Below are 126,959 nucleotides of genomic sequence, written 5' to 3'. Positions count from 1 at the left end.
GGACAGCCAGACCTTCTGACCGGGTTGGTACGTTGGGGCCTCTGATCGGCGAAGGTTGGCTGTCGTTCTGCGTCTGCGTAAAGCCCGCTGGAGTTGGTGGTGTGCCGCGTCCCAGACCCTCTCGCTCTCCCGGAACCAGTAGTCAATGGCGGGGACATCCTAGGGTTCACCTGCCCAGGGGAATAGAGGTGGTTGGTAGCCGAGTACGCACTGGAATGGAGTGAGACCGGTGGTAGGTTGACGAAGGGAGTTTTGTGCGTACTCGGCCCACCCAAGGAACTGGTTCCAGGAGTTCTGGTGGCCGTGAAGGAAGGTACGGAGGAAGCATCCAATCTCCTGAACCTTCCTCTCTGTCTGCCCGTTTGAGCGGGGGATGGTACCCGGAGGACAGGTTGATGGCCACACCTAGGAGTGAGTGGAAAGCCTTCCATACCCGGGAGATGAACTGGGGGCCTCGGTCCGAGACGATATCCTCTGGGATGCCGAAGTACCTGAAGACATGATTAAATAACAGTTCAGCCGTTTCCATGGCCGTGGGCAGACCCTTCAAAGGAAGAAGATGACAGGATTTAGAAAATCTATCCACTATAACAAGATTGCAGGTATTGTTATCTGAAGGAGGAAGATCGGTTATGAAGTCCACCCCTAGGTGTGACCACGGGCGATTGGGAACGGGCAGAGGATGGAGCTTGCCTGATGGAAGCTGGCGAGGGCTTTTGGATATGGCGCAGCTTGTACATCCATTCACGTACCTCCTGACATCCGAGGCCATGTTGGGCCACCAGAAGCGTTCCTTCAGCAACGAGAGGGTTTCATTGACCCCCGGGTGACCAGTGCCAAGCGATGTGTGAGCGGAGTGTATGAGTGGAGTGCGCCGTGTCCTGGGAATATACTAAAGTTCCGGTGGGCAACCCGGCGGGGTGTTGGTGGTAGGCTTGGTAGGAGGAAAGACCTCAGCGGACCAGGTAATAGGAGAGACGATGACTCTTTCTGGAAGAATGGTTTCCGGAGTTTCGGGATTCTCTTCGGGGGCGTAACACCTGGAGAGGGCGTCAGCCTTCACATTTTTCACCCCTGGGCGGTATAAGATGGTGAAATGGAAGCGGGTGAAAAATAACGCCCAGCGGGCTTGTCTCGGATTTAATTTTTTGGCCACTCGAACAGTCGACAGTCACTCACCCTGCAGTCGCTGTTGGACAGTGTTTTCTCTACTTCCTGTTGGCCTTCTGTAGCAAATTGTAGCTCCGTGTAGCTGTTTTTATTTTATTTTTTTCTCTAGAATCTTTATCTTACTATCACTCTCTGTTTTTTAAAGTGGTAAAATATAACTTAATTCACACCATATTTCTGATATTATCGATCAGTCTTATCAGATTAACTTTGATCGCTCACTTTTATTTTATTTCCGTGAGTGCAGTACACCTGCAAAGCGTTAGCACTCGTTAGCTTGTCATTAGCATTTTCATTCGAACCTATCGCTGTTTTTTTTTTTTTTTTTCTCCTCTCCCTCGCTCCAGTTTTTCACAAGTTCATCAAACAACCGCAGTAAGAATTTTCATCAAGCACGGTGAGTAATGGCTTCTCCTATCATTGTTTCTTGCACCTCTTGCCACATGTACAGTTTATCTATCTCTGTCGCTGATGAGGGATTCACATGTGATAAATGCAGGGAAATAGTTAGGCTGACAGAGAAGATTTCAGAATTAGAGACACGCATCCAAACTTTAATTGAGGACAGTAAAAATGTTAGGGCTCTAGATACGGCTTTGGATGCGTCTAGCTCAGGGATTCCTGTACATTGTTCGGTTCCGGAAACAGAGCCCCAGCAGCAGGGCAACTGGGTGACGGTGAGGCAGCGTAGTCGTGGGTCAAAACACCGCTCTTCTGTTCCGATCAAAACATTAAACAGGTTCTCCCCACTCAGTGATGCACCCACTGAGAAACCTGATGAAAGTGCTCTAGTTATTGGTGATTCTATTGTACGGAACGTGAATATAGAGACACCAGCCACCATAGTCAAATGTTTACCGGGAGCCAGAGCGCCTGACATCTTGGCAAATTTAAAAGTGCTGGCTAATGTTAAACGTAAATACAGTAAGATTGTTATTCATGCTGGCGCTAATGATGTTCGACTTCGCCAGTCGGAGATCACTAAAAATAACATTAAAGAGGTGTGTGAACTTGCAAGCACGATGTCAGACACTGTAATATGCTCTGGTCCCCTCCCTGCTTACCGTGGTGATGAGATGCATAGCAGATTGTCATCACTCAATGGCTGGATGTCTAAGTGGTGACCACAGAATAACATAGGTTTCATAGACAATTGGACGAGCTTTTGGGGCAGACCTGACCTGTTTAAAAGAGATGGTCTTCATCCCTCCTGGGGTGGTGCCACTCTTCTCTCTAGAAATATGGCAAATAGTCTTAGTGTTTATACTTGACTAACTGGGGCCCAGGTCAGGAAGCAGACAGACTGGCTAAACCGACCGTTTGCTAGCTGCCTCCCGTCACAGAGGTCAGTTAATTCTCAGCACATAGAGACTTTTTCACCTAGATATCACACTATAGAGACTGTGTCTGTTCCCCGAACTAGAAAATACAAAAAACGTCCAAACCAAGTTAAGATTAACAATTTAATTGAGGTTCAACAAATAAAAACAAAAGCAATATGGATAAACAAATGATAAAGCTTGGCTTATTGAATATCAGATCCCTTTCTACGAAAACACTTTTTGTAAATAATATGATCACTGATCATAATATAGATGTACTCTGTTTGACAGAAACCTGGCTAAAACCTGATGATTACATTATTTTAAATGAGTCCACCCCCCAAGATTACTGTTATAAACATGAGCCACGTCTAAAAGGCAAAGGTGGAGGTGTTGCTTCAATTTATAACAACGTTTTCAGGATTTCTCAGAGGGCAGGCTACAAGTATAACTCGTTTGAAGTAATGGTACTTCATATAACATTATCCAAAGAAACAAATGTTAATGATAAATCCCCTGTTATGTTTGTACTGGCTACTGTATACAGGCCACCAGGGCACCATACAGACTTTATTAAAGAGTTTGGTGATTTTACATCCGAGTTAGTTCTGGCTGCAGATAAAGTTTTAATAGTTGGTGATTTTAATATCCATGTTGATAATGAAAACGATGCATTGGGATCAGCATTTATAGACATTCTGAACTCTATTGGTGTTAGACAACACGTTTCAGGACCTACTCATTGTCGAAATCATACTCTAGATTTAATACTGTCACATGGAATTGATGTTGATGGTGTTGAAATTATTCAGCCAAGTGATGATATCTCAGATCATTATTTAGTTCTTTGCAAAATTCATATAGCCAAAATTGTAAATTCTACTTCTTGTTACAAGTATGGAAGAACCATCACTTCTAACACAAAAGACTGCTTTTTAAGTTATCTTCCTGATGTATCCAAATTCCTTAGCATATCCAAAACCTCAGAACAACTTGATGATGTAACAGAAACTATGGACTCTCTCTTTTCTAGCACTTTAAATAAAGTTGCTCCTTTACGCTTAAGGAAGGTTAAGGAAAACAGTTTGACACCATGGTATAATGAGCATACTCGCACCCTAAAGAGAGCAGCCCGAAAAATGGAGCGCAGCTGGAGGAAAACAAAACTAGAGGTATTTCGTATTGCTTGGCGGGAAAGTAACATATCCTACAGAAAAGCATTAAAAACTGCTAGATCCGATTACTTTTCTTCTCTTTTAGAAGAAAACAAACATAACCCCAGGTATTTATTCAATACAGTGGCTAAATTAACGAAAAATAAAGCCTCAACAAGTGTTGACATTTCCCAACACCACAGCAGTAATGACTTTATGAACTACTTTACTTCTAAAATCGATACTATTAGAGATAAAATTGCAACCATTCAGCCATCAGCTACAGTATCACATCAGACAGTGCACTATAGACCCCCTGAGGAACAGTTCCACTCATTCTCTACCATAGGAGAGGAAGAATTGTATAAACTTGTTAAATCATCTAAACCAACAACATGTATGTTAGACCCTATACCATCTAAGCTCCTGAAAGAGGTGCTTCCAGAAGTCATAGATCCTCTTCTGACTATTATTAATTCCTCATTGTCATTAGGACATGTCCCCAAAACCTTCAAACTGGCTGTTATTAAGCCTCTCATCAAAAAACCACAACTTGACCCCAAAGAACTAGTTAATTATAGACCAATCTCGAATCTCCCTTTTCTGTCCAAGATACTAGAAAAGGTGGTATCCACACAATTATATTCCTTCTTAGAGAAAAATGGTATATGTGAGGATTTCCAGTCAGGATTTAGACCGTATCATAGTACTGAGACTGCTCTTCTTAGAGTTACAAATGATCTGCTCTTATCATCTGATCGTGGGTGTATCTCTCTATTAGTTTTATTGGATCTTAGTGCTGCGTTTGACACAATTGACCACAACATTCTTTTGCATAGACTTGAATACTTTGTTGGCATCAGTGGAAGTGCATTAGCATGGTTTAAATCGTACTTATATGACCGCCATCAGTTCGTAGCAGTGAATGAAGATGTATCCTATCGATCACAAGTGCAGTATGGAGTACCTCAAGGCTCAGTACTAGGGCCGCTACTCTTCACGCTTTATATGTTACCCTTGGGAGATATCATCAGGAAACATGGTGTTAGCTTTCACTGTTATGCTGATGATACTCAGCTCTATATTTCTTCGCAGCCCGGTGAAACACACCAATTTGAAAAACTAATGGATTGCATAGTCGATATAAAAAACTGGATGACGAGTAATTTCTTACTGCTAAATTCTGAAAAAACAGAGGTGTTAATTATAGGACCTAAAAACTCTGCTTGTAATAACCTAGAACACTGTCTAAGACTTGATGGTTGCTCTGTCAATTCTTCATCATCAGTTAGGAACCTAGGTGTGCTACTTGATCGCAATCTTTCCTTAGAAAGCCACGTTTCTAGCATTTGTAAAACTGCATTTTTCCATCTCAAAAATATATCTAAATTACGGCCTATGCTCTCAATGTCAAATGCAGAAATGTTAATCCATGCATTTATGACCTCAAGGTTAGATTATTGTAATGCTTTATTGGGTGGTTGTTCTGCACGCTTTGTAAACAAACTACAGCTAGTCCAAAATGCAGCAGCAAGAGTTCTTACTAGAACCAGGAAGTATGACCATATTTGCCCGGTCCTGTCAACACTGCACTGGCTCCCTATCAAGCATCGCATAGATTTTAAAATATTGCTTATTACTTATAAAGCCCTGAATGGTTTAGCACCTCAGTATTTGAATGAGCTCGTTTTACATTATAATCCTCTACGTCCGCTACGTTCTCAAAACTCAGGCAATTTGATAATACCTAGAATATCAAAATCAACTGCAGGCGGCAGATCCTTTTCCTATTTGGCGCCCAAACTCTGGAATAACCTACCTAACATTGTTCGGGAGGCAGACACACTCTTGCAGTTTAAATCTAGATTAAAGACCCATCTCTTTAACCTGGCATACACATAACATACTAATATGCTTTTATTATCCAAATCCGTTAAAGGATTTTTAGGCTGCATTAATTAGGTAAACCGGAACCGGAAACACTTCCCATAACAACCTATGTACTTGCTACATCATTAGAAGAATGGCATCTACGCTAATATTTGTCTGTTTCTCTCTTGTTCCGAGGTCACCGTGGCCACCAGATCCAGTCTGTATCCAGATCAGAGGGTCACTGCAGTCACCCGGATCCAGTACGTATCCAGACCAGATGGTGGATCAGCACCTAGAAAGGACCTCTACATCCCTGAAAGACAGCGGAGACCAGGACAACTAGAGCCCCAGATACAGATCCCCTGTAAAGACCTTGTCTCAGACGAGCACCAGGACAAGACCACAGGAAACAGATGATTCTTCTGCACAATCTGACTTTGCTGCAGTCTGGAATTGAACTACTGGTTTCGTCTGGTCAGAGGAGAACTGGCCCCCCAACTGAGCCTGGTTTCTCCCAAGGTTTTTTTCTCCATTCTGTCACCGATGGAGTTTCGGTTCCTTGCCACTGTCACCTCTGGCTTGCTTAGTTGGGGACACTTCATCTACAGCGATATCGTTGACTTGATTGCAAATAAATGCACAGACACTATTTAACTGAACAGAGATGACATAACTGAATCCAATGATGAACTGCCTTTAACTATCATTTTTGCATTATTGACACTGTTTTCCTAATGAATGTTGTTCAGTTGCTTTGACGCAATGTATTTTGTTTAAAGCGCTATATAAATAAAGGTGACATTGACATTGACTCGAAGATACTCTAAGTTCTTATGATCTTTTAGGACCAGAAAGGGGTGTTTGGCTCCCTCCAACCAATGCCTCCATTCTTCCAAGGCCAGTTTGATGTCCAACAGTTCCCGGTTGCCGATATCATAGTTGACCTCCGCCAGGTTGAGTTTCTAGGAGAAGAAGGCGCATGGGTGGAGGCGACTGGGATTCCCCTGCTGCTGAGAAGGGACCGCTCCCACTCCGGTGGGCGAGGCGTCGACTTCCACGACGAAGGGTCGGTCGGGATCGGGATGGACCAGGAGTGGGACGGTCGTAAAGGCCTCCTTAAGGATGTGGAAGGCCTCTGTGGCAGCAGGAGTCCAGGAGAGAGATTTGGGTTTGTTACGGAGGAGACTGGTGAGAGGGCTGGTGATGGTACTGAAGTTTTGTATAAACCGTCTATAGAAGTTGGCAAAGCCAAGGAACCGCTGTAACTCCTTGATGGTGGTTGGAGTGGGCCAATCTCTGACGGCGTTTACCTTCCCCTCGTCCATCCGGATGCCACTGCTGCTGATGTTGTATCCAAGGAACTGCACTGAGGGCTGATGGAAAGAGCCCTAGAATCACGTCAGCTGTGGATTCCTCCAGAACCAGCAAATGGATTTCTTCATGGTGCAGTAGTCCGGTTTGGAGGGATATGGGACCCACACTATGACGCACACATCTCTATGTCTCTCTTGCCGGTGATAGTGTGGACTTGGTAGGCTGATGGCATTGCCGTGGTAGCGAGCTTGAGCTGACGGCAGAGGGCGCCGGAGATGAAGTTGCCAGCTGACCCAGAATCGAGGAGGGCGGAAACTGGAAGAGATATGTCAGCGGCAGTAAGTGTCACAACAGTGGTGAGTGGTTTCATTTGGTATCTTGAAGGGAGAATGGCACTCACCATGGGACAAGGAGGACGGACGGGGCATACAGCGATGGCATGCCCTGGGGCTGCACAGTAGAGGCACAGATTCTGGGCCAGCCGTCTTTGTCGTTCAGCCATAGAGAGACGACAGGAGTCTAGTAGCATGGGTTCACTGGCTGGTTCTGACGGCTGACGGGAGCTGACGGCCTCTGGTCGGCAGAGTGGCATAGAGGAATACGCCTGGCCCTGGTGCTCTTCGAGGCACGACTGCATACAAGTGGCGAAGCGGATGGACAGCTGGATGAATTGTTCTAGCCTGATAGTGTCCTCGTATGCAGCGAGATGCAACCGCACTCAAGGTTCCAATCCCTGACGGTAGGTAGTCAGTAAAGCCTGTTCGTTCCATCCACTGGAGGCCGCTAGAATCCTAAACTGAAGGGCATATTCATTGACAGACATTTTCCCCTGAAAACTTCACGGAAATGGTCAATGAAGCTGGAATAAGACTGGATAACTGGGTTATTTTGAGTCTATATTGAATCTGCCCACAGTAGTGCTTTACCTTGCAGTTGAGAAATTACAAAGGCTACCTTAGATCTCTCAGTGGGGTACAAGTACGGTTGCATCTCCAGGACCAGCGAGCATTGTAGGAGGAAACCGCTACATTCCTCCGCCGCACCAGATTAGAGCGCTGGCCGGGGCATGGGACTGGCATGAACAGAAGGTGAGGAAGTGCTGGCATCGTTGACGGAAGTGCTCGCTGGTGTTGGGGATGCAGTTGTAGCCGTGAGTGTCCTTCGGAGTGCATTAACCAGATCTTGAAAGGGGTCCGTGAGGCTCATGCTTGTGCCTGGCGGTGTTGGTCCGGTCTTCTGTTACGGATCACTCGGGAGGCTGAGGAGTAACAGACAGAATGGTTTATTGAACAGACACAAGCAGAGGAGCAGGTAGTGTAGGGTGGAGTGAGGGATGGATCCGTGCAGGCTGGGTGAAGACGTCAGAGGAGGAAGGTGAACCACACACACGCACACTGGGGATCTGGATCTTCGGAGAATCGCTGGAGAGAGGTAAGTAGAAGAAGAGTTAGTCTTTAGAGTTAGCATACAGGTAAGACCTTGTCGCGAAAGAGAACGGACATCGATTGAGTGCGTGTTTGTGGTTTTTATGGTGCTGAGGTGATTGGGTGGTGATGAGGATCAGGTGGATGTGCTTAGTATTCCGGTGAGGGTGTGCGTAGTGATTGCCCTACTTGACTTTAAAGTAAAACCCATATACAATTTTTTTAAAAAAAATTCACGTTAATCAGATTTTTTGTCCCAATCTTCCATTATTGTAGTAAATTACACCTCTTTTTCTCCGTTTCTAAGTATAAATTTCTCAGGTAACACATGAAAATCTGTTCAAAGGGAGGTGGAGGTGTTAAACAATGTAACAGGTATGTTTCATTGAAGTACTGTATTGTCTCAGATTTTTCTCTTGTACATTTAGGAAAGGGGTGTCCAATCCTATAGTCCTGGAAGGCCAATATCCTGCAGTGTTAAACTCCATCTTGTCCCAACATACCTGCCTGGAAAATTCTAGCAATCCTGAAGACCTTGAATACCTTAGTTCATGTGTGTTTAAGTGGGCACGGAGCTAAACTCTGCTGGACAGTGGCCCTCCGGCAGCAGGACTGGGAACCCCTTTTAATTAAAAACCCAAATGAAACAATTAAGCCAAGTAAAGCATTTTTTAACTAATGTTCAAAAACATACATTAACACTATAATGATACAAATGTGTTACATTATAAAGAAGAAAACATGAAGCATTATTGGTACTTAGACCACCACACATACACACACACACACAGTGAAGCTAAATCAGATCCATAAAACTGGTTAATATTTATGGTTGCAGAATATCTGAAAGGAATTCCTGCTCATTTCAGTATCATAATCAAAATTTCCACCAATATAATGAGCTCATCGTTCATGTTTGTGTTGACAGGGGTCATTAAAAAACAGCTTTGCAGCGTCAGAAAGTCAAAACATTAGGTAAGTCATCTAGAGAGAGAAAGAATGAGCATTATTAATCTTTCAGCACCTATGGAGTCTCTGGAGCAGAGTGTTTGACTAAGACGGATACAGAAAGCATTAGAGGTGGAGAATTTTTTTTTTCTAATGCAGAGATTGAGGATTCTGCAGTAATGGACCCACAGCAGTTATGAGAAATGGAAAATATCAGATATTTTTATGAAAGACACATTAATGTGTTAAATGACTCATTTATTTTATAGTTAAAGGAAGCTTCTGGGTTCAAATACATGTCAAGATTTTTGACAACCTTGATTGACACAAAAAAATAAAATAAAATTTGCATCGTTAAAATCACAGTTACAGTAAGCCGTTATCAAAGGAAGCAATGAGATGTGATAAGTGATGGCAATGAAGCCACGAAATGTGAAAAGTGATGCCGGCGCGTCCTCACGCAGCGGCTTCTCTCTGTCCCGACAGAACAGTGTTTTCGTGTTTTTTGTGTTGTGAGTCGCATTTTTTTTTACGTCGTCATCGCATCTACCTGTCTGTAAGCGCGCATACAGTCGCGAGTTTCTGCTCGATCTCAGCAACACCGCATTTTTAAAGTTAAACTCAGCGCACGCGGAACAGCTTTGGGATCTTGGTCTGCTACGGAGGCCTACACCATCACCGACCCCCATGACTGCATCTGCATCATCAGAGGTTCTTCAAGACTACTTCGACACAACTGACTGGGACATGTTTAAGCAGGCTGCCACATACAATAACTCAATTGACCTCCAGGAGTACTCAGAGACTGCCACTGCCTACAATGTCTACAGACTCCTGAAGACACGGAATGCTGCATTCAGAGCTGGAGATGAGGTGGGCCTGAGAACAGCCAGGGCCAACCTGTCCCATGGCATCAGAGAGGCTAAGAGACAGAACTCCAGGAGGATAGTCAATCGATTCAGCGATAGCAGAGACACTAGGAGCCTGTGGCAGGGGATACAGGCCATTATGGACTACAAGCCCCCACCGCGGACCTGTGACCGCAACATCTCTCTACTGAATGAGCTGAACACCTTCTTCGCTCGCTTTGAGCAACAAAACAGCACCACTGCACAGAAGACTCCACCTCCTCCCGGCGACCAGGTGATCACGCTGACAGCGTGAGGAGATCCTTCAACAGGATCAATGCACGCAAAGCTCTGGGTCCGCGAACTGAGAAGAGCCAGAGACCCCCCACCTCCCCCCCGCCATATGCATCTCAGGTGATCACACAGCTTCTTCAGTCTGCTGCCATCAGGGAGGAGACTGCGGAGTCTCCAGGCCAGGACCAGCAGACTGAAGGACAGCTTCATCCATCAGGCTGTCAGGAAGCTGAACTCGCTCCCAAACTTGTCCCCCATCCCTCTTCTGCCCCAGGCACCACTGAACTATGAACCCTCCCCCCAGATCCCTTATCCCCAGGTCCTTCCACCCCCCACTAATATACGATGACATATTTTGACGACATCTTTGAACCAAACTACTATAATTTTTTTTGGAGTGCAGACTCCTCCTTCATTTTAAGACAATTAGAAATTTTGTTCTCTTGTGTTATCATCTGCCAGGTTAAAGGAGCATTGCGTAGGTTCTGAAATTTCTAACCGTTACTGACACCAGTGGCCGTTAGAGGAACTGCAGCCAGTCTCATGCTCGTTCTCAGTGCGCACGCTCTTTTTTTTTAACTTACGAGGAGTGTCCGTGGATGTCTGAATTGTGCTGGAGGCTGGTCGCTTCTTTCCATCCGTAGAGTCCATTTGAAAACACTATTGCCGCTGCTTACTATAATGGCTGGCGTGCCGTACGGTTGTAAGCCCAAGTAGACGAGAACACGCATGACGTCACATTTTGTGAATTTTCGCGCCAATTCGGGCCCGACTCCTCCACACACAATTGAGCCTACAGGCTGATATAGGCAACCGTGGTGGACAGTCGAGGTGTCATTCTTTTTTTTACATCATGGTTGGCTCATACATGTACAAATGAAAACTCTATCTTAAAGATTTTTTTAAGTAAAAACCTCCACATAGCTCCTTTAAAGTCACTTAGAAAATAGCACACCTCTCCTCAACGAGCCACCTCATTTAATATATAATTAGTTTTTTGTAGTTACACAACAAAGATTAATATGTATCGTTAGTGATTCTGATGATGAAGTCCTAACACAATGAGCAATAGGAAATAGTGGTTTGACTTGCACTACTTACAAAACAATTTCTCTACAGACATAAAACAATGACTAATCTATCAGTGTTACAACTGAAACGAGCCATAAATGCACTGCAGTTTCACACCAGAGTGCTCTAACACTGAACTACAGCCCATAGCAAACGACAAAGGAAAGTTATGATTATGTCTTTAGTAATGACATCTCCTGTTCCTCATGGCTTATAACAGATACTGAACATTTCACTTCCTCTGTCAGGGCTACTAACCTTCTGATACATTAATACACCTACAGCCCAGCAGAATGAATAAATAATGCAGTCCTTGTATGTGGAGTTTGAGCAACTTATAGTTTTCAGAAGCAATAGGCTGAGCTGTCTTACTGTTTTGATAGAGTTTTTTGTGTACAGTACTTATGTGAAACACACCAATTTGAAAAACTAATGGAATGCATAGTCGACATAAAAAACTGGATGACGAGTAATTTCTTACTGCTAAATTCAGAAAAAACAGAGGTGTTAATTATAGGACCTAAAAACTCTGCTTGTAATAACCTAGAACACTGTCTAAGACTTGATGGTTGCTCTGTCAATTCTTCGTCATCAGTTAGGAACCTAGGTGTGCTATTTGATCGCAATCTTTCCTTAGAAAGCCACGTTTCTAGCATTTATAAAACTGCATTTTTCCATCTCAAAAATATATCTAAATTACGGCCTATGCTCTCAATGTCAAATGCAGAAATGTTAATCCATGCATTTATGACCTCAAGGTTAGATTTTTGTAATGCTTTATTGGGTGGTTGTTCTGCACGCTTAGTAAACAAACTACAGCTAGTCCAAAATGCAGCAGCAAGAGTTCTTACTAGAACCAGGAAGTATGACCATATTAGCCCGGTTCTGTCAACACTGCACTGGCTCCCTATCAAACATCGTATAGATTTAAAAATTTTGCTTATTACTTATAAAGCCCTGAATGGTTTAGCACCTCAGTATTTGAATGAGCTCCTTTTACATTATAAACCTCTACGTCCGCTACGTTCACAAAACTCAAGCAATTTAATAATACCTAGAATATCAAAATCAACTGTGGGTGGCAAATCCTTTTCCTATTTGGCGCCTAAACTCTGGAATAACCTACCTAACATTGTTCGGTAGGCAGACACACTCTTGCAGTTTAAATCTAGATTAAAGACCCATCTCTTTAACCTGGCTTACACATAACATACTAATATGCTTTTAATATCTAAATCCGTTAAAGGATTTTTAGGCTGCATTAATTAGGTAAACCGGAACCGGGAACACTTCCCATAACACCCTATGTACTTGCTACATCATTAGAAGAATGGCATCTACGCTAATATTTGTCTGTTTCTTTCTTATTCCGAGGTCACCGTGGCCACCAGATCCAGTATGTATCCAGATCAGAGGGTCACTGCAGTCACCCGGATCCAGTACGTATCCAGACCAGATGGTGGATCAGCACCTAGAAACGACCTCTACAGCCCTGAAAGACAGCGGAGACCAGGACAACTAGAGCCCCAGATACAGATCCCCTGTAAAGACCTTGTCTCAGAGGAGCACCAGGACAAGACCACAGGAAACAGATGATTCTTCTGCACAATCTGACTTTGCTGCAGCCTGGAATTGTACTACTGGTTTCGTCTGGTCAGAGGAGAACTGGCCCCCCAACTGAGCCTGGTTTCTCCCAAGGTTTTTTTCTCCATTCTGTCACCGATGGAGTTTCGGTTCCTTGCCGCTGTCGCCTCTGGCTTGCTTAGTTGGGGTCACTTCATCTACAGCGATATCGTTGACTTGATTGCAAATAAATGCACAGGCACTATTTAAACTGAACAGAGATGACATCACTGAATTCAATGATGAACTGCCTTTAACTGTCATTTTACATTATTGACACACTGTTTTCCTAATGAATGTTGTTCAGTTGCTTTGACACAATGTATTTTGTTTAAAGCACTTTATAAATAAAGGTGACTTGACTTGAATTGACTTATTGAATTAATCTTTTGCGTGTCTTTTCTTCCCCTGCCAAATTTCACCCAAAATTACCACACCCAATTTCTCTTTTCAGGTGTTATAACCAGCACCATGTGGTGAGGAATATAATAAACACCAATAATGTCTCACCAAGGGGCAGAGATTCACTTCTCCATTAAGGGGAAAAATATGCCCCCTAGTGCTGTTTTTTAGCTGCTTTTTTATTTTTTACTTATTCAATGCATTTGTGTTGGTTTTATGTGATATACATACATTTAGCCAATTACATTAATGTAAACCACCTATGTATAATATAAATATAACAGGATAAAACAGGAACTTATTACAAGGCAAGGCTGCAATATGAAGACAATATATATATATATATATATATATATATATATACTCAAATTGTGAAACTCGTGTATTAAATAAATTCTATGCACACAGACTGAATTAGTCTACTGATTTTCAGCTCAAAACATCTGCAAAGGTTTCCTGAGCCTTTAAAATGGTCTTTGACAATCATTGACACCCTTCACAAGAAGTGTAAGTCACAAAAATCCATTGCCAATAAGCTGTCTGTTCACAGAGTTCTGTATCCAAGCATGTTAACAGAAAGTTGAGTGGAACGAAAAAGTGTGGAAGAAAAAGATGCACAAACCAACCAAGAGAACCATAGTCTTATGAGGATTGTCAAGCAAACTGGATTCAAGAATTTTAGAGAACTTCACAAGGAATGCACTGAGGCTAGGGTCAAGGCATCAACAGCCAGCACACACAGACGTGTCAAGGAATTTGGCTACAGTTGTCGTATTTCTCTTGTTGAGCCACTTCTCTACCACAGACAACATCAGAGGCATCTTACCTGGGCTAAGGAGAAGAAGAACTGGACTGTTGCCATTGGTCCAAAGTCCTTTTTTCAGATGAGAGCAATTTTTGTATTTCATTTGGAAACCAAGGTCCTTGAGTCTGGAGGAAGGGTGGAGAAGCTCATAGCCCAAGTTGCTTGAAATCCAGTGTTAAGTTTTCAGTCTGTGACGATTTGGGGTGCAATGTCATCTTCTGGTGTTGGTCCATTGTGTTTTTTGAAAACCAAAGTCACTGCACTCGTTTACAAAGAAATCTTGGAGCACTTCATGCTTCCTTCTGCTGACCAGCTTTTTGAAGATGCTGATTTCATTTTCCAGCAGGATTTAGCACCTGCCCACATTGCCAAAAGCACCAAAAGTTGGTTAAATGACCATGGTGTTGGTGTGCTTGACTGGCCAGCAAACTCACCAGACCTGAAACCCAGAGAGAATCTATGGGCTATTGTCAAGAGGAAAATGAGAAACAAGAGACCAAACAATGCATATGAGCTGAAGGCCACTGTCAAAGAAACCTGGGCTTCCATACCACCCCAGCAGTGCAACAAACTGATCACCACCATGCCACTCCGAACTGAGGCATTAATTAAAGCAAAAGGAGCCCTTACCAAGTATTGCGTACATGTACAGTAAATGAACATACTTTCCAGAAGGCTAACAATTCACTAAATGTTTTTTTTAATTTTATTTTTTTAATTGGTTTTATGAAGTATTCTAATTCGTTGAGTTAGTGAATTGGTGGGTTTTCGTCAAATGTGAGCCCAAATCATCACAATTAAAAGATCCAAAGACTTAAACTACTTCAGTCTGTGTGCACTTAATTTATTTAATACATGAGTTTCACAATCTGAGATGAATTACTGAAATAAATTTACTTTTCCTCGACATTCTAATTTATTGAGAAGCACCTGTATATATATTTACTATTGCACTATTTTACTACATTTTTTACCTTGTGAAAAACACCTGTGTTCACAACAAGCCATTCCGGTGCATGACAGCAATAATAGATTTTGTTTAAAGGTGCTATATGTAAGTTTTTGACTCTACTGAAGCATAAAAATACCATAATATGTTTGCACACAGTTATTCTCCTTTAAAAATATGCATTCCCGGGCTGGAATGTCTGTCTCCGTTTTGGCTTGTGAAACCCGCCCACTGCCAGTTTACCCAATTGTATTTCGGCAACCCGGGTAACCAGTTGGCGAGAAACACAGCGCATTTAATCCCAGTCATGGAAGCTTGCAAAAGAAAGGTGTCAGAGAAACAATCAATCAAAAAAGAGGAGGGACTGTATGAAAAACTCCTCTCCAATATTTTTTATGTGGATTGCAATACCTAGTTCAACCACTTGGTGTCAATCCTACATACAGCACCTTTAATTGTGCAGTATTGTGCAATATCTTGAATTTGGGGTGTCGTTTTGTGAATTATGGTGGCATTATTGCCCCTTAATTTCCCTGCTCTTGCTCCACTTTTCATAATCCAATTTAAAGCCCAAGTGTTGTCCTAAATTATTTTCTTCTGGACATTCTTCGTAGGTTTGACTCCGAAATGTGAAATAAAAATGCCATTTTATGTTGTCTGTTTTGTCATTTGTTCAATGTTATGTCCTCAAAATGTCTGATCAGATGACACTTTCTGCCTTCTCATCTCTCACTCATCTTTTATTAAAGAGTTAGTGAAGTCATTTAGAAGGACAGTTATAAAGGTCTTGCTCATCATTTCTCATTCAGCTCATTCATCATTGCCTTCTTCACCTAACAAGTTGAAATCTACAACAACATCATCTATGACCTTAACGTTTTACAGAATGTTTTAAGAACATTCCACTGATGCAGAATAGAAAAAAACAAGCAATGTTTATATGTCTTTGCAAGGCTGGGAAAGCAATATTTTACCAACTCCATGATATTCTGGCTTTCCACAGTTTCAGGATCAGATAGTATATCCACAGACTAACCATTGACTTTAAAGTACGCACAAAAATGCTAAGAGAGTCCAGATTCAGTTACAAATAGTGCAACACATCTTCCAAAAGTGAAGAAAGTAAGTGAATTTATCCACATAGAATCAAAATGAATCATTGGTTTAGTTTGAAGCAATTAGTAGCAAGTAAACTAGACATCCACAAGCAGAACTCAAAAACCGTACCTATGCATATGAATTGCTACAGTTTCCAGTTAAAATAAACACTAGAGGCAGTTAAACTCTTGACAAATGTAATTATTTTTCACACAAATTATGTTTAACAGGGTCAGAGTTTTGATTAAGAAAGCCTAATTGTCACAATATTATCCTATGACTTTTTACAATTTTAGCATGCTGCGGGATTTGAAAACTGATACTTCTTAATGTTAAGTATACAGCTTCATATGTAAAGGTTTTCTGATGCAGAAGGTTTGCTCAGTAGCCCACGCGATACGATGTTGTGCTTGGAAGATAATCAGATAATCCTGTGAAACTGGTTTGACAAAATGACTCAAACGTATTAAAACAGCACGGTGTCAGCAGTTGTGTTTTTATATCACTTTTGCATTTGTTAACACTATTGGGTAGGTTTAGGGTTGGTATTAGCAGTGAACCGTTCACATGACCCATATTCTAGACTAGTTTATTAATCAGTTTGCGATTGCAGACATTTGTTTAGTCAACAGCGTTCACATCAATTCTGACAAAATCTGCCATTAAACTAGTCTGGGTGCTCAACAACAGTATTAGCGTGAAAGCACCCACACTGTAGATCACTGAAGTTTAGGCAATGGATTCACTCTCATGAGATTCACTCTTTTTGCAGACCAAAATCAGCAGTAAATACTGTATACACCTTCTACACGTATACACCTTTTAAAAAATTCTATTCACTATAACCCAAATATAGCTGTTAAAATACCTCTCCACACATGCTGAGAGAGATTGCTTCCATATGTGCAAGCTCTCAGATCAAAGCCCGTTCTCCTGTCCAGCCCTGAGCCAATCAGAGGCCAGGACTGTATAAAGCGCTTCCTGCTGTTCACCCGTGGGACATGCAAAGAAGACAAAGCCAGCCGGAGGAATCCTTGAGAGGCTCTGGTTTGAACAGGAAGACAGGTGTGGGGTGGTGTGGGAGGGTTTCAGTGTCAGGCTGATATCTTCTATTCCTCTTTTTCTATAAATACACCTCTCATCCCATCTGCATGCACCTTTATGAAATATAGGAAAATGTCTACCAGGCAAGCCAGACACATTCAGATGAAATCTACATCGCCCAAACACACAGTAGAATACTGAACTTTCAATTCACATACACCGATTTCACTTCTTAAAATGGTTTTGTCTGTTCTTGTATGGTTTTTTTTTTCCTTCTGTGATTTATGGTCAAATATGTTTCTAATATATGGAGAAAGCTATCAGAAATGTCAGGTGACTAATTATTCGGATAATGTTATCATTTAGACACTGATTGGTTGATGAAACTAAAGAATACGTCCTTCCCAAAAACCATTTACTAGTGATTATTGAATTTATGTGACATGAAATGGGGAAAAATAAAAGTGCATGCTTTTAAGCGCCCTCCAAAAAGGAATCAGGCACTGGTAAAAGATCCATAATACAATTAAAACATCTGAGTTTTACTTGTTGCTTGCAAATAGTTTTATTTAGTCAGGATATACAGCTATTTCTGAATGTTTATCGTTGGAGAAAGATGCTTTTTTTTTATATATAATGGTGGACTTACTGCACTCTAAATTACAAAGTGTACTTTGTTTTTTATGCAAACGCTGGGGTATACATACAGATGTGTATGACACAAATTTCATCATCAGAATAGTGCATGCAATTTTTCTAACTGCATATCAGCTTGCAAAGGCCCATTGTTTCACAGTGGAAAATGGAACAACAACAAACTACTGCAGATAGAGAAACAACAATAGACTTTACGGGTGCTTGTGTGAAGGTCTTAGTTCGAGTCCCGGGCCGGCAGGAATTGTGGGTGGGGGGAGTGCATGTACAGTTCTCTCTCCACCTTCAATACCACGACTTAGGTGCCCTTGAGCAAGGCATCGAACCCCCAACTGCTCCCCGGGCGCCGCAGCATAAATGGCTGCCCACTGCTCCGGGTGTGTGCTCACAGTGTGTGTGTGTGTGTGTGTTCACTGCTCTGTGTGTGTGCATTTCGGATGGGTTAAGTGCAGAGCACAAATTCTGAGTATGGGTCACCATACTTGGCTGAATGTCACTTCACTCACTTCACTTGCAAAGGCCCATTGTTTCACAGTGGAAAATGGAACAACAACAAACTACTGCGGATAGAGAAACAACAATAGACTTTACGGGTGCTTGTGTGAAGGTCTTAAAGGAAACCAGCAAATATAGTTTAATGAGTCCAAACACATTTTATAGGTAATAACTTCTAGAAGGAAACAGCACAGACTCGGAACAACATTCACATTGTTTGTGTACGTTTTTAGCCTTAACCCTTATAGAAAAAGTTCTGAATTTTTACAAAATAAATGAATGAATAAATTAGTAAATAAATGAAAACTTTATTTACCAGTACTTAATTTCTATAACATTTTTACAGGTTTTGTCAAATGTAGCTCTCTTCTGGGTACAAATTTGTCCAGAAAATAGGGTTAAGTAGACAAATGCACACACACACACACACACACACACAGATAGTGCCATACAAAAAAATCTCCAGTAATTCTGCATCCCTCATTTACACAGACCTGCATGATAGTGGGGGAGAAAACAATCACACGTAAAATTAAAAATATAAAATGTATCAATTATAAAGCAGTAATTGATTAGCAAGAGCAGTACCACCCCCACTATTGATCTAATCTGACATCTCGACTCATTCATCTCTCTCGAGCATGTTTGTGTGCAAACCGCTCATGGAATAGTCATTTAAATAGAGCACAAATCATTAGCAAAGACAAATGGAGCAATTGAACACCCTTCACTAAAGCGCTGGAGCCCCTGAGAAGTTCTCATTTCAGACTGAGGAAGATCTATGATTTTTCCCCCTGAAATCCTTCATTTGATGACGTTATCACAACTGCTCTTTCAAGCAATAATTAAAATAAATAAAAACAAATTAGAATAATGAGAAAGGATCAAGATGTTTATTATCTTATAACAGTTAAATTGTTTTTTAATCATTTTTATAGTATTTGCGCTTAGAACTTCAATTTAAATATAATTATTTTTATATTTTAAATGATTCATATAAACACAAAATGTAAAATAAAAAGGATATCTATCTATCTATCTATCTATCTATCTATCTATCTATCTATCTATCTATCTATCTATCTATCTATCTAGCCTTTTATATTTTAAATGTTATATTTAATTAGATTTTTGATTTTTTTTTTATTAATTATATTTAAAGCTAAATACTATGTGCAAATGTGATTATGAAACAGTTTAATTGTCCGACCATTGTGTGTATTAAATGCACGCTCACATGAGCCACCCACATCAGCAGTCTACATATCTTTTAAACAGCTGATCACCTGTTTACTCACAGCACAATAAAATGTAATCACCCCTGCTGGGGTGATAGTATATGCCTGTCTCAGTGTGTAGTTTTATTTATTTTGAAGAGTAAGTAGAGCTGTGTTATGTTCCAAGGAATAAAGCTCATAGGTAATTAAGATGGAGGCAAGGTATAAACACCTTTCAGTGAGAATAAACAACAGAGAACAACTGTAACCTAAACGCACAGATCTGAGGTGTAGCAATCAAACATACTTGAATAATGAATAATCCAGCAAACCTCCTCACCCCCCAAAAAAAAAAAGAAAAAGAAAATTATGTGTTAGAGTTCTGTGGACAAGTACAGAAGAGCAACTAACATTTTAGTTAACTAATGAGTTAACTAAAGTTTAGAGTTTAGTTAACAAATTTTTCACCAACAGCCCAAAGAGGAAGAACAGGCCTCTGGTTACCATGGCAATCAATGACAAATCATCCAATAACGCTGGTTTTATTGCTCAAAGGCATGTGGAACTATCACTTATTAATGTCCTAATAAGAAAGACACATAATGCCCATAGAAATGGACTTTTCCCCATTCATTCATATAAATGAATATACATTTCTCCAGATCAGGACATTATGATTACTGTTTTGTATTGTGTTTTTGTATTGTATATCATTTTATGCATGCTTTATGATTGAATCCCCAGATAATGTAACCTTATCGATAAGATCATGCTTCCTCATCCTCATTTAATGCCCTACACATTGGTGTACATCACCTCCTCATAGCATGCACTGTTTTCTTGTTATATTAATTCAGAGCATGAAGGGACACTCTGCTAGAAGACAAAGAGTTGTAAACTTTCCTTATGAAAGTTTAAGATACCATAAGCTGACTGGCTCTCTCTCTCATCATTCTTCTGCTGCTCTTCTGCTTCATCTTCTGGTTAGCTGCTCTTGTGGGAGTCACTAAGTCCCAGGGTCCACAACCGCGCCTGGCAGGCCTCGACAAGAGCCATGTCTTCACTTTCCATCTGGGAGAAAACTCTCCCAACCACAAACGAGTCAGAATAACATCATTGGGGTTTGTCACTCTTTAAACCATCAAGACTTTCATCCAAGACTGCCTCTGGATGCTCATTCAACAACCAAGGAAATGCAAGTATCATACATTTAACTAAACGAAACGAGGTTTAGTATAAGTTGTTTCACTCAGGTGGTTAACTGACTCCTTTTCATAGTTTCATTGCCTCTTTCTCTAATGGTTTCATTCATAGATTCTCATTTGCTTTTCCCTCATATATGTGTAATTCTTTGTTTGTTTGTTTGTTTAGACTAGTTATGCAAAAATTGCACGAGTTTCTGAGTCTGTCACTGCTTCCTACATGCTCTAATACACTAGTACTATAGGGAAGTTATTTTCTGTGGCCATGAAAATATCATTTCTTACAGTTGATATGAAATTACATTGAATATTCGCTGGACGAACAAATTAGTTGATGGTAATATTAATTCAGCTACAGTTACTACTGGCAGCTGATATAAATATTTGTGATTAATTATAATTGATTGTATTTATTTATATACATTTCCCCTTTGAGTTAATTTGCTACAGAGGACACAGATGAAGACACTAATATACAGGGAGCGGCAGTGGTGGACAGTAAAGAAGTAGCTTTACTTCGTTACTGTACTTAAGTAAATTTTTCAAGTATCTGTACTTTACTGGAGTAGTTTTATTTTGAGTAACTTTTACTTTTACTTCACTACATTCCAAAGCATAAAATCGTACTTTTAACTTCACTACATTTCATAAAACATATCGTTACTCCCTATAATATATCACGTGCTCCGACACGCAGAAGTGGTTTTTGATTGAGTCTTTTCAAAATAAACTTAAATCAGATCGCAAATCGCACCAAACGATTCGTTTACGAATTAGAATGATCCGATTGCAGCCTACTGTCTATGGATTGCAGCTGTTCTGGAGTCGACCACTCACTGATTCAAATGAACCGTTTAGTGCGAGTCTACAGAAGTAAGAACCGGGAGATCTTGTGAGCGCGCGTGCGTCTGATGTTGCTAAAAGTAAGTTACTAATGTCGAAATTTTGGATTAATTATTGTAACTGAAAATCATATTTAGGTCAAAATTGTCAGTTGTTTGGGAACTAAATCCGCTGTAAAGAGTGATCTATTTAAGCCCACTGAAATGCTCGAGTGCAGACGATGCAGACACATCAATTTTAGGAAGAAAAAATAAAAATAAAAAATAAATAAAAAACAAACATTAAAATTACACAGATTAAATACAATAACTCATGCACGTTCAAATTCCCCGCTGCCGTAATGTTAACAGTTTTATTAAAATGCTACCATCCCTATGTGACGTCTGTTTTTACATTGTTTATCAACAGTAACGTTTGGAATAACTAGACGAGTAGACAGACATGAATGTTTATTCATAACCGTACTGAAAATAAGTAAATATTGTTAGCTGATGCTAACTGTCTAGCTAACAAGCTTGCTGGTGCGAAGTTGAGGTAATTTTTATAAATAATGTCCAAATATTTTTATTCAACCACCTATATATATATATATATATATATATATATATATATATATATATATAGATTACATCTGGGTAGAAAAGAAAGGATGTGATGTTCAGAACATGGTAACTATTATCAAAGTGGGAAGAGATGCACCCTGTTTTGCCAGGGGTGTTTTTACACCACAGACAAGGTTTGAGAAGGAAAAAATCCAGAGGCGTAGCCATCTTTTTAGAAGTGAGGGGGACAGAAATTATATATATATATATATATAGGCTATATATGTAGGCTATATAACATTTCTTTAATCTATATATCTTACCAATCAACAGTTTTTGAACAGTTAATATTTTTATGTTTTTAAAGAATTATCTTCTGCTCACCAAGTCTGCATTTATTTGATCCAAAGTACAGCAAAAAACAATAATATTGTGAAATATTTTTATATTTAAAATAACTTTTTTCCCTATTTGAATGTATTTTAAATTGTAATTTATTCCTGTGATCAAAGCTGTATTTTCAGCATCATTACTCCAGTCTTTAGTGTCACATCCTTCAGAAATCATTCTAATATGCTGATTTGCTGATTATCAATATTTAAAACATGAGTATTTTTTTCAGTATTCTGTGATGAATATAAGGATCCAAAAATTAGCATTTATGTGAAATAAAAAGCTTTTGCAACATTGTACACTATATATCATTCAAAAGCTTAAACTCAATATAATTTTTGTTTTTTGGAAAATAAATTATAGAAATGAGCACTTCTACTGAGCAAGGACTCTTTTGTGGGTTCGAGTCTCAGGCCGGCAACACCATGACTAAGGTTCTCTTGAGCAAGACACCGAACCCCCAACTGCTCCCCAGGCACCGCAGCATAAATGATGCCCACTGCTCCGGGTGTGTGTTCTCAGTGTGTGTGTGTTCACTGCTCCGGGTGTGTGTTCTCAGTGTGTGTGTGTGTTCACTGCTCCGGGTGTGTGTTCTCAGTGTGTGTGTGTGTTCACTGCTCCGGGTGTGTGTTCTCAGTGTGTGTGTGTGTTCACTGCTGTGTGTGTGCACTTTGGATGGGTTAAATACAGAGCACGAATTCTGAGTATGGGTCACCATACTTGGCTGTATGTCACGTCACTTCACTTTAAATTGATCTAAAGTGATGATAAAGACATAGTTTTCTATTTCAGATTATTCCAGATTTCTATTTCAAAATAAATGCTGTTCTTCTGAACTTTCTATTCATCAAAGAAACCTTTTTTTTTTATTATTATTTCTGAAGGATTGTCTGACTGGAGTTATGATGCTTAAAATTCAGCTTTGAAATTTCAACAAATTACATTTTGAAATATATCGAAATAAAAAACAGTTAATATAAATAGGTTAGTAAAAATATTTCACGATTTTTCTGTTTTGCTGTACTTTGGATCAAATAAATGCAGACTTGGTGAACAGAAGAGACTTCTTTAAAAATATTAACAAGCTTACTGTTCAAAAACTGTTGACTGGTAGTGGATACAAAAGGCAATTTAAATTTCTCTCAAATTTCTAACTTTTAATTGGCTTAGAAATCTATAACTGCTGGACAATAACAAATAATAATGATTTGTTTATATACTACAAAATGTTTTTGTCAATTAGCACTGCATTGTTCATACTTTATTTATCACCTGCTGAAGATGACTTGAAAAACCATATATTGTTGCAATCGTATGTTTAATGTCTTCGTGTTTCCAAAAGTTTCTGGCCTTTTTTTCTCTGTGTAAAAACTGTTTTCATACAGCAATAGCTGGACGCTTTTGCCCATATTAGGAATTTCCTGATATGACTTTCTGCACGAGAAAATATGAAAATATAATTATATTTTCCTTTAAAATGTTCTTCCTAACTTCCGGCCTTATTATCATGTCATATATAGTCCTAACTGTGATGTTCTGTAAAACAACAAACTTTAAAAGACTTTGTTCTTACTGGTGAAATCAGATGGTTATCTCTGTTTTCTCTCAGGTACATCACAGTGTAAGCTTTCACAGTGAACATCACTCTCATCAGCGTAGTCCATATCAACAACAAAAATATATCTTGACTCCATATAGTGGTTATTTTGGAAAAAATCCCAGGTATTTTGAGCAGTAGGATTATTAAAAATATGTGCGAATATAAAATTTTATTAAGTAGCTTATATATAAAATTTCAGTACTTTTTTACTTAAGTACATAAAAAATCGAGTACTTTTGTACTTTCACTTGAGTAAAATTGAAAAAGGCGTACTTTTACTCTTACTGGAGTAATATTTTATTATATGTATCTGTACTTTTACTCAAGTACTTGATTTGTGTACTTCGTCCACCACTGGGGAGCGGTAAAAAATGATAAAAACCCCTGACCTTAACAAAATGACTGTAAACCGTGTTTTTTTTTTAATGTAGCTCATTCAGTCAGATTTTATAGCCAAACTAACTGCAAAGACATTACAATTGCAAGGGAATGCAATCATTCTGGTTCTGATCAAGATTACAATAACAATGTGTTTTGATGTCTTTATACATTGTCATAAGGACAACCACAGCCCTACAACCACCTCATAAAATAGTTATATATTCTCATGTTATCTGTTTATACAACACAACACAGTAACAGTTCTCGCCTCAGTATGAGTTAAACATGATGAAAGTAGTAGCTTGTGGTGTTTTTTTTTTTTTTTTTTTTTTACAATTGCTAGGACACATTTCTCAATACTTTCTCAAAGCTTTTCACCCAGTTCTCCTTACCAACCTTCAGCTTCGCACACCACTAAATTTAACATCCAAAATGCACTAAACATAGACTTGAACACTTTGTTGGCATTAATGGAAGTGCATTAGCATGGTTTAAATCGTACTTATATGACCACCATCAGTTCGTAGCAGTGAATGAAGATGTATCATATCGATCACAAGTGCAGTATGGAGTACCTCAAGGCTCAGTACTAGGGCCGCTACTCTTCACGCTTTATATGTTACCCTTGGGAGATCTCATCAGGGAACATGGTGTTAGCTTTCACTGTTATGCTGATGATACTCAGCTCTATATTTCTTTGCGGCCCGGTGAAACACACCAATTTGAAAAACTAATGGAATGCATAGTCGATATAAAAAACTGAGCCTGTCCTCCAACAAAAAACGACCATATAGGTCGTTTGTGCAAGCATTCATTACGACCTATATTTACGTTTTAAAGTTAAGTGCCCTCTAGCGGGCGTAAATATAATGACAGTATCGCGTTGCGTCTGTCGTCATTAATTGACGTGTAACGTGATTACCAATCAAAACACACGTTTATTTAAATGCAATGTGTGGGTGTTTTACACCGATCTCACAGTATTTCCTACATATTTTACTAGGTGGCTTATTCGCTCGAATGACCACAACTTACCCCACCCCTAAACCTAACCCTCACAGAAATCATGCTAAATTATGATTTATTGAGAATATACATTTTCGTGCACGTCCATTCCCTGGGATCGAAGCCATGATAGCATGATTACATATCAAGGTATAATGCAATAATCTACTAACTGAGCTACACGAAACGCAAACCAGAGGGCAAATAAAAGAGTACAAAACATTAATACGAAAACGAACTTTTGCCGATAGGGGCGCAATTGTAGTATACGCTCTGATGGGTCGTATTTCAGGGATATGGACAAACGACCTATACAAGCGTATTGGTTGTAGGACAGGTTGAAAAAACTGGATGATGAGTAATTTCTTACTGCTAAATTCTGAAAAAACAGAGGTGTTAATTATAGGACCTAAAAACTCTGCTTTTAATAACCTAGGACACTGTCTAAGACTTGATGGTTGCTCTGTCAATTCTTCGTCATCAGTTAGGAACCTAGGTGTGCTATTTGATCGCAATCTTTCCTTAGAAAGCCACGTTTCTAGCATTTGTAAAACTGCATTTTTCCATTTTAAAAAATATATCTAAATTACGGCCTATGCTCTCAATGTCAAATGCAGAAATGTTAATCCATGCATTTATGACCTCAAGGTTAGATTATTGTAATGCTTTACTGGGTGGTTGTTCTGCATGCTTAGTAAACAAACTACAGCTAGTCCAAAATGCAGCAGCAAGAGTTCTTACTAGAACCAGGAAGTATGACCATATTAGCCCGGTCCTGTCAACACTGCACTGGCTCCCAATCAAACATCGTATAGATTTTAAAATATTGCTTATTACTTATAAAGCCCTGAATGGTTTAGCACCTCAGTATTTGAATGAGCTCCTTTTACATTATAATCCTCTACGTCCGCTACGTTCTCAAAACTCAGGCAATTTGAGAATACCTAGAATATCAAAATCAACTGCGGGCGGCAGATCCTTTTCCCTTTTTGGCGCCTAAACTCTGGAATAACCTACCTAACGTTGTTCGGGAGGCAGACACAGTCTTGCAGTTTAAATCTAGATTAAAGACCCATCTCTTTACCCTGGCTTGCACATAACATACTAATATGCTTTTAATATCCAAATCCGTTAAAGGATTTTTAGGCTGCATTAATTAGGTAAACCGGAAACGGGAACACTTCCCATAACACCCTATGTACTTGCTACATCATTAGAAGAATGGCATCTACGCTAATATTTGTCTGTTTCTCTCTTATTCCGAGGTCACCGTGGCCACCAGATCCAGTCTGTGTCCAGATCAGAGGGTCACTGCAGTCACCCGGATCCAGTACGTATCCAGACCAGATGGTGGATCAGCACCTAGAAAGGACCTCTACTGCCCTGAAAGACAGCGGAGACCAGGACAAGACCACAGGAAACAGATGATTCTTCTGCACAATCTGACTTTGCTGCAGCCTGGAATTGAACTACTGGTTTTGTCTGGTCAGAGGAGAACTGGCCCCCGAACTGAGCCTGGTTTCTCCCAAGGTTTTTTTCTCCATTCTGTCACCGATGGAGTTTCGGTTCCTTGCCGCTGTCGCCTCTGGCTTGCTTAGTTGGGGACACTTCATCTACAGCGATATCGTTGACTCGATTGCAAATAAGTGCACAGGCACTATTTAACTGAACAGAGATGACATCACTGAATTCAATGATGAACTGCCTTCAACTATCATTTTGCATTATTGACACTGTTTTCCTAATGAATGTTCTTCAGTTGCTTTGATGCAATGTATTTTGTTTAAAGCGCTATATAAATAAAGGTGACTTGACTTGACTTAAACCAACAAAAAAACATCATACATGTCTCGAATTAAGGCATTCTTCCATAACACTAGCAAAGGTTGTCAACCAACAAACACACTTTATCACTCCTACAACAATGACCTAAAACACTAGCAACAGGTAGTATTTTACAGTGTTTTTATTGATAAAAGTTTATTACAAAACAATCATGTCACCTCTCTACAGTTCACTGCAGTATATATATATAGTCCATATTTACTTTACAGTACTCCTTTTTGTATTTATGGTAATGAAATTGAAAAACTGCGTAAGCCTGTGTTACATTTTTTCGATTTATTTTCGAGAATCTGGAACAATCTCGGTGCGTAAGGGTCAAGGCCAGAAAACCATACTGGATGCTCATGATCTTCTGGCTCTTAGACAGCAATGCATCACATACAGGAATGATACTGTAATAGAAATCACAAAATGGGCTCAGGAATACTTCCAGAAAACATTGTCGGTGAACACAATCCACCGTGCCATTCGCCGTTGCCGGCTAAAACTCTATAGGTCAAAAAAGAAGCCATATCTAAACATGATCCAGAAGCGCAGGCATTTTCTCTGGGCCAAGGCTCATTTAAAATGGACTGTGGCAAAGTGGAAAAATGTTCTGTGTTCAGAAAAATCAAAATTAGAAGTTCTTTTTGGAAAACTGGGACGCCAGTTCAGAAGCCTGCATCTCTGATGGTATGGGGTTGCATGAGTGTGTGTTGCATGGGCAGCTTACACATCTGGAAAGACACCATCAATATATCCAAGTTCTAGAATAACATATGCTCCCATCCAGACGTCGTCTCTTTCAGGGAAGACCTTGCTTTTTCCAACATGATAATGCCAGACCACATACTGCATCAATTACAACATCATGGCTGCGTAGAAGAAGGATCCGGGTACTGAAATGGCCAGCCTGCAGTCTAGCTCTTTCACCCACAGAAAACATTTGGCGCATCATAAAGAGGAAGATGTGACAAAGAAGACCTAAGACAGTTGAGCAACTAGAAGCCTGTATTAGACAAGAATGGGACAACATTCCTATTCCTAAACTTGAGCAACTTGTCTCCTCAGTCCCCAGACGTTTGCAGACTGTTATAAAAAGAAGAGGGGATGCCACACAGTGGTAAACATGGCCTTGTCCCAACTTTTTTGAGATGTGTTGATGCCATGAAATTTAAAATCAACTTATTTTTCCCTTGAAAATGATAAATTTTCTCAGTTTAAACATTTGCTATGTCATCTATGTTGACTTCTGAATAAAATATTGAAATTTGAAACTTCCAGCTCATTGCATTCTGTTTTTAATCACAATTTGTATTGTGTCCCAATTTTTTTGGAGTCAGGTTTGTAGGTTACAGTCCTGTTCCCCATGTACATACTATGTACTTATTATAGTAATTACAATAACTATATAATAACTAGGTACTAACCCTGAACCTACCCCTAAACCTAACCCTACCCCATGTGGTTACCTTGTATTACCAGAACTTTCTTAGATAAATACACTGTAAGTACATGTAAGTGCACGTACTGTAAAATAAAGTGCAACCAAAAATTTAATACTGATATGCCTGTATGTGTGTTATATGTATGTGAAAAGCCGCAAATATAAGAGAGACAGATAAAACAGAAAGAAGAAATATAGAATCTACTCAATAGGCTCTATAGAAATCCATCACTGCTCAAGAGTCAGGTTTTCCCACCAGACTAGTGTGCCGATCAACAATTTATCTGCTTCACAAAAGCTGTTCCTCCTCCAGTGCTTATTTGTGCATTCTTTTTATAAATGCTCTAGGCAGCAAACACTGACATTCATCAGCATTAGCTATTAAGCGCAAGGGTGTAAACCCATGTCCTTTACTCAGGGTTCACTCAGAGGTCAACTTTATAATGTGTAACTCATGCCAAAAGAGAGAGCATTTTGTTACCCATAATCTAATTAATCAAATTCATACATCACAAGCAAATAAAAACGCAACAAAATAAACAGACATGCTTAATCAGAATTTGATTCATCTGATTATATGATCTGATTTCAAATTCCTACAATTTGAAATACGATGAAGTAAAATATAAAAATGAACACAAAACTTCAAAACACACATAAAGAAGGTCAGCTTAGTATCATGGCATCTCAAACATATGTGTTTTTAAGTGTTACATAATTATATTATTATATTGTTGTATTAAGATATTTTAAGCTCTGAATAAATCAGAAAATTATATAGGTTTGGAATAACGTAAGTGAATGATGACAATTTTTATTTTTGGCAGAGCTATTTCTTTTGAATTAATGTATTCAGTGTGTCTTATTGGTTTATATTCTGAAAAATGTTTATTTGATGTCTCTCTCATAATTAATTTTAATTTCTATGCATTCATATTTTCGTCAAAACACATGAGCACAGATTCCCACTGGCTTATTCAGTAGGGATCACATCCATTCATGCATGTATTTACATACATTTTGGGTAGAAAAAAGAAAAAACAGAATGCATTAATTAGAAATTTCAATAAAAACTTACAGCTGAATCTAGACGGCAAACATAAACAAAGCATTTGTTTGGTATATTTCAGATCACGGCAGGTAAAACCCCTGAGCCCACAGCACTGATGAGAAACTCAGCATTGATGGAAACAAATTGAATAATTCAGTCTTTGGTGCTCCTCGTGCTGGATGTAAAAAAGATCAATGGTTTGTGTTCCGCATCCATTATTCATTATGTTTGAGAGAATGACAATGCCAAAAGGAAAAATGTAAGGTCACAATCAATCATTCACAAAAGATAATCATTGTGGGTTGAGAAGAAATTAACGTATACTGAGCACAACAGAATGTACTGGGTGAATAACTCTGTGTGTCTGATAGATCTATCTATCTATCTATCTATCTATCTATCTATCTATCTATCTATCTATCTATCTATCTATCTATCTATCTATCTATCTACTTTGTTTTTATTCCACTCTAGATCTAGAGTGGTGCAGATTTTTATCTTTGGTCATATGTCTTTTTGACACAATCTCCTGTCATCTATCCAGTCACTATCCCAGTCACCTTGGAACTGCTTTCCCTCCAGGATTCCACCTGCACCAGGATTATCTCCACTTCTTTGTCTGATCTCAGTGTTCCCTACAGAACTTCTAACTTTGTATTTTCTGTTTTCATTTAATTCTTATTAAAGTTTATTTGTGTTTTTGTCATTTTTATTTATTTTTCTTTTTATAATTTTTATAATTTTTATAATTCAGTGATGGCTCCAGCACCTGATCAGAGTCCAGTGATGGCTTTTAGTTGCTGTTCATTGAGGTGATGGACTGTGTGCTACCTTTGCTTAAGTGAATTACCTCTGTTGACTCTTTGTGGATTTCTATAAAAAGTCTATTTTGTATATTCTTCTTCTTTGTGCACTTGATCTACAGCTAACACATTTGACAGAATAACTGGGCTATATAGTGAGTAAATACTGTCGAACAGGGCCTTGCAATGACCTTTGGAGGGGCAGGTGCTCGAAGTATAAAAGGTATAAAATAAGGCTGTGCTCCTGTGCATGTATCGAAACGGTAATTTACTCATTATATATGGAGATTTTTTTATTCACAAATGTAAATGGGCAGTGAAAAAAACTAATTTTACTAATTTTAAAATAGAAATAGGTCACTACCTGTATACAAGAAAAAAGAAATAACAAAGAAAAAACTGTATATTTCTTTAAAGCCTTAAATAAGCCTTAAAACATGTATTGATATGGATGCTTCTGTATTGATACAGAATGATGCAAATGCCATGACGCAGTTTTGAAAAAAAAAACACAAAGCAGAAAACAACATTTTCATTTTAAAGTATTTTTTTCTTTGCACCTTTTAATTACTCTGGAATTAGAAACTAAATTATAGTATTATTATTATTATCATCATCATTATAGAGTTTACAGTGTATGGTGGTTTTGCTGTTGTAAACACTACAGTTGTTGTAGAAAGAAAAAACAAACATTTTTTTTTTTTTAAATAGAACTATATTCTAATCCTGTTCTGAATTTATTAATTTTTTGAATGATAATGTTAATTAAAACAGGATTGATGAGTATAATTTGTAGGATACAAAAATCAGTATAAGCCTGCTTTATCAGAGTTATGATGATTATTTTAATGCACTCTACATTTTTTAAATAAATGCTGTAATAATAATAGTTCAAAGTATGAATTGTTTTTAGTCAGATAACATAAAAAGACCAGATCCCTCGGCGTCCTTTAAACTTTTTAAGCTGCTGTTTAGAACTATATGTTAGCTGCATTTTTTATATTTATTTAAATATTTAATTTTGGTAAAATGTAAATTCATCCCCTGCACTTTATTGTGTGTCAACGTATATGTTTCTAGACGTGCAGGAAATCCCTAATATGACATTCTGTGATGAAAATGGCTAAATTACTTGAGGTGTCTGAATGTGAGGGCTCATCCCAGATCAGAATGTCAGGTGAAAGGTCATCATGTGGATAATTTTATTTATGGCTAAATTATTATACATTAATTTTACTAATAGTTACATTTGGCAGACCTTCACAAAAGGGTGTTTAATTATAAAATAATAATAATAATTATTGCCTGGACAAAAGGGCACTTTGGGCATCGACGTGAAAGGGGCAAGTGCTCAAGCACCCACCGCACCCCCTCTACACGTGCCTGCTGTTTCCCAACTCCCAATATGAATATCCCCTCTGTCAAATACCTCTATCTGGAGTAAGAGGATTGCTGCTATTCTTTTTTGTTGGACTGAACACCTCAACTAAGGCCAAGCTGTCTGTGGAGTGTGCGTTCACCATCGGCCAGTAAAGGACATCACAAGCCCCACTCACAACCCAGAGCCCAGCTAGCCATCTCCCTGCTGCATGAAGCATTTCCCTGAGCTCACCGCAGATCATCTCCCCAAAGCCTGAGCCTCAGGCCACGTCTGACCAATTGTGTGAGCTGGCAACATTACACGTGCCCGAGGGAGATTTAGTGGAGCATGATTTAGTGGAGCGTAGAAAGAAGCCCCATCCACGCTCCTGCCACTGAGGGTGAGCTGTAACTGACCCCTGCTATAATTTCAGATGTTTTGGAAGAATATAATTTCTGTCCAGCCCTTTATCTCCTGTGGTATTGCTAGTTCCATCCAGCCCTAAATTTCCTTCCTAGAGTTCCTGCCCAGCCTCCCTCTCCCACTTCCTCTCCTAAAACCAGCCAGTCCCTCAGCCCTGCCTGGTTTCTTTCAGGCCATCAGCTCATCCTCAATCAGTCTGGGTCACTGCCTCCACCTCAATCACATGAGCCTTCAACTCTGCCTTGGCCCTCCAGAGCCACTGTGCCACCCTGGCTCTTCAGCTTTCCATCTGTGCCCTGGGCTCCTCCTTCGTCGGCTCCATTTCCGTCAGTTGTCCCCCTGGTGTCATCAGCTTTACATCCACTATGGCTCCTCCCTCCAACAACCCCTCTTGCTTATGGCTCCTCCCTCTGTCAGCTCCACCCTGGTCTCACCATCCATCATCTTTCTGGTGTCCTGCCCTCTGCAAACTATGTGTCCTTCTCCAGAGCCGCCTCCTTCCACCTCAGATGTCTCTTTACAGCATGAGATCGTGTCTTCTGAGAGGGGGAGCTACTATCATGGTTATGGACTTCTTGTTGTTTTTTTTCTATTCCTGTTCTCCTGCCCTGTTTAGTTCCTGTCTCCCTAGTTTCTGTTCTTGTCATTAGTTGCCTTGGTTATCTATCAGTTTCAGATGTGTCTTTTAAATTTACCCATTATATATTGTGTGAACTGTGTGGAGAGTTTAAAACACAATATATTTGACTGTAATGAAAACATGAGTTTAGATTTTTAAAGAATGACTAGCAGTGTTATAAGAGTAATCAGTGTGGAGTTTAGTACTTTAAGTGTATTGATCATTTACCACTTTTGAAAATAGTAAAATAGTTAATAATAAAAATAAATAAATAAATAAATACCTAAACATTAACAGTATTGTCTGAATAATTTATATACTTGACATAAACCAATTATAATATTCATGAGAGCATCTGCTGCTCAGAGAGAGAGTAAAGTGTTAGAAGACTGCATTTCTCTTGTGTATAAGAGTCAAATACTCTTCTTTCATTCACCCTTGAGTAGAGGCCTTTAAAGAGCCACTAAAAACAGAGTTCTCACAATCAGAATCACTCCTCCAATATGCCAAAGTCGCCGTCAGAGCGCATTTAAAATCCTGCCGTGAACAAGTCAGACTGGCTGCTCCCAGTCCTCTGGAAAAACACTTCCTCAGATGATGAGAAATCAAACCACCCTTGAAAAGCACCACGTTCCAGATCCCTGCTGTTGTGAAGCCTAAATCCCCGGTATGGATTTTGTTGCAGACAAGTTGGTCCCGTTATCCCAGGGCTTTAAGCAGGGAATCAAAAGCCCAATCAGGCTCAGTGAGACTGCACGGAAATGCTATTAAAACAGTAAATAGGCTGGATACCATAGCACAGATGATACCAGTAATATAATTCAATGCAAATCTGTTATTTATTTTATTTTGAGGCCAGACAACAACTATGTTATATTTGTCCCTCTAGTTGTTGTCTGCAGACAAACATTATTAAGGTATTTTTTTTATTACTGATCATTTAATCAGAGCAAATGTCACAAACACAAGAAATGACAAACTATAAGAAAAGACACAATATAAAATAATAATTAAAATAAAATAATGACTGTATATCTATAACTAATGTCTTTTGGAATAAGTACATGGATGCCTTCTACTTTTGTTTTGACTCAGTAGATATGTTTATATTTACTAATTTTCGCCGGTCAGAACAAATCCAAACTGATTTCAGATAAAAGACTAAATAAGTAAGTGAACATATATATATTCAGTTATTTATTTTGTCTTTATCTGAAATCAGTCAAGAGTGCCTAAACTTAAAAAGTAGTAAACATTTTTTAATAAAAGGTCATCCGTTCTAATAGGAATTCATAATTTGACAATAAACATCTAAATCTTTTTAAGGAAATAAACCCTTCAAATCTGCCTATTGTGAAAGTGAAAGGTTAAATGAAGACGCCCCTTTTCATCCCTATCAGAATTCTTCCACCTACACTTTCAGCTCTGTGATTGGTGGCACAGCTACAGAGGGCCAAGCAATAGTCAAGTCAAGTCACCTTTATTTATATAGCGCTTTAAACAAAATACATTGCGTCAAAGCAACTGAACAACATTCATTAGGAAAACAGTGTGGAAACAATAGTGAGTCAATGAGAGAGTAATTGCAAATGACAGGAAAACCGACCAATCATATTAGAAATTTTTGTTTGTACTAGCTCAATAACTGATTTAAAAAAAAACTCTTTAAAAAAAGAGTATAGTTTATTTTGTTTTTAATCTAAATTCACCAAATTTGTGAAAGGTTTACCATCACTTTAGAAGTTCATGTTATTTTTAACATTTAATGTAATTATATTTAATTATTATTATTATTATTATTATTATTATATTATTATTATATATAGTCTCAGCCTCAGACTTCACGCCCATGGAACATTGGCTGAATGTCTGATGCACATGGCACACAAAATTGGAAACTCTTCAGGAATTTCAAAGTCATCATCTGATTGGGTGAATTCTACAGGATTTCTTTGATGTCCTGCCTGGAAACAAAGATGCCAATGATGCCTAACCCCCTGCATGATGCAGCACAAAACAAAACATTATTGGTTTCCAGTTATATGGCTTCTTGGGCAGTCCTTCAAAGCGACCATGATTCCCAGACCTTCTGCCTTCAGTCTGGCTATGCGAGACTATGGAGCCCCCAACACTGGACGTTTTAGACAAGTCTAATGAACTGTCTAAATAAAATAAATAAAAAAAGTATTGACAATTTGAAACTTAAGATTCGATTTGAATTATTAAATATGATTTTTTTGTTGTTGTTTGTTTGTTTTAGTTGTTGTTTTGTGCATCCTTGAGATCAACTCTTTGGACTTTAAATATGGAGTCTTAGCAGCAGATGCTTTTTGCCAATTCATTTCAGCTGACGTCTTCTAAAAAGTATCGGTAAGATTTTCATTTGCAAAGTCTAGGGCCAGATTTATTAACAGGAGTAAAAAAAAAAAAAAAAAAAAAACTACTGTTAGGATTTACTGAAGGAATGCAGTAGAAAATATTTGTAGCATCTTTCCAACCTACCATCACAGCAATATGCTAATGTCAATCTGTTGGAATCAATGTAAGTGTGTTAGCTGAGTATTCATGTGCTTCATGTAAAGAGCACTACTTTTGTACTGCACTTGTTTGGCAGTTAAGAAGCTTAAGCCACAAGTAGGCAATTTCCAATTACTTACTTAAGAGGTTTTATGACAGTTAGGACGTTGCCACAGAAAGCAGCTGCCTTTGTAGACAGTAGACAGAAAGATAGCTCACCAGGTTTTGCTACATAGCAACTGTATAGACTTTAGCACTCTAGTTAAATATTCATGCCCTTTTTAAAAGCAGTCAATTATGAGATCATAACATTTAGATTGTGTTTTTGACAGCTTTCATGGTATATTAATCACGTCAGTTGAGCCATGATTGTACTCTTTATTAGATTAAATCGAGATTCTAGATTCATTTTGCAGCCCTAGCTCAAACTATTTTTTTTAATACAGTAAAGACTTATATAAATTTGGATGTATCAGATGGGAATTAGATAAATGGTACGGCACTGTAGCTGATAATTTCTCTCATAATTTGTCATCTTTTATTTAAAAGGCAATAGAAGAAGAAGACGAAATGTTACAAATCCTCCCTGGAATTAGGAATATAGATTTCCTGAGGCCAGAGGGACCAGGGCTAATTGACATGAACGAGTTCCACATGTTGTTTGCTGTTTCAGCCCCTTTCCACTGAGAAAGAACTCATTCTACACAGCTCTGACAATCAGGAAGGACCATCTGGGTCGAGCGAGTCATGAAGTAATGCCAACAATACCAGTTACCAGCACATCTCACCGCAGCACAAACATTTGCTTAGGCAAGGGATACATGTTTGTGTAGAACCTCGAGTGTATTCCAAAGAGGTGAACACAAGGCCCTGGAACACAGAAGAAGGTTTCAGTATCATTGCTTTTAATGGACTGTTTGAACTATTTGCGAGGCATAAACCAACCCTCTGGCCATTGGCAAGGACTAGGCAATTGACCAAACAAGAAGTGAGGCAGGTGGAAGGGCAGGACAGAGATGGAAGTGCACTAGTTCTCATCCTGCAGCCTAAATTATGTCAGTAAAATCAAACGTATAATGTATAATGTAAAAGTATAATGCGTCAGTGCTGCATGATGTCTCATGTTGTTGACAGAGCTTTTCAGGGATACACCAAATGTAATTGCCATTGCTCCATTGTGAGGAAGATTTAGTTCTGCCCATCTTTTTTGTTGATCTTCTTTGGGGAATGTATAGGCAGAAGGCCAAAGGTAAACCTTAGCCAGATTTGGCGGAGAGGTACAAATGCTTGGCATGGCCTAACTCTGAATCATGCTAACAACCACATGGGCATCCACTTATTCCTGAAGTTCAGAAAGAGTTCAATCATCACTCATGCTGCCAGCAAGAGCCTACAGCAGCTAACCTGATTTTACAGCCTTAAAACACTTGCTGTGTAAAACAGCATGCGATACATTAGAGAAATTAATGTATCATGGCTAAAAAAAGCTGCTGATAAATTTGTACCCAAAACAACAGCAACACAGGCTTATAATATAGCTGACAGACCAAAGCCACCAGTGCAGCCATCACCCCAGTGGTGTCTGGAAAAAGATGCAAAGCGGCACATGCATTTACAGTAACCCTCTGGCAGTCTGGTATTAAGGGTAACAGCAATGAAGGGTTTACTCTATAACATTAAGAGTGTGAAACACAGAGAGAACACTTTACAATACTGTTTCAGTTGTTAACAATAGACAGTAAGTATATAGCATTTATTTAAGCTAGTTATTATTAAATTCAATTTCAACTTATACATTATTAAAATGTTTATTTGTGTCTGTTAACATTTGTTTATGCACAGTGAATTAACATGAACAAAAATTAAATGTTTATTAACTAACATAAACAAAGATTAATAAATGCTGTAAAAATATTTTGTTTGTTAATGCATTTACTAATGTTACTGATACCAAAATGTTTAATGATCTATAAACATTTGTGAAATAATTTTATAAAGCCATATTACCAGTAGAGCAAATATTAACTTTTGTATGTGTGTGTGTGTGTGTGTATTTGTAATTATTTTAAACTTCTTTAAGGATCTCTAAAATAATTATGTAAAAGTATAGTGAAGGTATAGTGCATATCAACTGATTCTATGCATTTATTTGTCATTCTATTAGATGGAAACTGAGCTGAATAAGATTAGGCTTCAAAGATTATTAATCCTATGTTTTTAATTTTCTACTGGCCCCTTTCAATTTAAATTTATGAAATTAAGCATGTTTTTCAAAATGACATGTTCTCTCTCTCTCTCTCTCTCTCTCTCTCTCTCTCTCTCTCTCTCTCTCTCTATATATATATATATATATATATATATTAGGGATGCACCGAATCCAGGATTCGGATTCGGCCGAATACTGGGCTTTTTGACGGGGTTTGGTTTCGGCCGAACCTTAGTTTTTTTTTTTTCACCGAACCGAACCCTAGGCTTGCGCTACGCTGGTCGACGTCACTCGGCTGTTGATTGCGTGAAGGTGTTTATATGAGGAGGAATAAGGCCCGACAGTTCGCTCTAAACTAAACTGTTCAGGAATCTTGAGCGGCTGGGACGATTTATACCGTAGCAATACAGAGCCAGCTAGTCACATCGGGTGCTGACATGGAGATAAGCGTTTTTTTTGGTGAGCCTTTGATTCCTCTTAGAGAGGATCCTCTTCAGTGGTGGAAGACAAACCAGCAGCGATTTCCACTGCTGGCAAAAATGGCAAAAATCTACCTCTGTGCCCAGTGAAAGACTTCTGGGGACATTTGTTCCCACCCTCGCAACCGGCTGTCACCTGTTAATGCAGAGCGTCTTGTTTTTTTTAAATGAAACTCTCATTTCATGTGAAAGATTAGAGGGTTTTACGTTAATTTAATTATGATGCAGGAGATGTGTGTGATCTTCCGTAATATTCTTCGTTATATTTGGCTACTGTTCTAATCGTAGCCTATACTGTTATAAACAGGTTTTGGTTGTTTACTTGGGTAAGCATAAGCTTGGTAATTGTCAAAAAAGTTTTTCTCACTTGTCATCCTGGCATATCTCTGTAATATATATATATATATATATATATATATATATATATATATATATATATATATATATATATTACAGAGTTTTGATGATGCACTTTAAAAATATAAGAAAATAAAAATGTTTACTGTTATATTTAATAAATCACCATGACAACACCATTCAAGATATCCAATATCAGTCCACAATTTAGCATCTTCAATATTTTTTTCATGTTGACAAAGTTTGGTGTGAATTGCATGATTCTCCTAGAACAGGGGTAGGCAAGATTGGTCCTAGAGAGACGCTGTCCCGCAGAGTTTAGCTCCAACCCTGAAAAAAACAAAAAAACAACGTCACCTTCCTATAGCCTTATTAATCCTGAAGAAACTGATTAGCTTGTTCATGTGTGTTTGATTAGGTTTGGAGCCAAACTCTGCAGGACAGTGGCTCTCTGGGGCCTACTATCTTGCTTCTGGCTTCGCCACCGTTAGGACGTTCTTGTTAACTGCTCTGCGCTTTGCTTATTATTTCTGTATTTTTATCAGATTTTTCTATGATTTTATTTCAGCAGATCAGCACATTGCTCAAACAACAGATTTTTGGCACAAACACTAAAATTTTTAACTGTTTGGGACTGGAATAATACTACAAAAAGAAGACTTTTCTCGGTTTCTCGTATTGCTGCCGAAGCATCCTCTACCCCAGATTCAGCTATGACAAGGCTTTCGAAAACTGGTATTCTACCACCCCCTACACAGCTTGAGGATAGATTTGAAGCATTAATAATTGCAGTTTGAGGAATCCCCAAATGTAATTATCTAACACTAGATAACACCGCTATTAACAGGCGCTCAAGGTCGAGCAGACAGCAGAATTCAGCTCAGAGCGCAGCCGAGCCCAGGACTCTGATAGTGACTCTATTATCAGAAACATCAGTAGCAGAAATACAACAACATGCTGCTTTCATCAAGCAACAGGCTCTAATGTCAACAAGGAACTTGACAGCAAATCAAATCATCATCCATGTGGGGAAGAATGATATCCGGAAAGAGCAATCAGAACTCCTTAAGAAGGACATCATTGAACTCTTTGAAACACTTCGAAGACTCAAAGTTCATCAGTGGACCACTCCCAGCAAGGGGAACAAATATGTTTTCACGGTTGCTTGGGCTGAACACATGGCTACAAAGATCTTGCAGTATAAAAGGTGTGAATTTCATCCACAGCTTCAATCTTTTTTGGGGCTATAGACAACTTAAACTGGATGGCCTCCACCCAAACAAACTTGGTGGAAGAGTGCTTAAAGAAAATATCTACTTCTCCCTCCGTTATCTTTCAGCAGAGTGTGTCAATCCGTTCAGCACACACACACCTGGTCCGAGTCATCTGGTAACTAACATGCGAAAACATGGCTAGAAGCCAGCTGCAGTTCAACAATCCTCAATAAAGCAGCACCGCATAACTTTACTTACATGAGTGTCTGCAGGACTGTAGGAGAGGTGGAGGTGTAGCTGCTCTATTTAAAGATGTCTATCAATGCAAGCAAGTGTCATTTGGTCAGGACTTGTCTTTTGAATATCTAGGGATTGTGCTGAAAGATGCTCTACGCATTCTGTTAATCATTACTTACAGGCCTCCAAAATACTCTCCAGCCTTTGTTGAAGAGTTCCCCTTGTGAAAAAGAAGTGCACTTAAGTATACTTTTATAAAGTGTACTTATTGCGGAAATAATATACTTTAAAAGAACACATATAAATGCAAATTAAATGTTATTTTCGCCAATTAAGTACATTGTATTTGTAATTAATTTCAAATGTATCACATTTTAAAGTTATATTAAATGCAATACGTTGTACTTTTGAGTGATTCGTTTGAACAACTTAAGTGGGACGTAAGTGTCACTTTTAAGTACATCTTTATTTGTACAATTATATGTTCCTAATTGCTTCTAGTGTCTTTAAAATATGCTTTAAGTGTACTATTAATGTATTGACATGCAATTAATGTGATTTAAAATAACTTTAATGTCAGTTAACAATACAATTGTGTGAATTAAATATAATGTTAATTATTTGTAATTAATTTCAAATATATTACAATTTAAAATGACATGAATTGCAATTAGTTTAACTTTTGAGTGATATTTTTAAACCACTTAAAGCTGAAGTAGGTAACTTTTGTAAAAATATATTTGTGAAACCTGTCATTATGTCCTGACAGTAGAATATGAGACAGATAATCTGTGGAAAAATCAAGCTCCTCTGGCTCCTCCCAGTGGTCCTGTACCTTTGGTACCTTGGTACCTTTGTGATTCTTCATAGACATAAACAGAGAGAAGTAGCTCCGGCTACAATGTTCTTCCGCAAGACGCAAGCAGTTCTGTTTATTAACCGCTAGAGCATCAAAAGTTACAGACTGCAGCTTTAAGGGGACTCTAGTATATTTCATATGTGATTTGAAATATTGTAAATATGTACTTCTGAATAAGCAATTAATGTGAACTAAAATATACTTCAATGTCATATATCTCTGGCAATGAAGTTGAAATTTAGTATATTAAATAATAATAATAATAACCTCTTAATAACCTAGCTACAATCAAAGCAAAAATACTAAATGGTGAACCCTCTACATTTATTGACAAATCAATCTCTAAAACAAATACACAAAAATGATTTTTGCTGATGCACAAGAAAAACCCAACACTATACAGGTACAACACTTCAACTCACTTATTAGAAAGAGTCTGGAGAACAATGCTAATTTAACTATCATAGACAAAATCATTCTGTAATATGTATAAACCTATTTCCTCATTGGGGACCTAAAAATGTCCACAAGGTCAAAATTTACTGGTATTACTATACTTGTCATTAGTCATTTGGTCGCCATAACATAGGATTACTAACTCACAAACGACACATATTTAATACAAAAAAAGAAAGAAAATTGTCTATCCATGTACAACAAATGAGAACTTATTTTAAAACATTACCAAAGTGGGTTACTTGTACCCCTGGTTTCACAGACTAGGCTTAAGCCCAGCCCAAGACTAAAATGTAATTCTGAGCTGTTTCAACTGATAGAAACTTGCACTGACTGATCTTTAAAAGTACCAGTGCCTTTGTTGTGTCTCAAGATGCACTACAGTAATGTAGGCATTTAATGCATGTCAAGGAAAATGTCCTAACTGAACTGTGATCCTGGCTTAGACAAAGCCCTGTGTCACGGTTCATGAATCGGCTGTCTCACACTGAGGTGTCTGTGTGAGTGTAATTGTGGGGGTGTGGTTACTCGTTGTGTTGATTAGTGTCACCAGCTGTCGTTGATTTCACCTCCATATATATATCAGTCAATTCCCTCTCTCATTGTCAGATCGTTGTGGTTGTTCCCTGGTGTGCGTCCTGTTCTTGTGTCTCGTCAAGCCCAGTTCTCCGTTGGATTTCGTTAGTTCTTCGTGTCGTTTGGATTTCGTCAGTTCCTCGTGTCGTCTGGATGTTCCACGGTTCCTGGGTTTCTCTTCACGCTCTTCACCGCACCACCATCGGATCGCCATCTCGTCCCTGCTTCACCACCACCACCTGATTGTTTGTCCCCGGCCTGTGTCTTCACTCTGACTCTCATTATTATTATTAAACTTGTTAACTTGCATCTTGCATCCTCTCATTATTCATCACAGAACGATCTGACCAAACATGGATGCAGCAAGCACTTCTCAGCTCAAGGATTTCAACGCTCACAGTATCTCACGTATGGACCAACAGGAAGAAAATATCTCAGGCACAGGTCGAGCGGTACAAGCACTCGTGAAGCAGGCGTCCGAGCTCACCCAACAGGTACAGCTTCTACGGACTCCCACTGCGCTCCCCACGCCGCCCGTTCCCCCACCACCAGCGCCGGCAGCAGCGGAAGGACCAGAGCCACGCCTACCCACACCAGAGGGATATTCCGGTGAGCCTGAATTTTGTAGAGCATTCCTCACGAGATGTTCCATGCATTTTGCTTTACAACCACGTACTTTTCAGAGCGAACAGACAAAGGTAGCGTTTGTACTCACCCTGCTGTCAGGAAGAGCAGCGCTTTGGGGAACGGCGGTGTGGGAGAATGGACACAACTGCTGCAACTCGTTCCAGGCACTCTCCGAAGAAATGAGGAGAGTTTTCGATCGGGCAGTGGCGGGTAAGGAGGCGGCCAGATTACTCGCCGAACTGCGAGCTGCGAACTGCAGGCCCGGTAGTAAGTATGAGGCTACTATCGGGTGGGATCTCCGCCGAGAAGACCTCATCACCATCATCAACCCTCCTCCCGGTAAGACTGAGATGGCAGACGTCGACGCACTGCATCAATGCACTACTGGATTCGGGAGCGGAGGGTAATTTCATGGATTTTAGATTGGCACTTCAACTGCAGATCCCCATCACTCCCCTCTCGTACCAGATCACCGTCAACGCACTCAATGGACAAGAACTTCCCCGGATCACTCATTCCACCGAAAGTATCACCCTCATCACTTCTGGCAATCAAACTGAAACCCTCTCATTTCTCCTCATGGACTCACCACTTGCATCAGTGGTTTTGGGACACCCGTGGCCTTTTAAACACAACCCCCGGGTCGACTGGTGCACTAACACAATTTCCACATGGAGTAACCACTGTCATGAATCTTGTTTAGTGTCTGCCTGTCCCTCTGTGTCTGGTTCTGTGTTTCAGAGTAAGGCAGCGGATTTGTCTAACGTGCCCGCGGAGTACCTCGACCTGAAGGAAGTGTTCAGTAAGTCCCGTGCTGCTTCTCTCCCTCCGCATCTTTCCTATGACTGTGCGATAGATCTACTGCCAGGTAAGGCTCCGCCTAAGGGCAAACTTTACTCTCTTTCTGTTCCTGAGAGGGAGGCCATGGAGAAATATATTTCTGATTCTCTGGCCTCTGGGTTCATCCAGCCTTCCTCTTCTCCTGTGGGGGTGGGGTTCTTTTTCGTTGGAAAGAAGGATGGTTCTCTTGCATTGACTACTGAGAGCTGAACAACATCACGGTAAAGAATTCTTATCCTTTGCCGTTGATGTCTTCAGCTTTCGAGAGGTTGCAGGGAGCATCCATTTTCACGAAACTGGACTTACGCAATGCATATCATTTGGTCGCATCAGGAAGGGGGATGAATGGAAAACCGCTTTTAATACCCCTAGGGGGCACTTTGAATATTTGGTTATGCCCTTCGGACTTTCCAACAGCCCAGCGGTTTTCCAGGCACTCGTGAATGACGTGTTGAGAGATATGGTAAATCAATTCATATATGTTTACCTGGATGATATATCGATTTTCTCTTCGTCTCTCCAGGAACACGTTCAACACGTCAGACGAGTGCTCCAGAGACTCTTAGAAAATGGGCTTTTTGTCAAGGCGGAGAAATGCTTGTTTCATGCACAGTCTGTTCCCTTCCTAGGGTACATCATCTCTTCTGAGGGAGTGCGCATGGACCCTGACAAGGTTAAGGCTGTGGTAGATTGGCCAAGTCCAGATTCCCGTAACGCCCTACAGCGGTTTCTGGGGTTCACCAATTTTTACCAGCATTTCATTCGCAAATTCAGCCAACTAGTCGCACCTCTGACTGCCTTGACCTCCCCTCGAACGACGTTCAGGTGGTCGAACACTGCCGAGGCAGTGTTCACCAACCTCAAGAGTCGCTTCGTTTCGGCACCCATTCTTGTCACCCCTGACCCCACACGTCAGTTCGTGGTGGAGGTCGATGCGTCAGAGGTGGGAGTAGGAGCAGTGTCACCAGCTGTCGTTGATTTCACCTCCATATATATATCAGTCAATTCCCTCTCTCATTGTCAGATCGTTGTGGTTGTTCCCTGGTGTGCGTCCTGTTCTTGTGTCTCGTCAAGCCCAGTTCTCCGTTGGATTTCGTCAGTTCTTCGTGTCGTTTGGATTTCGTCAGTTCCTCGTGTCGTCTGGATGTTCCACGGTTCCTGGGTTTCTCTTCACGCTCTTCACCGCACCACCACCGGATCGCCATCTCGCCTCTGCTTCACCACCACCACCTGATTGTTTGTCCCCGGCCTGTGCCTTCACTTTGACTCTCATTATTATTATTAAACTTGTTAACTTGCATCTTGCATCCTCTCATTATTCATCACACCCTGTCTGTGAAACCAGGCTATTGGTTCTCAAACTTGTACTAGCACCAACATTAAACATGAATAAAAGTTTTCTTCTAAAAACTTACTCCGGCATTAGTGAATGCAAGCTCGACTAAATTAATAAATAAATTACAAAATTCACACGTCATGAAGCTGTACACCATCTCTCCACCGTCTGTGTGAATGGAAAAATGTTCCAAAGAGGCAGGAAAGTCCAAAAAAATTCCTTTAGGAAAGAAAGAAGAACAATTGTTATAAAACATATCCTGCCATTATAAATGGTTCAGTTGAGTGAAAGCAATAGACACAGTTGCAGTCTAAAGTTTATATACACCTTGCATTATCAACAAAATGTTAATAATTTAATAAGTAAGAGGGTAGAGAGGTAGAATAATTAAAAAAATACAATTACTACTCTGAAGGAGCAGTATATTCTCCAAGGTGTGTGTAAACTTTTGACCACATCTGCATCACCTAAGAGCTGAATTAACGTTACCTCAATCATCGGGGCAACATGGAGGTAAATGCTGGGAGATGTTCCTTCAAATTTCCCATAAACAACTGAATTCCTGACCACACCATCTTCATTGACACTGGGCTTAAAAAATAGATAACATTTTTACAAACATTTATTATTCCTACTTTACAGGGAATAAAACATAATTACCAAAAAATCCCATTTTTTTTATATTAAAAAAAGAAAATACTACCCTTGTGAAAAAGAGGTGGAAAACCATTATAAAAGGTTCAGTTGGGTGAAAGCAATAGACACAGTTGCAGTCTAAAGTTTACATACACCATGCAGTATCAGCAAAATGTTAATAATTTAAGCAGTTCAATGTGTATAAAGGTAGAATAAAATAAAAAAAACACTGGGCTTTTGAAACAGATGACATTTTTACAAACATTATTTATTCCTACTTTACAGGGAATAAAACATAACTCTACCAATTACAAAAAATATATAAATATCCCTTTTTTTATTATATTCAAAAAGAAAATTCATCTTGCCTTGCAAGCTTCTCTCACACATCTTCATGAAGGATGCTCCTGTATGTACCACGGCTGGCACAGAAAAGCTACTGTCCTCATCCTTTGGTTTGTTACCTGTAAAATATATGTTGATTAGAGGGGGGTCTGTAAATGCACAGAATGGAATATATTACTTGCAAATGGAAGGTATTGTGACTTAATATAGCATTTGTAGCTTGTCATTTGTGATCAGGGTGAGCAGACTAGGCAACAATTCATTAAAAACTTCTAACATCACATCATCAGTACTGGTCTGTGTCTCCACATTGTATCTCAAGTAACAAAACTGTACTGATCCTGCAAAACTGAATAACTCCAGATAAGTAGAAAAATGTTAACGTTACATTACAAACACAAGCAGTAACGGAACATCTCGCTCTTCAAATGTAAATAGAAAAAGAAAAAACAGCATTATTTTTAGACTTATGTATGACTGATATATTGAATATTACTGGAGGTTATAATATCGATTATGTACATTAAATAATTACAAGATCAGATCTCTGAATTTTGTTCAGTTGTGCCAATTTTATTAGTCCACACACGCGATCACATTCCGATATCAGAATGCAGTCAGAGATAAATTATGCGATTAATTCAACCTCCTAAATTCATATAGCAAGAACCGCCGCGTTATGGTGAAAGCCGCATGAATGGCAAGACTAAATAAAGGATAAAGAAAACGTATATAAAGATATACTTACTTGATTCGTCGTCTGCAGTACATAATGTCTCATCTGTAATCATCCAAACGTGATGCTTCGTTGTACTCTTCTTGTTTGTTTCTTCCCTCACACATCGCAACGGTTACACAAACATGGCGCATGGCGCATTTTTCAATAACTGGTGAAGTAGTGCGCAGTCATGATGTAATATTTTGGCGCATAGAAATGACAAAAGAGATACTCTGTGGTTATCTATTATTTCAAGCTTTCCATTTCTACTCAAGTTCAAGTTGTTCTAATTCGTTGGTTAGACTCATTCAACTAACTAAAAGTCATTTTTACAGTGCAGTTTAGCCTATAGTAGAAACCAAATGTAGGCTATTTGAATCCAAATTAATTTGATTTAGATTCGTTAAACTTTTGCTTGCAACTAATTAAGTGACTGAGAACAACAATGATATTGAAAGTGTTCTTTTAAGTCTACTTTTAAGATTGGAAGTACACAACATGTACACTTTTAATACAATTAAGCACACTTCTTTTTCACAAGGGCACAGAAATGTTATCAATGGTTTCCTCAGAGTTTGACTTTTTTGCTATTGCAGTGGATTTTAATATTCACACAGCTAATGCAGAAAACAAAACTACAAAATAAATTATAACTGTTTTAAACACCTTTGACCTGATTCAGCATGTGCATGGACCTATACACATGGACACACTTTAGATTTAATCATCAGTAGAGGTCGAAACATTTCATCCATTGTTATTAAGGACATAGCACTATCTGATCATTTCTGTATTTTCTTATATATATTACTATTTCTAGATCTGTCTTTGTCATAAAGAGATGCATTAACAAGAACACTAGTGTGCTATTTATGGAGGCTATATCTTTAACACCAAGCATTTCTCTGTTGATCTTCTCCTTCATTTCCTTTAACTCAAAAGATAAACGTTATTGATGATATTGCTCCAGTAATAGTAAGAAAACAAACAGACAGATTTGTTGATTTCTCAGCTTGGAGAAAATCAACAGCAGTACAGAGTATGAAAAGACAATGCAGAAAAGCTGAGCGGATGTGGCGAAGAAATTTGAAATTCTTGAAATTCACTATATCATTTATAAAGACAGCCTTCGTGCTTTCAATGTGGAACTAGCCACAGCTAGACAGAGATTCTTCTAAAAACCTTATAAATAGTAACTTAAAGAACACTCGTACTTTTTTTGCTACTGTTGAGAGACTAACCAACCCCCCAAGTCAGATTCGCAGTGAAATGCTCTCAGACAGCAAATGTAATGAGTTTGCTTCCTTCTTTTCTGAGAAGATCATTAATATCAGGAAGGGGATTAGCACATCCTCAAGTTATGCAGAGGTCAGACGGATTGAGCCGAAATATCAAAAAGATACTATGTCTATTTTTGAAGCAATTGATAGCAAGATTTTGGAAGACATAGTGCAGCACCTAAAATCGTCAACCTGCTATCTTGACACACTTCCCACATCTTTTTTCAAAAGTGTGTTTAACTGTTTAGAAACAGATCTCACTTCTTTCTAAGACTTTTCCAGACTCCATGAAAACTTAATTGTCGATTGTCGAAGAGATTGATCGATTAAGGCTGCCGATTAAAAATGTCTCCGCTGTTTCGATCGTGCTGGAGCCTGGTGCACGTATATTCTAGCGATTCAAACTTACATCAAAGTCTGTTCACTATCAAAATAATAAATAATGTCCTCTTATTCTTGCTTCCTTGCTTTTTTGCTTTTAAACAGCTTATAAATACATGCGCACTATGCTTTCACTTTTCAACAGTGTTGGGAGTAAAGCATTACAAAAGTAATGCATTACAGTAACATATTACTTTTTGCTTTAACGCAAAATGAACAACTCGATGATGTAACAGAAACTATGGACTCTCTCTTTTCAAGCATTTTAAATACAGTTGCTCCTTTACGCTTAAGAAAGGTTAAGGAAACCAGTATGACACCATGGTATAATGAACATACTCGCACCCTAAAGAGAGCAGCCCAAAAAATGGAGTGCAGCTGGAGGAAAACAAAACTAGAGGTATTTTGTATTGCTTGGCAGGAAAGTAACCTATCATACAGAAAAGCATTAAAACTGCTAGATCCGATTACTTTTCTTCTCTTTTAGAAGAAAACAAACATATCCCCAGGTATTTATTCAATACAGTGGCTAAATTAACGAAAAATAAAGCCTCAACAAGTGTTGACATTTTCCAACATCACAGCAGTAATGACTTTTTGAACTACTTTACTTCTAAAATCAATACTATTAGAGATAAAATTGTAACCATTCAGCCGTCAGCTACAGTATCGCATCAGACTTTAGACCCCTTGGGGAACAGTTCCACTCATTCTCTACTATAGGAGAGGAATAGTTGTATAAACTTGTTAACTAATCTAAACCAACAACATGTTGTATGTTAGACCCTATACCATCTAAGCTCCTAAAAGAGGTGCTTCCAGAAGTCATAGATCCTCTTCTGACTATTATTAATTCCTCATTGTCATTAGGATATGTCCCCAAAACCTTCAAACTGGCTGTTATTAAGCCTCTCATCAAAAAACCACAACTTGACCCCAAAGAACTAGTTAATTATAGACCAATCTCGAAGCTTCCCTTTTCTGTCCAAAATACTAGAAAAGGTAGTATCCTCACAATTATATTCCTTCTTAGAGAAAAAATGGTATATGTGAGGATTTCCAGTCAGGATTTAGACCGTATCATAGTACTGAGACCGCTCTCCTTAGAGTTACAAATGACCTGCTCTTATCATCTGATCGTGGTTGTATCTCTCTATTAGTTTTATTGGATCTTAGTGCTGCGTTTGACACAATTGACCACAACATTCTTTTGCATAGACTTGAACACTTTGTTGGCATTAATGGAAGTGCATTAGCATGGTTTAAATCGTACTTATATGACCGCCATCAATTCCTAGCAGTGAATGTATCATATGTATCATATCGATCGAATGTATCATATCGATCACAAGTGCAGTATGGAGTACCTCAAGGCTCAGTACTAGGGCTGCTACTCTTCACGCTTTATATGTTACCCTTGGGAGATATCATCAGGAAACATGGTGTTAGCTTTCACTGTTATGCTGATGATACTCAGCTCTATATTTCTTCATGGCCCGGTGAAACACACCAATTTGAAAAACTAATGGAATGCATAGTCGATATAAAAAACTGGATGACAAGTAATTTCTTACTGCTAAATTCTGAAAAAAAGAGGTGATAATTATAGGACCTAAAAACTCTGCATGTAATAACCTAGAACACTGTCTAAGACTTGATGGCTGCTCTGTCAATTCTTCGACATCAGTTAGGAACCTAGGTGTGCTATTTGATTGCAATCTTTCCTTATAAAGCCACTGTGGCGAGTGTAGCGGGGCCGAGGGACATGGGAACAAGGAGGGAGGCCGGCAATGATTGGGAAATCAGTGACACCTGCGACCCACTGCCGGTCTCGAGTCCCACGTAGGAGATGGAAGGATATAAAACTGGAGCGACGACAGTGAAGGACGAGAGAGGACCAGGCCTGGGCTTTTAGTTGTGTTTTAATTTTTATTTGAGCGCACCAGTCGTCCGTGAGGGGCTGGTGCTGTTTTTTGTTTATTTTGTTATTAAAGTCTTTGTTTGATTGTCCGCCGGTTCCCGCCTCCTTCTTCCGGATGAATACTAAGGTTAATGCATTACAGTGGTGCTGAAGCCCGGGAGAATGAGGGACGCGCTGCTGAAGATCCCTCGCCGCTGTGGTGAATCAGCGGTACCTTCGAGCAGGCGAGGAGGATGCCGCCATGGACGCTCGAGGCGGTGGACTGGAGCGAGTTGCCGGGGACGGGCGGGCTCGCTGCTGACCGCCCGTGATCTGGAGGGACGGCTGCCGTCCGTGAGGGAGCGGAGGAGTCGGCACCGTTCGCCAGAGAGCCGGAGCCTGCTGCCATCCGCCTGAACGGGGAGGAGCAGGGAACGGGGGACTCCTGCTGGCTGCCCAAAACCGGAGGAGCAGGCCGGGGGGTACCCTCGAGACTGCGCTCTACTTATAACATGCTAAGGCCTTGATCAATCAGAATATCAAGCTCAGGACCGGAATATGATTCAGCCAATACAGTAGCATCATACAACTGTGGAGATGACAAGAGGAAGACAATTAAGACAAAGGGATTCTTGATGCTGGACAATATGGCTGTTAAGGTTAAAAAAATAAACACCTTTGAATACACATATGATCATCTCTCACCTCCCAGGTGGACTTGTCAGGTCCAAGATAGCCAGAAAAAGCTTTCTGTCCCCATGCACATTGTATGGGGTTACAGATGGGTGCAAACGCTGACACAGACTGAAACAGGCACATATGAAAAATGTATTTTCAATATTTTCATTGCAGAAACAACTAAATGATGAAGCAGTCCATGTAATCTCAAGTATATACTTGCCTTATATTTCCCAGGATTCTTAAGTGCACAAATGAGAGCTCCGTGGCCCCCCATGGAGTGACCAGAGATGGACATCTTCTCTGGATCAGCAGGAAAGTTTGAATTAATCAGCCGTGGCAGCTGAGAACAAGAGAAAGGTGATGAAGGTGTTGAGTATGAAAGCCAAAGCCAATTTTACAATATTTAATTGTAAAATTAATTGTTTAATTGTATAAATACTTATTGGTGGGTGGGAGTAGAGCGCAGTCTCGAGGGTACCCCCCGGCCTGCGAGGGGCGATGGGGGTATGTGGCGAGTGGGGCGGGGCCGAGGGACGTGGGAACAAGGAGTGAGGCCGGCAGTAATTGGGAAATCAGCAACACCTGCGACCCACCGCCGGTCTCGAGTCCCACGTAGGAGATGGAAGGATATAAAACTGGACCGACGACAGTGAAGGACGAGAGAGGACCAGGCCTGGGCTTTTAGTTGTGTTTTGGTTTTATTTGTGCGCGTCAGTCACCGTGAGGGGCTGACGAGCTGTTTTGTGTTTATTTTGTTATTAAAGCTTCGTTTGATTGTCCGCCGGTTCCCGCCTCCTTCTTGCCGAAGATTATAGGAAGTTTAATTCATTACAGCCACGTTTCTAGCGTTTGTAAAATTTACTTTTTTCATATCAAAAATATATCTAAATTACGGCCTATGCTCTCAATGTCAAATACATGAATGTTAGGTTATTGAAATGCTTTTTTGGGTGGTTGTTCTGCACGCTTAGTAAACAAACTACAGCTAGTCCAAAATGCAGCAGCAAGAGTTCTTACTAGAACCAGGAAGTATGACCATATTAGCCCGGTCCTGTCAACACTGCACTGGCTCCCTATCAAAACATATCGATTTTAAAATATAGCTTATTACTTATAAAGCCCTGAATGGTTTAGCACCTCAGTATTTGAATGAGCTCCGTTTACATTATAATCCTCTACATCCGCTACGTTCTCAAAACTCAGGCAATTTGATAATACCTAGAATATCAAAATCAACTGCGGGTGGCAGATCCTTTTCCTATTTGGCGCCTAAACTCTGGAATAACCTACCTACCTAACATTGTTCGGGAGGCAGAAACACTCTTGCAGTTTAAACCTAGATTAAAGACCCATCTCTTTAACCTGGCTTACACATACTAATATACTTTTAATATCCAAATCTGTTAAAGGATTTTTAGGCTGCATTAATTAGGTAAACCGGAACCGCGAACACCTCCCATACCACCCGATGTACTTGCTACATCATTAGAAGAATGGCATCTATGCTAATATAATTCTGTTTCTCTCTTATTCTGAGGTCACCGTAGCAACCAGATCCAGTCTGTATCCAGATCAGAGGGTCACTGCAATCACCCGGATCCAGTACGTATCCAGACCAGATGGTGGATCAGCACCTAGAAAGGACCTCTACATCCCTGAAAGACAGCGGAGACCAGGACAACTAGAGCCCCAGATACAGATCCCCTGTAAAGAAGGGGATCCCCTGCATAGTAGAATAACACGTCCAAGAACTGGCATATGACAAAAGGAGCGAAGGGCCACAAGCCAAAACCTTAGCTGCCTTCGCCACACAACCCTTTCCTGCCAACAAATGAAAACCTCCCGTCCAAGCTGACCTTGGAGCTGCACACGGGATGACCATCAAAGACCTCAACAAGCTGTCTGAAAACATCAGCAGGTTCAACCCGAACTACATAGAGGGCCACGACATCCAGGCTTACCTGCAAGATATCGAATTTCATCTGGAAAACAGACCTCATGTTACTGACAGAGACAGATTATAAATCCTTAGAGCCACGTCCAGTCCCGAGGTACGAAACTTCCTAGATCGACAGCCCAGTCAAACAAAGTCAAACTACCAGCGACTTCGTGAGGTCCTGATTAAAGAGTTTAAAGACCCTGGGTCAGCTTTAAAAGGTCAGCTTGGACGGGAGGTTTTCATTTGTTGGCAGGAAAGGGTTGTGTGGCGAAGGCAGCTAAGGTTTTGGCTTGTGGCCCTTCGCTCCTTTTGTCATATGCCAGTTCTTGGACGTGTTATTCTACTATGCAGGGGATCCCCTTCTTTACAGGGGATCTGTATCTGGGGCTCTAGTTGTCCTGGTCTCCGCTGTCTTTCAGGGATGTAGAGGTCCTTTCTAGGTGCTGATCCACCATCTGGTCTGGATACGTACTGGATCCGGGTGATTGCAGTGACCCTCTGATCTGGATACAGACTGGATCTGGTGGCTACGGTGACCTCAGAATAAGAGAGAAACAGAATTATATTAGCGTAGATGCCATTCTTCTAATGATGTAGCAAGTACATCGGGTGGTATGGGAGGTGTTCGCGGTTCCGGTTTACCTAATTAATGCAGCCTAAAAATCCTTTAACAGATTTGGATATTAAAAGTATATTAGTATGTGTAAGCCAGGTTAAAGAGATGGGTCTTTAATCTAGGTTTAAACTGCAAGAGTGTGTCTGCCTCCCGAACAATGTTAGGTAGGTAGGTTATTCCAGAGTTTAGGCGCCAAATAGGAAAAGGATCTGCCACCCGCAGTTGATTTTGATATTCTAGGTATTATCAAATTGCCTGAGTTTTGAGAACGTAGCGGATGTAGAGGATTATAATGTAAACGGAGCTCATTCAAATACTGAGGTGCTAAACCATTCAGGGCTTTATAAGTAATAAGCTATATTTTAAAATCGATATGTTTTGAGTTAATTAAAAAGACATTCTTGTGCCATTCTCTGACAGAAGATCTGTTCTGTGGGGACCAGAGGTTAAAAGTTCCCCTTAGGAATTTAAGTCTGGTTCTGCTAGGTGGGGGGGAAGTCAATCCAAAGATCTTGTTTACATGTGCTGGCCGGCGTTGCATCTCAATTACTTGCCCCAAATTTGACAATCTCTTCTCCGAATTGACATTGTCAATTATTGTTCTAGTGGTGTTAACGTTGAAAGCTGTTCTGTGAAAGAGTTGGTGGGTTATCTTGCTTCTGACTTGTGGCACTAGGAATGATTTACAACCTCCTGTTGCCTTTCTGAGGAATTCGGCTCATGTTTCAACCACAGTCCTGAGCGACTCTTTAATTTGTCTGGTTCGGGTCTGATACGCTACATCCCCCCTTTCGATCGGCGAGGTGTTTAGATGAAGACGTCGTCAATTGCTCGAGAAACAAAGGCAGAAGAAACAGACAACACTTCCATGACAGTTACTGTATTGGTGCAGGTATGAGGTTATTTAGGTACACGTGGTGTAGTCAATGTAGTTTAGCACATTGAGGATAGTTTAGATCATTTTGGAAATCGTTGTTATATTTTGATTCATCAATCAAATTTGTGGTTAACTTTGTTTGGTTCTTCTAGGTTGTCTTAATTTAAACGTTTAACGTTAGTTTTCTAGTAACCTCATTTTCAATTAAATGAATTGACCTATCATGCATGGAGCTCACTGGCTTCCATTCAGTTTAGAGTGGCTGGTGGATATTAGGTGTGGTGATTAAATACTAATATCAGACCTTCGACCCTTGCAGGGTGTCTAGGTGTTTCACCTACTCAGGAAAGAGGGGAAGGAGAAGGATAGGTAAAAGAAGGACAAAACTAAACAAAGCTACTGTGGGTTTTCCTAGCATGGCTTCCAACTACTATTGAGCAATGATGTCATGTGTAGCTAGTGTGTCATGTACCTTAACTTCGTGTCAGGTGTTCTACCAATTGGAAACCAAACAAGGTGGACAAGAGATTCCACAAGCTTACTACAACACTCCGACAAAACTCTGACAAGTCTACTTTGGTGCACACAATAAGCCTGACCTTGAAGAGGATGTGAACTTCAAAAGCCTCTTCCTAAAGAATCTGCATCCTGGAGTCAGCTCCCATCTAAGCGTCATGGCCTGTCCGCGCTCCATGACCATTCAACAATTGCGTGACCTAACACAGAAGGCCTACAACAAGCAGAAGATGGCCTCAAAGAAAGTTAACAGAACCTCCACACTTTTGAACTCTGTTAACAAAGACTTAAGCCTTGCACTGAATGACACCCAGTGGCATCACAACACTAGAGTCTTCCATCAAGAGCACAGAGAACATGACACGCATGTCCACAACCCCTTTTCAGCCCAACCACTGGTAAAATCCATGGGACCAGCCAAGCTTATCAAGAAATCAAAAGGATAAGAACATCTGGAAACCTAAACAGACATCCAAAGGTAATCACCTGACTCATCCAAGAGCAACTCGTGTGGGTAAGCTACAACAAAACCCACCTCAGCACCACTCAGACATGCACAGTGCTGAGTACTCACAAGAACATGACAGCTTACAGTCAGAAGACATGAAACAAGTCATGAGACAACCGAAAGAGTTCCTTCGAGACCAGTTACATGCATATGATCACAAAGTTGAGGCATGCTCACTGTGACCAGCGACAGAACGGAAGGCCGGTGATCACCTGGTACACGACATCAGAGATGACAAGTACCTGTTCAACAACCACCCGGAACGAGCAAGTCTTTCACGGCCAACCGTTGATGAAAATCTGAGGTACTAAAGAATATCACCTCAGTCACCCAACGCTCACTAACCAACTGTCAAATGAACTCCAACTCCAAGAACCACATTCCCTGTCTGTGCAACAGCAACCACCAGAGCACAGAAGTTCAAAATGTCTGCTACAGCCAGAAGGCACCACAAGAATAATGCAACATAGGAGATAAAGTTTTGCAACCCAGCTTCACACAGCCATGCCAAATTGCCTCCGACTGTCTGCTAGAGAACTTCCTGTCTTGCTGGACTGACCCCCATTAGACCATGGACACGCCCACATCCAAGCCAAGGATGCAGAGAGCCAGTCATCAGTGACACACTAGAAAAGGGGGGAGACAACACAGACTGAAACAGATCTGACCACACATGCACTACACCATCAACACACACAACATTACCTACACCCAGAGGTAACCACATCTACTGATAACACATTCAACAAACGTATTCTTCTCACAGGTAGAATATCCAACTTTTAGCATAACAAAGTTACATATGCCCACTTTGAAGAAATGTGCAGCCATCTTCACAATTGGTAGAACACCTGACACGAAGTTAAGGTACATGACACACTAGCTACACATGACATCATTGCTCAATAGTAGTTGGAAGCCATGCTAGGAAAACCCACAGTAGCTTTGTTTAGTTTTGTCCTTCTTTTACCTATCCTTCTCCTTCCCCTCTTTCCTGAGTAGGTGAAACACCTAGACACCCTGCAAGGGTCGAAGGTCTGATATTAGTATTTAATCACCACACCTAATATCCACCAGCCACTCTAAACTGAATGGAAGCCAGTGAGCTCCATGCATGATAGGTCAATTCATTTAATTGAAAATGAGGTTACTAGAAAACTAACGTTAAACGTTTAAATTAAGACAACCTAGAAGAACCAAACAAAGTTAACCACAAATTTGATTGATGAATCAAAATATAACAACGATTTCCAAAATGATCTAAACTATCCTCAATGTGCTAAACTACATTGACTACACCACGTGTACCTAAATAACCTCATACCTGCACCAATACAGTAACTGTCATGGAGGTGTTGTCTGCTTCTTCTGCCTTTGTTTCTCGAGCAATTGACGACGTCTTCAGCTAAACACCTCGCCGATCGAAAGGGGGGATGTAGCGTATCAGACCCGAACCAGACAAATTAAAGAGTCGCTCAGGACTGTGGTTGAAACATGAGCCGAATTCCTCAGAAAGGCAACAGGAGGTTGTAAATCATTCCTAGTGCCACAAGTCAGAAGCAAGATAACCCACCAACTCTTTCACAGAACAGCTTTCAACGTTAACACCACTAGAACAATTATTGACAATGTCAATTCAGAGAAGAGATTGTCAAATTTGGGGCAAGTAATTGAGATGCAACGCCGGCCAGCACATGTAAACAAGATCTTTGGATTGACTTCCCCCCCACCTAGCAGAACCAGACTTAAATTCCTAAGGGGAACTTTTAACCTCTGGTCCCCACAGAACAGATCTTCTGTCAGAGAATGGCACAAGAATGTCTTTTTAATTAACTCAAAAAGACTTATAAATGAATATCAGTCCATTGCTTAACTCCATATTCATTTATTTGCAACCCACACATTTGACTATAATTTTTATAATCACTTATTATGTATGCCTTCTAATAACTATTGCATAGCTTAAGGATTCATATTCATGTTTTGTATGTAGGTGTTTGAATCTGTTAGCTTGAAACATTCCTGACCATCAGTTATTTGTCAAATGTATCATATTCTTCTTACAGGAATCATGTCCAAAATTAGACCTTGCAAGAGCGGGAAAATTCGGACCATGTGCTTGATAAGATAACATATGATTTATGACACCCTGAGCAAAGACAATATCTAATTGGTCAAGACAACATTTGAGGTGTGGCCAAAGGGCAGTTTAAATACTCAAGACACCATAAAATTTGGTTTTTAGCTTTGCTTCTTAGCTTTTTCTATTAGTCATGCTTTTAGTCATCATTTTTAATGTTCTTTGAGCGCGGTTCCAGCATTTATACAGCCTGCAAGCCAGCTGCTACTTACCCACGATGAGAAGAAACCTCATTTAGGAACTCAATGCGAGGGTTAATTAAACGGATTCTTTTTGAAACAGTTCACTAAATCGAACTGAATCGTTTTAAACAGTTCGCATCTCCAATATGCATTAATCCACAAATGACTTAAGCTGTTAAAAAAAACTTTTTTAATGATGCTGACACTGCCTCTGAATTCAAACAAACCAATATCCTGGAGTAAATCATTTGCTCAAACAGTACACTGACTGAACTGCTGTGAAGGGAGAACTGAAGATGAACACAGAGCCGTGCCAGATAACGAACAAAAGACTGACTCATTCTCGAGTCTAGAACACGTTTCTGGTTTCTCCCAAGGTTTTTTTCTCCATTCTGTCACCGATGGAGTTTCGGTTCCTTGCCGCTGTCGCCTTTGGCTTGCTTAGTTGGGGACACTTCATCTACAGCGATATCGTTGACTTGATTGCAAATAAATGCACAGACACTATTTAGTTGAACAGAGATGACATAACTGAATTCAATGATGAACTGCCCTTAACTATCATTTTTTCATTATTGACACTGTTTTCCTAATGAATGTTGTTCAGTTGCTTTGACGCAATGTATTTTGTTTAAAGCGCTATATAAATAAAGGTCACTTTGACTTTGATTCTGTGCTAATGTTATGAGTATGGGTAAACCGAAGGCTTGAATCAAGGGCAATCATCGCAAATGACGCCATTATGTCAAGCGCAAAAGAACCGGTGAACTGTTTTCTTCAACCGGTTTATTGAATCGAACTGTCCGAAAGAACTACTGGTGATCCGAAAACCGATGCAACAGGTTCTTGACTCGTGAACGAGCCAGTCTTTTGTTCGTTATCTGGCTCGGCTCGGTGTTCATCTTCAGTTCTCTCTTCACAGCAGTATAGTCAGTGTACTGTTTGAGTAAATGAATTACTCAGGGATAGTGGTTTGTTTGAACTCAGAAGGAGTGTCAGCCACATTAAAAAAGTTAACAGCTTAAGTCATTTGTGGATTAAAGCGTATTGGAGACGCGAACCCTTTAAAACTATTCAGTTCGATTTGGTGAACTGACAGACCCGGAAGAGAAGACAATGCTGAATAAAGTCGTAGTTTTCGCATTTTTTTGACCAAAATGTATTTTCAATGCTTCAAAATATTTTACTACTATTCTACTACTTTGCTGTTGTTTTTCTTACCTGGACATGGACAGTATAACATGCACACAGTTTCAATAGAGGGACAGAGAGCTCTCGGACTAAATCTAAAATATCTTAAACTGTGTTCCGAAGATAAACAAAGGTCTCACGGGTTTGGAACGACATGAGGGTAAGTTATTAATGACATAATTTAGATTTTTGGGTGAACTATCCCTTTAAGTGATTGATGGCTGTTCATGTCTATGCAATTTTCAATCTTCCTGTAACTTGTGTGAATTTGTGACTGTGTGCGCTTATGTGTTAGATTAGATTATATGTCTTAGATTTATCTAATAAAGCCTTATCCAAATTCAAAAGAGAAGTACCTTGTATTTTCTGCTTACAAGTTAATGTCTTAAACTGCCGATCTTGTTACTGTGCTAATTAATAGTGTTTTCACTATAGTTTGGATCAGTGCTTTAAGTGGGCCGGTACGCAACGGTACTCAGTACTGCCACTTCCAAATATAGCTCTTCAGCGTACCGCCACCTCTCCGTGCGCCCAGAACGTGCTTTTAGCGTACATCTGTTTTAATAGAGGTTTAATATTTTGCCTGCGCTGCTGCTTTTCAGACCGCCCTTCACAATGCAAGCTTCCTAATTTGTCCCACCGAGAGCAGAGACTATACTATCGATACATCCTTGAGTTTAACAAGTGAAGAGCGCATCCATCGCTTTTGCCGCTGTCAGTAACAACTCAACGTGTCCGGAGAAGGTGTGTGAAAGGCGCACACTCGGCTCGGTAAAAATTCAAATACAGTGAACAACACTTAATGTTCTCCTGGCTTCAGACTCTAAGTACTTAACCAACACGGTCAGAATCAGATGACTCGCTGGCTGACACCCCACCAAGCCTGAATGATATCGCTGCAGGTCAGACGCAAGCTAATGAAGTAATGCAGTAGCTCTTTCAGGTAGGGTGACCAGATGTCCCGAAAAATTCGGGACAGTCCCGAAATCTAAACTGTTGTCCCAAATCCCGAATCTGGCCCTAATTGTCCAGTAAATTATACTAAAACAAAATCTCGAGTAGTTATTGTCTGATAAACATTAAAAACTGTCTGCGGAGGTTGAGTCGTCCTGCAACTAATCCCCGCCGGCTGCTCATTGGCTGCAGCATCTTTTTTCTAAGTTCTAAAAAAATACAGTAGGCAGCTAGGCACGAATTTAGATATTCATTTATCTAATTAATCTATATGCACAAAGACAATACGACCTTTTGTCCGATTTTTGTTTTAAATCTTTATGAAGATAGCGCAAGTTGCTGCTGCTGTGAGGAGGACAGTGATGCACGCATAAAGGAGTGATTGACAGTTCGCGGCACTGTATACAAAAAATAAGTTTAAGCTTATTAGCATTAGCGTTACAGAAAGGTCTGATTTACGCACTGTTACAACAGTCATTGTTTTTTTTTGTTTTTTTTACAATGACATTTGAGTTCATGATTTTAATGTTGTTGTTTCTTGTGGCAGACTAAAGAGTAATGACAGACGGTTGATCTTTGAATAAAGATGTGTTTAGTTAAGGTTAGAAATTCATTATCTTTATTATCTTATTATAGGCTACGAAGTCTAATATCATAAGCCCCCCATCCCGTCACCCAAGACCGCAGACAACCCCCTTACCCTCCCACCCCACCCCCCATCCTGAATTTAAGCGAATATCATCTGGTCACCCTATTCTAAGGGTATTTTTTTTTAAATCCTTTTGCACATTTTATTTATGTTCAGTAGCTCTTTCTAGCTAAAGCAAATCCACAAACTTATAAAAAGATTTATTATTTTTTATAAGATCGTCTGTTGACTGCTGTATATAAAAACCCTTCAATATAGTTGTTGTTACCTCAGGGGATGAGGGGAGTCATCAAAAAAAAAGTTATATATATATATAGGCTATAATAGAGTACCGGCACCTCTTTTGGGCAACTTAAAGCACTGGTTTGTATATTAATATCCAGTGCAGATTTGATGTTAAATGGCTCGTTCAGTGAATCGCAGGGCATCTCAGTTATCAACCGTGAAACAGTGATTCTGTTCAAATTCCCTTTAAAATCTTAAAGGAGTGATCACCTACAATTTTCACTTTTCCATGAGAATCAATGTATGTTATGATTGCCTAACGATGATACACTGGCCGGGAAGCCGATATTTAAAAGTGAAGCGTTTGTTTACCTCAGGGTTTGTAAAATAGCCCACGTGCACGCGCACGCGCACTCAAATACGAGATTTTGATTTCTTCCCCGTCTTGACGTCAAGACGGGGCAGGATATACCATATATGGACACCGCAGCAGGAAGCTCGCCCTTCCCCTCTCCCCCTCATATTCAGTCGCGAAAGATGCTGGAGTAGTGCACACGTGAGTTGCTCTGTGGTTGACTGCCAGAATCAACATGTAAATGTGTTTTCTCTACCAAGAACGGACCTAGCTATCAGAGACCAGTGGATTAAATTCATTTTTAATGACGCGGTTCCTTCAACCCTTCCCACTGGCTTATCGTTACGTGTTTGTGCTAAACATTGTACGCCAAAATCCTTCACAAATTTGGGGCAATATCAGGCGAAGTTGGCATCGAAGCTCGGGAAAAGCGCCATTCCAACAAAATTGCCTGCAATTAAAACGGTAAGACTGTGTTTTTATTGCTCTACTGTGTGTAACAAACAGCATCTAACTGCTAATGCGGCTATTGTATGCTGCTATTGCGTCTGTCACTAGACAAATAAACGAAAGACTCGTGGTGAAGTAATTATTTATGTTCCCTGTAAACTGACTGCAAAAACGCTACATATTAAGGCCGGTTTACGGTGGGTTTTAGGTGGGTTTTCGCCTAGAAGGCTTTATAGAAATCTGGCATCCTACTGAACGAAGTTAAACTGAGAGAGAGCGTGGCGTTCACAGACACCAGAATGAACGACTTCACAGTAATGTTCACTAGGCAGTAATGCGGTACGTTCAGTTCATGTTCGCCCAAAATATGAACGAGTTCATGAACTATCGTTCAATGAACGCGTTCAGGCACAACACTGGCAGGAGTATTAGCTTCGAGGTATGGGGAATGGCTGCTAACGTACTTTGCAAAAAACAAATGAATGAGATCATCATGAATTCGGTTATTGTTTATTTGTTGCCTAAGGCTTATATATGAGGCGCCGTCTAGTTTGTGTTTGTGTGCTGTGCTCGTCTTATATTTGTGTGTGCGTGCTGTGCTCGTGTCTCATATGAGTAACGTTATGTGCGTGAGTTCATATACATGTATGTGTGACCACTTAGTATATATGCAAGCGTGTTTCATATGTGTGCGTGAATGAAGTTTGATTTAAGCCCTAAACGGCGCTGGCCGGGAAGCCGGTCGCGTTCATTCACAACTTGCGCCATGATGTCAGTTTGTAATGATATGCTAAAGCGTTACCTGCGGTGTCAACCCCCCCCCCCCTTCCTGCAACCAATCAACGCGCCCCTCATTTGCATTATTATAATGACTGTCCACGACAGCCAAAATATCGCATCAGATCTCGCGAGACAATAATGCCTACAGAAATAAGGGTCTGAGGAGCTCTGTGTTTATTTTTTTTCCACTTTTCTTTTTTAGAAGGGCCTGAAAGACTATAATACAGCAGTAGGTATCCAAGGTAATACGAGGGTATGACTCCTTTAAATGATTCCCTTTGAGCTAAATTGACCTATTTCCTTTACAGGCGTCAAACTCTAACCACTAGGCCATAACTTCCCCAAAGTTACTGAACCTATTGACAATATTGCCACTAATTATGATTGCTTTTTACTGGTGGGCGATTTTAATATTCATGTTTGCTGCCCATCTAACCCCTTTGCAGGTGTTTCTTAATCTTATTGACACTTTAAATTTATCTCAGTGGATCAAAGACTCAGGGCCATATGTTGGATCTAAGATCTCCTATGGGTTTGATGGTACTGATATTGTCCTTTCAGGCTTTCTGTTCTCTGACCATAAGCCTGTATTATTCTCACTGTCTCTTTCAGACCTCTCTCATTTTTCTTTCACACCTGTGTCACGATTCTACACAGTAGAAAGGCTTAATGCAAATGGAAAAAGGACAGGCTGCATATCTCTCTCAAAGTGTTCAAAGAATCTTACCAGAATGCTGCCAAGACTGCAAAAGCTGCATTTAAAAAAAAAAATCTAATTGAATCCAATCACTCCAAACCAAAAGTTTTGTTTTCGATTATTCAATCTGTTGTAAATCCTTCTGGTAACACTTTGTCTGTTGCCTCTAATTCTCTCTTTGAAAGATTCTTGAGATATTTCAGTGACAAGATTACTAATTCAAGACTTAAATTCTGCTCTAATTTAACTGTCTCCCTTATCCCATCATTTACTTCTGTTTTTTTTTCTTTTTTCGAAACCTACCAATTTCCAGGCACCTAAGGAAGTGATTGTCAAGCACAAACCCTCTAACGATATCATTCAACAAAGATTTTAAATTAGTTACAACTGGCAGTAGTGTGACCAAGGCAGTAGACAGCGCACCCTGTTTGTTTTCTTTATTTTATAAATGCACAAATTATTGTTGTTATTATGTGTGTATACAAATAAAAGCAGACCCTTTACAGATTCGATTGATGTATTGCTCTTATTTGTATTATCAAAACTGAAAGTATAATTTAAGTTCATTTCGGTGTCATCAGGAGAAGATGACACAAAACGTGTATCCGCGTTTGTTGACTCCATAGGGTTAAACACTATACTTGTAGATTGTTACAGACCTGTCTCTCTCCTTTCATTCATTGTGAAAACACTTTAATGAGTTGTTTTCAACCAGAACTCATTATTTCTTTCAAAGAATAACTAACTGGATGTTTACCAGTTTCAGAAGTAACTGGGCGTGGCAGTCATTTTTTTCCAATATGCTTCACATTTCTTTCGAGCATATCTCAGAGAGAAAGTCAAATGTTCCATAACATAAATTTCTTTAACTATTTCTATACATTCAACAATTGTCGGGGTATCTTTACTTAGCCATTTCCTATTGCTTTCTTGCTACCGGCTAAAAGTATTTGTAACAGACATCTATTTGTCTTTCTCAGCCCTGTTAGTAGATTTCCTAAATATATAACACTGAAATTAAACTCGAGCTCTGAACCAAATATTGATCTAATTACCTTCATCACCTCTATCCAATACAAAGAAATAATAGGGCATTCCCAAAAGATATGGAAGTGACCAGCAGATATATTACCACACATTCTCCAACACTTACCATGTTCAGGATTGTTACTCTGTGATTTTTTTATATTAGGTGTTAATACGATAAATAATCGTAAAGTGTTTTTCCAGGTGAATTCCCTCTACAACCCCGAGCTAGAAGTGATAGATTGTGTCCGACATATATTCAACCGGTCATCTTTGCTTATCTTTATATTAGCTTCTTTCTCCTACCTCTTTTTTACATACATTGTTGAAAGTCTCCTGTCTAACTGTAAACATGAGTATAACCTGGAAATCAGAATTAAGAAGGACTGTCATCCAATTACTTAATTTTTTCAGATGCTTTTTCAAGAGAGTTTTTTCACCCTGTATAGTATGGAGAGGTATGCTTACTTGACTTTGCTCCTGGTCCTTCCATTTTGCATCACACACATGGTCATACCAACAGACCAGAAAACGTAACTGTGCTGCTCTATAATAATCCTCCAAGCACGGTAGAGCCATACCACCTTTCTCCTTGGGGAGTTGTAATGTTTGATATCTAATCCTTGGTTTTTGTTTTCCCCAAATAAAAGATGAGATAGTTCTATTCCAATCACTGAATTGCTTGGGAGGCACTTCAAGGATTGAAAAGAAAAAGCAGCCTGGGTAGTATATTCATCTTTATAATGTCTATTCTGTTGTACATATTTAACTTTGAACAATTTTTATTGTAATATCAGTTTGATAATTTTTATGGTCCATTTAGACAGCTGATGATAAGGAACTCTGCAACTACATATCAACTAGCGGTTATTGGATTTAGTGCTACTGTAAATACAGGTACTGTCACGTTCGGAGAGAGAAACACGGAGAGAGAGAACCAATTGCAGGTATGATATTTATTTAAGGGGTAATCCAAAGGAGTAAACAGTCCAGGCAGGGTCAAAACCAGAATATCTAAACAGAACATAAACAAGACACGAAGACAAGGTAAGGCAAGGCAAGGCAAGAAGCGACGTACGTGAATAACTTCGAACATTAAACAAGGACTCCGTAACACAGACTCAGACAGACCGGGTATAAATACACAGAAGGATAATGAGGGAACAGGAGACAGGTGGGGAACAATCAATTACTAAACAGGAGGAAGGTGACCAAATAAGGGAACAGGAAGTGATAAGGAGAAAGACACCTTGAGAAAGGAGGACACCTAGTGGAAACCCAGGGAACACAACCCAGACACTGTGACAGGACCCCCCCTCTACGGAGCGGCTCCCAGACGCTCCACGACAAGACACGACACAGACCAGGAGGGAGGCGGACAGGTGGAGGCTCAGGGGGAGGGACGGAGGGCCAGACTCACTGAGGGGAACAGACAGAGACATAACAGAAACCAAGAAACACAAAACAGAAATCCATAAGGACATCAAGTGGCGCCCCCCAGGGCGGAGCAGAAGACCACCACAGCCGTGTGGTCAAGGTGGAAGCCCCCCAGGGCGGAGCAGAAGACCACCACAACCGTGTGGTCAGGACGGAAGCCCCCCAGGGCGGAGCAGAAGACCTCCACAACCCTGTGGTCAGGACGGAAGCCCCCCAGGGCGGAGCAGAAGACCACCACGTCCTTGTGGAGGAAGCCAGAGTCCTCCAGGGCGGAGCGGAAGACCCCCACAGCCGTGTGGTCAGGGCGGAAGGCCCCCAGGGCGGAGCAGAAGACCACCACAGCCATGTGGTCAGGACCAGAGCCCCCCAAGGCGGAGCAGAAGACCACCACAGCCATGTGGTCAGGACCAGAGCCCCCCAAGGCGGAGCAGAAGACCACCACAGCCATGTGGTCAGGACCAGAGCCCCCCAAGGCGGAGCAGACCTCCGTGCGGCTGGACCAACGGGACGACGAAACTCAGGTAGTCCCCTGGTGTCCTTACTGGACTCCAGAAGATTGGTGCTGGCCTGACACTGCTTATGAAGATCATTGGTGACTTGCATTTGCTCATGAAGATCATAGGTGACTTGCCTTTGTTCATGAAGATCAGAGGTGAGGTGACTTGACTCAGTCCTTGAAGACCACCGGTGACTTGACTCAGTCCTTGAAGATCACCGGTGACTTGACACAGTCCTTGAAGATCACCGGTGACTTGACTCAGTCCTTGAAGATCACCGGTGACTTGACTCAGTCCTTGTAGATCACCGGTGACTTGACTCAGTCCTTGAAGATCACCGGTGACTTGACTTGACTCTGAAAGGTCAACGGTGACCAGCCTAGTCTCTGGAGGATCCGCGGTGACTAGCCCTGACTCTGGAGGATCCGCGGTGACTAGCCCTGACTCTGGAGGATCCGCGGTGACTAGCCCTGACTCTGGAGGATCAGCGGTGACTAGCCCTGACTCTGGAGGATCAGCGGTGACTAGCCCTGACTCTGGAGAGTTCACTGGCACCTGACTCGACTGTGGAGAGTTCACTGGCACCTTACTCAACTCTGGAGAGTTCACTGGCACCTGGCACCTGACTCGACTCTGGAGAGTTCACTGGCACCTGACTCGACTCTGGAGGGTCAACTGGCACCTGACTCAACTCTGGAGGGTCAACTGGCACCTGACTCGACTCTGGAGGGTCAACTGGCACCTGACTTGACTCTGGAGGGTCAACTGGCACCTGACTCGACTCTGGAGGGTCAACTGGCACCTGACTCGACTCTGGAGGGTCAACTGGCACCTGACTCGACTCTGGAGGGTCAACTGGAACCTGACTTGACTCCGGAGGGTCAGCTGAGACTCTCATCCTTTGCAGCGGCGTTGGGCAAGCAGCCATCTTGGGCCATGACTCTGGACAGGCGGCCATCTTGTACTGTGGTGCTGGGCTGGCGGCCATCTGGGGTTGTGGCGCTGGACTGGCGGCCATCTTGTACTGTGGCGCTGGACCGGTGGCCAATTTGGGCATTGGCGCTGGGTTAGCGGCCATCTTGTGCTGTGGCGCTAGGCTGACGGCCATTTTGGGCTGTGGCGCTGAACCGGTGGCCAATTTGGGCATTGGCGCTGGGCTGGCGGCCATCTTGGGCTGTGGCGCTGGAACGTTGGCCAATTTGGGCATTGGCGCTGGGTTAGCGGCCATCTTGTGCTGTGGCGCTGGACAGACGGCCATCTTGTGCTGTGGCGCTAGGCTGACGGCCATCTTGGGCTGTGGCGCTGAACCGGTGGCCAATTTGGGCATTGGCGCTGGGCTGGCGGCCATCTTGGGCTGTGGAGCTGGAACGTTGGCCAATTTGGGCATTGGCTCTGGGTTAGCGGCCATCTTGTGCTGTGGCGCTTGGCTGGTAGCCAATTTGGGCAGTGGTGCTGGACTGGCGGCCATCTTGGGTTGTGGCGCTTGGCTGGTTGCCATCCTGGGCAGTGGTGCTGGGCTGACCACCACCCCGCCGGAAGAGACAGAAGTGGCTGGGGCATCCCACCGAAGCCGATGCTGCAGGTAGCGCACAAATTCCCAGAACTCCAAAGTTTCTAAATGCGCCATCTCCTCCTGAGAAACTGGATCATCCAGCCCGCTGTTAAAATAATCTTTAAGGGCTGCGTCATTGTATCCCATGCCCTCGGACAGGGACCAGAACACCTGTGCCAGGGCACCCACCTCATTGGCCTCTTGGCGGAGGGCGATCAACTTCAGATACTTCGCCCTCCGCTCCGCCATCCTGGCTGGGGAGCGGGAAAAAGACATACCGCTGGTTCCTTGCATGACGGAGTCCTTCTGTCACGTTCGGTGATACAGGAAACACGGAGAGAGAGAACCAATTGCAGGTATGATATTTATTTAAGGGGTAATCCAAAGGAGTAAACAGTCCAGGCAGGGTCAAAACCAGAATATCTAAACAGAACATAAACAAGACACGAAGACAAGGTAAGGCAAGGCAAGGCAAGAAGCGACGGACGTGAATAACTTCGAACATTAAACAAGGACTCCTTAACACAGACTCAGACACACCGGGTATAAATACACAGAAGGATAATGAGGGAACAGGAGACAGGTGGGGAACAATCAATTACTAAACAGGAGGAAGGTGACCAAATAAGGGAACAGGAAGTGATAAGGAGAAAGACACCGTGAGAAAGGAGGACACCTAGTGGAAACCCAGGGAACACAACCCAGACACTGTGACAGGTACTGGTCATATAATTAGAATATCATCAAAAAGTTGATTTATTTCACTAATTCCATTCAAAAAGTGAAACTTGTATATTATATTAAATCATTACACACAGACTGATATATTTCAAATGTGTATTTCTTTTAATTTTGATGATTATAACTGACAACTAAGGAAAATCCCAAATTTAGTATCTCAAAAAATAAGAAAATTGTGAAAAGTTCAATATTGAAGACCTGATGCCACACTCTAATCAGCTGATTAACTCAAAATACCCGCAAAGTCCTTTAAATGGTCTCCCAGTCTAGTTCTGTAAGCTACACAATCATGGGGAAGACTGCTGACTTGACAGTTGCCCAAAAGACGACCATTGACACCTTGCACAAGGAGGACAAGACACAAAACTTGACCCCAAAAAACCCCACAACTTGACCCCAAAGAACTAGTTAATTATAGACCAATCTCAAACCTCCCTTTTCTGTCCAAGATACTATAAAAGGTAGTATCCTCACAATTATATTCCTTCTGAGAGAAAAATGGTATCTGTGAGGATTTCCAGTCAGGATTTAGACCGTATCATAGTACTGAGACTCCTCTCCTTAGAGTTACAAATGACCTGCTCTTATCATCTTATCATCTGATGCGTTCGACACTATTGATCACAACAATCTTTTGCTTTCTTTTACTTTGTTCACCTGACTCGACTCTGGAGGGTCAACTGGCACCTGACTCGACTCTGGAGGGTCAACTGGAACCTGACTTGACTCCGGAGGGTCAGCTGAGACTCTCATCCTTTGCAGCGGCGTTGGGCAAGCAGCCATCTTGGGCCATGACTCTGGACAGGCGGCCATCTTGTACTGTGGTGCTGGGCTGGTGGCCATCTGGGGTTGTGGCGCTGGACTGGCGGCCATCTTGTACTGTGGCGCTGGACCGGTGGCCAATTTGGGCATTGGCACTGGGTTAGCGGCCATCTTGTGCTGTGGCGCTAGGCTGACGGCCATCTTGGGCTGTGGCGCTGAACCGGTGGCCAATTTGGGCATTGGCGCTGGGCTGGCGGCCATCTTGGGCTGTGGCGCTGGAACGTTGGCCAATTTGGGCATTGGCGCTGGGTTAGCGGCCATCTTGTGCTGTGGCGCTGGACAGACGGCCATCTTGTGCTGTGGCGCTAGGCTGACGGCCATCTTGGGCTGTGGCGCTGAACCGGTGGCCAATTTGGGCATTGGCGCTGGGCTGGCGGCCATCTTGGGCTGTGGAGCTGGAACGTTGGCCAATTTGGGCATTGGCTCTTGGTTAGCGGCCATCTTGTGCTGTGGCGCTTGGCTGGTAGCCAATTTGGGCAGTGGTGCTGGACTGGCGGCCATCTTGAGTTGTGGCGCTTGGCTGGTTGCCATCCTGGGCAGTGGTGCTGGGCTGACGACCACCCCGCCGGAAGAGACAGAAGTGGCTGGGGCATCCCACCGAAGCCGATGCTGCAGGTAGCGCACGAATTCCCAGAACTCCAAAGTTTCTAAATGCGCCATCTCCTCCTGAGAAACTGGATCATCCAGCCCGCTGTTAAAATAATCTTTAAGGGCTGCGTCATTGTATCCCAAGCCCTCGGCCAGGGACCAGAACACCTGTGCCAGGGCACCCACCTCATTGGCCTCTTGGCGGAGGGCGATCAACTTCAGATACTTCGCCCTCTGCTCCGCCATCCTGGCTGGGGAGCGGGAAAAAGACATACCGCTGGTTCCTTGCATGACGGAGTCCTTCTGTCACGTTCGGTGATACAGGAAACACGGAGAGAGAGAACCAATTGCAGGTATGATATTTATTTAAGGGGTAATCCAAAGGAGTAAACAGTCCAGGCAGGGTCAAAACCAGAATATCTAAACAGAACATAAACAAGACACGAAGACAAGGTAAGGCAAGGCAAGGCAAGGCAAGAAGCGATGGACGTGAATAACTTCGAACATTAAACAAGGACTCCGTAACACAGACTCAGACAGACCGGGTATAAATACACAGAAGGATAATGAGGGAACAGGAGACAGGTGGGGAACAATCAATTACTAAACAGGAGGAAGGTGACCAAATAAGGGAACAGGAAGTGATAAGGAGAAAGACACCGTGAGAAAGGAGGACACCTAGTGGAAACCCAGGGAACACAACCCAGACACTGTGACAGGTACTGGTCATATAATTAAAATATCACCAAAAAGTTGATTTATTTCACTAATTCCATTCAAAAAGTGAAACTTGTATATTATATTAATTCATTACACACAGACTGATATATTTCAAATGTTTATTTCTTTTAATTTTGATGATTATAACTGACAACTAAGGAAAATCCCAAATTTAGTATCTCAAAAAATAAGAAAATTGTGAAAAGTTCAATATTGAAGACCTGATGCCACACTCTAATCACCTGATTAACTCAAAATACCCGCAAAGTCCTTTAAATGGTCTCCCAGTCTAGTTCTGTAAGCTACACAATCATGGGGAAGACTGCTGACTTGACAGTTGTCCAAAAGAAGACCATTTACACCTTGCACAAGGAGGACAAGACACAAAACTTGACCCCAAAAAACCCCACAACTTGACCCCAAAGAACTAGTTAATTATAGACCAATCTCAAACCTCCCTTTTCTGTCCAAGATACTATAAAAGGTAGTATCCTCACAATTATATTCCTTCTGAGAGAAAAATGGTATCTGTGAGGATTTCCAGTCAGGATTTAGACCGTATCATAGTACTGAGACTCCTCTCCTTAGAGTTACAAATGACCTGCTCTTATCATCTGATGCGTTCGACACTATTGATCACAACATTCTTTTGCTTTCTTTTACTTTGTTGGCATTAATGGAAGTGCATTAGCATGGTTTAAATCGTACTTATATGACCACCATCAATTCATAGCAGTGAATGAAGAGGTATCATATTGATCACAAGTGCAGTATGGAGAACCTCAAGGCTCAGTACTAGGGCCGCTACTCTTCACGCTTTACATGTTACCCTTGGGAGATATCATCAGGAAACATGGTGTTAGCTTTCACTGTTATGATTTGATACTCAGCTCTATATTTCTTTGCGGCCCGGTGAAACACACCAATTTGAAAAACTAATGAAATGCATAGTTGATATAAAAAACTGGATGACGAGTAAATGTCAATGTCTAATGCAGAAATTTTAATCCATGCATTTATGACCTCAAGGTTAGATTATTGTAATGTTTTATTGGGTGGTTTTTCTGCACTCTTAGTAAACAAACTACAGCTAGTCCAAAATGCAGCAGCAAGAGTTCTTACTGGAACCAGGAATATGACCATATTAGCCCAGTCCTGTCAACACTGCACTGGCTTCCTATCAAACAATGTATATATTTTAAAATATTGCTAACTACTTATAAAGCCCTGAATGGTTTAGTACCTCAGTATTTGAATGAGTTCTTGTTACATTATTATCCTCCACGTCCGCTGCATTCTCAAAACTCAGGCAATTTGATAATACCTAGAATATCAAAATCAACTGTGGGCGGCAGATCCTTTTCCTATTTGGCGCCTAAACTCTGGAATAACCTACCTAACATTGTTCGGGAGGCAGACACACTCTTGCAGTTTAATAATAATTAATAATTCCTTACATTTATATAGCGCTTCTCTAGGAACTCAAAGCTCTTTACATTGTCAGGGAGTATCTCCTCATCCACCACCAGTGTGCAGAATTCACCTGGATGATGTGACGGCAGCCATATTGCACCAGAACGCCCACTACACACCAGCTTACTGGTGGAGAGGAGACAGAGTGATGAAGCCAATCTGAAGATATGAGGATTGTTAGGAGGCCATGATGGTCAGAGGCCAATGGGTGAATTTGGCCAGGATGCCGAGGTCACACCTCTACTCTTTTCGAAAGAGGGGGGATTTTTAATGACCACAGAGAGTCAGAACCTCGGTTTAACATCTCATCCGAAGGACGGAGCTTGTTGACAGTATAGTGTCCCCATCACTACTCTGGGGCACTAGGACCCACACAGACCAGGGTGAGCACCCCCTACTGGCCTTACTAGAACCTCTTCCAGCAGCAACCTAGTTTTTCCTGACCAGGCTCAGCCCTGCTTAGCTTATGTGGGCAACCGGTCTTGGGCTCCAGGGTGATATGGCTGCAATAAAATCTAGATTAAAGACCCATCTCTTTAACCTGGCTTAAAACATAACACACTAATATGCTTCTAATATCAAAATCTGTTAAAGGTAATTAGGTAAACCGGAACCGGGAACACTTCCTATAACACCAGATGTACTTGTTACATCATTAGAAGAATGGCATCTACGCTAACATAAGTCTGTTTCTCTCTTATTCCGAGGTCACCATAGCCACCAGATCCAGTCTGTTTCGAAATCAGAGGGTCACTGCAGTCACCCAGATCCAGTACGCATCCAGACCAGATGGTGGATCAGCACCTAGAAAGGACCTCTACAGCCCTAAAAATTCAGCAGAGACCAGGACAACTAGAGCCCCAGATACAGATCCCCTGTAAAGACCTTGTCTCAGGAGACAACTGGGACAAGACCACAAAAAACAGATCATTCTTCTGCACAATCTAACTGTGCTGCAGCCTGGAATTGAACTGCTGGTTTCATCTGGTCAGAGGAGAACTGGCCCCCCAACTGAGCCTGGTTTCTCCCAAGGTTTTTTTCTCCATTCTGCCACCGATGGAGTTTTGGTTCCTTGCCACTGTCGCCTCTGGCTTGCTTAGTTGGGGTCACTTTATTTCCAGCGATATCATTGACTTCATTGAAAAAATGAATGCACAGACACTATTTAAACTGAACAGAGATGACATCACTGAATTCAATTCAATAAAGTCATTACTGCTCTGGTGTTGGGAAGTCAACACTTGTTGAGGCTTTATTTTTAGTTTATTTAGCCACTGTATTGAATAAATACCTGGGGTTATGTTTGTTTTCTTCTAAAAGAGAAGAAATCTAGCAGTTTTTAATGCTTTTCTGTAGTATAGGTTACTTTCCCGCCAAGCAATACGAAATACCTCTAGTTTTGTTTTCCTCCAGCTGCGCTCCTTTTTTCGGGCTGCTCTTTTTAGGGTGCGAGTATGCTCATTATACCATGGTGTCAAACTGTTTTCCTTAACCTTCCTTAAGCGTAGAGGAGCAACTGTATTTAAAGTACTAGAAAAGAGAGAGTCCATAGTTTCTGTTACATCATCAAGTTGTTCTGAGGTTTTGGATATGCTAAGGAATTTGGATACATCAGGAAGATAACTTAAAAAGCAGTCTTTTGTGGTAGAAGTGATGGTTCTTCCATACTTGTAACAAGAAGTAGAATTTACAATTTTGGCTATATGAAGTTTGCACAAAACTAAATAATGATCTGAGATATCATCACTTGGCTGCATAATTTCAACACTATCAACATCAATTCCATGTGACAGTATTAAATCTAGAGTATGATTTTGACAATGAATAGGTCCTGAAACGTGTTGTCTAACAGTTCAGAATGTCTATAAATGCTGATCCCAATGCATCTTTTTCATTATCAGCATGGATATTAAAATCACCAACTATTAAAACTTTATCTGCAGCCAGAACTAACTCGGATGTAAAATCACCAAACTCTTTAATAAAGTCTGTATGGTGCCTTGGTGGCCTGTATACAGTAGCCAGTACAAACATAAGAGGGGATTTATCATTAACATTTGTTTCTCTGGATAATGTTATATGAAGCACCATTACTTCAAACGAGTTATACTTGAAGCCTGCCCTCTGAGAAATCCTGAAAACGTTGTTATAAATTGAAGCAACACCTCCCCCTTTGCCTTTTAGATGCGGCTCATGTTTATAAAAGTAATCTTGGGGGGTGGACTCATTTAAAATAATGTAATCATCAGGTTTTAGCCAGGTTTCTGTCAAACAGAGCACATCCATATTATGATCAGTGATCATATTATTTACAAAAAGTGTTTTTGTAGAAAGGGATCTGATATTCAATAAGCCAAGCTTTATCATTTGTTTATCCATATTGCATCTGTTTTTTATTTGTTGAACCTCAATTAAATTGTTAATCTTAACTTGGTTTGGACGTTTTTTGTATTTTCTAGTTCGGGGAACAGAAACAGTCTCTATAGTGTGATATCTAGGTGAAAGAGTCTCTATGTGCTGAGAATTAACTGACCTCTGTGACGTGAGGCAGCTAGCAGACGGTCGGTTAAGCCAGCCTGTCTGCTTCCTGACCTGAGCCCCAGTTAGTCAAGTATAAACAACAAAAGACTATTTGCCATATTTCTAGAGAGAAGAGTGGCGCCACCCCAGGAGGGATGAATACCATCTCTTTTCAACAGGTCAGGTCTGCCCCAAAAGCTCTTCCAATTGTCTATGAAACCTATGTTATTCTGTGGGCACCACTTAGACATCCAGCCATTGAGTGATGACAATCTGCTATGCATCTCATCTCCACGGTAAGCAGGGAGGGGACCAGAGCATTTTACAGTGTCTGACATCGTGCTTGCAAGTTCACACACCTCTTTAATGTTATTTTTAGTGATCTCCGACTGGCGAAGTCGAACATCATTAGCGCCGGCATGAATAACAATCTTACTGTATTTACGTTTAGCATTAGCCAGCACTTTTAAATTTGCCAAGATGTCAGGCGCTCTGGCTCCCGGTAAACATTTGACTATGGTGGCTGGTGTCTCTATATTCACGTTCCGTACAATAGCATCACCAATAACTAGAGCACTTTCATCTGGTTTCTCAGTGGGTGCATCACTGAGTGGGGAGAACCTGTTTAATGTTTTGATCGGAACAGAAGAGCGGTGTTTTGACCCACGACTACGCTGCCTCACTGTCACCCAGTTCCCCTACTGCAGGGGCTCTGTTGCCGGAACCGAACAATGTACAAGAATCCCTGAGCTAGACGCATCCAAAGCCGTATCTAGAGCCCTAACATTCTTACTGTCCTCAATTAAAGTTTGGATGTGTGTCTCTAATTCTGAAATCTTCTCTGTCAGCCTAACTATTTCCCTGCATTTATCACATGTGAATCCCTCATCTGTGACAGAGATAGATAAACTGTACATGTGGCAAGAGGTGCAAGTAACAATGACAGGAGAAGCCATTACTCACCGTGCTTGATGAAATATTCTTACTGCGGTTATTTGATGAACTTGTGAAAAACTGGAGCGAGAGAGAGGAGAGGAGAAAAGAAAACAGCGATAGGTTCGAATGAAAATGCTAATGACAAGCTAACAGAGTCTGGAGGAAGAGAGGAGAGGCACACAATCCACATTGCTTGAGGTCCAGTGTAAAGTTTCCACAGTCAGTGATGGTTTGGGGTGCCATGTCATCTGCTGGTGTTGGTCCACTGTGTTTTCTGAGGTCCAAGGTCAACACAGCGGTATACCAGGAAGTTTTAGAGCATGTCATGGTTCCTGCTGCTGACCAACTTTATGGAGATGCAGATTTTGTTTTCCAACAGGACTTGGCACCTGCACACAGTGCCAAAGCTGCCAGTTCCTGGTTTAAGGACCTTGGTATCCCTGTTCTTAATTGGACGTAAAAGTACGTGAGCTTATTCTATCATACTAGAATCAACCATTCTTGAACATACTAATACTCAAATGAGAGTTAGTTGGCATGAAGTTGCAAAGTTGCTTATAATCGATTGATCAAGGGGACCATCAAAATAAAATGTAACCATATAAAACATAGCATTTTTTCAGTTGGAGTATTAAGCTCCAACTGAATAAGTTGAAAACTGATAAGAATACTCTTATAATGTATTATAAATACGGGCTTAATAGAAAGTGTTACCGAATATCTCTTTGGATTTGAGACTTTAGTCTTTGCATCTTACAGTTCTTCCTTATGCACCAAGAGCTTGTAACACTCCAAAAGTTCAAATTTAAATAGCATAATATGACCCCTTTAAAGAAGCACTAAAAAATAAGTCAATGAATAAACATAAACATATCATGAAGAAAAAGACAGACTGCATGACTGATGGACTGACTCACTGAAGAGAGTTTGGTGCAGAAGCAGTTTTACGTGCTGGACACATGAAAACGGACAAAGGTGGTGTATTAGTAACCAAGAGGATTATTCAGATATCTGCATTGCAAATGAGATCTGCATTTAAAACAGAGTTGCCCTTCAAATAACATCTGTTAAAGTAATCATAAGGCACAAAGCAGCACATAATGTCTGCATATCACACTTTGATGCTCTCCACTGCCGTGCCTTAGAGTCTTCCATCGTGTAAAAGGTGTGATGAACATTTAATAGGAAGTTTATATGCTGCAACAATCCTCAGATGTCATTAAAACATTCTCTGTCTTTATTTACATGTGTTTGTACAAGTCAGTAGTTATACATTACAAGATAGGTTTGAATTGACAGAATGGTTCAGTTTCCCCCCCCATAAAACTGAAAGAAACATGGTTTAAATAGTATTTTCTCTTGACACCAGACTGTTGATGTTCAGAACAGATACTTGCTGTGGCAAAGGGGGGCGTGGTTTAGCGAACCCTGCAGCGGGGGAGAGTGTCAAGAGACTGGTGTTCCTTATTTGCGCTTAACCCACTCACTCAGCCCCCCCTTGCCACACTGGCTATCTTTACAGACTGTACAAATAATTGTGTGTGTTTTATTATTATTATCATTATTATTATTATTATTATTTAAGGTCTTTCAAAGGTATCTAATTTTACAGTAAGTAAAGTAAATAACAAATGTTTTAGTAAATTCTACTTTTATTTTATTTAGCTTTAATTTACGGTGAAATTAAGTTGTAAAAATGTGAAATGTAATTTTCTAAAATGTGCAATCTACAAGACCTAGTTATGTAGAGCAAATGTCAAGAACATGAAAATGATTTTTGATGTTGGACAAAACTGAAATCATAGTTCCCAGCATGATTTGCATGTGACTTAATGAGACGAGTAAATATGGGAAAAGAAAAGGAAAAATTAAAAGAGTAACAAGAGTATAACAATATTTTTTGTTTGTTTGTTTTTCTGAATGGCTGAATGATAACAGAAATGGTAACTTACAGATGAAGTAAGCAACTTATAACACTTGGTTAATATGAACAAAGAATGCTGTGAATATAATTCTGCATTGTTTATCCTTTAATTAAAATAATCACACAAATAACACACACACACAAAAAACTGGTATCAGCTGAATCTCAGCTAATTCTAACTATTGAAATACAACACCAATCACAGTAGTCAACCTGGTATGCTTAAAATAAATGGAAATATGAATGGAAATACAGTTTATTAATGATATAGTTTATTCCTAAGAATTTCTAGGGGTGCAAATAATCGTGGCTTGGAGAAAAAAAAAAAATTAATAAAAGATTAAACACAGATTTCTTTGTTCATATTTTTCAAGGGGGTTCATAATGTTGACCTTCACTGTAAATCAGAGCGCTGTGATGGTGTTGTATTCCTACAAGTAGAAATGAATTAGCTAAGCGTCAGCTAATACAAGTTTGTATAAGGATTAAAGTAATTTATCTCACTAATTCGAGTTGTTTTAGTAATAATTTTGGATCATAAATGTAATTTAGTAATTCTCTCTGTATATTGACATTTTAACTTTTTCAAAAGAATATTATTTAAAATAATAATTTGGGTTATTTTGGGGTGATTTTCAGTTTCTTTCCTATACTGTATGTCCAGAATATTTCTCACATTTTTTGGGACCACTTTTTTTATTTAAATGCATTAGTATTTTCATTCTAATCTTTTTAATTACCCCACAAGATTAACCTACATTCTGTTTTTACTGAGAGTAACAAGCCTCCTACAAAACTGTAAAAATAGAGCCCTTCAGCTTCCTCTGTAAAACTGACAGTGTTGAGGAATGCAGGTTTTAATGAGGCAAATTAAACCCACTGATGCAATTTTTACATAAGGTTCACGATTAGAAATCAGTATGCCGGCTTCGTTCAGTCCTGCAATGAACAAGATATCTTTCATCCATTATTGATGCGGAGAGTGCGTGCTCTACCCCTGAAGGCACGCTAGGATTCCCAGAGCCCGGTCTGCCATCAAAGACTCTTCTATAATCTCTGCCTCTCTCTCTCTCTCTCTCTCTCTCTCTCTCGCTCTCTTTTACCCTGCTAACATTTTATGACTCATCTTATCCATTCACTGGATTTATATGAGCTAGGTTTAATGAAGCTTTAATTATCCAATTATTTGCATCATTATTTGTGCATTAAGATCAAATTGTGTTGGTTAAAGCCTCAGTAATTAAGACATTAGTAACTCAAGGCTTAAGACGTTTGTGTACGCAGTCAGGTCTCGTGTTTGCTGTCCACATTTCATAAATTCATGAGGTAACCAGATGTCACTGGTCTTTATTTACATTAGTTGTTCTGATGGGCTATGAGCTAAAAATGGGTTGCAGGTCTGTTCTGAAGGTATAAATGCTAAATGGAAATAATAAAATAAACCATATACTGTGAGTATAGTTAGGATATAAAAATAAATATTTTAACAGGGAAGAGAAATCTAAACACTTTCTTTTTTTAAGAGAGAGTACAATAAATACAGTTTTACTTCCAGCAAAGATGAAGACTGTTCGTTTCAGCTATACAGTGTGTTTTATGTTTGATCTATTGAGATCATGAATTGACCAAAAAATGTACCAAAGCTGAGCTGAGTTGGACTCGTAGTTTGATTGTTTTAGTAGCAACACCTGATGATACTCACATATTGTGTATTACCAGCTGTGCTGTGTACTGATGCACTGAAGAAACTTCTCAAAATTTCAATCCCCTTTTGTAAATTTAATAATAATAATAATAATAAAAAGAACCTTTGGATTGCAGATTTTTGTTGAGACATTTGAACCACTGATCTATTTAAGATTAAACTTGTAGAAACTTATTCTGCCTTTGTTGTGTTACTGTTGGGCCTATGCAGTTTATGGTAGTAGCCTATGAATGCATTTCAATATTGCTTTTGGATCACCACTTCATGTACAATATAAAACATAAGAATGTGAGTGCCCTTCAATTTCTATTTTGATATTTCAGAAGCAAAATCTAGTCATACAGCAAAAACATTACAAAAAAAATAACATTCCAATCCCAAGTTTGCATTAGGTTCAAGTTGTTTGTGCAAATTCCCCATCCTGACCAACAGAAAGCTGTTCAGTTTGAAGCACACATGTGAAGCAGAATTAATGCATTAATGCTGATAGTCAAAAATGTGGCTTGCAGGGCCAGAAGTATTGGTCTAGTAATGTTGTCGAGTACCGGCTAGGGTCCTTTTATGAGAGGTTCCGGTACACAAGAATAATTCCTGGTGCTGTGGAAAGCATAATTGCATGTACAGCACTGAGTACAAGCCTATTTCAGTCACTAGGATGAATACATGGCAAAAGAATGTTCATTAATGGCTAAACTATTTATTTAACTCTTATGCCCAAGGACACAAATTCCTTTAGCATTACAGAATATAAAAGAATTCTTCTTTTTGTTACTTTTATCTAGATGTTTTTAAATACCTGTACTGTTAATAATGAATTAAATGACACAAAAGTTTAAGACAACTTTGTATGTATTTGTCAGCTTTGATAATACAGTTGTCTTCAGAGCAAATAAATAACATGTAGTTACATGCACATAGAAATGAAAAAAAAAAATGTAATTGAAATAAAAATATGCATATAAAGTATTCCTTCAGACTGACCTATATAACTCAATTTCATCAGCTTTCAGCAGTGATTTGACAGTGTTGCAGGTGTTTGGTTGTATGTTAAGTCACTTCTCAGATGACAGATACCTTTTATAATCTAAGGAACATTTGCCACCTACTGACTACAGTTTGCAATTACATGAACACTGGGTCCTTTCAGGAGCTACTGGGTCTTGAAAGCTATCAGTGCACTGAACACATAAAGCATTGGTTCTCTATTTTTAAGTGGGATGTCACGTTAAATTGTACATAGAAATATGTTTCAAGAATTTAGCCCTTCGAAGGAATTGCTATAAAGGATTTATTGAATGTGTATTGATTTCAGAAACTCTTTCAGTTTAGAGCGCACTTAATTAAAAAAATGCTTCTAGCTCTAACAAACATTAAGATGAATAAAAAAATCTTTGATGCAGATCCAAAACCACACATGAAAGCAAAAGAATATAATATTGGTACTGAGGCGAGGAGCAGGAGATATTAACAACATTATTAATGTAGGCTTACTCCAAGCTATTACAGCTTCAAGCTTCTTCCTTTGATACATTTCCCAACTCATTACTTTTGCATGGCTGAGAGTTTAATCAACACCTAATGCTCAACATCTTCAGTATCTCCTCAGAATGCTGAACTTGGTTTTGCTGAGACACGGCTTGCATTCTAATAAGATTCACAGAGCATCCCAGACACACCGCAGGTCAGGCAAAGAGGACATGGAAAAGTTAAGTCTTTTATTCAGTTTAGCTAAGATAGTCTGCCAAAGCTATTAATGAACAGATTCACAAGTCAATTGAAGAGTATTAGCATACAGCAAAAGACTTTCTTTGAATCTCTTTCAGTGAGAGGAACATCAAAGCCTTTTCTTTTCCCAGGTAGGTGCGACAAAATGCATTTGGAACAAGACAGCGAAGCCAAACCAAGCCTGCAGGAAGAACACATTCTCATTCCTGCCTGACACTTACTGTATCAGTCTTCCTCGAAGTACAGCTGTAGCTGAGAGAGACCGTTATGTTTGCTGCATTATGCAGGGCTTTTCCAGTTGTTCACAATTATTGGTTAAATAAATATTTTTTAGAGACTGCTTTGTCAAAGATATGTTTTATGAATATTTTAGAGCTGAGAAAAACTGGAAAATGACACATTCGCTATAGAAATGTCCTTGACTTTTTAAGAACGTAATAATGTCCATGACTTTTCCAGAACTGGAAAACACTTTTAAATTCCCTAATATTCCCTTAATATTTCATAATTGATGTAATTCCCTCTTGTCGTTACATTTATTATATTTGCTCACAACTGAAATACTTTTAGATGAAAACGAACACACATTGTAAATTAACAATGTGCTATTTATTTGGCTTGAATGAAACCAGTTAATTTACATGTTACTACATGAAGGACATTTTTTCGATTCCCTGGCAAAATAGTTTTAAACAATGATCTTTTTCATGATCAGTGATCTTCTCAATGAAACTTGTTTGCTGGATGACCTCTCCAATGTCCTCATGTTTATGAAGCACATTTGTGAAAGTCAAATCGCAGGCATGAAAGTGTTTAAAATGTAACTGGCCATCTTATTTTAAGCTAAATGCCTAATGTTCATTTATTGAATAAATAATACCAGAGTGACCTCACCATTGATGAAAAGATGCAAAAGCATCATAACCGACCAACCACAAAAGCATGCTGAAAAACACACGTTTACATGTAGCTACATAAATGAGGAAATTCTATTGTAATGACTGTTTTTGTATAGTTTTATATGTTATAAAATCTAACCAAGCCCTACCAGAAAGGTTTCTGTATTTTTACAGTTTTAAAAAATTCTTAATTTACTTTATATTATTTTTCAAGGATGGTACCAAAAATAAAGTTTCAACTCATTTCTGGATACAAATTTGTCCCTAAAATATGGTTACGCACACACACACACACACACACACACACATAATATACTGCACAGAAGCAGAGGAAAAGGGTCTTAGAGAAGCTGTTAATTGATTTAAAATCAATGGCTAGACTATGCTTTAGAAAGAGAAATTAAGCGATAGTCATGAGAAATCGGATGTCAGGAGAAATTACCCAAGAGGTTTTACATGACATAGGCTTTCAAGTCCTTCTATAACTCAGATTAATAATGAACTGCATTGTCGTGAGCATACAAAGACATGACAGGCAGGGTAAGGGAATGTATAGCAAATTATATATAGCCCAACTGAAATGCAGTAGAACTCCAGCTGTAAATAATGGCTTAAAAAAATCTAATTTCTTACAGGTAGGCTATTTCTAATGCTTTTCTTAACTTAGAGGTTTGTTACAAACAGGCCCTGTGCTAGACTTTTATAGTGTTTTATTATTAGTAGTAGTAGTATATATCTATAACAGCAAAGTACCAAAAAGTATTCTTAGCGTGCAATCTCCCCTTACGAAAGGAAAATATATTTACCAATATATTTCTTAAAATATATTGTGATATAGTGTAATATATTAATTTCCCTTTTTATTTTCTAAAATATTATATATTTGAATACATTTAATAATATATGGATGATACATATATTACATAATATATTGCAAAATATACAAATGATTGCTGCTGTAAATATATTGCAATATATTGGAAAAAATAAATATATATAAAAATATATGCCTAATATATTACATGATATTTTCCAATATACTGCAATATATTTTTGTTTCATAATGGTCGGTATGATAGCCTATATAAATATTGTAATTATTCAGTAGCCTGCAGCTGCCTGTAGCCACATAGAGAGAGTAGCTACCATTTATCGGTCTAATAGTGTCCCATGGCACTGATACCGAACTTCATAAGAGATTTGGTTGATCAAAGTTACATAATAATACACCGCTTGACGATGTCTTTTTATTTTATTTTATTTTTCTTACACTGACATCTCTTCGGGAATAATGCCTCACTCACCTGCCGATCTCTGTGCGTGACGACATGCTTCACTTTCTATCTCCTCACTGACACAAAGCGGGTTTTTTTTTTTTTGGTCTTCTTTCGCCCACTTGAATCGCTAACGGTCTGTAACAGCCAGTAAGATCCCCCGTTCGACCGAGCCGTCCGCTCACGGTGGGTTTTCCGTCAGAAAAGCGCAGAAGCAGGTGCAGGGGTGGGTGTACTGAGCTAATGTCATGATCTGAGGAGAGACCCCTCCTCACATCGGTGACGGATCAGAGGAGTCCCCGGGTTAACGGGGACAGAACTGGAGGTTAAGTTACAGGCTAAAGTTTTCGGATATTAACCAACGGTAGTTCAACGACAGTTGATGGTTTTTCTGTAGTAACACTGACTCACGTAATTGGTACATAAACACTCTGTACTGTTATGTCACAAAACCAATGATTGGAACAGCTTGTAAAGTGAGGAGGAAGTTTTGAGGTATAGCGTAAAAGTTGGTGTGTTTAGTTAGTAATCAAACCATTTCAGTTTCAGAAAATCGAGTTTTTTTTATTTTTACAGTTTTAAAATATTTTTGTTTCATACACACACACACACACCTTAACAAACGTTTTTTATTATTAATAGAATTATTTTTATAATTTATTTTTTATTATTATTATTATTTTATTATTATAATTTATATTTATTATTATTATTATTTTATTTTTATTTTTATTTTTTTGAGGATGTTTAGTCTGCAAAAGCCTGTCAGGATAGTCCATCAAGCCACCAAAAGGCTGTCTCGCTCAGCCAGTGGTGTTATTATCTTGACAGATGAATCCACTTGACAGATTGGAGCATCTGCCATTCCCTCATTAATGATCACTTTCCTCTCATGCCCTCCCCAGCATCCGCCCCTCTCTCGTTTTCCTCTCTCTTTCCTTCGTCATTGGCAAAGGATGATGGTGTAATCAGCACAGGGGCTGAGTGAGCATTTGCCATCGACAGCAGAAGAAAGGAAAGACTGATATTTCCGTGGACATGGAAACTCCTCTTTTTTTAACACTGTCTGCATCAGCACATACTGTGGCTCCTTTGCTCTCCCATTTACAGACCAACCTCACAATTATCTTGCCAATGTGTTCACAATCAGCCAACGCATGATTAGTATCAATATTGCTAAAGCTTTATACACAAAACAATTAATGACAAGAAAAATAAATATAAACTATAATGACACCAAAAACAAACAACAGCAACAACAAAAACAATAAATTGTATTTTAATAAAAATAATGAATTAAAATAAGAAACAATTGTTTGGTAACCGTTTTCCTCCAGTAACATCTGCATTTGAACCATTTCTAAATAACTGGAAAACCTGTGACATGAGATTTTGTCAAAGTTTTACTTTCTCATCTCTTTATATTTACCACCGTGAAGGAGAAAGTGTGACCTGAGAGCACTCGTTCTTCCATTGTTGGCCGCAAACCTCACAGATATATAGAGCAGCAGGCGTACTGAATCAGTATCAAACTGTGACAGGCTCCTGGAAAAACACGTTTCATCGTCAAAATGCATCCAGATGATGGACATGGCATAGCCGCAGTGGAGAGCACCACAACAAGATCAATTATATCTTGGTCAAAAAGTGCTTTTGACCCAGCATCAACATCGCAAAGACAAATTTATCAGCTTTCAAAGAGCTGGTATTAGAAATGATCATGCATTTTTGCCCACACAAGGTGGCAGAAATCTTGAATGCAGTTGGAAGAAATGCAACATCAGAAGAATTTCAAGAGAGCACTGGGTCTGGCAGATTGGCACACAGCTTTATAAAGCAGCCTTCTGTAGCTGGTTTAGGATGACAATAAGTATGTGTCAAGAATGCCTACTCTCTTCAACATTTTCAAGCATATGATGATGGACACCAAGGGAACCATCAGCGTGTGACAATCACCAACCTCCATTTTGCAAATGACTTTCTCAAGACTGTGTGGAGCTTCCTAAGTACCTAAGAGCGAGAAGTTCTTGATAAGCTTAAATAATGAGCAATCAGATGATCAGTAAAGCCAGAACTGAAGAGAAAGCTGAGAAGATTTAATATCAAACAGTTTTAATTTGCCAAACAAGTTCAAGGAACTCTGAAAAATAGTATAACATAGACTTGTGCAGAGTGGGGAGTGTGATTTTGCCTGCAGCAAGAGACATTTATTGGAATGTCATTTTTCTTAACATTAGCTAATTTGAATGGACAAACTTCCAAACTGAATTACCTGCAGCCTCATGCATACGGCTGAATCACAGCAGTACTGACAGCAGCACTCTTGCTTGTGTGATATTGCTTAAAGTTACTCTGGCCTGGACCATTTAAGGGACGGTCTAAATCTACTGTATAAATGGATCATTACAACAGACTGAAAAATAAGTCAAAGCAGTTGCAAACTGGTGGCACTAGCAAAAATTATTCCATGTTCAAAATTCAAATTCTGTTCTTCATACATCACAGAATCTAGCGAAATAAAGTAAACTGTGACATTATACCCAACCATTCTTCATACAGTGAACTACCAGGAAATTTGATTAAATAAAAAATAAAATATTCAGACACTTTGACCTGGCCAAGTGTTATCTGACATTATCAAGATGAATTTGTTCTGACACAGTTGAGTTCTTGTCATATTTTATTACCATTTTACAGTCTACAGTCATTGTGATGTGTGGCTCCCTCCAGTGGACATCAGACACTAAATGACTGAGGATTACACCCAGCCTTTCAAATAATTCCAAACACAACTAACTCATACAGACCCACATGCCTTGTTGCTATAAGAGACATGGGACAAATGAAAACAATACATTTTTTTTAAAACAGTTCAAAATATTACATAGGTCTGATATCCTCCAGCTGGATGGAAACATAGTCTCAAGCTAAATAGTCTGTGAACATCACACACTTTGATTTTCTCTACTCAGATCAGCAGACTGGCCATGACTTTACCTCCAGCTGCTAGCATCCACTTGTTTAGACTGTAAAACAGGGCAAAAACCTTTATATTATATTCCAGCCTTAACACACATTCTGTTGGTTTACAGAAGAAAATTTAATATTTAAAAAGCTTAATAACTCAAAGAACTCAACTTCAAATTATGATCCAAAAGAGTAGACATTCACAAACTCTTTCAACATGATTTTAATCAAATTATGCTCTAGGAGAGATGTTCATACACAAAGAAAATCAAGTAAAAATTCTGAAAACTGAAGTGAAAAGTGTTTTTTTATTTGGTTTTATTTTAGAAACTTTCATTAGTCTCATAAAACTTCATATTAGGGATTTTAAAATTGTGATTTCCAAGCAAAATAAATATGCACTTTTTTTGTTATGCTTGGTAAAAAACAAACAAACAAACAAAAATATTTTATTATTTACTGTATGTGCATGTGTAGTATTAAACTACAAACAGTGTATAAAACTGTCTGTTAATTGAAGATCTTATTAGAGATATTTATACACATAATCATTAAATCTGTTAATTCCCAAAAGAAAAAAAAATCTGGGAAACACATATAAAAGCCATTGAAAAGTCAGGAATATCATCACCAAAAAGTGTGAGGACAAATCGTACTCGGTTACTAAACATAACCTCGGTTCTCTCTAGAAGAGCGAACGAGTACTGCGTCTTAGCTTAAGACGCTACGGGAAAAGTCTCTTTTCACGAAATACTGAAGCAAAAAATTTTCCTTAATTTTGTATTTTTGTAAAGCGCATTTGCAGCAGTACACAGCCATAGGCGAGACGGCTCGTTCGCTCATTGGCTTGTTCTGCGGCAACTGCACAGCCTATCGAGCGCAGGTTGATGCAACATCAGACCAATAAGGGCGCTTCGCGTCCTTCTTGCCACTTCCCGCCGAAACGGGTGTGGCCCAACCTATAAAAGGAGCTCGAAAAGGCTGACTCAACTGATTTATTTAATCGCCGAAGCGAACCAGAGTGAATCGTACGCACGGCAGAGAACGCAGTACTCGTTCGCTCTTCTAGAGATTCAATTCAATTCAAGTTTATTTGTATAGCGCTTTTTACAATACAAATCATTACAAAGCAACTTTACAGAAAATTATGTTTCTACAATATTTAGTAGTAGCTAGTAGTTTGTGCACGTTTGACAGGATTTTATAAAAAATAATGATAATAATACAAGACGTAGTCAGCTAGACGATGAACTATCAATATTATTAATTAATAGTAATTATATGATGCAGTCACACATGTAGCAATAATTGTTAGTTCTGTTTGTTGATTCAAGGTTAGGATCATCTGGGGTCCTCTGAGGGTCAGCATCATCTCTTCTCAGGTTGTGTTCAGGAGCTTGTGTAAATCCTAGTTACCATGGGATGTAAATCCCGTGGCAAAACATAGAAACAAAATAGAGACATCATTAGCATAGCTGCTGATCCAACAAAGTAAAATTAGTTTAACCCAAGCTAAAGAATAAAAAATGCAGATGCAACTACACTCACAATTTAAGAGATACATTATTCGAATGCTTGGCGAAAGAGATGCGTTTTTAATCTAGATTTAAACAGAGAGAGTGTGTCTGAACCCCGAACATTATCAGGAAGGCTATTCCAGAGTTTGGGAGCCAAATGTGAAAAAGCTCTACCTCCTTTAGTGGACTTTGCTATCCTAGGAACTACCAAAAGTCCAGCGTTTTGTGACCTTAGGGTGCGTGATGGATTGTAGCGTGGTAGAAGGCTAGTTAGGTAAGCAGGAGCTAAACCATTTAGGGCCTTAATAGGTAAGTAATGATAAATTGTAACTGATACGGAACTTAATAGGTAGCCAGTGCAGAGACTGTAAAATTGGGGTAATATGATCATATTTTCTTGACCTCGTAAGGACTCTAGCTGCTGCATTTTGGACTACCTGTAGCTTGTTTATTGACGAAGCAGGACAACCACCTAGAAGTGCATTACAATAGTCCAGTCTAGAGGTCATGAATGCATGAACTAGCTTTTCTGCATCAGAAACAGATAACATGTTTCGTAGCTTGGCAATGTTTCTAAGATGGAAGAATGCCGTTTTTGTAACATTGGAAATATGATTTTCAAAAGACAAATTGCTGTCCAATATAACACCCAGATATCTGACTGTAGAGGAAGTAACAGTACATCCGTCTAGCTGCAGATTGTAATCTACAAGATTCTGTGTGGTGTTTTTTGGTCCAATAATTAATATCTCTGTCTTATACGAATTTAATTGGAGAAAATTATTTGTCATCCAATCTTTTACATTTTTAACACACTCTGTTAGCTTAGATAATTGGGAAGTTTCATCTGGTCTCGTTGAGATATATAGCTGAGTATCATCAGCATAACAGTGGAAGCTAATTCCGTATTTTCTAATAATATTACCAAGGGGCAACATGTATGTTGAAAATAGAAGGAGACCTAGGACGGATCCTTGTGGCACTCCATATTTTACTGATGATAAATGAGATGACACCCCATTTAAGTAAACAAAATGGTAACGTTTGGGCAGGTAGGATCTAAACCATCTTAGAGTCTGCCCTTGAATACCTGTATAGTTTTGTAATCGATCTATGAGTATGTCATGATCTATGGTGTCGAAGGCAGCACTAAGATCAAGTAAGACTAGAAATGAGATGCATCCTTGATCTGACGCAAGGAGCAGATCATTTGTAATTTTAACAAGTGCAGTTTCTGTGCTATGGTGGGGCCTAAAACCTGACTGAAATTCTTCATACAGATCATTTTTATGCAGGAAGGTGCTCAATTGAGCAGACACAACTTTTTCTAAAATTTTAGACATAAATGGAAGATTTGAAATAGGCCTATAATTTTCCAGTACACTAGGATCTAGTTTTGGTTTCTTAATAAGAGGCTTGATAACCACCAGCTTGAATGGTTTTGGGATGTGACCTAAAGATAACGACGAGTTAATGATATTGAAAAGCAGTTCTTCGGCTACAGGTAACAGCTCTTTTAGTAGTTTAGTGGGTACAGGATCTAATAAACATGTTGTTGGTTTAGATACAGTGATAAGTTTATTTAGCTCTTCCTGTCCTATATTTGTAAAGCACTGCAGTTTATCTTTGGGTGCGATGGATGAAACTGAAGTGTTAGACGCTGTAGAATCTACATTCGCTATTGTATTTCTAATGTTATCTATTTTATCAGTGAAGAAATTTATAAAGTCATTACTATTTAACGTTGGTGGAATATTTGATTCAGGTGGCGTCTGGTAATTTGTTAATTTAGCCACTGTGTTAAATAAAAACCTTGGATTGTTTTGGTTATTTTCAATGAGTTTGTGGATATGCTCTGCCCTAGCAGTTTTTAGAGCCTGTCTATAGCTGGACATACTGTTTTTCCATGCAATTCTAAAAACTTCCAAGTTAGTTTTTCTCCATTTGCGTTCAAGACTACGAGTTACTTTCTTGAGAGAGTGAGTATTACTGTTATACCATGGCACAGTACGTTTTTCTCTAACCTTTTTCAATTTGATGGGGGCAACAGCTTCTAATGTATTAGAGAAAATAGTGCCCATGTTGTCAGTAATTTCGTCTAATTCATGTGTATTTTTGGGTACAAATAGCAGTTGAGATAGATCAGGCAGGTTATTTGCAAATCTTTCTTTGGTGGCTGGAACAATAGTTCTGCCCAGACGGTATCGCTGAGACATATAGTTAATATCAGTTATACGCAGCATGCACGATACAAGGAAATGGTCTGTAATATCATCACTTTGGGGTACAATATCTATAGCAGTAAGATCGATTCCATGCGATATAATTAGATCTAGTGTATGATTAAAACGATGAGTGGGCCCGGTGACATTTTGCTTGACTCCAAAGGAGTTTATTAGGTCAGTAAACGCAAGTCCTAATGTATCATTTGCATTATCAACGTGAATATTAAAATCTCCCATGATTAGCGCCTTATCAACTGTAACTAGAAGGTCTGAGAGGAAATCTGCAAATTCTTTTAGGAATTCTGTATACGGCCCTGGTGGTCTATACACAGTAGCCAGAGCAAGAGATACATTAGATTTCTTTTGCATGTCTGACTGTAACATTTAGCAGAAGTATTTCAAAAGAGTTAAACCTGTATCCTGTTTTCTGGGTAACATTGAGAATATCACTATATATTGTTGCGACACCTCCAATAAGATTTTTTCTAGATCCTACATTATATTTTGACCTCACTATTCGGGGAACACACACAGTCTTAATAGTTTTTACAGCGCAAGTACTTTTATCATTTAAGCGGGTGGAACAAAACTCATCATTATAGTTATCTGAGAATTGTCTTACTAGTCACATGGAGCGAAGTGTCCTGGAGATGTTGTCAGAGAGCAGCTCCGCTCCGATTCTGCTGGGGTGTAATCCATCAGCGTGAAACAGCCTAGGACGCTCCCAGAAAAGATTCCAGTTATTAACAAATAGCAGTTTCTGTTCTTTACACCATGACAACAACCATTCATTTAAAGCAAAAAGTCTACTGAACTTTTCGTGTCCTCGTCGATACGTGGGCAGTGGCCCTGACACGACGATCGTCGCCGCGGGCGTCATGCTGCGAACCGTCTCAATCAGGCTGCTGAAGTCCCTCTTCAGCGTCTCCGTCTGCCGCAGCGTGGTGTCGTTAACCCCGGCGTGAAGCACGACCGCTCTGGGGCTCTTGTCGGCCTTCAGGATCGCGGGTATCTGCGCAGAAACATCGACAACACGAGCACCAGGCAAACAATGAGTGTGCACTTTACCTTCGGCTAACGTAGCACTTACGTGTCGGACGATGGAGTCTCCGATGATCACAGCGTCGCGTCCTGTCTCGCGGAGGGGAGCGAATCGGTTCCGGATGGAGATGTCGAAGGCAGGAGGGGGAGAAGTCGTCGCCCGGGACCCGGCTCGCGTCCTCCGCTGTGGATGAACCCAGGGTCCGTGGTGTCCCGGCGTCGCAGTGAAGGACATCTGGGAAGATCGCATCCTGGGTGCACCGGGCCTGTGCAGAAAAACACACGGAGTAGACGTGGTGGGACTGTTAGCAGCACGCTGTATACTTACCCCGGACTTGTGAGCGTCAGCCCGGGATGATTCCAGCGCGGCTCTCCGCTCTCTCAGCTTGGCCTGCCTCACCTCCAGGTCGTGAATCTGCTTTCCAACGGCCTCAAGCTTGAACCGAGGTTACATTTAGTAACCGAGTATGTTCTCTTCCGAGAGCTCTCTCGTACTGCGTCTTAGCTTAAGACGCTACGGGAACCCAATGTAAAACGCCGTGCGCGCAGGGATCACACCAATAAACCTGAAGCAACGCCCAGGATTTACAGTGCACAGTCACCTGAGGGACTCACAGAGAGTCCAGGACAGAAAGGGGGAAAGCCCTCCGTCCTATATCTAGCAGCATCCGTAGATGCGGCAATATGACATCACACAGCCGAGGCAAGGCCTGACCAATGTGGCAATGCGGGTTTTACGCAATACTGCCCATATAACAGTCGGCAGCGCATAGCGCTCGTGAACTCAGAATTCCCCTCAGGGCCCTGATTCGACTATACCGACAGCAGTCTTGCTTGCAAGGCGGGAACCTCCAGGTTATAGAACCTGATAAATGTAGACAGCGAGGCCCAACCTGCCGCCATACATATATCCTGCAAGGAGATCCCAGTAGACCACGCCCACGACGAGGCGACGCCTCTTGTGGAGTGTGCTCTGACGCCCAACGGGCACTGAAGGCCCCTGGAAGCGTAAGCTAACGCTATGGCGTCAACTATCCATCTGGATAGAGTCTGTCTCGAAACAGCCATTCCCTTGGAACGTCCACCGAACGAGACAAACAGCTGCTCCGTCTGCCGAAAGGCAGCAGAGCGAGACACATAAGCTCTTAAAACCCTGACAGGGCAAAGAAGACTCGAGTCTCTATCCTTTCCTGACACCGGCAGGGCAGACAGGGCAATAACCTGAGCCCGAAACGGTGTGTTGAGGGATTTCGGCACATAACCGTGCCTAGGTTTGAGTATGACCCTTGAGTCATTGGGCCCAAACTCCAAGCACGACTGGCTCACCGAGAGTGCGTGCAAATCACCCACACGCTTCACCGAAGCGAGAGCCAACAAGAATACTGTCTTGAATGACAGATGCTGAAGGCTAACCGATTGGATAGGCTCAAAAGGGGGACCCTTCAAGGCCTTCAAAACCGCCGCGAGGTCCCACATAGGGACTGACGGAGGTCTGGGAGGATTCAGCCTCCTAGCTCCTCTGAGGAACCGGATGACTAAATCATTCCTTCCTATTAACTGACCGAGCGCCGTTTCAGAAAACGCTGTGATGGCCGCCACATAAACTTTGAGCGTGGATGGGGCTCTGCCCTTATCCAACAGCTCCTGTAGGAAGGAGAGGACCTCCGTCACCTCACAACTAAGGGGTGAATAACCTCGAGCTGTGCACCAGCTGGAGAACATCGACCACTTCGAGGCATACAGACGTCGTGTCGACGGAGCTCTAGCCTGAGTGATGGTATTTAGCACTCCCACTGCGAGATCAGCGGGTAACCGTTGAGCGCCCACACATGGAGGGACCACAACTCCGGTTGAGGGTGCCAAATCGAGCCCCTGGCCTGCGAGAGGAAGTCCCTCCTCAACGGTACTGGCCACGGGGCGATATCTGCTAACTGCATCAAATCTGGGAACCATGGTTGGTTCATCCAAAGAGGTGCTACAAGCAGTATTGAACATCTCGTTTCTCTCACCCGTTCCATCACCTGCGGAAGGAGGGAGACGGGAGGGAAAGCATAAAGCGGGCAGCACGGCCATTCCCGTGACAGCGCGCTTTCGTTCTTGGAAAAGAACGCAGGGCAGTGAGCGTTTTCGTGGGACGCGAAGAGGTCCACCTCCGCCCTGCCAAATCTCTCCCACAACAGCCGGACTGTTTGCGGGTGTAGAGACCATTCGCCCGTAGGAACATTGCCTCTGGACAGCCTGTCTGGACCCAGATTCTGTAGCCCAGGCACATGAACTGCCCTCAGCGAACGCACGTTGCGCTGAGCCCAAACCAGGAGGCGTTCCGCTAGCCTGTACAGGTTTCAGGACCCGAGACCGCCCTGGCGATTTATGTAGGACACCACAGACATGTTGTCCGAACGGACTAAGACGTGGTGATCCTTGATCTGGGGACAAAAGCGCATCAGCGCGTTCTCCACTGCCAGCATTTCTAGACAGTTGATATGATGGAGCTTTTCCCGTTCTGACCATAGGCCAAAGGACGGTCTGCCCTCGAGCAGCGCTCCCCATCCCGAAGTGGAGGCGTCCGTCGACACCATCTTCACATTCGGGGAAGTCCCCAGGCTTACACCTGATCGGTACCGAGGCCATGAGGCCCAGCATCTTCTGACAGTGTTTGAGCGACACGGTCGCGCCGCAGCGGAAAGAACTCGCTGCGCGCTGAATGCCCATCACGCGATGTGGTGACAGCCGCGCCGTCATGGAACACGAGTTCAGAACTATACCCAGAAACAGAATCGTCTGACTGGGGTTCAGCGAACTCTTCGCCCAATTGACACTGAGGCCGAGCTTCTCGATGTGATCGAGTAAAACGGCCCTGTGGTCCACGAGCTCCACTCGTGATCGGGGCCAGAACCAGCCAGTCATCCAAATAATCCAGCACTCGCATGCCTCTGAGTCTGAGAGGAGCGAGCGCTGCATCCATGCACCTCGTAAACGTACAAGGAGCCCCGGAGGGCTGTAAACTCGTATGCATGGCCCTCATAGGCGAAACTCAAATATCTCCTGTAGTTTGACGCTATCTGTATTTGAAAATACGCGTCCCTCAGATCTATTGACATGAACCAGTCCCCTCTGCGAATCTGCGCGAGGAGTTTCCTGGTCGTAAGCATTTTGAAACTGCGTTTCATCAATGCCTTGTTCAGCTGTCTTAGATCCAGTATGGGCCTGAGACCCCCGTCTCTCTTGGGCACCAGAAAGTATCTGCTGTACAGCCCCCCCTTGCTTTGAGCTTGAGACACAGGCTCTACAGCCCCTTTGCTCAACAGTTTTGATATTTCGGCCTGAAGTATGTGTGCTACTTCTGTTTTGACCGTAGTTTCGACGCGCGCTGTAAAGCGCAGAGGGCGTCGAAAAAAACTGTAGCGAGTAGCCTCTCTTTATAATGTCTAGCACCCAATCCGAAACCCCTGGAAGCGCTGACCATGCATCTGCATGAATGGCTAAGGGCTGGATGCGAAGCGCGCTCTGTTGACTGCGCAACGTCGGCACTCGGGTGTGCTGCGCATTTGAGGCGGGGAGCGCGCTGATCACAGCGGGCAGATCGCTCCTCCTCGACCCTGTCACGGCGCTTAACCGACTGGGGGAAGGCTGAGCAGGCCCCGTGGGACTCGATATGTCTGCGAGTAACTGTGGGCTGCATATGTGCACATTTACCGCTTTCAACTCGCTGTCTGCCTATGCAGATCGTACGTGCACGGGCCTCATTTTTACAGAAGCCACGCGCCGTATGTGACATAGTGTATGTGGGCACTGGGGAGTGGGCACGTTTACTATGCGGCGCGCTCGACCGATCTGTGTCGATCTTATGTGCGCGAGCCCTGTGTGCAGGGCTGTGCTTACATGTGGAGATGGGCACTGAGGAGTGGGCATCGTCACTGCATTTATAGCACCATCGGCCGTGGCCGGACGAGCGTGCACGGGTTTTGTTTTTACAGAAACCACATGACGCGTGTGACATAGTAATTGTGGGCACTGAGGGGTGGGCACGCTTACTATGCAGTGTGCGCGATCATCTTGAGTCGCTTTTATGGGCGCAGGCCCTGTGTGCAGGGCTGTGCTTACATGTGGAGATGGGCACTGAGGAGTGGGCATCGTCACTACATTTATAGCACCATCGGCCGTGGCCGGACGAACGTGCACGGGTTTAGTTTTTACAGAAACCACATAACGCGTGTGACATAGTGATTGTGGGCACTGAGGAGTGGGCACGTCTACTATGCTTTTATGGGCGCGAGCCCTGTGTGAAGGGCTGTGCTTATATGTGGAGATGGGCACTGAGCAGTGGGCATCGTCACTACATTTATAGCACCATCGGCCGTGGCCGGGACACCAGAAATTACACCTTTTTCGGGAAATATCTGGGTAGCCGTGATAACGGTCTTTGTTTGCAGGCAAGCGGGCAACCGTACAGGCTTGCGCATTGCAAAAGACGCTGAAACAGTCACAGTCTCTGGAACTGAAACAGCGGCGCGCTTAGGTGAGAGCCCGGCCACAGCGGAACTCGTACACCGGCGCTTCGATGAAGCAGCCATCGTGTGTAGTGCAGACGCAGCGTCATGCAGCATGCATAGATGGCTTTCCTAGGATGGCTTCGGGGCTCCCGGCCTCACCGTAATCCTCTGCCGCGGTCCCCGCGGCGCGGGGCGACGGCCGGTAGAGCGAGAACGGGGGGTCTCGAGCTGCGTTGCTGAAGCGGTTGTGATAACGGCTTTTGTGTGCAGGCAAGCGGGCAACTGTGCAGGCTTGCGCGTTGCAGAAAATGCTGAGACAGTCACAATTCCTGGAACTGAAACAGCGGCGCACTTGGGTGAGAGCTCGGCCACAGCGGAACTCGTACACCTGCCCTTCGATGAAGCAGCCATCGCGAGTAGTGCAGCCGCAGCGTCACACAGCAGGCTTTAGATGGCAACACCGCTTTTGCCGCCGTCCAGCAGAGGGCAGACAAAGGTGTGTCGCTATCGCCTGTTCCACCGGCGGAAGGGACTGGTAGTTCCTGTTTTTTAGCATCATCAGTGTGGAGAATGCTAGTGAGACAGACGAACGAGTTCGCGCTGAATATGGAGCGTTCCAAGCCTTCGCCACCTCTTCGTGAAGCTCAGGAAGAAATGAGGCTTTGAGAAGTACGCTCATCCGAAAGGGAAATACCATCCAGCCGGGAACGAGGGGGGGGGGGGGGGGGGGGGGGGGGGGGGGGCGCTGGTGCAAACCACTCGCGGCCGAAGCTCGTCGCGGCCAACGCGAGCATTCACCCCGGCTCCTTCTCGATGTTAGCTCGTCTGCTGGGCTTCTGAGCAGAAGGCGCGAGATCCTCGGAGCTCGCCCAGCCCTCACTGCCCGAAGCTAGCAGAGAGCGCGTGTCCTCTTCCCCCGACGCGGCCCTGAGATCGACTTCCTCGGACGACGGGCTGGCAAACAGCGGGCACTGCACACCGGGAAGCGATGCAGGGGGGGCCGGTGAAGCAGGGCGAACCGGCGAGCTCGGTTGAGCTGAAGACGGTTCCGGAATCCGCTGGAAGCGATGCTTTTACGGCGCCTCAGCGCAGCGGAGAATGCAGGCTCAGAAAGAAAAGGCCAGGCGAGTCCTCAGAGTCACCATGGCAACAGCTCGCAGTGGGGGCATCCGCCGTCAGCGAGCGCGAGCGCTGCATGATCTTCACCCAGGCAGGAGACACAGATGACGTACCGGTCTCCCTCGCTGAGTGGGGCTCTGACGAGCCGCAGGAAGGCATCTTAAAAAAGACGCGAGCTCTTTTACGAGTGTGTGTCGCAGGGCGAACACACACACACATAAAGAACAGCTGGATATAACAGAATTGAAAGGATATAGGCGCCGGATAGCGCAGCAGGAACGGTAGTGGAAGGCGGCGATGCCAGCAGCTTCAGAATGGCTCGTCCTGCTGATATGCTTTCTCAGACGGCGCTTGCTTCCTCCGTGATCCAGCGATGCGTGAGCTTCGCTGAAGAGATGAAAAATCAGGTGAGTCAGCCTTTTCGAGCTCCTTTTATAGGTTGGGCCACACCCGTTTCGGCGGGAAGTGGCAAGAAGGGCGCGAAGCGCCCTTATTGGTCTGATGTTGCATCAACCTGCGCTCGATAGGCTGTGCAGTTGCCGCAGAACAAGCCAATGAGCGAACGAGAAGTCTCGCCTATGGCTGTGTACTGCTGCAAATGCGCTTTACAAAAATACAAAATTAAGGATAATTTTTTGCTTCAGTATTTCGTGAAAAGAGACTTTTCCCATAGCGTCTTAAGCTAAGACGCAGTACGAGAGAGCTCTCGTAAGAGAACTTCATATCATATGGTCTCTGGCCATTGAACAGCTGTGGTGCAGTTTTAATTCTCGAGACAGTGTTTGTATCAGTGTCACCACGTGATAGCAGCACAGAGTTATTTCCAGCTTCAGAACTATTTCAGTTGAAAAGAAAGAAAGAAAGAAAGAAAATAAAGAAAGAAAGAAAAAGAAGTCAAAGCTCCAGATTATTGCACTCAGTCTTTCTCAACAATACACGTGCATTGACTGAACCTGAAATATACTACTTTTAGCATTAGTTCAGAGTAAGTAACAAGGTATTTTATACCATTCATGTCAGATTTTATTGCTTATTTGAAATGTTATTATAGAATAATCAGAAGAATTAAGGTAAGCACTTAAAGAAAAATGCCACAGTTTTTCCATATTCGACTTTCCATGTTCTTCCCTCAACTTAGACAAGTTGAAATGTACCTCTCTCATCTCAGTGCGTGCACTCAATCGCTGTAACGCCAGGTGCTACTTTGCTAGCATTTAGCTTAGCGCCATTCACTTCTTAGGCATTTATTGGCAAATTATATTAATTTTACACTATCTATCTATCTATCTATCTATCTATCTATCTTTATGATAAACCTTTATAAATTGAACCTGAATGAATTAATAATGAAATAAATTCAGTTGACTGAATTTCATTAATAGTCAGATATTTATATTTTATTTCAGCGACTTTTGTGGCAGCATCTGTGTTTTTCCTATTGTGTAAATGTGTTTGAATTCATGATTTTTATTTTTTCCAAAACAATCTCTTAATCTTCAGCAGAGAAATGAATGGAGCTGGCTTTCTTGCAAGAAGTGAATCAAACTGATGTTCTGCTGTATGTGCACATCAAATTCAGGTGCACACGCTCCAGAGTTAATCACAAATCCTTGATCAAACCTTGAGTTGACTGAGAACATTTTTAGCAAGTGTTTTTAACCCCCTGAACCTGGAACCTGTACCATGATGGTTGTTATGGGATTAGTTTTGAGTTGACAAAACCAAACCAATATAATCAGGCTTTGTTGGTACAATGACAGTGATAATTACATTTCTATGTCCACTGGCCTGACCTGAGTGAAAATTTCAAATCTTTCTTGAATTGATGCCAAATCAGAGTCCACAACACTTGCAAAATGTTACCTCAAGCCTTTTGAGGGCATCACTGATGGGCTCATCTGCAGCATCATAGGGCAAAATCACTTTTAGTGCTTCTCAGCCTTCTCTACTTAAGCTCAGGCTCTATGTTTAGGGCTTTTCAAAGTTATTTTGCAGTTGACTGAGAATCCACAAATCCAGACTAACTGTATTTCATGACAGAATCTTTTGCACTCTCAATAAGTCGAACAGCAACATCCAGTTGCATTGAACTAGACTAAAACATATTGTTCACCTGGTTTGTTAAGATGTCAAACCATACAACAGTGCATATCAGAAACTTAAATGCAGCCACTTCTTCTGCCAGGGCTTTAGACTGTACTTTGGCAACTGGATCATTCACAGTTTGCCTTGCCTCAATGAGAGCATTTCTGATCTCCTTCACTTGGTGTCTGACAGCTGTAATGCTTTGCAGTCTGCTTTCCCATCTTACATCACTCCAAGACTTCAATGTGAGACGGACATGCTTCAACAAGATGTTCCATCGTTGTGTAGCTTCTGAAAAGAGTGTGAAGTGTTTCTGTACATAACTAAAGTAGCCAGAAGCATCATTAAAAAGATTCATTAAATGTGCTCCACAAGGTACAAACAAGGCTCTTGGGTTTTGCTTTAGCAGTCTTGCCTACACTGCTTGGCTTTTACCTTTCATATTAGCACCATTATCGTAGGCTTGAAGCACCTGAAGCTTGCACCAGTATCACATTTGAAAAATTCAAGCCAGTGGCTTCCAAGACCTCTGGCTTTGGCTAGAAGGCCGCAGTCCACAATATGACTGAAATTTGTTATTTATAACTTGTATCTAGGGTGCAGTCAAGAATAATGGAATAGAATTTTGCCAGTTGAATACTGGACACGATTGTCTTCAGTATTTATGAGCTTTATCAGCTCATTTGGGGTTTGCTGTCCAAGGTAATGTGTGTGAGTGCTTTTTTTTCCTTGACTCTCAACAGATGATTTTCCATTACAGGATCAGACATTGCAAGAAGCTCGACTTTAAAATCTATACAATGTTTTACCGGTGTTAACACCATTAGCAGATTAGTTTTTAGTGTCATGGGACAAAGGTCAATAGAAGCTGCTAAACTCTTTGGCACGTTCAGTTGTTTGAATTGGGTTATACTTAAAAAATAAATCAAAATCCTTAGACTGTGAACTGGCAAAATAATCAAATTAAGTATCAAGAAGTATCAAGGCATTCACTGTCTTTATCATCTTTCCCTTAATCCCCCTCTCTCTCACTCTGGACATTATGTTTCTATGCAATATGAAATAAGCATTTTCAATAATCTATATTGATTATGCAGCCATCAATTGTATGTCACAATGATCACAGTCTTACTACTGATGACCTTATAAATCATAAAAGCACATATTTTTAAGAGTATAGCCAGCATGTTTAGTTTTGCTAATAGCTTAAACTTTACCTGAAGGTTTCCTGCTCTGACTCAAAAACTGAACTGTCCACCCTCTCTTGTTCAACAGCAGGAGCACTAGCAGCAGTAGTGGTGCTACTGTTGCTTCCTTCGTCACCTTCAAAATAAATAAGGATTGTACACTAGGCTACATATTGTAGGCTAGAAATGGAAAATCAATTTCTGGTCAATTTTGGCACTAAAAAAATACTGTATCCCCATATGTAAAACAGTGTGCTAGTTTGTCATTAAGATGCTATTTTAAAACATCTATCACTATATACATTTGTATATATATATATATATATATATATATATATATATATATATATTTATTTTATTTTATTTTTTTTTTTATATAGATTTTATCTATTGTAAGGCTCTTTGAATGAAAGCGTCCGTCTGCCAAATGATTATGTAAATATTAGGGTGGAACAGTTCAACTTTTTCACAGTTCGGTTTGTTTCACGGTTTTAGAGTCACGGTTTCGGTACCGTTGTATGTGCTATGTTTATGGAAAAACTATACTTTCAAAAAATATATATATTATCATATAATCAAGCATATTCTAACTACAAGCAACAGCACACATAAATAGAATAGAGTAAAGATAAAAATAAAATAAACTGACTTTCAGGTTTTTTTTAAGGTAGGTCCTGCATTAGTTTTTAGGTACAGAAATTAAATAAAGTAATCAAATGTAAAACAGCATTGCATTTTGGACTATAAATGAAAGATGATTCTTTTTTAAAGTTAAAAAAGCTTTTTAATCAAGAGCAGTGAGTGATTTTGTTGTTGCTGTTCGATTAATATATAGACTGTCACTTTAAAAGAATGCACTGATACAGTGTTCGTATTAATATTGAACAAGAGTGAATGATTCGTTCAGGTTTCAGGTAGATCGCCTGATTCGTAGATTCATAAAACCGTCAATTAATTCCCAGTTGTATACCAGCCTATTGCACGTCAGCCTGATCGACTACACAGCAGCAGCTGGCAGGCCAGAATGTCCCAGTGCTCGCGATGGCCAGTCCGCCCCTGCAGGTGGAGCATCCACTCTTCTGAGGGGACGTTGCTCAAAGGATAGCATTTCCCTGGTTCAACTTGCCCGGCACTTGCGCTTCTCTTAGCGAATGCAAGTTTAGCTGAGCCCATTCCAGGAGGCACTCTACCAGAAGAAGAGGCGCTTTGAGGAGAGACTGTCCTGCGATTTATATATGACATCACTGTCATGCTGTCTGAGTGGACTAGCATGTGGTGTCCCATTAGGTCTGGCAGAAAGGTGTGAAGGCACAAACATACTACCAACATTTCCAGGCAGTTGATGTGAAGTTCACTTTCCTCTTTCGACCAGTGGTCAAAAGCTGGTTTGCCATTGCAAAGAGCTCCCAAGCATGTGTTGGAAGCGTCTGTCGAGACCATCCACTGAGAGTCTTTCCAAGGGGCCAGGGCTGTTACACAGGCCCAGCCCACCCTGACATGCATGTGTACATGGCATTGAACTTGTGGTTTTAGCCAGTTCAGAAGGGGCCGCATGAGGCCAAATATCTTCTAAAACTCCTTGGGAGGGCAAAGGGCTCCAATTTCGAATTATGCTGCAAGCTGCCAAATAGCCAGTGCATGATCAGCACGACTACAGTAGAAATTAGAGAACTGTTACCAGGAACGATATCCTTTGGCTGGGGGACAGCGCACTCTTGGCAACATTGACCCTGAGTCTCAGGGTCTCAGGGTCTCAGGATTAAGAATCTGTGGGATAATAGCTCATTCTCTGACTGGGCCAGGATGAGACATTCGTCAATATAATAAAGTGCAGGGAGCTAGGGACAGTCCAAAGGGAAGGACCATCTACTGATATGCCACTCCCATGAAGGTGAATCTCAAGAATGTGAAAGACTGGATGTGAAAGTAGGCATCTTTCTGATCCAGCGAAAAGAACCAGTCCCATTGGCAATATTCCTGAATGGGTGTCTCATGAGGGCATGGTTCAGATATCTGACATTAAGGATGGGCCTTAGTCTGCCATCCTTTTTGGGGACGTGGAAATAAGGGATGTAGAAGCCTGACTTGCTGGGGGAACCATTTCTATGGCTCTTTTTTGCCATAACCTTGGCGCATCCTCCCTCTGTACCAAGATGGATACCATGTCGCAGAATCGCTTCGAGTGAATTGAAGTGAACCCACTTTGACACCCTGGGGATGGATCGAGTGACGGGCCGCCATGAGAGTTCGCTGTCCATGCCTGTGCTGGCAGTGCTGGGCTCTGCAGATGGTCAGGGTGCAAGGTTGAAAGACGAGCCCGACTGCACCTTCACATCTGAGGCAGCCAGAGACACACTCTTGTCCATGGCGTCACACTCACTACCACCACACAAAACCAGAACGCTCTCAGCCACAGAGGTATGCTGGTCCGGGTGAGAGAAGATGACAGGGGAAACCTCTTTATGTGGAGAGAGTGAGGCACGTGGGGGTTCAGCCGTCGTGGGCTTACTCATCACCAGGCGCTAATATCTTTTGTCCTGATGCTACTTCCTCACAGATTCGAGGAACGGAGTATCCTCACATTTTATATCCTCGCAATCAGGACATTCTGTCTCGGTCAGTGCAGCTTCAGCGTGGGCAGCACCCAATAATGGGGGAAGTCGTGGCCTAGTGGTTAGAGAGTTTGACCCTAAGGTTGTGGGGTTTGAGTCTTGGGCTGGCAATACCACGACTGAGGTGGCCTTGTCTGGTGCCCAAACTTAAAATAAATAAATAATCTATACATTTTTTATAGCATGGACGTCCCTGCCCTTCAGGCACAGGTCTTGTCTGGATCTTGCACCTGAGCCAGTAGTGATTTTGTACAATATGACTTTGTTAGAAGGAAAATGCGTGTTTCATTCATGTGAAGTTGGCTATGATGCGTGCATATGAATTATTAATGATACCATACAACTCCATTCAACTAAGACTGCAGCAATTGTTTTTAACAAGAAGCACAAAAAATAGATCCCCCGAGGAACAATTCCACTCATTCTCTTCTGTAGGTCAGGAAGAATTGTATAAACGTTTTAAATCATCAAAACATAGACATTCAATTCAATTCAATTCAATTCAAGTTTATTTGTATAGCGCTTTTAACAATACAAATCATTACAAAGCAACTTTACAGAAAATTATGTTTCTACAATATTTAGTAGTAGCTAGTAGTTTGTGCACGTTTGACAGGATTTTAGAAAAATAAAAATAATAATAATAATACAAGACGTAGTCAGCTAGATGATGAACTATCAATATTATTAATTAATAGTAATTATAGGATGCAGTCACACATGTAGCAATAATTGTTAGTTCTGTTTGTTGATTCAAGGTTAGGATCATCTGGGGTCCTCTGAGGGTCAGCATCATCTCTTCTCAGGTGTTCTGGATCCAGACTGGAGCTTGTGTAAATCCTAGTTACATCCCGTGGCAAAACATAGAAACAAAATAGAGACATCATTAGCATAGCTGCTGATCCAACAAAGTAAAATTAGTTTAACCCAAGCTAAAGAATAAAAATGCAGATGCAACTACACTCACAATTTAAGAGATACATTATTCGAATGCTTGGCGAAAGAGATGCGTTTTTAATCTAGATTTAAACAGAGAGAGTGTGTCTGAACCCCGAACATTATCAGGAAGGCTATTCCAGAGTTTGGAAGCCAAATGTGAAAAAGCTCTACCTCCTTTAGTGGACTTTGCTATCCTAGGAACTACCAAAAGTCCAGCGTTTTGTGACCTTAGGGTGCGTGATGGGTTGTAGCGTGGTAGAAGGCTAGTTAGGTACGCAGGAGCTAAACCATTTAGGGCCTTATAGGTAAGTAATGATAATTTGTAACAGATACGGAACTTAATAGGTAGCCAGTGCAGAGACTGTAAAATTGGGGTAATATGATCATATTTTCTTGACCTGGTAAGGACTCTAGCTGCTGCATTTTGGACGACCTGTAGCTTGTTTATTGACGAAGCAGGACAACCACCTAGAAGTCCATTACAATAGTCCAGTCTAGAGGTCATGAAAGCATGAACTAGCTTTTCTGCATCAGAAACAGATAACATGTTTCGTAGCTTGGCAATGTTTCTAAGATGGAAGAATGCGGTTTTTGTAACATTGGAAATATGATTTTCAAAAGACAAATTGCTGTCCAATATAACACCCAGATATCTGACTGTAGAGGAAGTAACAGTACATCCGTCTAGTTGCAGATTGTAATCTACAAGATTCTGTGTGGTGTTTTTTGGTCCAATAATTAATATCTCTGTCTTATCCGAATTTAATTGGAGAAAATTATTTGTCATCCAATCTTTTACATTTTTAACACACTCTGTTAGCTTATATAATTGGGAAGTTTCATCTGGTCTCGTTGAAATATATAGCTGAGTATCATCAGCATAACAGTGGAAGCTAATTCCGTATTTTCTAATAATATTACCAAGGGGCAACATGTATATTGAAAATAGAAGGGGACCTAGGACGGATCCTTGTGGCACTCCATATTTTACTGATGATAAATGAGATGACACCCCATTTAAGTAAACAAAATGGTAGCGATCGGACAGGTAGGATCTAAACCATCTTAGAGCCTGCCCTTGAATACCTGTATAGTTTTGTAATCGATCTATGAGTATGTCATGATCTATGGTGTCGAACGCAGCACTAAGATCAAGTAAGACTAGAAATGAGATGCAGCCTTGATCTGATGCAAGAAGCAGGTCATTTGTAATTTTAACAAGTGCAGTTTCTGTGCTATGGTGGGGCCTAAAACCTGACTGAAATTCTTCATACAGATCATTTTTATGCAGGAAGGTGCTCAATTGAGCAGACACAACTTTTTCTAAAATTTTAGACATAAATGGAAGATTTGAAATAGGCCTATAATTTGCCAGTACACTAGGATCTAGTTTTGGTTTCTTAATAAGAGGCTTGATAACCGCCAGCTTGAATGGTTTTGGGACGTGACCTAAAGATAACGACGAGTTAATGATATTGAGAAGCGGTTCTTCGGCTACAGGTAACAGCTCTTTTAGTAATTTAGTGGGTACAGGATCTAATAAACATGTTGTTGGTTTAGATACAGTGATAAGTTTATTTAGCTCTTCCTGTCCTATATTTGTAAAGCACTGCAGTTTATTTTTGGGTGCGATGGATGAAACTGAAGTGTTAGACGCTGTAGAATCTACATTCGCTATTGTATTTCTAATGTTATCTATTTTATCAGTGAAGAAATTCATAAAGTCATTACTATTTAACGTTGGTGGAATATTTGAATCAGGTGGCGTCTGGTAATTTGTTAATTTAGCCACTGTGCTAAATAAAAACCTTGGATTGTTTTGGTTATTTTCAATGAGTTTGTGGATATGCTCTGCCCTAGCAGTTTTTAGAGCCTGTCTATAGCTGGACATACTGTTTTTCCATGCAATTTTAAAAACTTCCAAGTTAGTTTTTCTCCATTTGCGTTCAAGACTACGAGTTACTTTCTTGAGAGAGTGAGTATTACTGTTATACCATGGCACAGTACGTTTTTCTCTAACCTTTTTCAATTTGATGGGGGCAACAGCTTCTAATGTATTAGAGAAAATAGTGCCCATGTTGTCAGTAATTTCGTCTAATTCATGTGTATTTTTGGGTACAAATAGCAGTTGAGATAGATCAGGCAGGTTATTTGCGAATCTGTCTTTGGTGGCTGGAACAATAGTTCTGCCCAGACGGTAACGCTGAGACATATAGTTAATATCAGTTATACGCAGCATGCACGATACAAGGAAATGGTCTGTAATATCATCACATTGGGGTACAATATCTATAGCAGTAAGATCGATTCCATGCGATATAATTAGATCTAGTGTATGATTAAAACGATGAGTGGGCCCGGTGACATTTTGCTTGACTCCAAAGGAGTTTATTAGGTCAGTAAACGCAAGTCCTAATGTATCATTTGCATTATCAACGTGAATATTAAAATCTCCCATGATTAGCGCCTTATCAACTGTAACTAGAAGGTCTGAGAGGAAATCTGCAAATTCTTTTAGGAATTCATGACAAAACAAAACATAGTCATAGATCCTTTTATGAAAATTTATTTGCCACTGTGCCCAAAATCTTCAAATTGGCTGTTATTAAGCCTCTCATTACAAAAACACAAGTTGATCCTAGAGAATTATTTAATTACAGCCCGATCTCCTTTTTCTGTCAAAAATACTAGAAAAGGCAGTATCCTCTCAGCTTGTTCCTTCTTAGGAGAAAAAGGGTATCTGTGAGGATTTCCAGTCAGGATTTAGACCGTATCACAGTATTACAGAGTTACAGAGTTTTTCTATTAGTGCTACTGGACCTTAGCGCTGCGTGTGACACTATCGACCACAACATTCTTTTGAGTACACTACAAAATTATGTTTAGTAGAATTGTATTGTCATGGTTCAGATCTTACCTATCTGGCCATCAGCAATTCGTAGCAGTGAATGACGAGATATCATATAGATCACAAGTACAATATAGAGTACTCAGTGCTAGGACCGTTGCTTTTCACACTTTAAATGTTTAGCCTTGGGAGATATCATTAAGAAACATGGTGTTGGCATTTACTGTTATGCTGTTGATACTCAGCTCTATATTTCTCCATGGCCAGACAAAATATACAAATTGGCAAAACTAATGGAATAGACAGTTGATATTAAAAACTGGATGACTAGTAATTTCCTACTGCTAAATTCAGAAAAAAAATAAGAAAAAAAGGGGGGTTAATTACTGGACCAAAAACCTCCACATGTAATAACCTAAAACTCTGTCTAAGTCTTGACTCTCGTTGTAAAAATGGAGCTACATTTTATTTGTTATATTATTTAAAAGCCATATAGATATATAGGGCTTTTAAATAATATTATAAATAAAAAGAAAACAGAATAGAAAAAGAATAGAGCAAGCTAGTGTTAGAGGTCTTTTTTTGTTTATTTTTAGAATTGTATAATAAATAAAAAGAAAATAGATTAGAAAGGTAGTTAGACTTATTTATTTATTTATTTTTTTAAGAATTGAATTAGAATAGTGAGTGCTTAAGTTAGAGGGTCAAAAAAAAGATGGAAGATATGTGTTTTAAGCTGATTCTTGAAGATGGCTAAGGACTCAGCTGCTTGGTTTGAGTTGGGCAGGTCATTCCACCAGGAGGGAACATTTAATTTAAAAATCCGTAAAAGTGACTTTGTGCTTCTTTGGGATGGCACAATCAAGCGACGTTCACTTGCAGAACACAAGCTTCTAGAGGGCACATAAGTCTGAAGTAATGAATTTAGGTAAAGGGGTGCAGAGCCAGTGGTAGTTTTGTAGGCAAACATCAATGCCTTGAATTTTATGCGAGCAGCTATTGGCTGCCAGTGCAAATCGATAAACAGAGGTGTGACATGTATTCTTTTCGGTTTGATAGAATTGGCTGGAAGACCTGCCAAGAGGGCATTGCAATAGTCCAGCCTAGACAGAACAAGAGCTTGAACAAGGAGTTGTGCAGCATGTTCCGAAAGAAAGGACCTGATTTTTAATGTTGAATAGAGCAAATCTGCAGGACCGGACAGTTTTAGGCAATGTGGTCTGAGAAAGTTAGTTGATCATCAATTATAACTCCAAGGTTTCTGGCTGTTTTTAAAGGAGTTATTGATGTACCTAACTTGATGGTAAAATTGTGATGAAACAATGGGTTTGCTGGAACCACAAGCAGTTCAAGTGTTTTTGCATTGAAAGGAAGAAGGGAATCTGGTCTGTAGTTCTCTAATACAGATGGGTTGAGGGTGGGTTTCTTAAGTAGTGGAGTTATACAAGTCTGTCTAAATGATGAGGGAAAAACACCAGTGTGGAGGGATATGTTAATGATGTGAGTAAGTGCAGGTACAACTGCAGGAGATATGGCTTGAAGGAGATGGGATGGAATAGGATCAAGTGGACAAGTAGTAAGATGATTAGAAAGGATGAGTTTGGAGTCTTCTGCCTCAGAGAGTGAAGAGAAGGATGTTAATGACTGTATGTTTGCTGGTGAGATGTGCTTGAAGGAATGTGGTGTGGAAAATTGTGCACTGATGTTTTTAATTTTAACTCGTCAGCTATTAAAGATGTAGCAGGAGGGGGAGTTGGAGGACAAAGGAGAGAGGTAAATGTTTTAAAAAGCATACAAGAGTTAGACGAATTGTTAATTTTGTTATGGTAGTATGTCCTTTTAGCAGTTGAGGCATTAGCAGAGAAGGAAGAGAGAAGTGACTGATACACATTAAGGTCTGTAGTATTTTTGGATTTGTGCCACAGCCTTTCAGCAGCTCTAAGCTTAGAACGATGTTTGCGTAGAACATCAGATAACCAAGGGGCAGAAGGGGTGGTACTATTTATATATTTCCTAATAATAAGAAAATTAAATGGTTTAAAGGTTTGGAAAGAAATATTCAATCTGTATTAGTGATGTTTTTCACATAATAGAATCATATTAAAGTCTTGAAGACTATCAAATAGAGACCATGATAATCATCTAGTTCTCTGATTACAGTTCATCTCCAGATGCTCTAAACCAACTTCATAACTTCACAACTTCATAATAGTTTCGTGTTGTTGTTGTTGTGACATTTTTTTTATTAATTTTTTGTTTTGTATAGAAATATATGTTGGTGAAATTGTGTGGTTTATCTAAACAATTGCTTTTAACCAATTAAGCAGAATCTAAATCTAAAAGTTATTGAGTAATGAGAAACAAGTTCTTCTATCATGTTGTAATGCCCTTGAAACAAAATTTGTTGTTTTCTTAATAAAGTATGTGTAGTATCCCCTTTCTTTGTTATTGCACACATTAATTCAGCTGTTAACACACTGTGGTATACTTGGAGATCCACCAACTCAAACACATCAAAGTGAAGTAATACCAAACAAAGGTCCTGCTAAGGGATCTGCTTGAACTGTAGAAAATACTTTTTTTTCTTTTTTGTTTCAGTCTTGTTGCATTCATGCAAAATAAAAGTGATCTGTTGAAAAAGATGCAAAAGGTGTGGAGTGGCATTTAATCAAAATCTGCTAGAATGAGTACTGTAGGGTCACTCAGTAGGGGCTAGCTAATTTGCAAGCAAATTTTGGTTTGTAGATATAGTTAAATTTTTATTATTTACATTATTTGAAGCAATAGCAAATTTGTGTTATAGTGCATTATGTCCAAAATGTCAAATACTGCATATGTTTCTTGTAGTTAAAATTAGTTGTTGCATAAAATATGTTGCATAACAGTTTATCTAAAAACATCAACAAAACATAGGATTTTGATTCTCAGAGGACATCAGAAGAATAGTAGTAGTGGTACAGTACATGCAGTTATCCATAACCATAAGCACAATGGTAATGAGAGAAACTTCAAAGTAACAGAAACTCTTTCAAATGTAAAATATAACTGAACATTAAACATTAATAGATGTTCCCTTTCGATACTACATTAGTACTGCGTCTTGCTAGACTCATATGCGAAAAAGCCTTTTTTCTCCTGAAGACTTTTTAATTCACGCACACCTCTGTTTTTTCAGAATTTAACAGTAAGAAATTACTCGTCATCCATTTTTTTATATTGACTATGCATTTCATTAGTTTTTCAAATTGGTGTGTTTCACCGGGCCGCGAAGAAATATAGAGCTGAGTATCATCAGCATAACAGTGAAAGCTAACACCATGTTTCCTGATGATATCTAATCTCCCAAGGGTAACATATAAAGCGTGAAGAGTAGCGGCCCTAGTACTGAGCCTTGTGATCGATATGATACATCTTCATTCACTAATAGAGAGATACACCCATGATCAGATGATAAGAGCAGATCATTTGTAACTCTAAGGAGAGCAGTCTCAGTACGATGATACGGTCTAAATCCTGACTGGAAATCCTCACATATACCATTTTTCTCTAAGAAGGAATATAATAAGGGAGATTCGAGATTGGTCTATAATTAACTAGTTCTTTGGGGTCAAGTTGTGGTTTTTTGATGAGAGGCTTAATAACAGCCAGTTTGAAGGTTTTGGGAACATATCCTAATGACAATGAGGAATTTATAATAGTCAGAAGAGGATCTATGACTTCTGGAAGCACCTCTTTTAGGAGCTTAGATGGTATAGGGTCTAACATACATGTTGTTGGTTTAGATGATTTAACAAGTTTATACAATTCTTCCTCTCCTATAGTAGAGAATGAGTGGAACTGTTCCTCAGGGGGTCTATAGTGCACTGTCTGATTCGATACTGTAGCTGACGGCTGAATGGTTGCAATTTTATCTCTAATAGTATCGATTTTAGAAGTAAAGTAGTTCATAAAGTCATTACTGCTGTGGTGTTGGGAAATGTCAACACTTGTTGAGGCTTTATTGTTCGTTAATTTAGCCACTGTATTGAATAAATACCTGGGGTTAGTTTTCTTCTAAAAGAGAAGAAAAGTAATCGTATCTAGCAGTTTTTAATGCTTTTCTGTAGGATAGGTTACTTTCCCGCCAAGCAATACGAAATACCTCTAGTTTTGTTTTCCTCCAGCTGCGCTCCATTTTTCAGGCTACTCTCTTTAGGGTGCGAGTATGCTCATTATACCATAGTGTCAAACTGTTTTCCTTAACCTTCCTTAAGCGTAACGGAGCAACTGTATTTAAAGTGCTAGAAAAGAGAGAGTCCATAGTTTTTGTTACATCATCAAGTTGTTCTGAGGTTTTGGATATGCTAAGGAATTTGGATACATCAGGAAGATAACTTAAAAAGCAGTCTTTTGTGGTAGAAGTGATGGTTCTACCATACTTGTAACAAGAAGTAGAATTTACAATTTTGGCTATATGAAGTTTGCACAAATCTAAATAATGATCTGAGATATCATCACTTTGCTTGCATAATTTCAACACTATCAACATCAATTCCATGTGACAGTATTTAATCTAGAGTATGATTTCGACAATGAGTAGGTCCTGAAACGTGTTGTCTAAGCCCAATATGAAATGTCAATGTCAATGTCACCTTTATTTATATAGCGCTTTAAACAAAATACATTGCGTCAAAGCAACTGAACAACATTCATTAGGAAAACAGTATCAATAATGCAAAAATGAGAGTTAAAGGCAGTTCATCATTGGATTCAGTTATGTCATCTCTGTTCAGTTAAATAGTGTCTGTGCATTTATTTGCAATCAAGTCAACGATATCGCTGTAGATGAAGTGTCCCCAACTAAGCAAGCCAGAGGCGACAGCGGCAAGGAACCGAAACTCCATCGGTGACAGAATGGAGAAAAAAACCTTGGGAGAAACCAGGCTCAGTTGGGGGGCCAGTTCTCCTCTGACCAAACGAAACCAGTAGTTCAATTCCAGGCTGCAGCAAAGTCAGATTGTGCAGAAGAATCATCTGTTTCCTGTGGTCTTGTCCTGGTGCTCCTCTGAGACAAGGTCTTTACAGGGGATCTGTATCTGGGGCTCTAGTTGTCCTGGTCTCCGCTGTCTTTCAGGGATGTAGAGGTCCTTTCTAGGTGCTGATCCACCATCTGGTCTGGATACGTACTGGATCCGGGTGACTGCAGTGACCCTCTGATCTGGACACAGACTGGATCTGGTAACCACGGTGACCTCGGAACAAGAGAGAAACAGACAAATATTAGCGTAGATGCCATTCTTCTAATGATGTAGCAAGTACATAGGTTGTTATGGGAAGTGTTTCCGGTTCCGGTTTACCTAATTAATGCAGCCTAAAAATCCTTTAACGGATTTGGATAATAAAAGCATATTAGTATGTTATGTGTATGCCAGGTTAAAGAGATGGGTCTTTAATCTAGATTTAAACTGCAAGAGTGTGTCTGCCTCCCGAACAATGTTAGGTAGGTTATTCCAGAGTTTGGGCGCCAAATAGGAAAAGGATCTGCCGCCTGCAGTTGATTTTGATATTCTAGGTATTATCAAATTGCCTGAGTTTTGAGAACGTGGCGGACGTAGAGGATTATAATGTAAAAGGAGCTCATTCAAATACTGAGGTGCTAAACCATTCAGGGCTTTATAAGTAATAAGCAATATTTTAAAATCTATGCAATGCTTGATAGGGAGCCAGTGCAGTGTTGACAGGACCGGGCTAATATGGTCATACTTCCTGGTTCTAGTAAGAACTCTTGCTGCTGCATTTTGGACTAGCTGTAGTTTGTTTACTAAGCGTGCAGAACAACCACCCAATAAAGCATTACAATAATCTAACCTTGAGGTCATAAATGCATGGATTAACATTTCTGCATTTGACATTGAGAGCATAGGCCGTAATTTAGATATATTTTTGAGATGGAAATGACAAATGGAAATGACAAAGCCTGGGAATTAAGCAACTATGCCCCTCCTACTTCGAGCAGCTCTATCCTTCTAAGTTGATCGGAGCAGATGCTGCTGCTGGCAGCTTCAAATTTGTTTGTTTGTGTCACTATCGCTGCGCATACAGAAGGGCTGCTTTTATCATGAAAGCAGTCTACCTCTGTTCGTTCGCGGAAGGTGGCCAATCCTCCCCGCACTTATGTTTTTCTCCTGCCAATTACTATCGGAAGAAGCAACAATGATTTTGTGGGTTGAGTGATCAGACTTGAGCAATCCTCGATACACATTGTGCGTGCTTCATCTGTCAGTATGCGTTACACGGGAGGATCAGTGCGCCTCATTATATGAGTAGCTTAATCCTCCCTGACAAATTCAAGTAAAACATGGGCAGCTTTGCATCTGTGTGTGTGTCGCTGAGCCCCACCTCCCCCGCTCTTATGTTTCTCTCCTCCCATTTTCTCTGAGGTAGAAACTGCAAAACTCGTATGATCGATTAGGCTGGATTGATTAATACAGGCAGACCCCCGCTTACATCGTTCTCCACGCAGCTCTTTGATGTGACAGTGTGGAAATTGGACGTCTTTGGGCCACGCCCATGCTAAGCCGTAGAAATTCTTCACCCAGCTCAGAGTGAGCCCCTCCGCCAAAAGAAAAGATGGTGACCTCATGAAAAAAGTCGGCCTCATGAAAAGTCATTAAGGATGAATACACTGGAACAGATCCTTGTGCAAATTCACTCAAGAGACTGGTTCTTTACGCTGGATGCATACTCCTGGCCCTCTGCACTTTTATGGAGTACATGGACACGGCTCTCTCCCCTCGGAAAAAGATGGGAAACAGCGTTATCGACTACCTCGATGACTGGCTCCTTTAAGATCTTTTCCACCCGCCCCCTCAGAGTTTTTCAGAGGTTGCTGAGCCTCATGCCAGCAGCATTGCCAGTGCTACAGTTGGGTCTGCTTCATATGAGTCCACTCCAGCACTGGTTGAAACCACGAGTTCCATCCCATGCTTGGTGTCATGGATTCCTGCAAATCAGGGTGAGTCCGGGCTGTGTAACATCCCTTGCCCCTTGGATGAATTCCCATTGGATGGAACAGGGCATGATCATGGTGATGACTTGCAGAAGAACAGTTGTTACAACAGATGCCTCCAGCTCAGACACTGGTCGAAGGCGGAAAAAGGGCTTCCACATCAACTGCCTGGAGATGCTAGCAATATGTTGAGCCTGTCAGTTCGTCCTCCCAGTCCTAAAAGAACACCATGTGCAAATCCGATCAGATAACTTGTCTGTGGGTTCCTACATAAATCACCAGGGAGGCCTCTCCTCGAAGCATCTCCTAAGAGCTTGCTGAGGGCAGCACATATACTGGGCAAATTGATCCAAGGAGCGACAAGTTTATCAAGGAGCAATGTCCCCTTAGGGGAGTGAACACTCCATCCGCAAATGATTCAGAGGATCTGGGAAATCTTCGGCAAGGCTGAGGTAGACCTCTTTACCTTGGAAGACAACTCTCACTGCCCTGTTTATTTCTTAAAAACCAAGGATGCGTTGGCTCACGATTGGCCCAACCTTCTTCTTCTTGTTTAGCTAAGAAGTTTTGACAAGAGCTTTTGGATGAGGGACACTCCCCATCCATGCTCAAAGTCTATGTGGAGGCCATAACAGCTTCTTATGCCCCTATCAAGGGCCAATCTGTGGGCAGACACAGCGCGGCCACAACTGCACCAAAGGGCTCCCCGTCACAAAGCAAAGACTCTCTAGATCAGGGGTCGGCAAACTTTTTCGGCATGACGTGCCATTTTTAATTTTTCTGGTTAACCACTGTGCCAACACTCAGAGACAGCTATGCAGCAACATGCCACCAGTGAAGATGATGAGGGACAGAAAGATGAGCTGGTTCCACAGGCAGATCCAGGGCATGTAAGTATGGAACATGAGAGTATTGAACATGCTTACAAACTTTGAATACAGAAGTTACATTTGTAATAGTGTATTTTCATTTAGATGTGGTATTATTATTTGTGCAGTAAGATTAATTACTGCATAAACTAATTAAAGATTATTACGTAATGAATTAAGGTATAGTATACTGTTATAACAGCATATTATATGATCTACTCCATGCTATCATGGAATAAAACCTTTTTTTTTTTTTATCCATTCCATCATTTGTTTATTCAGGTTGAGCTTAGACCAAGAGCAGAGAAAGACACCCACTTCAGCTCAACTTTAAATTACCAGGCGTTATTGTTGTTGAATTTCCGTGCGCCGATTGCTTTGGGCCGGGCCTAGTCAAAGTCCAGGGCCGATTTTTTGTGCCAGTCTGTCCCTGCCAACACTGTGCAAAAAGTAACATGCAGAAGCTCATAAACTTGTCAGTGCTGCCACGCAACTTTTATTATTATATACTGAATCGCTACATTATATTTCTCAGCAACAAGGGGGCAAAATTACTTCATTGTTTGTAGAGAGAGAGACAGACGCAGACAGTTTATACATCTCTCCCTCTCTCTCTCTCTGTGCCACTGTTGGCACGTAGGTTGCCGACCCCTGCTCTAGATGAATAGTAGACACCATCTAACTAACATAAAGGCCCACTCGACTAGGGGCATTGCCTCATCTTGTGCATGGTCCAATCACTGCCAAAATTGCTAAAATTTAGCTAATTCTCAATTTTCTCCCCCCCCTGTGCATCCCCCCCTCCAGTTCAACCAGTTTCTCAACTCTAACCTAAGAATTAAAAATTAAAAACATATGAGGAAATCATAATCGCTTTTTGTGTTTTATTAGTGAAAAGTTCTCAATCAGGGGTGCACGATAAAAATCGGCTGATAATTAATGCGTCAGTTAAAGGGTAACTAAACCCCTGGTCAGAGCCTGACTCCACCCACTGGCAATATTTGAAAAATGCTGAAAAGTGGGCAGAGCACAGCGGAGATAGAGGGGATGAACCGAGGACGGGACTGAGTGGGTGGGGCGTGAACCTGAGACCCGCATTGACGGATTGATTGACAGCTGCTGTCAGAGTCACTAAAATGGAGAGTGACTCTAGTGACGCAAGTAGCTTTGCAACAGAGCGTTCATTTGAAGTAGAGGACTTTTCTCCCCCACCTTCACCTGAAGTGGAGGATGTCGAGGTGTCTGTGGCCTGAGCCATATCAATTCGAGCCGCTGGCTCAAACTGCGGTCTTAACTCCCGCACCATGTCGCTTTTCAGTGTGAGCTGTGTGGAGAAACCCATTTCCACCTCCATTGCGTTGGAGAAGCAATCCCGCGTAAAATGCAGTTGCACACTCCAGCTCTAGGTCTTCCAGTCCAAGTGCATACAACTAATTTTAAAGTCTGCTGGGAAACCAGCAGTCCAGCAGTGCTGTCGCAACCAGCAACACTACACCTACCATCCTGACCACTGTACTAAATACAGATAAATCTATGCTAACTTGAAGCTATCCTAACTGATGCAATACTATGCTACTAACTAACTATGCTTCTAACAATACTAATGTTACATTAACAACTTGTTACGGTTGGTAAACCGTGATCTCTGGGTTTTGCACTTTGTGGTGCAAAGTCTGTGTGTTTCGCGTCTGCACTGATTAGTTTGTGGGCATCTCCGTTAATTGTCATCAGCAGCAGCTGTCACTCATTACACACTCCCTATTTATTGGCTTGTCTCTAGTCTTGTGTTTGTGAGAACGTTGTTTAATGTCGGTAGCCCTGTCTTTTGCTTCTGTGTCGTTTGCGTTTGGATGTCCGTGTCTTTCCCCGGAACCTCATCCACTCTCCGCACTTTCACTCAGCATCAGACTTACCTTCGGCTCTATTCCCCGCAGTTCCTGTGCCATCCTCTCCTGCTGCCTTCTCACCATCATCATCTGGATTACTCACCGTCTCCCCACCATCTTTGATTGTCATCTTCCCAGCATTGTCTTTGTACTCTTGTTTGTTTGTCTAATTCTCATTAAATTGTTAACTCGCACTTGTTTCCAGCTCCTCCTTCACCCAGTCGTCACAGAACATTCTCACCACCATGGAAGCAGCGAGAAACCAACACTCTCACGGACTTTATGCACAACAGTGTTAAACGCATGGATCAGCAGCAGGAGAGCATCTCGAACACCGGACGCGCTGTCCAATCGCTGGTGGCACAGGTGTCCGAGCTCACCCAGCAGATCCATCAGCTCACTTCTCCCACTGCGCCCATCGCACCGCCTGCGCCGCCCGTCCCCAGGGAGACCCCCCAGGATCACTTCCGGCTAGAGCCGCAACTTCCGGCGCCAGAAAACTACTCCGTTGAGCCAGCTTTTTGCAGAACTTTTCTGAATAAATGTTCTATGCACTTCGCCTTGCAGCCCCGCACCTTCGCCACCGGGGAATCCAAAGTGGCATTTACGCTCACACTACTGTCGGGCAAGGCCGCCCTATGGGGGACGGCGGTGTGGGAGAATCAACATCCTTTTTGCGCCTCGTTCCACACCCTCTCGGAGGAAATGAGGAGGGTATTCGATTGAACCGCGGCCGGCAGGGAGGCCGCTCACCAGCTCTCAGACCTTCGCCAAGGAACATCTTCAGTCACGGATTACTCCATTCAATTCCGTACCCTGGCGGCCGCGTGCCAGTGGAATGAGGCAGCGCAGTGGGATCGATTCCTGCATGGGTTATCCGACCGTGTTCAAAAGGAGATCTACCTCCTCGAGCTGCCCCCCACATTTAATGGTCTTATCGACTTGGCCTTACGAGTTGATGCACGGATTAATCGCCTGGGTCGCCAGACCAGTCCTACGCGCCATACCATCTCTCCGGTTAGGGGGCGCTCGAGTCGAGAGAACGCAGTCGGTCCCCTCGACGACCACAAGCTCATGCAGGTGGGTAGAGCTCGGATGTCCCAGAGGGAGAGGGAACGGCGGAGGTCCCAAGGACTATGTTTATACTGTGGAGGCTCAGAACATACAATCTTCTCCTGCCCGGTAAAAGAGCCAGCCCGGTAGTAAACTTGAGGCTACTATCGGGTGGGATCTCCGCTGGAAGTCCTCAACTACATCATCGACCCTCCTTCCGGTGAAACTGCGGTGGAAAGATCACTCTCACAACTGCCACGCCCTTCTGGACTCCGGAGCCGAAGGTAATTTCATTGATTCACACCTTGCACATCACCTGAACATTCCTGTCCTGCCTGTGTCTCTTCCCATCCATGTCACCGCACTCAACGGCCAGGAACTGCCTCACGTCACGCACCACACTGAACCCATCACACTACTCACTTCTGGCAATCATCGTGAAACCATATCCTTTTTTCTCATGGACTCCCCTGTAGCTCCCATTGTGTTAGGTCACCCCTGGTTAATTAAACATAATCCACGAGTGGAGTGGGGTTCCAACACAGTCACATTGTGGAGTGAAAGTTGTCATGAGTCTTGTCTGGTTTCTACTTGCCCTGTTATCCCTGTTTCTGTTTTTCAGAAGGAGAACATGGTATTTCCAAACGTGCCCGCAGAGTATCTGGACCTGAAGGAAGTGTTCAGTAAGTCCCATGCTGCTTCTCTTCCTCCGCATCATCCCTACGACTGTGCCATAGATTTAGTGCCAGGTAAGTCTCCGTCTAAGGGCAAGTTATACTCTCTTTCTATTCCTGAGAGGGAGGCCATGGAGAAATACATTTCTAATTCCTTAGCATCTGGGTTTATCCGTCCTTCCTCTTCTCCAGCGGGGGCGAGATTCTTTTTGTGGGTAAGATGGATGGTTCTCTGCGACCTTGCATTGATTACCGAGAGCTGAACAACATTACGATAAAGAACACTTATCCATTACCACTCATGTCTTCAGCTTTCGAGAGATTACAGGGAGCATCTGTATTCACAAAATTGGATTTACGTAATGCTTATCATTTGGTCCGCATCAGGAAGGGGGATGAATGGAAAACCGCCTTAATACCCCCAGAGGGCACTTTGAAAACTTGTTGATGCCGTTCGGGCTCTCCAACTCGCCCGGAGTTTTCCAAGCACTCGTGAATGACGTGTTGAGAGATATGGTAGATCAGTTTATATATGTTTACCTGGATGACATACTGATTTTTTCTTCATCTCTCCAGGAACACGTTCAACACGTTAGACGAGTGCTCCAGAGGTTACTTGAGAATGGGCTTTTTTTCAAGGCGGAGAAATGCGTATTCCATGCACAGTCTGTTCCCTTCCTAGGGTATATCGTCTCGTCCGAGGGAATACATATGGACCCTGACAAGGTTAAGGCTGTGATAGATTGGCCATCTCCAGATTCCCGTAAGGCCCTACAGCGGTTTCATGGGTTCGCCAATTTCTATCGGGGTTTCATTTGCAATTTCAGCCAACTAGCCTCACCTCTGACAGCTTTGACCTCTCCCAGTACTCCGTTCAGGTGGTCGGACGCAGCTGAGTCTGCGTTCACTAACCTCAAAAGCCGCTTCATTCGGCTCCCATCCTTGTGGCCCCTGATCCCACACGGCAGTTCGTGGTGGAGGTCGACGCGTCAGAGGTGGGGGTAGGAGCAGTGTTGTCCCAACGGGCTGTTTTGGACGATAAGGTACATCCTTGCGTGTTCTTTTCTCATCGATTATCTCCTGCTGAACGTAATTATGATATTGGTAACAGAGTTGTTGGCCGTCAAATTAGCTTTAGAGGAATGGCGTCACTGGTTGGAAGGCTCAGGGGTACCTTTCATTGTTTGGACCGATCATAAGAATTTAGAGTACATTAGAACTGCCAAAAGACTCAATTCCAGGCAAGCATGGTGAGCACTTTTTTTCGGTCGCTTTGAATTTACTTTATCGTACCGCCTGGGTTCCAAAAATGTCAAACCCGATTCTTTATCACATCTTTTTGATCCTTCCCCCCGCCCGAGTGTATTTTACCTGAGAAATTAGTGGTCTCAGCACTCGTATGGGAGGTCGAGTCGAAGGTCAAGACGGCCTTACAAGGGGTAACACCTCCGCCCGGTTGTCCACTGAAACGTTTATTTGTGCCGGAGGAGTTAAGGTCCGAAGTTGTCCAGTGGGGTCATTGTTCTAACATGGCTTGTCACACAGGGATAAGTCGAACTAATGGGTTGGTTAAACAACGATTCTGGTGGCCACGTATGGCTCGGGACGTCCGCGATTTTGTTTTGGCTTGCTCAGTTTGCGCCAGTGGTAAGTCATCTAACCGGTCTCCTGATTGGCTTTTTCAACCGCTGTCTGTCCCTTCGAGACCCTGGTCCCACATCGCACTAGATTTTGTTACCGCCCTCTAATGGCATGACGGTCGTTTTGACCATAGTGGACCGGTTCTCGAAGGCGGCACATTTCATTCCCTTGCCCAAATTACCTACAGCCAAGGAGACAGCGGTCACTGTCTTAGATCACGTCTTTCGGCTTCATGGCCTCCCGGTAGACGTGGTTTCCGACAGGGGATATCAATTTATATCCAAATTTTGGAAAGATTTTTGTAAATTGCTAGGAGCGTCAGTTAGCTTGTCTTCGGGTTATCATCCCCAAAGTAACGGACAATCTGAGCGAGCCAACCAAGATTTAGAGAGGACGTTGCGATGTTTGGTCTCCAAGAATCCTTTTTCCTGGAGTCAACAACTCTCTATGGTGGAGTACGCTCACAATTCGTTACCAGTGTCAGCTACGGGCCTTTCTCCATTTCAGTGTGGTGTAGGTTACCAGCCACCAGTCTTTCCCAGTCTGGAATCTGAAGTCGCGGCCCCCATCCGCTCACGCGTTTGTCCAGAGGTGCCACCGCACCTGGACCAGAGCCCACGAGACTCTGCTTCAGATGAGGGAGCGCACTAAGGCTAAGGCCGATCGCCACCGGTCAAAGCCTCCCGTTTACGTCGTGGGTCAAAAAGTGTGGCTTTCTACCAGTAACATTCCTCTGCGCTCCGTACAGGAGGATACACCCCGCCTTTCATGTGTCCAAAATTAAACCCGTGTTTTATGCACGTATTAATCCGCCTACTCCGGTTCCCCCGCCGCCGCGTCTCGTAGATGGGGAACCGACTTATTCGGTTAATCGTATTCTGGACTCGAGACGGAGGGGACGAGGATTCCAGTACCTGGTGGACTGGGAAGGTTACGGGAAGGTTACGGAGGGGGGGATACTGTCACGGTTGGTAAACCGTGATCTCTGGGTTTTGCATTTTGTGGTGAAGTCTGTGTGTTTCGCGTCTGCACTGATTAGTTTGTGGGCGTCACCATTAATTGTCATCAGCAGCAGCTGTCACTCATTACACACACCCTATATATTGGCTTGTCTCACGTCTTGTGTTTGTGAGAACGTTGTTTAATGTCGGTAACCCTTTCTTTTGCTTCTGTGTCGTTTGCGTTTGGATGTCCGTGTCTTTCCCCGGAACCTCATCCACTCTCCGCACTTTCACTCAGCATCAGACTTAACTTCGGCTCTATTCCCCGCAGTTCCTGTGCCATCCTCTCCTGCTGCCTTCTCACCATCATCATCTGGATTACTCACCGTCTCCCCACCATCTTGGATTGTCGTCTTCCCAGCATTGTCTTTGTACTCTTGTTTGTTTGTCTAATTCCCATTGAATTGTTAACTCGCACTTGTTTCCAGCTCCTCCTTCACCCAGTCGTCACACAACTATGTGACCAATCATGGAAAGTAGGGACACAAGTGGGTTCTGGGGCATTTTAAGTTACTCACAGATTCTGAAAGTGTAGTCTCCATGCTTTCAAACGATGTGTAACACATGGACATCTGATAATATTTGGAGAAGTTGTGGCCATTTGAAGGTAGGCACTCATAAAAGCTCATAAGGCAGAAAATGGCCTCTAAAGATCGTGCAGTTTTCACCTGTTCTCAGTGCTGGGAGTGAAACTAGGGCTCATTTGCATCTCATTAAGATAAGCCATACCCCCTGTAAAGCTCCCCCCTAAATCTGCATGGTTGCATAGCAACGACAGACACAACGGGAAAAATCGGACGGCATACTATTAATAATAAAGGAGAATGTGCATTGTAAATGTCAGTAATTTATCTTTTTTGACTTTTAGAAAAATGATTTGGCTGAAAAATGAGGCTGAAATATGTGAGTTTTATCTTTTTATAAAACCTTTTTTGTCAAAACTCTATTTGAACTTGTGCAGTGTAGATAATGTTGCAAGACACTCCTTTAAAATCTGGCCATCATTTTTAATGTTATTATTTTAATGTTTATGTAAACAAAAAGTACATATTGATGCTAATTGTGTAGCATTAGGACTTTTTGAACAGGATTCTGTGATAACCATGACCATTTTGGTCATAATCATGAAATAAAATTTTCATGCCATTTCATCTCTAGTTATGATCAACTATGATAAACTAAAATCATCTATAATTATGTGTTTTATAGTATAATATGCAAAGTACAATTTTCTATAAGAAAAAAATTAATCTCTGATTCTGTTCTTTTCTATGACAAATTACCTCACGCGGGAAACACTTAACGCAACACGTAAATGCAAGTAACTAATGTAAATCAAGCATAGTCCACGAAGTGTTGGCGAAATAACACATTATCGGACCGGAGAGAATAATATGGAATTTCTTCCAGAAAACTTCTTGCACAAAATAAATTCAAGCACTTTCAATGTCCAATGATATCACATTCGCATCCTCTTCTGTGGTCTCTTCTGTGTTGTGACCCTTGGCGCTGGGCATGTGATGTCTGTTGCATCGTCAGCACAGAATGGCCTGATTTTTTCATACAGATAGGTCTGCCTGTCAATGTTCAGTCCAGGTGGGCCCAGGACAGGAAGACCGTCGATAGGGGGCAGATCTGCTCCATCGCGCAGTAGCTGATATTCGACAGGTTGTGCATCACGGTGAGTTTTTGCAAGCACCACACCTGGTCTCTTGGCATAAAAGCTGTAACAAAATAAGCACATAAGACATTTTAAACATGGCAAAGTATTTTCTCATAAAATACTGTCATGTGTATGCTGTTGCTATGTTATATTGTATGTACACAATGTGAAAGTTTCGATATAAGTACCTGAAGTGCTGATAACTCTTGATCTGTGGGAGTCTAAGGAAGTGGTGAGTCAGATGCTGCTGCCAGTCGAAGGTCTGGACTAAAACTTTGCCCTCTGCCGTTCCAACAAGCTGTGGGATATTGAGGTGACTAACAGGAGAGCTGTTTTCCACAACCTGATGACAAAAAAGAGAAGAGAGGAAGAAAAAAAAGATCTTCAGTTAAATGTTTCATTGAAGCAGAACAGAAAACAGCACTGAAGTCATTAAAGCAAAGTAAAGTTAAAGTACCTCAGCGATGCCTGCCAAAGTGTTGACTCTTGTCTTCATGTAGGCTTGCTTGATGAGTCCAAAGCCACAGTCAGGGGAAAACTTGGTGTGGCCAGCAATAAGGAAGTGGATTTCAATTTTATCGTGAAGCTTGTGTCCAACCCGCCAGGCAAGGTACCAGAGCATGAAGTTGTTCTTGTTCTGCCCACTGCAGTTGTCACAATGAAGATCCACCTCTGTTTCTCCAACTCCAAAGTTGCCGAAGAAATGATGCATGTAGCTGATGACTTCATTGCTTCCCTTAGTAGATGACATGCCTTCATCAATCAGGTAATTCACCTGTTTCTGCAGCCCTTCACAGGAAACACCAAATAGGCCACATTTCCGTGGGGTCAGGAAGTACATTGGTCCTGGCTGGAGAGGGTTTGAGGGAAAGTGTAACTGTAGGAGACAGAGGGAGAGAGGGAACTTGGATTAGATTAAATGAAATTTGTGTATATTCATAACTGTCTAATAAAGATAAAAATTACTATATTGATGCTATTCTGCATTTGCGCTATTATCAGGCTGCTTATTCTCATGCACCAAATCGCCCTATAAGGGACATTAATAAAGTAAAGTAAATGTGTGTGAAATATTACCTGCTGAGCAAAATCAAAACTGTAATGCATCCTAATCTTCTTGCTTGCTGGTAGGGACGGTCCCAAATACAGGTTAGAGCCAGAGCAAATCTTTCTGCAGGCAGCAGTCATGTCATTGTACACAGCCCTCTCTTTCTGCACAAGGGAAAGATGATCTTGTTGCTTCTTTACTGCTTCAGACTTTCTATCATCTGGGAGGTTTGCACTTCGTATCAGCTGCTCGTTATTGCTTTGGCACTGCCAGCAGAGAGATCTGTGCGCGCCCGATAACTTTTGATGTGTGGGAGAAGTCGGTTCCACAGTGCTTTGAAGCTGGTTTTACAAACTGCACGCTCACCTGAAAAACAGATATTGCTTATGGTTAATTGTATTGTAATTGCTAATAGTGCTTCGCAGTATTTCCCATTATAAGCACTCAATTCTAAATCAATGTTTACGCATACCAAGCTCCTTAGCAGACTTCAAGTAGAGACGCCACACTGAGGCCTTGGACACATTAGTTGGCAGCAACATGCCAATTCTTATGCCCAGGTTGTCGGCCTGGCAGCATGATGGCATTGTCTTCTGCATAGTTTTTTATGAAGTCCACAACTCTGTTGATATCCTCAGGGCTGATGAACCTGGCTGGTGGACGTGGCAGTGAGTGTTTCTTTCTTAAACGTGGTCTTGCCCCATTCTCCTCATAGTGTTTGACTATATCAGCCAGGGTTTCTCTGCCAATGCTGAAACATTGAAAAAAAGAAAGAAAAAAACGTTTAACATCATGCTAACAGGCATCTTGTCACCTATATCAGAATGTATTGTACAAATTATAGGTACTTTTACTTTACTTAAGTAAATTTTATGATGAATACTTTTTACTTTTACTTCACTACATTTTAGAGTCTGTATCTGTACTTCCAGGTTTAGTCTTGGTTTAGTCCTGGTTTAGACCTCAGTTAGTGGTTAGACCTGGTTTGAGTCAAAATTGAAAAAATCCTGTACATTAAATACTCTCTATAAATACTTTTACTTTTGACTTATAACGCACATGCTACAGCTACGGATACTTTATACTTTTACTTAAGTAGGAATTTAATCTGATACATTTACTATTACGTTAGTAGATCCTTGTTAAGAATATTAAGTACCACTTCCTCCACCACTGGCTAAAATTATTTGCATCACATTCAATTCAAGAATGCTAACAGGCAGGTTTACGTGGGCTAAGTCATTCACACCAGTCAATTCAAGCAATTGAAGCATTATTCAAATTAATAGCAGATGCTAACATTACCATCTAAAAGGCCATTATAGTAATGGTGGTTTTTGGCAAGTGATACTATGCTAATAATTACAATTAAAACGACAGTCCTGAGCTAGCTAATAACAATAGGTAGATATGGGAAGGTCTAAACATGGACTAAACATGAGATAACGTGTACGTGTTCTTAGAATGAACACAAAACGACAAACTTTGATGTTTATGGAAACTCACCCCATAAGAAACAGAAAAGTATTCTTGCAGATCTCGATGCCTCCAATGAAATAATTCGTTCGGGCACACTTTCTCTTTGTCGGGGTCTTCTTTGTGGATGTAACCATCTCCGAAGTTTTTACTGTGCGTCTGTTTGCCTCTAAATGTCCAATAATTTGCATGTCCTGCCACTCTTTTTCCGCAGCTAAAGAATCCAGCCGTATGTTTTACATAATGTCTGGAGAAAGCTTCTGGCTACAGGACTGTCTCCCATGCAGAGAGTTCTCTTTTCTCCTCGTGTAGCATTTATAGTCAAAGTTACGGATTTTCCCCATTTCTCTGTCTTTATCCCCATCAAATGTTACTATCGATATAGCCTCTGATATTTTACGGTCCAACTCGTCTGACGCCAGTCCAATACATTCTTCCTCGTCTTCATCTTCGCTCAGTTGTAGATTAGGGATATTATACAGTCTTATTATGCCGCTTTCATCGTCGCTCAGATCGTCTTCAGAATCAGTGAGCGCTTGTTCATAAGCATCCGGCTTGTCGAAGAAGTACTTCAAAACATTTTCGGTGTAACGGCCACGGTTCAGATCATCTGCGATCTTCTTTGCGGCGTCCATCTTCATTGAATTTTGATATCAGCTAGAGCCGGCCAGAGCGCTGCATAATAAGTAGCCACGCTTCCCTCGGAGGGTGGGGGCAATAACAAAAGAAACAAAAGCCAGCTTATCCAGTATGGAAATACACACAGACAATGACACGCCCCTACTGCGTGCTAGAATCTCAGAAAAACAACCTGATTTCAACCTCAAAATGTACGCTTTTAAATATACCAATACTGCTATCTCAAACACGGAGAGGCTTCTTCGTGATCTCAACTAACAGATTCTGCAAAAAAACGAAAATCACCAATTTTGAAAAAAAAACGCTTCTTTCTCATTTTGCTCGAAAGTTGTGCTGCCGAATTGTGTCACTGGTTTCCGTGACGGGTCACCTATGCTAATTAACTACATAGGCTACACAAAATAATCTAAATAACTATATAAATGTTATGCTAAATAGATGCTATAATAGTCTATCCTGGTCGTTTTCAATACTCGCAATTCCAGCTCCTGACTCACTCCAGTAATTTTGATGGAACCAGATGGTTTTATACTGCTAAGGGTGTGGTAGCTCGTACAAAGGGGCGTGGTGAGCTGGAAACTGCTTACGTCACCTGCCACCGCTTACGTCACTTGCCACCGCAAACATCCAATAGGAAAAATCAACTGCAGTAGCCACCGTTCAACCTGAAGAGGGCAGCACTCAGACGTTTTTACACCATATATTGTAGAATTAAAACACTTTATACTCAAATGTCAAAAAAGTTACTCGAATCAATGAACAGCACTAATAAAGCCCCATTCTTACAGATCATTAACTAAACAAAGTTGGATTAGGGTTTAGTTACTCTTTAACAACGGCTCTGTGTTTTAATAATTTCTATGTGAAATCATGCACCTGATAGAATTTACCGCTTATTAGAGAACCGGCTTTACTGACGAGATGTGCATTAATTATCAGCCAATATTTATCATGCACCCCTATTCTCAATATTTTCTATCCAACACTGAACCACAATTTTTTTAAAGAAAATATACACACAATTTTTTAATTTTCACCTTAATTAAAAAAAATGAAAATTACAAGACCCATGATTCATTTTTTTATAACTGTAATAAAAACATACTCCATATACTGTATATTTTTTTGATAAATGGTGTTACTGTTCCTAAAAATGCATTGCAATGGTAGAAATATTTATTAGGCCATACTTCCTGTACATATAAAAAGTACATTTGAAATGAAATTAGTAGGAATACCAGTGTACACAATACACATAAGTATGAATACAGAATCCAAAAATACACCGATTATAATGCAAAATGTGCATAAAAAACAAATAGCTTTAACAAATGTCATGCATTAACTGTCATACATTTTTATGTCATGTATTTTTTCTACTACAAATGTTACTTATTTTTTAATCATAACAATTTGAATAAAAATTTGCACAATAGATATGCATAATTTAGTATTTTTATCATAATGGAAGTTTGAGCTGACATGAACAAAACTTGTTGGTTTTGAGAACAATCCAAAGAGCATAGATCTATTGCTCCAATGGTAGCAAGAACATATGTTCTAATTTACTTACACTATTTGAATTAATTTATACATTACATGTACTATCGCACATAATTCATTAAGTACTATTTCATTGTAAATATAACAGTTTAAAGAGACTGCTGTACTGAATGTAAGGGAAAATGTACAGTCAGATGGCAGTTATTACAGAATAAACCCTGACAGGTTGACCAGGCCACGTATCATCCTAGAGGAGTTTATTTTGAGATGGACCAGCTGAATGTACTGTATGTTATCCAGATGGCAGAGTAAATGAGAGTGAGAACACTTAAATTCAGTTCAGGTTTAGTGTTTCACGATCTTTATCTTGTTGATAGTTCATGGATCAATAGTAGCTCATCATCAGTCAGCTCATGGGCTTTGAACTAGACCAAACCAGCCTATTACACACCTGGCCAGATATGACATTATAATCATCTCATTATTATTATGATGATGATGATGATGATGATGATGATGATGATTATTATTATTATTATTATAAAGGAAAAATAATATTATTTTATTTAAATCAGCATAAATAATGATATATTATTTTTTCACATTAGTGTAATGACAATTGAGGCCACTGTGGCCATAAAATAAAAGTCACAGTCCACAAAAAAAAAAAAAAAAAATGTGCACAATATAATTTCTTATTTGTTTCCTTTGGGTAAAAAATTACC

General features: G+C 40.9%; 2 protein-coding genes across 2 annotated transcripts; both read right to left on the bottom strand.

The window, feature by feature from the left end:
• Nucleotides 1-50,666: 50,666 nt before the first annotated feature.
• Nucleotides 50,667-101,907, bottom strand: LOC132104576 (S-formylglutathione hydrolase-like). The gene is made up of 4 exons (XM_059510143.1): nucleotides 101,722-101,907; nucleotides 51,063-51,182; nucleotides 50,867-50,965; nucleotides 50,667-50,750 (listed from the first exon to the last, which is right to left on the bottom strand). The coding sequence occupies exons 1-4, from the start codon at nucleotides 101,905-101,907 to the stop codon at nucleotides 50,667-50,669; spliced, it is 489 nt and encodes a 162-aa protein (XP_059366126.1).
• Nucleotides 101,908-121,364: 19,457 nt separating this feature from the next.
• Nucleotides 121,365-122,889, bottom strand: LOC132104575 (uncharacterized). Its single transcript, XM_059510142.1, has 4 exons — nucleotides 122,646-122,889; nucleotides 122,026-122,445; nucleotides 121,757-121,911; nucleotides 121,365-121,629 (listed from the first exon to the last, which is right to left on the bottom strand). The coding sequence occupies exons 1-4, from the start codon at nucleotides 122,754-122,756 to the stop codon at nucleotides 121,365-121,367; spliced, it is 951 nt and encodes a 316-aa protein (XP_059366125.1). The 5' UTR covers nucleotides 122,757-122,889.
• Nucleotides 122,890-126,959: the final 4,070 nt, after the last annotated feature.

This window comes from Carassius carassius, chromosome 25 (genome assembly GCF_963082965.1).
Source record: "Carassius carassius chromosome 25, fCarCar2.1, whole genome shotgun sequence".
Lineage (NCBI taxonomy): Eukaryota > Metazoa > Chordata > Actinopteri > Cypriniformes > Cyprinidae > Carassius > Carassius carassius.
The sequence above is the reverse complement of the archived record's forward strand: the minus strand, read 5'-3'. Positions and strand labels throughout refer to the sequence as shown.

Coding starts and splice junctions, on each gene's coding strand:
- LOC132104575 (XM_059510142.1), bottom strand. CDS start 122,756: ATGACTGCTGCCTGCAGAAAGATTTGCTCTGGCTCTAACCTGTATTTG. Junction 122,446..122,645: donor GTTTTGATTTTGCTCAGCAG/GTAATATTTCAC, acceptor TGTCTCCTACAG/TTACACTTTCCCTCAAACCC. Junction 121,630..121,756: donor AAGAGTTATCAGCACTTCAG/GTACTTATATCG, acceptor ATTTTGTTACAG/CTTTTATGCCAAGAGACCAG.
- LOC132104576 (XM_059510143.1), bottom strand. CDS start 101,907: ATGAGTAAGCCCACGACGGCTGAACCCCCACGTGCCTCACTCTCTCCA. Junction 51,183..101,721: donor TGGCTGCCTCAGATGTGAAG/GTGCAGTCGGGC, acceptor TCTTGTTCTCAG/CTGCCACGGCTGATTAATTC. Junction 50,751..50,866: donor CTGACAAGTCCACCTGGGAG/GTGAGAGATGAT, acceptor TCATCTCCACAG/TTGTATGATGCTACTGTATT.